This window comes from Ischnura elegans, chromosome 13, assembly GCF_921293095.1.
Source record: "Ischnura elegans chromosome 13, ioIscEleg1.1, whole genome shotgun sequence".
NCBI classification, from domain to species: Eukaryota; Metazoa; Arthropoda; class Insecta; order Odonata; family Coenagrionidae; genus Ischnura; species Ischnura elegans.
Genome location: NC_060258.1, coordinates 14,498,619 through 14,642,797, shown reverse-complemented (window position 1 = coordinate 14,642,797; position 144,179 = coordinate 14,498,619). Strand labels below are relative to the sequence as shown.

Sequence of the window (144,179 nt, the reverse complement as noted above, 5' to 3'; positions counted from 1 at the left end):
AAATGAAAGAGAAGGGTAAGGATATCATAGATGTCCCGTACCAGTCATTAATTGGAACTCTCATGTATCTCTCCGTCAACACGCGGCCAGATATTTCCTTCATTACTAGCTATCTCTCCCAGTTTAATAAGAAGCATACAGATATACACTGGAAGATGGCCAAGCGGGTACTTCGTTATCTAAAAGGTACTATGGAAATGGGACTCACATACAAATGCACTGGGAAGCCTATTTTTGGTTTTTCTGATGCAGATTTTGCAAATGATCTAAATGATAGGCATTCATACTCTGGATATGTTTTCACTTGTGCAGGTGGACCAGTCTCCTGGAGTAGTAGAAAACAAAAATGTGTTGCCCAATCGTCTTGTGAGGCAGAATATATTGCTCTTTCCGAGGCTACTAGAGAGGCTATTCATCTAAAACATCTTATTTCCGAATTATTTCAGGAACAAGAAATTATTACTATTTTTGAGGACAATCAGAGCGCTCTCAAGTTAGCAGAAAATCCTGTTTTCCATGATAGAATGAAGCATGTAGATGTGAAATACCATTTTGTTAGAGAACAAGTAGAAAACGGTAATATAAACGTAGATTTTCTCTCCACTGAGGAAATGACAGCTGACATACTTACCAAGGGCTTAAATCGTATAAAACATGAAAAATGTATGAGAGGTTTAGGCATGGTTTAAAAATAATTTAAAAAAATTTGTAATTCATTTGATGGAAATGCTAAAGAGCTGTTTCAGCACATCTTCAATTACGGGGGGGTGTTGACATTTGTAATTTTCAGTTGTGTTTTGTCTCTGTTGGTTGGTTACCAAGATTGTTTATTGATCTGTATTTGTTAACAATCATTATGTGTGTGAAGTTAAAATACGGTACTACTAAAACTTTTAAAATATGAAGAGTTATGGCATTTAATTCATTTACAACTACCAGTGCTTTCCAATAAAATACCAACAAAAACACATTTACTTTGCTTCACAAAAAAATATAATCCCTTTGACCCCCTCCCCCCCCCCCCCCCCCGAAATCCGAAATATAAAAACACATTCACATTGCCTCATAAAAGGAAAATTTGAAAAAGCCATCAATTTTTACATTTCGTGGAGGTCCAGTGGGTCCGCCCCCCCCAAATATAAAAACATAAATTTGAAAATTGGGGGGGAACCAGACCCCCCAGACCCACCCACTCGCAATTCTGCTGATTGAGGCTCTGTAATACACAAAATAAAACGATCATAATGATAAACTGCGTTTAAAATTCTGGCCTAATTTTAAACCATCTGGGTTGGGGTAACGTGCCCCCTGCCCCCCCCACCCCCCATAAATCCTCCTATGTTGGCTGGGATCATTAGCGAATCATTTACCCAGAATTTTCCCAATGGATCCAATTTGAATGTGAATGTCTAGAAAATCTCTTCTCAAAGATATCTCGTAGATATCGGAAAAGCGTACATTCAGATATCTAATATCTAAAAGATATCTAAAAGATATTTTCTAGACATTAGCTGAAGACATTCTAGATCAGGGGTTCCCAAACTTTTTGTACCATGCCCCCCCGCTACACATATCAGCTTTCCATTTTGCAATGCCCTATATTCCACGGTGCCGTACGTACCAACTCCTACTTGCACAAGTAAATGTTCTCGTACAAGTATGTGCCTGCTTGATACGGTGAGTAGGTAGATTTTTTTGTTCACTGTTGAATGCGGTGAAGCAGTTGCGTCTGACAGTAACTGCTATGGAGGGGGACGGTTTTGAGAACCTTGACGTCTTCTGTGTTTTATAGTTTTCAAAACTGTAACCTTCTTTTACAAAGTTTACAACCTTATTGAAACTTTACAAAAACAATTATGAAAACTTAGAAAGACTTTATTTCAAAGATCTGAGGACGTTAATTTTGCAATTATTTTATTTATTTCATTTGGGTGTCACGCCCCCCTGGACTTTCTCCACGTCCCCCCAGGGGGGGCGCGCACCCCAGTTTGGGAACCCCTGTTCTAGATATTTTCTTGACATCCAGAAGATATTTTGTCCCATTTGGGATCATGTTCCTATTATATATTTATTTTTTTCTGTGGTTCTCTTTTAAATGGTAGTTAATGGAATGATATTTTGTAATTTGTAATAAACGTAGAGCCGTGAAATAAAATGTGACCATTAAGCATGGAGAACACAGGTATCGTCATACTCGAATAAAATCATTTTATCCTTCCAATGCATGTGATGTTTCATGAAATACGAATTATTTATTTATGCTACGAATGTTTTAACGCTTTTAAGTTTCAAAATAATTATATCGTTCCTCGAAATAATGTTTAACTTATGAAAATCCGATGAGGAGATACACTTGAGATGGCATACAAGTTCATGACGAGGTTAACTCTTCATTACAGCGCAAATGGGTGAAATACTTTTTTAAATTACTCAATTACTAATTTTCTATGCCTTTACCAGCATTGATTAGGGATTATAACTGAAATTTACATCCAAGATGACACAATGCATCAAATTCATCTCCTTTCCACGCTGTTCCTCGCGTATGCAGACAATCAGTTACAAATGTAATTAATATGGACGTACCCCAGCAGGGGACAAGTGCCTCCCCCCCCCCCAAAGATCAAAAGTAATTTTTTAACAAATTTTATTTGAAACCAAGAAAAAGATACCATTATAAAACATGTCATTAAAATCAAATGATTTTTTTATGAGCAAGAATTTTCAAAAACTAAGAAAGCGTTCTTATAATTTTCTTGAAGTTTTTAGTTTCCTAAACCTTTTTCATATGTTAAATCTTGAACGACCACGGCTTGCTCCCCCCCTCTACTTTTATATCCTGGATACGCCCTTGTTTATGGAAACAATCGGTTCATACTGTTTCGCCATAAACACCATTATATAGCATTCGTCGCTCCCATTATAGCCTATCCTGAATATTTGCATGCCTATGAGCTTCCCACAAACAAACACAAATTCGAAATAGCCTGCTTACTGCCGCTTTCACGCAGAGAAAATCCAACGCGATAAGATTCTTCTGCGAGGACTCAGCGAGTTGAACTGCAGTGATGCATCGTGTTATAACCGCTCGTGTAAATGCTAGCGATAATATAAGAAAGATATTTAGATGAAACGGATACATATGGGAATTCGTTTTTCCTCAACTATGCATAGCAACGGGTGATTCGTGTGTTGACATAAGTGCTATCAATTGACACACAAAAACATTGTGCAATGGCAACTGGGATTCAATTGACCAAACAGAACTAAAAGAAAAATATAAAAAAAGCGTATAATAAAATTAATGATGCTATAACTTAATGTTATTTATTATTAATGCTAGTCGTAATTTCATCGGAGTGTTGCCCTTTTCATTTGTAATCGGCTCGTGTCTTAACACCCCCTTCCACACGCCTTTTTGTGGCGGCTAATTCCGTGGTAGTAGGTAGCGGTATTGACTGATATCTCCTGTGATAGGTTTTTTAAGGGAGATTGAATGTGAGTGTTCATTGACCTATCACTTTCTGACTAATCGTTTGGTCATTCACGTTGACTGTAGTTTTTTTCTTAAATCGCTTATTCCGTCTGTTTCTGAATTTAGCCCTGTCATTCAATTTCAATCCGAGCGTGGCGTTACGATCGATGTGAGCAGCCTCGCTTTCTGATTGGCTGAAGGACCGTGCCAGCGATGGGAAAAGGGACCTGCCCAACGAAGGGATAAGGGATGGAATTGCCATCCCTATGGAGCATAGGCGGCAAATGGTGATATAAGCGAAACAGTCATTTTTCCACTATCTCTAATGCGATCATTGGAGCTATCATATTAGCCTGTCCCTCGAATAGGATGGAAAAAAATGATAGTGTCGTTCAGGCTTTCGTAAAAAAAACAATAAAAATGGTAAGAAAATAAAAAATCTGCGAAAGAAATCCCGAAATAATAAATTTTCACCTGCGAGCATCAGTAGCCTCCATTTCAATCGTAAACTCATTGACGATTTTTTCTTCGCGATAATTCCGAGTCGACTCATTTTTGGAGGAAAAAACTTTTTAATGATTAATTATATTAACCATAAAAAACCTTCATCAATTTAATCACCGCGAAAGCCTCCGTAAAAGTTAACTCATTGCTACGCCACGGCGAACTTTCCACTTTCAAAATTGCCATAAAAAGTGTTATTGGTTATCTCTTGGATATCACACAATTACTAATAACACTTCTTTTTAATAGAGCGCGAACCGGGACTGATTTATTTTTAAATGTAAGGAACAGATGGACCAATTGGATAGATATTGTGGAGTGTATTCATTGAAAAACAGCGATTGCAATGGTGTGTACGTGTTGCAGACAGGAAGAAGTTTTGAAATCAGGAAGAACATTTAAGTGCTAACAAAAATAACAAAGATGAAAAAAGTAATTTTGCTAAGCATTTCATTTGAAACTGCCATAGGAACGATTTTAATATGAGTAATTAAAAATTTGCAATGACCGCCACGAATTGGACTCTACAGAGTAGTTGGAAATTTTAAAAATTATTGAAATTCAGGACAGTACTCTTATAAATTAATATATTTACTTAACTTAGTGCTTAAATCTTACCTATAACTTGAAAAACCATGGCGTGCAACCCCCCCCCCTAGTTTAATTGTTCCTGGGTACGCCCTTGTTACTGACCCTATTGAAAGGTTCTTGGTTGCAATTAATGGTCATGAGAATTTTTCCTATAACACTGATTTTTCCTTGAAACTTACGAGACTTTGTCGTTGTCACTTGTTTATTTAAACGATTTTAATTAACCCCCCTTTTCTTTAGCTGCTTTGCAATATTTACAGCATCATCTTAATCATATAAACCATCAAACACAGTTTTCTTGGCATGGCATAATTACGGGTAGGGGTGTATTAATTAAGGGGTATATATCCCCCCCCTAAAGCCTCAGAGAAATAAAAACATTATTTAAAACTATTGTCTATTTTTGACATAGAGTAACTGCATCTGTTTAAAGGTAAATTTTATGTGCCAAAATGATGTCTGAAATGTCTTTCCTGGCATGTTTTTACAACAATTTCCCCTGACCCCCATTACTCATGGGGGAAGACGCCCCCACCAATGGCGATTGAGGGGGGTTTTGGGGGACAAACCCCCCCCATCCAGAAGTAAGAGACATTTTTAAGTTTAACTCATTTTGCTTAATTGGATTGATATTACTAATAGAATAGTGTAAGGTTTAATGAATTATCCCTCAGAAAGCCGTAAAACTCACCATTTTCACCCATTTATCTTAACCCGTTAATGTCTAAATGTAAACATACCTATTTGTCATCCATCGTAATTTACTAGGATTTTTGAGAGCTTTTAATTGATGAGAATATTTTTAATATCATTTTTCAACAAAAGTTTGTATTTTTTTAAAGTCGTAATTGACGCAATTAGAGCAGTTTGAAATTTGTGAATTATCAACCAGCCCAAAAAAAACGGAATTTTCAGACCAAGCATTTCGATTTTCTTTGGTGCACTGTTAATACACAGGTTTTATTGTGAAATGATGATTGTTATGACATGTACATCTCATATAAAGTACGGTTATTTGATGCGAGCATAATATTTGGGATGTAATGATGCAAAACAATTTAGTGGTACCACATGGTAACGCTTTAAGTGGCAACTTACCATTAGGTGTAATTATTAGTGGTAAAAGAATAAATTTTGCACCTAATGACTCTGAATTTCATTGATATTTTAGATACATGATCACCACACAAAAATCGTAGAAACTTATTAAATCAGGCGTTACCGGGTTAAAATTTATTAATTTCGCAACTACCTACGTGGGTACTCCATACACCACACACACCGGTATTATTTGTACCTAAACCCCTCCACCCCCAGCCATAATTCCTTGGTGTTGGTGGTGGCCTTGATCCTCTGGTGGTGGCCACGGTTGGAACAAGGAATGCTGCTGCTGGTCCCTGGCACCCCCGACTCCACCAACGGTTTCGACGGAACTAGCTCACGCGCGCGCCGGCAGCCAATATGGCCGCCGACGTACGTAGGTTCAGGGAGGCACGGCCCTTTAGGGCTCGTCGGCCGGATTGGAGTCGGTGGATACCCGGGACCAGGTCACTCTGCGTGACTGTACATTTATTAGGATGTTTTTGTACATAGATTTAAACGGAGGGAAATGAAAAAGTTGGCCCCGGCCACGCTGCAAAGAATACAGAACAACATTTGAATCTGTGTGCAAAAAAATAATCATCATCATCACTGGTCAACAATCCTAGGATTGGTTTGACGCAGCTCTCCACTCAGTTCTCCTATCAGCTAATCTTTTCACTCCTACGTATTTCTTCTCTTTCACATCTCTCTTTACTTGTTCCATATATTTTGTTCGAGGTCTTCCTTTTCCATTCTTGCCTTCCACCTGTCCTTCGACGATTGTCTTCATCAGGCCATCATGTCTCAAGATGTGGCCTATAAGGTTGTTCCGTCTTCTTGTTAAGGTTTTCATGAGGCTTCTCTTCTCTCCCACCCTTCTTAGAACTTCCTCGTTACTAACTCGGTCGATCCATTTGATTTTCATCATTCTTATGAATAGAATCATATATTCGAAGGCCTCTATCCTTGCTTTCTCCGCTGCGGTCATTGTGCATGCCTCACTTCCGTATAGGAGCATACTCCAGATGTAGGTTCAAATCAATAATACAGTTTGTCAAATTAAAATCGTTTAACAACAAAATAGTTTCTTTCACTGCCGTGAGGGCTGCGATGCCTTCTGCCTGGTTGATTGTAGACACCGAGGCCGGCGTGGCTATAGTTCTTGTTAATTGCCATTCCGGCATAGCGATACCAATAGGGTACTTTTCTTCATCAAAGAAAACGATAGGCATTGATTGCGATTCGTTACCCACCATTAGTGTATTCATAATATACAAATTATTTGGTTTTTGAAATACCGGTTTACGCGAATGGCAAGGGTCAAATTTTATCCTCATTTGAAAAAGGCCAGATTGGCGCTCATGCGATTCCACTCCACGTGACGTCACAGGGACGTAGTTTCTACACGAGGAGATAGGAGTTTTACATCGTCTGAGGTTACCAATGCATGCATGAGGCACAGAGCTCAGGGAAACATGTCTTAATAATCGCCTATTAGAACTGGCTTAGGTCGGAAAGTTTTCTTCGTTTGATAAGGTATTAATAAACCTTTTTTAAGCCAAGCGCTACCATTCAGCAAGGTAATCAGCTATCCGCTAGCATCCTGCGACGTATCAGCGCTAAGCCTCGCCTCAAGGTCACCTCACCGGGCGGGAGGGGGAACCAGAAATACGACGTACGGAGATATTTCCCGGCATTCATACTTAAGCGTCGCGTTTTCGCGCGCTTGAAAATTTTCACTTTTCATTTAATCGCGAAAAATAGATGTTGTCATTTAAAAATCTAAAAGCGCGAAATACGTACTCCAGGAGTAATAATCTTTCGATTAAGGCAATAAAAAAATAATAGGAAACCACCCTATTGCTTGTAGGGTAGCATCACTATACACTTTTATCACCTCACTGGGTTGAGGTAAGAATACCTCCTTCACAAAGAAATTTTGTCCCCACAAGTACACCCACCATTCACTGTCACGGAGGAATACCTGAGATATCATGGTGGTCGGCAGCCTTAAAATCCATGCGACCCAGGACAGGTAGCCTGCCGCACGTGGCAGATCTTCCTGTCTCAACTTGGGCAAAACATCCAAAATTTGCCTAATGCGTTTAACTGAGCTAGAAATTAAGGCTGAGGGGGGGGGGGGGGTGGGCTTAGGTGCAACTAATACCGGGGTGTGTATACCTACCAGGATAAGCGGTAGGTGCGAGATTAGTAAATAGGGTGGTTTCCTATTATGTTTTAATGACGATACCTATTTTTCGCGATAAAATGAAAAGTGGAAATTTTCAAGCGCACGAAAACGCGACGCGTAAGTAGGAATGATGGAAAAAAGTCCGTGCGACGAATTTCTGGTTCTTCCTCCCGCCCTGTGAGGTGACCTTGATCGAGCTTGGCTCTGAGCGCTGATAGGACGCAGGATGCTAGCGGGTAGCTGAGTACCTTGCTGGCTGGTAACGCTTGGCTTAAAAAAGCTTTATTAATACCTTATCAAACGAAGAAAACTTTCCGACCTAAGCCAGTTCTAATAGGTGATTATTAAGACATGTTTCCCTGAGCTCTGTGCCTCATGCATGCATTGGTAACCTCAGACGATGTATAACTCCTATCCTCTCGTGTAGAAACTAGGTCCCTGTGACGTCACGTGGAGTGGAATCGCATGGGCGCCAATCTGGCCTTTTTCAAATGAGGATAAAATTTGACCCTTGCCATTCGTCTAAACCGGTATTTCAAAAACCAAATAATTTGTGTATTATGAATACACTAATGGTGGGTAACGAATCGCAATCAATGCCTTTCGTTTTATTTGATGAAGGAAACTACCCTATTGCGGAATTTTAAAGATAAACGGTTCAAAATGGTGAGTTTTACGGATTTCTGAGGGATATTTTATTAATCCTCACACTATTCTATAATTAATATCAATCTAATGAAATAAAGTGGATTAAACTTAAAAATTTCTCTTACCTCTGGAAGGGGGGGTTTTATCCCCAAAAAAACCCTCTCGCTGAGCCACCGGCCCCCAAAATCCCCTCCAAAGCATATTTCTAGTCAATGTCACAGCATCTTAGCACAGTACAATAGTGATGGGTCGATCATGAACGATTCGATCAAAAAGATTGAATCACTAGGTGAATCAAATGACTCATGATTCATTTCGTTAAACAAGTCGATCATCAATCATCAATCACTCCGACTTCCGGTTTCATATCAATCATCCCGGTTTCCGGTTTATTTCAAAATTTGGAACGATCGGTGCTTGATCTCTTTTCGACAGGGCAGAAATAGTTGTAGGAAAATTAAATTCTATGTTATAAAGAACTGAATACTTGTGTAATCTTTTTCTTATGTTTTCCAACAGTTATAAGTATTAAGAACACCAATACACGAAAAAAGGAAAATATTAAGATGACTCTTGTAGGAGAACGTTAAGAAGTAGAAGTTAAAGCTGTTTACATTTTATTGTGCCGTTCATAAAATTACCCTGCAGATCAGATTCATGCATAGTGTGTGGTGTATTTTGTGTTATATTTTGATCAACTAAAGAAACTGTGGCAGTTTTGCTTTCCCAAATATTTTCATGACACTACTTCCTTCATTTTTGCAATCTAATTTACTCATCTAGGAATTCACAATCAAAATAGTATATGAAATGATAATATGGATAGCAATGCTCTTCGCAGTGAGGCAGTATTTATTCGATTATTCAAAGTGATTTATTACATCCATTGATTGAGTCTTTTCGATCTTGATTCCTTTTGAGTCTTTTCGATCTTGATTCCTTTTGAGTCTTTTCGATCTTGATTCCTTTGAGTCTTTTCGATCTTGATTCCTTTGAGTCTTTTCAATCATGACTCCTTTGAGTCTTTTCGATCTTGATTCATTTGAGTCTTTTCGATCATAATGATTGAATCAATTGATTGAATCATTTATGTGACTCGAGTCAAAATGATTGAATCACCAAAATGATCGACTTTACCCATCACTACAGTACAACCACAGAATACGGACCTCGATACACGAAGACCAACTCACAAAATATAACCGCGGGGGGGGATCTTGCCCCGGGAAATTTTATAATAATAATAATAATTGTTTATTACTCCACAAAATAAAAGTACAGAATAGAATTAATTACCGAAAACGGAGTAACTTAAGGTAGCCATTAAGGACAACCTGTTTTTTGGCTACCATCATTTGCATAGGGTCATGCATATATATAAACATTTGAATTGAAGTAAGCACAACATTTGAATTGAAGCAAGAACAACATTTGAATTTAAGCAAGCACAACATTTGAATCGCAACAAGTACGCACATATATATTACAAGGAATTACATCATAGAAAAAAATCCTCCACACTTTGCATTTTAAACAGCCAAGACTGAATATTTTTCATAATTACATTATTATTTTTTGTTTTCAGACATGATACGGGTAATAAGTTGTACACTTTTGGCCCTATAAACAAGTAGCAACGTTTATACAACGTAAGGTTAGTCCTAGGTAAAGCAATACATGATCTTCGTAGGGTGAAGGAAGGATGGTTGTATAATAATAACCCCTTAACTGTATTTCCACTTCTCATGAAAAAACGACGTAAAACCTTGTAAATGAAAAGATGTCTCAAGGGAAGCAAGCCTGTTCTATAAAATAAAGGAAAGGAACTTTCAAAACGGCTCTTTTTTAAAATTACTCTAATAAGCCTTTTTTGCAATACAACAATGGATCTTATAGAATTTTTATAAGCTGCACCCCAACTAAACACACCGTAGTTTAGCCTGGTATTTACTAGGGCGTTATAAATGAGTTTCAAAAAATATGTTGGGCATTTGTTACGGATGAAATAAAAATTTGATATAGTTTGCCTCATACTATTTGCAACATTTTCAATATGTTGTGTGTGAGTTTTAAGTTTTTTAATCATTTTAGTAGAGTCATATGATCAACATTAGAACCCCGATAACTCTAATCTCGACATCTGGACACTCCGGGGAAAATCGACTAGCCTGACACAATTTTTTCCTCACACCCATAACGAATGTTGTCTCGGAGTCTTCCGTGACGTACAGAATTTGTGGATTTATCCATTTTCCGGGTTATCCACGCGTTATCGCCGTGAAAAAGAACCACAGAACAAAAAAATCCCCAAACCCATGAATGAATTTTAGAGGAGTCGTTGCCACTGTCTAGATAACCATATCATCAAAGATACTCATCTCAAGTTTTTCCATAGTATTTGCCGGTAAAGAGTAAAATCTTACCTCACCTTTCGGTGCCCATATTCACAAAACTTTATTTTACAAAACAAAAAATTTTATTTGCGGCATAGCCCTGAAGAAATTAGGATTCGTCAAGCGTATTGTGGGAAGATTTTCGGATGAGAAAGTGAAAGAAAGGTGCTATTTCGCTCTCGTCCGACCGCACCTTGAATATGCAGCGAGCATATGGGATCCGGTGCAGAAAGACTCAAACCGCGAACTGAATAAGATACAAAGGAAGGCTGCGCGTTTCGTCAAAAACCGCTACGGGCGTACAGACAGTGTTACCCAGATGTTAAGCGAATTAGGCTGGGAGCCGTTGGAGACTCGGAGGCTGCGCGCTAGGCTTAGATTGCTTCAACAATTGAGAATGGACATCTTTAAGAGCGACGCAGAGAACATAGTATTAGAGCCACAATATATTTCCAGGTCCGATAGAAGCGATAAATTAAGAGAGATTTTTTGCTGAACGGATAGATATGCGAATTCGTTTTTCCCCCGAACAATAAAGGACTTTAATAAACGCTTGTCCCAACCTCGTTAGAGCACTTCTTTTTTACCAGCCTTTATATCAACTCACCAACCTGTCTGTTTGTTTGTCTGGTACAAATCTTGTAACTGAAATTTGACTCACTTCCTGTGAAGCAAAAACGCTGAAATTTTGCACACTTCTTCATTTCCGATGATAATACATGAAAATATAATTTTTTCTCTCCAACCCCCCTTTAACCACCCCCCAGTCAACCTATAGCCCCCCAAAACATGTTTGTACGGGGTGTCATTTTTAACATAGGGGGGTGGCATTTTTAACATAGGGGTAGGCATTTAAAAGCATAGGGGTGGCATTTTGAAACATAGGGGGCTTACCATTCACTGAAAATTTAATAAATATAGTGACTTTTTTAATACGTCACTTTTGGTTTTTCGGGGTCACTGAGTTTTTTTGCTTTGTGTCATATATAAACGTTGCTCATCCCCTGTAATCTAAATATAAAGGCTGGTTTAAAAAAAAAAATTTTTATAAGAGCTTATTTTAATAGCTGTAAACGGCTGGTGTCCTAAAACCCCCTGCCACACGCCTTTTAGGCGGCTTGCGAGGTATTATGTAGATGTAGATGAAAACACATAAAATCACACTCATCCAGGAATGGATTCACCCAAAGTTACGCTTAAGGCACCACTCCATTGAGTGTCCCTCCTCACTTGAGCCCCCCCTCCCCGATTTTTATGATAAGGCATAGCCACTCAAATGAGGTAAGAAATATAACTAGAAACTAATTCACTGATTGTGTGATTGATACAAATTAGCAGCCCAAACTGTGATAGGTGTGGGTATATGGAATATTGGACGTAAAAGTAAAAAAAAATTCATCGGGAGGAAAAATCTGAAAACTTTAAAAAGTCGATTACTTTTCGAGATATATCGACTTGAATTAACATGGGAGCCTTATGGGACTAAAACTTTTTCACTTTTTTAATGTATTTGTCAATATGTGAGGAACATGAGATTCCCTTGACATAAACTAGATTTTTTGGTTGATTTTTTGATGTGGTTGTCAATGCGATGAATTAATATTTAGTATTTTTTATGATTTTTTGAAAGTGCCCATGGTTTTCTTATTAGAATAAGTAAAGAATATTTTCGACCAACTTGCAATCATCGCAGGACAAATTCCTTGAAACGCAAGATACTAGATTTTTTAGTTGATTTTTTGGCTATCTCGGAATATTCATATGTCGATACAATTCCGAGGAAAAAACGATTTCGATTTCCCATTGTAGAGGTGGTCGAATTTTCAATCTTGGATTTCGGCGTTGAGACATGTGCCATGTGAAAATTTGGAATCTCCTAGAAAAACCGTAAAGGGTTCTCCGAACCCTTACGTTTGAGCTCACTTTCTCCGTATCCCTCTTGGTTAATTAATAATTAAATTCCGAAAAATGTCCTGCAAGCGAAAAATCATTGTCGCCATTTTTTTGTGGAGCATACAATCTTGAATATCTTAGCAACCATTTCAGCTAGATGAATGAAATTTTCAGGGGAATAGCACATAGCCACTCAAATGAGGTAAGGTTCGGAAGAAAAGAACAAACAGATATATGGCCGAAGGCATAAGTTTATGCTTGAATTTTTACACAAGGAAAACATTGACAATTCAATCTAAAAATACAGCTTGGAGTAAAACTACATGAAACAGTTTAACTTTTATGCAAACAAAACACTTTCCAAAAATAATGTCTAACCTTAATTCATACAACAAAAAAGAAGAGTAACTTCAAAAGTACAGCCCGCAGGCATTTCAGCAGGCGTCTTCGACCTGAAGATGCCTGTTGGAATTCAGGAGAAACTGTTGTCTCCAACGCAACCACGACGCGGTGAAACCCAGAAAATGCAGCCAACATTAACCGCATATCTTCCTGCAATATCTTCCGGAGAAATTGAAGAGCAGATTAAAAACACGAATGAAGATATAACGGGGACTGCCTCAAGCACAACGGGAACTAGTTCAAAAAAGTAACGCACAATAATTTTAAGATTTAAGAATGCAAAAATTGAGCCTCCTGACGGCGGTGCACTTCGAGACTCCTCCTTTAGAACAAATAATTGCCAGTTGCTCAACCGTTTCAATGCGGGATCGTGAAAAATATTCCTGTCACTGTGTGCGGCACATGAGCGGGGAAAATATTTTTCCATCAACCCCCGGCATTAGGCTGTCCTAAAAATTCAAAATCGTCAATTGGATTTCGGTGACCCGACGGGTAAACAAGGATAGTGTCACGGTCTCCGCCGCGACTCCTGCGCATGCCTACAAGCCGTAGGAAAAATTTTAGTTACGCGGCCTTTACGCGCTACGACTGCATAAGAGACAACAGGTTCTGGAGTTCCCCTCCCCCTCTCTACTTCCCCTTCCTCCCCTCCCCTCCCGGGAGTCCTCCCTTCCTGGCGACGCACAGTGGGGCCAAATCCAAAAAAGGTGGCCATAATTAGAAAAATAAAAGTTCGGGGTTATGATTTATTTTTACATGGTTGGGAAGACACTTATTTGATCTGCTGAGAAATAAGTTTGAGAAGCAGGTAAGTGTTCACCTCTTCGTAAAAATCACTTTCAAAGTGACAGGTGCGCTGCTGGGATACATAGCCTCCCTCTCGCTTCGAAATACCCTCATCTTCAAGACTCCTCCTCAGCTACCCAATTGGCTAAATTTAAAATTTAAAAAATAGAATCAACGCAGCAATGTGCATAGATAACAAATGTTGCTTTACCATAACATTGAAACAAAATTAAAATTATTATTAATATAAATATTAACCAATAAGTTGCACAACTTTTATTCAAAAATAAAAATACGAACATCATTAAGTTATATTGCAGTGCTCTGCAGTGCTCTTATATAGTTATATTATTGTAGCCACAACTCTCGGCTATCAAAACAAAAAAAAATTAACCGCCCCAACCCGCCCCTTCGCGAATTAATGAAGAAATACGTAAGTAACCTCCAATCGTATGGACGTCGAAGCGCGCAGCCCGTTGACACGTCGCATGCAGGAGTGAGCACTTACTTTATAATCAGCGTAACAAAATGAGTTCTTTTGCAATAAATTGACGCAACAAAGACTCAAGACTCAATTTTTTGGCCAAATATAAATTTTCTTTATATTTCAACATCATATTCGGAATTAGCGACCTCGAAAACGGTTATATTCCAAATTTAAAAACCAATTAGATGATATTTAATAATTATGACCACATTTTAAGCATTTGGCCCCACTGTGCGACGCGCGCGAACGACGGTCTCTCTTTCGCGACTCAGACTCGCGAGTGAATAAGTCCTCTCCGCAAAGCTGCCAGCTCTAGCGATGGACTTAGTCGGTCATTCACGTGATCCCTATCACGGTGACCATTCATTTGAGTGACTCTGTCATGAACGGGAGGTCATGATTGAATGGGTCATGATTGTGGAAAGTGGACGGCAATCACGACCGAGTAGGCAATCACGACCGCGTAGACAATCACGACCGAGGGGGGCGATCACTACTCTGTTGTCAATCATGACCCGCTGATCGCTCTCTACTTAATGGCAATATCTATGTATATCTTGTTAAACGAGAGATGAGTTGTTATTATTATCATTAATCTATTAAGTTTTTTCATTTGTTACAGCCAGAAACTAGTTAATTCTTATCTTAATTACTTCCAAAACATTTACAAATACAGAATGTCTCTTAAACGTCATTTATTACACTCCTTTTATTGTTTTTCAAGATACAGAATCAACGATAATTTCCAATGATTCGTGGGGCATAGGGTTAGTTATAAATATTTTATTATGGAAAGTCAATATAAATAATGGAACTGATTGAAAGGCATGAAAGAAAACTGGGCTATCTCAAGACTTTTGGCGTATCACCTGAGATACTAAGGCCATAGGTTCCCTGAAATGTCGATTATAGAAAACTTTACAATTATTACGAACATTGCCCCTAAAAGTGATTGCAATACCATGCCATTCATCACCACGAGGGAAAGAGCAGTCAAAAACGGTCAATTCAGGTCGCGAGTAACGATCATCAACCGCGACATCTTCGAAGAATGATAGCGATTGGACTGTGTTTGAGAATGACTTATGCGATGAACAATCACAAATGACCTAATGGTTGGCGATTGACGGAGAACGACCACGATCACGAATGACCTGCGTCTAGAACAATCATGAATGACCGACGATCGCGACTGATGGAGAACGTCCACGGTCACGAATGATCGACGGGAGGAAATGACCCTCTCGGTCATATGAATGATCCCGTTCACCATCAATCTCGGAGATGACCCTGGTCACATGATTCGATCGCTCATGACCGACCCATCACTAGCCAGCTCCGCCCGACTTCGGTAAGTCCTGTCACTCCGCCCACCCTAAGTTTCCTCAGAGTCAATTTCTCTCCATATTCATTGGCATTCGATGTTCTCATTGCAGGGCTTTTTATAGCGAAGAGAGCTGCTACTTTCTGTATGGCGTCAGTCGCCATGTGGCTGTGAGGTGGATTCTCTCTTCCTCTCCGAAAAGCTGAGGGTGCATGCAGCCATTATTTATCTTTTTTGTAATGACAGGAGTCATAATTTTATTTCATTTTCACCTCATCTTACCAAGTTTGGTAAGAAGATAGAGATGAAGTTGCTGGAGAGTGTGTGCTACGTCTAGAAACTTCCCGATTGGATGGTTGTATATGGAGGAAACTCATCATTACTCCCAGAATTTTAATGAACTTGTATTAAAGTCTTGTAAAAAATACAACTTGTATCTGTTATCTTTCATCTCGTCGTAAAAGGTCGTGACGTACCTACCTTGGTGGTGCATCCAATGCATGCACCTGGCGCCCTATTTGTCTATCTCTCAACCAAGGTTTTGGGGAACCACCCCCATCTCTATCAGCATGGGTGCGTTCACCGAGTCTAAGCTACGCCCGGGCAACAGACAAGTAAATCTTTAGTACCTCGCGTTACTCGTCATTGTGGGACTTTGACGTCTCAATAGGGGAGAAAAAATTCGAAAAATTTTAAATAATAGGGCGGTTTCCAATTACTTTTTTTATTGCCTAAATTGAAAGATAACTATTCCTGGAATTCGCATTTCATGCTCTTAGATTTACGAGTAACGATATCCATTTATTTATTTAACCCCGAAAACAGCACTGATTGGCCTTTGCATCGGTGGGACTGAACATAACGAGGAGAGACGATAACTGACATGTAGGCCCTGGGCAGGGGGAAATCTACCCAGGCGGGACTCGAACCCGCAACCTTCAGCTTGGCAGGCTGAAGTTATATTATATGAAAGGATATTATAAAGGAAACTACCCTATTGTGTCAGCATTAGGAGATGAATGGAAATAAATGTATCTTAAACAGTTAAAGCACGATTTAAATGAATTCCAAGTAATATGTCGAAAATTAAATTAATATGTGTATACAAAAGGCTTGGAAAAGCCTTAAGTAAAGGCATTTGCAGAATAGTAATGAAGATTATATATATGTTAGTTAATCACAGGCTTTCTGGCCTCAACAGCTCTGTAACAGAAATTACTCAATTCAATTTGGCTCTAGCAATGCTACTCAAAACACTCGAGATGAGTACCAACTATGTAATCGAATCGACTCAAAGTTTTTAGTACTAGCAGATCCCTAATAGGGTAGTTTCCTTCATCAAAGAAAACGAAAGGCATTGATTGCCGATTCGTTACCCAACATTAGTGTATTCATAATATATAAATTATTTGGTTTTAGAAATGCCGGTTTAGACGAATTTTAATGGTCAATTTTATCCTCATTTGAAAAAGGCCAGATTGGCGCCCATGCGATGCCACTCCACGTGACGACACAGGGACCTAATTTCTACACGAGAGGATAGGAGTTATACATCGTCTGAGGTTACCAATGCATGCGTGAGGCACAGAGCTCAGGGAAACATCTTTTAATAATCACCTTTTAAAACTGGCTAAGGTCGGAAAGTTTCCTTCGTTTGATAGGGGAATAATAATCCTTATATAATCCAAGCGCTACCTGATAGCAGTCTGCATCGTAGCGGTGCTCATAGCCTCGCACCAAGGTGGCCTCACACTGTGGCAGCAGGAACCAGAATGACGTCACACAGGCTTTTCCCAGCATTCATACTTAGCCATTGCGTTTTCACCTGCTAGAAAATGTTCACTTTTTATTTAATCGCAATAAATAGACATCGTCATTTGAAAAACTAAAAGAGTGAAGTACATACTCTAGGAGTAATAATATTTCGATTAAGGCAATAAAATTATAGGAAACCTGCGACAAAGTGATATGCATCACTGAATGCTTGTATATATATACACGTTATATTTTATATCTTAATTGCATGTGTAATATTTGTGTATCCTATGTATCTCATGAACTATGTTGTATTTTGCATGTAACATAACATTAGCTTTCACTCAGTAGGTTGTCGCAGGTTTTTCACGCCCCCCTTCTTGTGTGGGCGTTTTCCTGCAGTGGGTTTTTTCGCTGAAGGATATTACACTCGTCATGTTTTTTTCCCACAAACTTAAATCTTTTTTACACAAAAATTTCACATATACCTTGTTGTTTATATTTTTTGACATTTCACAAACAGTGTATATTGTACATTCTTTGTACTTTAAACGTTTGTCTAATATTTTATAATATGCTTGCATTGACGTTATCGAGGGGTTAGGTGAAAGAGGTGACTTTTCAGTCTCAACCTCGCCCGAATAAAGGCACTTTATTATTATTACTCTATTCTAGTGGTTCCCAGAGGGGGCACTACCGCCCCCTGGGGGCGTTGCTGTAGTCGATGGGGGCGAAAAGTGCCAAGGGGGAAGCAGGGGGGCGCCAGAGGGTCTCGACAATGTGACAAATGCTAAGGTTCCGTTACCTTCGTGTTGCCTTGGTTTCCAAGCTTCGTTTCTAAAGTTTACTCTGTTTCCGTGGAAGTAATTTAAACCATGCGTTTTCTTACATTTTAAAGGAAGAACGGTCAAAAAAAATATTTCCAAGCCTTTCTTGCACAAGCGAAACGAAGCATACATAGATTGTCGCGAGCTTCATCAATTTCCTACCCTGCTTGAGCTAGAGGAGCAAGCTGGTTTATGTGATGATGATTTACGCATCTTTTGCGACCATTTAGCTACCTTAAATAAATATATGACGCAAAGATTTGATGATCTTCTTTCGTTGGAAATTCCAGACTGGGTGATAAATCCATTTGAGGATACTGAGGAAGTTGGGGAATAAGAGGACGAATTAATTGGAATACAAAGGGACATTGAATTGAAAGCAAAGTTTATGATAAATTATCAAGAGTTTTGGCTACAGAAGGAGATTTCAAATCCTTATCCTGCTTTATGTATGGTGGTTAAAAAACTCCTTCTTGCATTTCAGACTTCATACTTGGTGGAACGTGGTTTTAGTTTCAGTCACTGAGCTTATTTCACAGCAGTGAAACTGACTTGCAGGTTTGCAAACGCAATTTATGACTTCTGCTAAGTGACATTAATCCGGACGTTGGAAAACTTGTATCATGTCATCGAGCTCATTCTTCTGATTAAAATCTTATTTGATGGAAATACGTAATCCATTTTTAGCTATAGAATCTTCTTAAATGACTTCTATGACCATGGACAACTATTTAAAAAAAGTCACTTAATGGTTAAAATAATTTTAACAAAACATGATTGGTCATTCTATCACAATAAATTGAAAATTTTCATGCTATATAATTGCTTAATTAAATTTAAAAAAATGACATGCTAAATTCTAGAATAGCTTTCTTAAAATGATATATTTTTATGTCAAAAGTATATTCTCAATGAAGTTTCTTTTATTGTGTATTAAATCATCTGCATAAATGATTTAAAAAAATATACATCCATTGGATCCTTAATAAACATTTAATTATTACATTGTTCCTGATTTCGTTGATTAGTGTACGATTCTGATTATTATTTTAAAGATACCGATTAGGGGGGGGGGGGGGTTATGAGTATAGATTTATGGATAGATATGGAAGGGGGCTAGAAAAAATGTTTGGGAAACACTACGCTGCGTACATATATGTTCAGCTGCGTATCCTAAAGGGTATGCATTCGGAAATGTTTTCGTGTCCTTAGTGGTTGCATCAGCCCCTTCTCTTGACATGGGATACAAAAGTAAAGACAAGGGAAGTTGTGAATATATACATAGCATAACACAATAATATAATACAGTAGATTCCGGTTGTTTAGGACATATCTGGACTTGAGCACTTTGCCCCAATTAAGCGGCTGCCCCAATTAGGCGAACTCTCTCGTATATGGACATAAACAAACTTTGAAATGATGGTAAGAAGACTAAAGAATGCTTACAATGCAACACAAGTTTATCAAAGTATTAATTTGATTAATAAATCAGCGATTTTAGTTAATTTGTTATCATTTTGAAGAATTATAACAATTTAGTTAAAAACATTTTTCACAGCCTCGGGCGATGCTGAATGAGTGTCTTTTACTAAGTCCTTTTAAAAAAAGTCCTATCCTCTTGCGGGTCGTTTAACAACAAGAGCTTTCAAAATAGGGCAAGAATGGGAACATTTCTGTAAAAATAAAAGAGTAAATCAAAGGAGAAAAATTTTAAAAAAAAAATATTATTCTGAACACGAAAAATTTTAATTCGGTCGCGAGTATAGAGACTATGTGGCTGACTCATGGTCATGGCCCAATAAAGCGGCATGCTGTCCCAATTAAGCGGAGAATACTCTGGGATATTCCTATCTATTGGGTTCTCTTCTTCAAGATCTGCCCCAATTAAGTGGCTGCCCCAAGTGGACACATTAAACGGAATCCACTATAATAGCTTACAACAAGCATACTCATCACCACAATTAGCTTCATATTTTTTGTGTTCAAATGGTCAAGGGAGTTGGATCAAATCTACACAGAGAGTACATGCGTAAAGTGAGCGAATTCTCAACTTATTCCTTAAACCAAATTTCGACTCGGTATACACTAGTAAATTTCTCCCTGTGTTGTATGGGTTGTAAACAGGGGCGGATCCAGGATTTCTTTCTGGGGGGGGGCACAAGCAAGGCCGTATCCAGGATTTGGTTTTGGGAGGGGCACAAGGATACCTCGTAATACAAAACGAATGCAATGACAATGGGACCGTATTAAAAATCTTGCATATTTTTGAGAGTCTGGGGGGGGGCACGTGCCCCCGTGCCCCCCCCCTGGATCCGCCTATGGTTGTAAATATATCTAGAGGGGGGGGCACCACTGTTTCCGAGCGTTGAGCGCAGTGTCCCAGGAATGGGGGTGCTTGGGTAGGAAAAGCCACTCCTATACTTTGACCAAAACATAAACAATCCCATAAGAGTCATATTTGGTGAAATATTCAATCCCATATCCCAGTTTAGACGAATGGCAATGGTCAATTTTAACCTCATTTGAAAAAGGCCACACTGGCGCACACTCCACCTGATGTCACAGGGTCCTAGTTTCTATACGAATAGATAGGAGTTTTACATTGTCTGAGATAACCAATGCATGCATGAGGTACAGAGCTCAGGGAAACGTATCTTGATAATCACCTATTAAAACTGCCTTAGTTCGGAAAGTTTCCTTCGTTTGACAGGGTATTAATAATCCTTATTTAAGCCAAGCGCTACCAGCTAGCAGGGTACTCTGCTACTTGCTAGCATCCTGCGCCGTATATATGCTCATAGCCTCTCACAAAGGTCACCTCACATGCGAACAGCTGGAACCAGAAATACGTCACACGGACTTTTCCCAGCATTCATACTTAGCCGTCGCGTTTTCGCGCGCTTCAAAATTTTCACTTTTCATTTAATCGCGAAAAATAGATATCGTAATTTGAAAATCTAAGAGGGTGAAATGCGCACTCCAGGAGTAATAATCTTTCGATTTAGGCAAAAATATTAGGAAACCACCCCATTTCAGTACACAAATCATCGTGGAAAATGTTGATGCAATAAAATCGTTGATATTGACGGCAGTGCTTTGTTCAGAATTTGAAAATTCTCAGAAAAAACAAGGAATTCAATTGGAATTTTGCAGTTTGCGAGCAAGCAGCAATTATCCATGTAGCATAAATCGTTGACTGTGAACCAATGCCGCTGGTAGGGTTGTTAACCCTAAAAGGAGGGTGCCCAACCACCCTCGGAGTCCGAGGTAATGCAGAATCCTTTGCTAGGAAGGGTCGAAGAAGGGCTGGTGCTGAGAGCATGTGATTATCTGCGAGACCCTTCTTAACAAAATTTGTTCCTTGACATTTAATGTCCTGCAAAAATCCTCTGTACAGAGAGGATGGTAAGAGTCTTGGGACTCAGTACTACAGCAGTCAGGCTAAGGAGAGAACACCACCATCTTGTAAGGGCTAAGTGATAAAATAGTGTACATAAATTTATAACTTTGGTTGCATTTTGACAAAATTGTGACCATTCAGCTGATTTTGACCAAATTAATACGTAACCAACTGACACTTATGTAATCTAATACACTGGAACTTGGTTATATAACGTCATCAAAGGGACCAGAGGATTTTTAACGTTATATCCGAGTGACGTTATAAAAAAAGCAGCCTCAAATCTGAGTGAAAGGACAAAGAAAAAACGCAAATATTCTGCTTTATATTCAACGCTTTTTACTGTGATGTGACTGATGATCTACCGTAACTAACGAAACAAACGGCGACCACAAAAAAGATAGCCTTAGAAAAGTGGAAAGAGACTTGGCGCTCTCTTACCGGAAATAAACTGCGCGCAATCAAGTCGGTAATTTCAGCGTGGCCCACGTCTGTCAGGAGGAACCGCAGGGAGGAGGTCGCAATCGCACGATTGAGAATTGGGCACTGCGCTCTGACCCACTCGTACCTCTTCACCGAAGAGAGAATTCCACCCCTATGTGATGTTTGCGACTCTCCCATTACTGTGAGACATCTCCTGACTGAATGTGAGAAATACCGCTCTGTGCGCCATCGGCTGAACATCGGAGGAGACCTAGGGCACATCCTAGGAGACGACCCTGATAGTGTCAGCCGAGTGATAAAGTTTTTAATAGAGACCGGGCTAATTAACAGTGTTTAAATTCTAACCTTTTTATAATTTGACAACCCCTTTTATTTCAAAACTTTTATGAATGTTTAAATGTTTTTTTTTTTAATGCATTTTTTAAAATTTTTGTTTTTATAGATTGTCTGTGGTGCAAATGACCTTAGTTGTCGAGGCACCCTAAACAAATACTACTACTACTACGAAACAAACAATACAATACAGTGTGCCTGTGTCAGTGGTGTTGTAGAATGTAGGGGTGGGAAGGGATAAGACCCAGGTATGCGGGACATCCCCCGCTCCCTCCAGACACCAATTAAACAAAAGAGTCACCAGCTCAACGTCCATCTTGTGACCTGTTTTTGCTTTTGATGTTTCTACACATGGTTTCTATGAACTTTGGGACATAATATAATCACACTACCACTTATGCAACCTAAGAATCGAAAAATATTTGACGCTATACCCGAGCGTCGCAATGTTTGTTGACGATATAAACAGGTTTCCGTACAACATAAAATGTTCAATTTTGGCTGGTCGGTGTAAAATGTGACGTTAAACCCGAGTTGACGTTACAGCCGATGCCAACCAAGTTCCACTGTATATGTGTTTATATATTCCAACGGACAACACCATTTTACATAACTGATCAAATCAAGGATGCATTAATGACTGAAACAATTAATCAAAACTACATCTACAACAAGTAATTACTTCACAAAAAAAGTCTAAAATTATCAAGTGACATCATGTGAGAAGAACAAGTGTATGATGGCTGTGATTAGATGGATAACATGAGATTTGAAAATTTTTACGCATATTTATCAATCTTCCTGATTTTCAATCACATGTTATGTATGTAAAGCTTGTATGCTTTGCGATTTTTCTTCTTATTATAATTAACTACTCTTGTCCAGACTCCAGCATTATGTCTACATGTGGACGCACAGGGTAAATAAATTAATTTATTAAAATACCGGTCATCAGCATTCAGAGAATGGACGTCCAAAATTGGAAAAAAAAATATCTATACAAATCTATACACAGTGGCGTTGACTCCATGGGGTTTGAGGGGGCCCGAACCCCCTCAAAAATTCGTTATGGCAGCGGTTCCCAAACTGGGGGTCGCGGGTCGTTAGGAAAGGGGTCGCGGGATGTATACAAATAATATGGTGAACAATGTACTTAAACTTAGACAACCATTTTTAAGGGGTCGCGACTAAAACGTATGGGCTAAAATGGGCCGTGGAAAGAAAAAGTTCGGGAAACGCTGCGTTATGGATATATACGAAAAAAATGTGTCAGGCTAGTCGATTTTCCCCGGGGTGTCCAGATATCGAGATTAGAGTTATCAGGGTTCTAATGTTGGTTACATGACTCTTCTAAAATGCTTAAAAAACTTAAAACTCACTACTTATAACATTTCCCAGGGCAAGATCCCCGGTTTTGGCCCCCCGAATATTTTTTTGTAAGTCGCAATCTCGGTCTATACACATACATAATATAACCTATATATCGATGGATAAGTTCTAACAACACGTATCTCAATATTAGCAACTTTCCAGGAGAGCAAAAAAAAATTATTACAGACTTGGACATAAAAATGTTATTTTAATGGTCATAAACACAAATAGTCAACAACTGGTTGCATAAAATTATGACTTTATTAACTGCTCTATAAAACCACTATGTCTAACATTTTCCAAGTTGAAACATCAAAATCATAAAATTCATTGACAGCTTTTCCCAGCATTCATACTTAGCCGTAGCGTTTTTGAGCGCTTCAAAATTTTCCCTTTTCATTTGATCGCGAAAAATAGATATCGTCATTTAAAAATCAAAAACTATGAAATGTTTACTCCAGGAGTAATAATCTTTCGATTAAGGCAATTTAAAAAAATAATAGGAAACCACCCCATTGTAGCATATTTTTATAATGCAGTGAATTGATTCAAATTCATTTCCTCCTATGTGTCGAGCTTCCTTTGTTGCAGGCTGTCGTCTCGGCAGCTGAAATGATTATTAAATGTGATTATTTGGAGTATATATAAGTATGGATAAATGTTCAAGAAGAAGATAAAACTCATTTCAATGTTAATTTTTTTATTGACAAAAACATGTACAGTACAAAAGTGAGACTCTTATCTCCCGAAGCTAGTACACAGTGCGCAACAAGCAAACAAGAGTCCAGAATGAATTGCGTCAAAAAACAGAGCAAGATGTGATAAAAACAATTTGTTATCAGCATTGGAATCGGATGGCACATAAATTTTACTCGACTATAAAGAGTGCTATTTGCCAAACATCACCACCATTTCCATCAATTTGCTACGCTATCATCAGACCCCCTCTATTTTCTTTTTTGCTACGATAACATAGTACTTGAAATCTCTTCGCTGTAGATTTTTATAAAAAAAAAAAGGTGAGGTCTCTGGATCTACCGATGCAAATAGGCATTTGTTGTCTTTATGAACAACAGAAGAAGCTTATCATTTACGAATCTGATCTACACATCTTTGTTTACAACTTTCTGAACAGTAATGACATAAACCTCTTACGATGAGACATTGTTTTTTTACTACAAATAATTTGTACATCATTTATCCTTTTTGGCACAATGTTTCGGTGAACTTAAAAGTTTTCGTCGCTATCGTAGATCTCGGAATTAAAATTGAAAAAAAAAAGTAAAAAGAATCAAAAGTTAACACACACACTTTCCTGCAATGGCTTTCCTAACGTCAGCTCGGACAAATTCTTAAGAAATTACACGCCCTGCGTGGGTGATGCATAAAATAATTCGTAATAACTCACACTCAAAACTTTAAAAAAACAGCCACAAATCAGTCTCAATTTAGAAAATAATATCTCTAATATTAATAAACATCTCCTGGTTTATCCAATTTACAAACAATGCTTTTTAATATAATATATATATATCTTAATATATGCACGTACATGTATATTTATATATAGATAATTTCTATTCATTCGTATTTATACATGCAATTATATACTCATTTCCTCCCTTCGATGACAAGAACAGAACACACATAAAATCACTTTTGCAAGTATAATTCCAGATGTACACACAAAAAACTTTTTTTAAGTGACACAGCTAAATATTAAATTGGAAAAATTTGCGTGTCTTTTCAGCAACACTTATCTCATACCAAAAAAAAAAAAGTGATCTTTGACGAGGAATAACTAACTCACTCGCGACTAACGTTCACAAACACGTGAAACGAAAATTGGGAGGACCTTTTGAATGGTAACAATGGAATACTTGACGAGGTAATAAAACTGCAGTCTTCGAGAAAATTTTCATTAAACACAACACACACAAGCATGTAAATGCAAAAAATTAAAAAAAAAAAATGCTGGCTCTACTTTGAACATTGCAAACAAATCGCATGGCTTACGATCGAGGATTCGTTAGTTTTCGATATCAAAACATGTCACTCGCACAGCGGATTAAAGGAAAGAAAGTGGACCAACCAGGGTTTCTAACACCTGAAGAGTGCTAGCGACGCAAATGTGTGTTGCCAGGTGACCGAGGACATGTGCGTTGCGGGAATTCTGGTTTTGTTGCGTGGAAAGTAACGCTCGATAGCGTCGCTAGCAGTAAGCAGTGGCTCATGCAGTGCACAATTTTACCGTACTACGGCAAAAAATGATGAAAATAAAATATCTAATACGGTTTATTATTTAGCAGTTTTTGAAAAATACAGACAATGGACAGTACCGAGCCCATAACAGCCCAGGTGCTGTTCAAGTGGACTTCCTTATTTTGGGAGATCAGGAGATCTTGTTGAGGTCAACATTACAGTTTTGATGCCCTGGTCGGTTGAAGTAACACTGCTATTCAGCACTCAAAATGCTAAGTTTTATCCACTTAAAAAGATCAGTGGAGCCCACTTTCCTACAGTAATCCACTGTTGCAAGTGGCATGTTTTCATATCCAAAACTAAAGAATCTTCAGTCGTTAGCCACGTGATTTGTTTGCGTTGTTCAAAAGGAAATTAAAGTGGAAGAAATTTCTCTGACCCTTTAAAAAAAAAAAATCAATGCAAGACAAGAAACTCCACAATCATTGAATACAATGCCGCAACTCTAAAAAAAAAAATGAAATAAAAACGTCACTTTTCAACCACACATCCAACACACACTCACGCCACAATGTTTCAAGAAAAAATTTTAACAAAAAGATCCCTTTCACGGAGTTATAACTCACAATTCACTCCTGACACAAAAAATTTCAAGAGGAGGATACGATGATCAATAGTAAAATGCACGAACGTTGGAAACTTTCAGTCAAGAATTTCAGCGGGAATGTATTGGCGAGGACGGGATTAAGTCTTGGTTTCCACTCTTAAATAAATATGAAAATCACTGTTCTTTCCAGGTTTTCATGGTCGAAATTTGCCGTCAAATTCACCGTCTACCATTCAAGGCAGAGATAGTGATCACGTCGCAATTACTGGCCGCAGGTTAACCGAAAATTTATCAAATGCAGCAACGGCAGCACTTAATGTGGCATCGAAAATCTCTCTTGTGACGTCACCTGTCATTGGTGAAATTCGGTGCCGGCTAAAGGTTGCGAGTTGGAAAATGGAGGGAGCAGAGAGCTGGGAAAGTTGAGATCAGCCTGAATTTTTGCCGGTGTTTATGAACACTCTGATTACCGCATAATAATTGCACAAATAAACGTGATCAGTAAATGTGTAGACTGTCTCTGCATGGACTTATCATGAAATACTAACGACACATCGATTTATCTTTTGATTCATCAATAGTAGTTCCACAATCAAGTTTGAGAGATTTTTTTAAGTCTCATGACAATGATTTGCGGCTTATTCACACGGTTGAGTGGGTACATACAACCCTATGCTGTGTAGCAATAACCAATAGCAAGAGGTTTACATTAGCATAGCATGAGAGGAAACCTGAAAATTCCAAAGTGGTTTTCATGAAAGGGTACAAAGTAATGCTGTGAACCCAACCAGCATAAGACTCTATGCTTCATCGATATATATTACCGGTACTTACGGGTAATACTTTGAAAATACGAGGCGTGTTTTTAAATAAGTAGCGTTTTGACATAAAAAAACAACGAGTAAATTTTTTCCAAAAATAATTTATTCACTTGAACGGCCGTACTTTACTCTACTTTTCTACATAATTCCCATTACTATTGTGGCATTTATCGTATCTTGGGACCAGCTTTTGTATGCCATCGCCAAAGAAGCTTGCCTCCTGATTAGACAACCACTGCTTCATATTCATCACCAAATCAGTGAAGTGTATGGTGAAAACATTATGAGTGATGGAATGGTGCGGAAATGGGTTAGGGCCTTTAAAGATGGCCGCACAAACATTCATGACGAGGAAAGAAGTGGGACACCTTCAGTCATTACCGATGAACTGATTCAAAAACAAGGACTGTAAAGTGAATGAGAACAGACGATTCACCATTTCGTCCTTAGCTGAAAAGTTTCCTGCTGTCTCAAGAAGTGTACTTTACGAAATTGTGTCCGAACGTTTAAATTATCGGAAATTGTGTTCACGCTGGGTGCCAAAAATGACGAAGTGAAAACGACCGTGAAGCAGTGGTTGTCTAATCAGGCCGCAAGCTTCTTTGACGATGGCATACAAAAGCTGGTCCCAAGATACCATAAATGCCTCAATAGCATTGGGAATTATGTAGAAAAGTAGAATAAAGCACAGCCTTTCAAGTGAATAAATTATTATTGAAAAAAATTTACGTTGTTTTTTTTTAATGCCAAAACGGTACTTACTTTAAAAACACTCCTCGTATGTACGTACTGAAAACTTGCCAAACGTTAAGAAGGCAAGAAAAAAGAAGAACCGATGCTCAATCAGCGACTTTCATCAAACAGGGTTATTATCACACACCTCCAAATATTATCCACTATAATATCGCAATTTTCAAACACCCCTCTAGAATGATGGAAGCGATAAACATTATGTTTCTCAAAGCGCGACTTAATTGAGACTGCTGAGCAACTCCTTATCGTTGCCTTTGAAATGTAAGAATGAATGCTTCGCAAATTTCTCAGTAATTAGAAAAAATTTGAGCCATCAAAAAAACTTTTTAAAAAAAGTAGGAAAACAAATGAGTTGTCATCAAAACACTGATCGATGCGTAAAAACTTGGACAGAATGGCGATTATTAGCAAAATATAAACCACGACAGAAAATCTTAACGGAAACAAGTTATGACAAGGGAATTGGTAGTGTTATCTTTGATAATTACCCCAACCACCCAGAAACACAGTGTCTTCATTTGCAATTACAGTAAAGATGTCCAAGATATTTAGCATAATTTGCCACCTTAAGGTTTTTTTGGTTCCAGTACATAGTTTTAACTTACAAGTACAGTAGCTTAATAAGCAAAAATTTATTGTATAACCAGTGTCAATACTCTTCTAAAGACTGAAAAGGTAACTGATGGTATTTCATCATGGTGATAGGAAAAAATTACTTGTTAAAATACTGATGAACGAATGAAATGATATTGACAGAGCTTTTGAATACATTAATACAGGGCTGCCCAACCTACGGCGAGTTGTAATTGTATGGCCCGCCGAGTTGCAAAAAAAAATAATAAATAATAATTTAAAAGCGTTCAGAGTACTTTTGTATTTAATATTTATATTTACCCAGCAACATTGTTGAATGGGTCTTAAAATAAGCAAAGCTGTTGCATACAACGATACTAGAGACAAGGCAACTAAAATACGCATGCAACTGTGGCGAGAGTGAATAATTAGAATGAATGATTAGAATAATTTGGCTACAGCAACGTGCTTGTTTCTATAACAATGTCTAGCTTTAAAAAGAGGAAGATTGACAATGAGTGTCGTGTTTTTAATGAAAAGTGGAGTGAGCAATATTTTGTGGTGGAAAACAAGAACAATGCATTATGTTTTATTTGTAATGAGTCCATTGCAGTGTTTAAGGAATTTAATAAACAGAATGAACTACAATAGAATGGTGTTTTTTTCCTGAAACTAAAATAAAAAATTGTAATACTTGGAAGCATAAACATGTTTTCTAAGAGGGTAAAAATTCTAAAATTTTCTGGGGGGGGGCCCAGACCCACCTTTTACTGGGGGGTATTCCATACCCCCTAAGCCCCCCGGTAGTGCACCACTGGCCCGCTTCACCTTTCATTATTGACAATGTGGCCCTTGGTTAAAAACGTTGGGCACCCCTGCATTAATACATATATAAAAAAATACAGTGAGTCCTCGTTCTACGTCACCCCATTTAACGTCATTTCGCGATAACGTCACAAAAATTTTAAGACCGTCACTCGTTTATCGCACCTACGCTTTGCGATAACGTCAAGGCTTTTAAATTTCGTGCGAGAAAAAAATGCGAAGCGGCGGGCGTTGCAGGTTGTTTGTTTTGTGGGCGGTAATACAGTCAGTCTAAGCAAAGTGTAAAACAGTGTATTTATTGTTAATTGCGATTACGGTTTAAGCAAATTTTCTGCAAAATGAATTTTTAGGCAGGTGCGCAACGTTTTACTTGACATAATGGTTTTCAGGAACCTAAAAAGTGATTTCAAGGAATTTTTCCGTGTAGAACTCTTGAGTTTTTGTCGTCACTTTTTTTGCCGTGTTCACAATAATTTTGGTTACTGTAACTGCGACGATGTTTCAGCGATGATGATGCCCAGGCGACGCTCGCCCGGGTGACCACCATAGCGAAGCCGAAAAATAAACGCGGGAGGATACAAAAATGGAGAAGGATTCACGTCAGTGCCGCTATTGTCGTCGATGAAGACAGGAACTCGTATTTATGCAATAGTTCGGCATTCCCACCGTAAGAAATGCCCCACACATGATACGCTAAAATTTTTTCACGTAGGAATTGTGAGGTCTAGGAGCCGATATTCACTTTTTACATTGTTTCTTATGGGATATTGTGCTTCGATTAACGTCATTTCGTTTATCGTCACATTTTTCAGGAACGGTAAGTGACGTTAAACGAGGACTCACTGTACATAAAAAAATAAATCATTAGCTTGAGCCTCTCATTGCAAAGAAATTGAGTTTGAATATCATTGCCGTAATACTGCAACTACGCCAGAAGTAATTACACTACTTTTATCTTTCTTGCGTGAAATATTTAAATATCATTACTCCTAAGGTACAGAAGGCTGGCTATCGGGGAGTTACAGATCGGAATACTTCAATAAAATTAATCAATGATGGTTACAATCTTAGTAATGGCTGTACACGCAGAGGAATGTGTAAAACGTTAAATACCACTCAAAGAGACTCATATTTGAAATTCCTCGGCAGTGATGTTTGAAGTGTATCCAAAGAATTCATTCTCAGTACAAAGTTGAATTCATAGAAAACCTCGTGAAACAATTGAGCTTTCATCATCTTTTTTGGAAATATCAGTGGTTGAATGTAGTGTTTTTTTTAACATACAGAACCAAGTAATACCAGCAATGGTAATGGGGGGGGGGAGAAAAGATATCAAAGCGATCATTGGTAATAACTTATGGTACAAGTCCACCTCTAATTATTAAGCATAATATGCTGGTTGAGTTTTCCAATTAAGTACACTTACAAGTTGAGGGGAAAATAATTGATAAATTTCACACAACTCCACAATGGCTGTAATCGTCTCAGATATCACCAGTACCTTGCAAAATTACATTTCCTTAAGAGCAAAACCTAATCATAGGCAATTCTAATACTTGCATCTTATTTAGACTTATATCCTCAACAATGATCGGAATTATTTAGTTTCGTTTACATTTGGAACAGAGGAGTCTGATTGGTTGAAACCCGACCGCAATTCACTGCGTTTCATGCTTCAAATAATTCACTCCAAAGACTCGTGTTGACGTTGGAATGACTTGCAGCTAACCATTAATGACAATTGTGTAATAGCCAAAACCGGTCATAAATGGAAATTTTTCTATAAATATTTCGTGGAGGTAACAAAGTGCCTTGTTTTTTATGACATAGCCAACCAATCTAAACGATTCCAATCGGGGTGAATCAAACATTCCCTCACCCAAGCAGCATACCATAGCAGAAATATGACCCTGAACTTCACACAGTGACATAAGGACAATTCCTTTCTCTTCAACTCCTGTCAAGACAGATTATTTACGTGACTACAACACAGTTTGAAGTATGGTAATTCATACATATACGTAATCTCAATCTGGATGATGTGGTTACAAAGAAACTTAACAACAGAAAACTAGGAATAGATTAGAGATGGGAGTTAACATAGTGTCCACCATCATTCACGCAAGCACACAACTCATTCATTCGTCTAAAAAGCACTTGAGATGGGAGTAAAAATTCTTCATTACAGAGGGGAGATTAAAAAAAAAAGGTTGTTGCTCATTAATGTTCCAGCCGATGGTGTTTCAATCAACCGCCAAAAATAAAAATGATGATGGTTCTACCTTTGAGCCAGGTCAGCTGATTGCAGAGATCCAGGCTGGAGGAATAAATTTGTTGACGAGAACACACATGATGGAGGAGATGTAGCCAGCCAAGGGACAAGGAAAGATTTGAAGCAGATTGGCAGTGAGGGAGCACTAGGAAAACCCCGCCAATTGAACTCAAGGCCTTAATAAACCATCGAGAAAGCATCATCGGATCCCATTATGCCACCTCTGAACAAAATTCCCTCCGTCATCGATTAAATTATTAGGCGTTTAAGACCTGCACAGGCGGCAAGGGTGCGACAGATTGAATTTAATCATAAAACAGATGCACGGTGACATTCTTTGGAATATAACACCAGATACTAGTAAAAAAATATCAATACTTCATGAGCACTTGAAAATTCTGCGTTACGCACAACTGATTTCAATGCACACGAGAAAAAAATGAACCCCCGATCAACAAACCTTATCTTTGGGAAAAAAAAAGAGACCGACAAACCAAAAAACTCACCAAAATCGGACACGAAAAACATCACAAACACACAACGTCTGACAGCCCATACTTGCACAGAATTGTACACGACCACACCAACATTCATGACACACGCACCACAGGGATCTCGCAACGCACGCTAACACGGCACAACGAAAGAGTAGACGGAATAACACAAGGATGAGAACGAGTCCGAACAAGACTTGATAAGAGGACAGATAGCACAGATAGGATGGAGAGGGAAATTCTAAATGAATTAATTTGTGAAGGTGGTCTCTTCGGTGCACTGCGCAATGATCGCTCACTCCGTGCGCACAAAACACAACCTCCACCACGGCACCCGTCACACCACGCAACGCATCCCGTTCATGGAGAAGCAGTGCGCAGAGAGGCGGGGCGGCAGAGGGAATCCAGGCAGACGTTAGACCGTCTCGTACTCCCTCCGAATGGACCTGGCGAGGCAGCAAGAGAAGGCCACGCCCACAATCTGCAAAAGAAATAAACAACATAAATTAACACGGGAGCACTCGCCTCGCCCCGGAGCACTCCCTCCGTTCCGTCATTGGACCACATTTGGAATACCCTGCCAGTGTTTGGGACAATAGGGTAGTTTCCTTCATCAAAGAAAACGAAAGGCATTGATTGCGATTCCTTACCCACCATTAGTGCATTCATAATACACAAATTATTTGGTTTTGGAAATACTGGTTTAGACGAATGGCAAGGGTCAATTTTATCCTCATTTGAAAAAGGCCAGATTGGCGCCCACGCGATTCCACTCCACTTGACGTCACAGGGACCTAGTTTCTACACGAGAGGATAGGAGTTATACATCATCTGAGGTTACCAATGCATGCATGAGGCACAGAGCTCAGGGAAACATGTCTTAATAATCACCTATTAAAACCGGCTGAGGTCGGAAAGTTTTCTTCGTTTGATAAGGTATTAATAAACCTTTTTTAAGCCAAGTGCTACCAGCCAGCAAGGTACTCAGCTACCCGCTAGCAGCCTGCGTCATATCAGCACTCAGAGCCTCGATCAAGGTCACCGCACAAGACGGGAGGGGGAACCAGAAATGCGTCGCATGGACTTTTTCCCATAATTCCTACTTACGTGTCGCGTTTTCATGCGCTTGAAATTTTTCACTTTTCATTTAATCGCGAAAGAAATAAACCGCAAATTAACACGGGAACACTCGTCTCGAGGAGGGCACTCCAGTGCACCTCTCCCTCCGTTCCTTTGTTAAGACCACATTTGGAATACCCTGCTAGTGTTTGGGACATTTGTTTTGTAGGTAGTAAAATTTGGACAAGGCACTTCTAAGGCATTTCTTTACAAAATGGCCACAACTAATGGTTAACATGAAAATTACAGCATATTTAGAGGTGTATAAAAAATAAATTAGGGTGAAACATTTATCGCTGATAATTTCATTCCATGTACGTAATCACGGCTGCATTAATGGTCTCTAGCTGTCTTGGTACAATCTGTGGAGGTAGTTATGCTGTCTCGGGGGTGTCTCCTTGGTATGATAAGTACAGTGGAACCTCATTAAAGCAAGTACGGGCTATAGCGAGACCCTCGATATTACGAGAGATAGCCGATGCACCATCAATTGATCCTATAATAAGCATGTAAAATATTTCGTTTTTACCAGGCCCTTTTGGTGTTGGCTCTCGCCATAGCGAGGGTTTCACCGCCGGAAAAACTTACACCAAGACTACTAAATCTCTGTAATTGCTAGCGATCTGTTAGAAATGAAGTTAATGGAGTGCTCAGGCTCAAATTTATGTGGTAAACTGTCGTTCGTTAAATAAGTAGTTAATTTTGGTGAAAATATTGTGGCATTAGCATTCACGAATGTTTGATCTTCTTTTGTTCTTCGGGCGGCAGAAAGCAGTCGCCAGCATACCCGCACGTCCATGAGTTGCATGAATAGAAAGCATTTGATGGAACACACCATGGCCAAAAAAACACCAAACACGTCTAAGCGAGAAAATAAAAATAAAGGAGTAATATGAGGTATATTGGCTATTATTTGCACCACCTCCGGTAAAGCGACAATTCGCTATAGCGAGTGTTTATTGGTGCACCGTGGGGTGTCGTTTTATCGAGGTTGCACTGTAGAGGTTTTACGAAATTAAGAGGTTCACTACAAAGAGGTTTGCTTACAAATTTACATGTAAATCTGATGGGACCAAAGGGGTGTTATGAAGTATGTAGGTTTACGATGTAAAGAGGTTCACTACATAGTGGTTTTACTGTGAATGGTTTATTTTTTAACCTGAAATGGGCATTTGTTTTGTACAGTGCAACCTCGATAAAACAACACCCCATGGTGCACCAATAAACACTCATTATAGCGAATTGTCGCTTTACCGGAGGTGGAGCAAATAATAGCCAATATGTATACTTGTTGCGAACAGTTATACAGGAACAGAGTGGAACGGTGACAGATAAATTTCTATCTGATAAACGTAAGCATAAATCCAGACAAAAGGTGATGTTTATTTGCATCACTATATTTCCTTACTCAAACAACGACTAATTGTTTGGTGTTTTCTTGGCCATAGTGTCTGCCATCAAATGCTTTCTATTCATGCAACTCATGGACGTGCGGGTATGCTGGCGACTGCTTTCTGCCGCCCAAGGAACAAAAGAAGATCAAGCATTCGCGAATGCTAATGCCACAATATTTTCACCAAAATTAACTACTTAGTTATCGAACGACAGTTTACCACATAAATTTGAGACTGAGCACTCCAATAACTTCATTTCTAACAGATCGCTAGCAATTACAGAGATTAAGGAGTCTTGACGTAAGTTTTTCCGGCGGTGAAACCCTCGCTATGGCGACAGCCAACACCAAAAGGGCCTCGTAAAAACGAATTTTTTAACATGCTTATTGTAGGGTCAATTGACGGTGCATCGGCTATCTCTCAAAATAGCGGGGGTCTCGCTATAGCCCGTACTCGCTTTAACGTGGTTCCACTGTAGGTAGTAAAATATGGACAAGGCACTTCTAAGGCATTTCTTTACAGTGAGTAAATGTTAATCCCAGCGTAGATTACAGTCCAAAATTACTCCCAAATATTTCATTTCACTCACTCTTTCAATAACTGGACACTTACAGACACAATTGGAACAATTCAGGGGGGTTACCATGTAAATTCGAGACCGTCTTCGGATTCGCCTTCGGCACGGAATTCGACTTCGAGTCCACTTCCGAAGGCTTGCCGAAGACGAAACCGAAGGTGCTTCGGCACGACAACGTAACAACCTTCGACTCGCCGGCTTCGAATTTGAAAAGCTTCTCGAAGAGACGCAATAACTGACGGATGAAACAATGACGTAATCATTTACAGCCAATGAAGAACGTGTGCCGCATTGGGTGTGTCTGCTTCCGTCTGCTTCACAAATATACAGAATAAGATGTAAGTATTTCCATTTGAGGTAAGTAACTCGGATAGTTGCTCGTATTGTAAATATCCTTCATTACTTTAAAGGCGCAAGAAGTTATTTTTATTGTATAAACTTATTCACGTCGATTACGGTAAATAATGAAATGCTGATGAATGATATTGAATAAACAAGCCAACGAAATCGAGGCCAACGATGTCGGAATGCCAAACTGCAGCTGTTTCAACATTCTGAGGCTTTTATTTTCGTCCCAACAATAGATGAACAACCTTTTAAAATGTCAAACAAAGTATTTCTCTCATAATACGTAATGCGTATTTCAACAAAGCAAATGTTACAAGCCGCCTAATTCGTTCGTTCATCCACTGTTGGGAGTCCTGAATTTAATCAATGTGAAATCAAGCGACAATTAAATTAAGGTATCAAGAAATAACTCATTAACCGAATATATCATGTGACCATAGCATTGATTCTTTAATATCCATTCGTTCATCAGTCACCGTTGCGGCTTCATCTATTCGCCAGTTTTGGTTGCCATTCTCTCTGCACAAATTATACTAATACTGGTTTTTCATTTTAGTTTTTGCATTTAGAAAGTTAAGGAGACTGGAGCCATGGAAGGACAACATCATAAGGTGAACTACAATGTTTGTTAAGCTACTTCTTTTGAGGTAACACATACTTGATAACTGTGAGCATTGATAGTTCCCTGAATACTGACTGGATAACCGAGAAGGCAAGTGGTATAAACCTAAAGGTATGACATAATCATTTGGCGCATTTTATGATTTAAGTGCTCTATATCACTGAGATGGTATGTTTTGCAATCACTGCATGTCTTCCTTTACCAACGAAATGGAAGTCTTATCCCGGAGAGGTAAGTTGTTTGTTTATTTGCTGTGTAGACGGTGGTGGGAATATTCATTTATATGGTGGGAATGTGAGGAAATATAATAAGTTGTAAATGAATTTGCATTATGTTTTTGTACATACGAAAGGCGTACTTGATACCATGAAGGAAGGTATTTACCAGAAAAGTAATATTTAATGGATGCTAGTTACTTTGGCTGAAATGATACTTGCATTGAATTGAAATGGTTGGTAAAAAATGCCTCTAATTCTGTAGTAAAAGCATAGACAGTGACATAAATGGTTGCAATCCTCCTGAAAGATGAATTATGTGCATCTTTAGTTTGAGTGTTAGTGTCATTGATGCCATTCCATGATTAGATGGCATGATTCCTGTGAGGCTTTTTTTATTGTGTTACCCTCCCTGGGTTATATTTGTGGTAAATATGTACATTATTAATTTAATGTATTAATTGAATGCCTTTCAACGTAGTTTATAAAGTGTGTTGTATTTTAATTAGATCATAAAGCTACTGTCAGTACATGCAGATGTTCCGCGGTAACAAATGTCATTTATTTTTACATTAATGGAAGTTATATTTGTATGCCTGAGAGATTAGATGTTTTTGCAGCATGTAATAATGTTATTTCTATTGCTTTATTATGTTTTCTTATCAATGCTTGTGTTTCTCTACCAGCAAAGATTACATGCTGTTGTTTGTTACATGAATGAAAGGTGTGCTCATACTCAAAAGGAAAAATTGAAACCTTAAAATGCTTTTTAAAAACAGTTTTAGCTAACAAATACATCTTTAAGATAATATTTTTTCCCTCAGCATTCATATGTCGTCTAATCCATTATGATATTTCTAAACGATACCTTTATTGATTATATTTTGTTTGCAAATTGTTTTGGCCAGTTAAATGAATGTGAATTATTATAACTGAAGGAGATAATTGTTTTGTTATGATTGATTATTCACAATTCATCTTTGCAGAGTACTTCAATTTACAATTTCAGAACATGATGCAGGCAAAGGAGCCAATTTCAGGGTCTCTGTAGAGCAGCGAGCCATAATGCTGCAATGTATGGAGGAGCACCCTGCATTTGCTCACAACCAATTATGTGGTCCTCAACGAGCTGCCTCCTCATGCCTCATCTCATGTACCTTCTACTTCACATGACCCCTCCCCAGTTCCACACCCACACCAGCAGAGCGATAAAGGCTCTCAGGGAAAGGGGAAAAAGGAAGAGAGAAAAAAGTGGTGAGTTTTCTGGCTATCTGGGGATAAATGAATGTCAATTACTGTGTTAGAAATGAAGTGATCTTTCGAAACATAGTGACTGAAAGTAGCTGGCTCAATGAATACGAAATGCATAAGTAAGGGATGTTCAAATAGTGATATGTTTTCTCATAATAATATTCTATTCTTCACTCTTTTAATTTATTTTGTTAAAAAGTATAGATATCTCCAGAGTGTATTTGGGTTACCTTTGTCTCCAATCCAGCCAGCACTAAAATACCTTTAATACGGATGACATCCTTAGATACTTTTTCCCTAATAGCAATATGTTTATGGTTGTTAAACACTTTTATCTTTGAATGGAATGAAATTAATACTAAACATTATTTGTAACAAAGCCTCAATTAAGATCATTCATGTGTAATTTCCTCTGTCATAACAAAAATTTTGATGTACATGACTTAGTGAGTATCTAGTTCAATTAGATTTAGCCAGTTCATTCCTTTCAGAATCTTAGAGAAATTCTCACCTTAAGATAGAGATAAATCACAAAGTTATTTTTAAAAGGACAGAGGCACTTTCTGCATAAGTTGATGACATGATAGATAATTATCATTTTATGCCATTTTCATTATTTTCTCTCAAAGGTGTGGATAGCCAATAAATTTTCAGCATTCCATTGCAGTGTTGCTATGTCAGAGTATTTACATCTGAACCGTAATTTTCTATATAAATATTTGTTTCACAAAAATACATTAATTTCAATTTTTTGAGAAGTCTAATGCGTTGTGAATAAATTTATTTCAGACGATAACTCCACATTGCTCGATGAACGCATGGTCAAGGCGGCTGATGTGAGAAGAACTGCTGTGGCCCAAATGGCGAAGACCTTCCAGGCTGTTGCGAATGAGTAAGTTAAATTGGAGAAAGGGAAAGGTATCCATACATCTTTCAACATTTCGAGAGACTAGAGATGTCTCCAAGTTAAAAAAATGCTTTATTATTTCATGCTAACATTTTCCACTGGCTACTGCCTACATTGGCATAACATTGAATTAAGTCGGCAAAAAGGCAAATTTCCTAATTTCACAATCTAAGAACATACAAAAATTATATAGAGATAATTGAAAAAAATTTCATTGGTCGTTCTTAGAAATAATTCAGTCCCAATGGTGAACTATTTTTTGAATTGGATTTATTTGAACAATACCATGTCATTAGATTTCCACTTACTATCATAACATTGATGGGATGAAATGATTTTCTATTTAAAAATGTTTTCCTGCTCTTTTGGTGCTTTGATGACTAAATAAGTAAACATCAACATAGCCTATTGTGCCAGGTATTTGTGTGACAAGGTAATTCCTGGGTGAAAAGAAAGTATATGTTATTATTAATTCTTGATTTCTCTCTTTTATAGATTCATCGAGTACCTGAGAAGGCATTAACTTTGATATTTTTTAATGATAGTATTTCATGTAAACCAAATTGATTTTTTTATTAAAAGTAAATGTATATTTTAATTTATTAAATGTATTGAAAACTTTGTAATGTTAATGATAAATAAATCAAGAATTAAAATATAATGTATCCATGCTTGCGAATGATCCTGCTCATTTCCTCTCTCCTCAATGGTAAGTGGATCTATTTAGCAAGGATTTCGTTGAGTTGAGAGCTTCTGTTAACTCCTCAATGGAATTGGACACGCTGCTTTGGCAGAGTCAGAGATTGCTATCGGTTACGGTGCTTTTTTGGTAGCTTCCTTGACCATAAAAGGGAAGTGCATAGAGGACCTACGTAGGTAATTGGAATAAGTCAGTAGCGTATAAGCCACATGCAGAGATCATTTTCTTAGCCTTGATTTATTTTAACTAACTTTTGACTCCGTGCTACTGCCTTGTGTGGTCTCAAACCTGCCACAAGTTCATGCTTCATATCTTTTTCAGGCGGTAGAGCCCCTTGAAGACGAGATCGTCCACAGCAAAAGGGTCTGAGGAATCCCCGATTCCACGCAACCTAGCGCGATTGTGTGCAACATTTTTTAGCTCTCTCTCTCTCCCTTTGCCTTCTTCTCAAAAAGTTGAGTCCCCATATCTCATCCATAGCTTTAGTTCAGAGTTTCATCATGCATCACTGATCAATCAAAGATAAGATTTTTATGTTAAAAGAAATAACATGGAGATTAAAATATGAAAATTATTCTAAATGGCAATGTCCACAAATCCTTTTCACAATTCGAATTGTAGTAGAATTTTATATTAGCCTCAAATATGAAAGTTTGCGAATCATCACTTCTGCCACAGCCAAAATTGCAATATTTCAGAAATTAACTAATGAATTCATCGAAAATGTTTAGTGCCATCATGTTTTCGTGAAAGTAATATTCCAATCTAACTTCATCAATGTGCATTGATTGTCTATATTGGACATTTTTTGAGATAATGGATTGGCTATGGCATCATGGAAATGTTAGTAATGACGATGATTACTTACCGATACAGCTTAAAAACTCCATATTTAATTAATCGTGAAGATGTCGGTCCAAAAAACGCGAACGGATTAGTTGCATTCCAACTTGCATGAAGTAAATTCGAACGATAACATAACTTGGGCATTTTAATTTGAAAACTTGACTATTTCATGACTTCAAAGGAAGCTTCAGGATATTAGATGTATTCAATTTCTTACTCATACCTCAACGTAACTGTAATCAACATAATACGATACACGGAGTCATCATCTTGGCCAAAACACACAACCGGGAATTCAAAAATCTGCAATTCGACGCCTGTAAACGGATTTTGTTAATGTGCCATGTTTAAAATTGATTATATTAAATAGTAGCATCATATAAGCAGCGTGGTTAACCTCAGAGGACACAAAAATTACGATATACGAAAGTTCGTCAAACCTTGAACCGAGAATCCGTGTTCGGCACTGAGTATTCGAAGCCTCAAACCCCTTCGAATTCGCATGCCGAAGTTCGATTCGAAGGTCGTGCCGAAATTCGGAATGAAATGCTTACTTGGTCGCAACAATCGGGAACCACTTCGAATGTGACGTAACTTCGGCTCCGCTTGCCGAAGTCGAAGTCGAGAGTTCGGAATCGGCGTTTACGTGGTAACCCCCCAGGACTGGCTTAAGGTTGTGAGTTGTCAAAATGGAGTGAGCAGGGTGGCAGGGAACTGTGTCAATTTTTATCCAGGGTCATGAACCCTTTGGTTACCGGTATTCCAGCATTGGTGTACTCTTAAGGTCAATGTTCCGTCACGGCACACGGACCAATAATTTCACTTCGACTATATGTACACAGATACAGTAAAACCTCTTCACATGGTAATTGAGGGGACCAAAATTTTGGCAATTTGATGTATGGAGGTTCACTATAGAGAGGTTTCAGTGTTAGGTACCATTTTTTCATATACTTCGGAAATGAAATGCACTATTGTCTTTTAAACCATTATATTTATGTGACTAAAGAAACATGCTTGCATTTTTGAACGTACATTTATTATTTAAAAATTACAGAAAGCAAGCACTATCGCATGATTTTTACCATGATTCGAGAGAAAATGATGTGATCTCTCTTAATTCACCAGTCACTTTAAGTAATTTGGACAGTTTGATACCTTTTTTTCTTATTTATTGTTAGGTATACTCTCATATGGAACAAAATGGTCACATTAACTAATCATTAAAGTGAAAATTCCAGCATATTAAAGGAGTATAAGAAAAAAAAATAAGCGTGAAACATTTATCACTGAAAACGTCATTCCATGTACGTAATCACGACTGCATTAATGGTCTCTAGTTGTCTTGGTATGATTTGCGGAGGTAGTTAGGCCGTCTCTGGGGTGTCTTGTAGGTATGATAAGTGGAAGTTTTACGATATAAAGAGGTTCACTATAAAGAGGTTTGCCTATAAATTTACAGTGAGTCCTCGTTCTACGTCACCCCGTTTAACGTCATTTTGCGATAACGCCAAGAAAATTTTGAGACCGTCATTCGTTTATCGCACCTTCGCTTCGCGATAACGTCAAGGTTTTTAAATTTCGCGTGAGAGAAAAAAACGCGAAGCAGCTGGCGTTGCAGGTTGTTCGTTTTGTCAGCGGTAATATAGTCGGTCTAAACGAAGTGTAAAACGGTGTGTTTATTGTTAATTGCGATTACGGTTTTAGCGAATTTTCTGCAAAATGAATTCTTGTGTAGGTGCGCAAGGTTTTACTTGACATAATGGTTTTCAGGAATCTAAAAAGTGATTTCAAGGAATTTTTCCGTGCAGAACTCGGAGTTCTTGTCGTCACTGTTTTGCCGTGTTCACAATAAACTTGGTTACTGTAACTGCAACGATGTTTCAGCGATGATGATGCCTAGCGACGCTCGCCCGGGCGACCACCATAGCAAAGCCGAAAAGCAAATGCAGGAAGATACAAAAATGGAGAAGGATTTACGTCAGTGCTGCTATTGTCGTCGATGAAGACAGGGACTCGTATTTATGCGATAGTTTGGCATTCCCATCGTAAAAAATGCCCCAGATATGATACGCTAAAATTTTTTCATGTAGGAATTGTGAGGTCTAGGAGCTGATATTCACTTTTTACATTGTTTCTTATGGGATATTATGTTTCGATTAACGTCATTTCGTTTATCGTCACATTTTTCAGGAACGGTAAGTGAGGTTAAACGAGGACTCACTGTACTCGTAAGTCAGACGGGGCCGCAGGGGTGGTATGAAGTGTGGAGGTGGACTGTGGGTGTGGACTGGCACAGCAAATGGAGCCAAATGCACACGAAAACACAAATGGAAAAGATCCAAGCATTAGAACAAAAGAATACAAGAAAAACACTTTGCGCAATAGGGCGAATTTGTCTAAAAACACTCAGCAGGGAACATGATTGCAAATAGTCCTTAATTTACATGAATTACCACGTTGAAAGGAAGGCTGTACACTTTACCGGGCAAAAAATTGCTTGCTTACTTCACTTTTTTCCTAAAAACTCAAGTGCGGGAAATATTATGGGGCAGGGAATTTTTTTGTACAAGTACATAGTTAATGATACAACGTACAAATATATTCTCCATCGATTGCTTTTTTGTAGCATTTTGTGTTGCTTAGTTTAGACAATAGACCTCCTTAACCTTTTCCCTACTGAAGACGTTTCTTGACGTTTGCAGGCGTTTCTTGACCCGGGAGACAAAAGCCGTATATTTTCGTTGGCGGTTTTCTTACACAATTGAACGTACAGTGAGTCCTCGTTTAACGATGTTGATTCGTTCATGAAAAACTCTACGTTAAGCGAAACAACGTTAAACGATGCAGTGTTTCCCATAAGAAACAATGTAAAAAATTTTAATTGGTTCCTAACAATCCATTTCTTCGTAAAGAATCCAGAATTTCCCGGGCGTGAATCCAAGGAGGCCAATTATCGGAGCCAAAGATATATATTAGAAGGCCAAAATGAAAATAAAAATCACAATCCATTTCTTCGGAAAAAAAATCTGGCACTCGGAAGCACGAGGATGACGGGCGAGTCACTTTTCGTGATGGAATGAATGGGGAACATGCACAATTTTTTTTAAGTACTGGAATAAGAAGGCCTCTACCTCAAATGTACTCGCCGAAAATTTCGCGCATGAATAATACTTTTTAGCTGAGTTATGAGTCTTTAAAAATTGATCTTCATCGGCTGCTTGAAAACACGACGTCATCGGAGCGTGACATCACGGCACGGTATCCACCGATGACAGACTGAGGAAGTGGATAGAAAATCGATCTACGGGGGCTCAAATCCAAATTTGGCGAAAATAATTGCTGCTGTAACGACAAAATGCAGACTGTGAATATTTTGGGTTGCCAAGGCGTTGTTGAAATAAATAAAGGGGATTGTTTGGGGAGATTTGGAAAGAAAAAAAAATCAGCCGCCGTAAGGAAATCCAGCTATAGTAAACTGAGGTATTTTGCTTTCTTAAATCCCTCTTAAGTCAATCTGTCCTTTTAGGAACTACCTCAAAGCCCGACGAAGATTTTTACATCGATATCTTGCATTCAAGGCTCTACCACTCAACTCTCTTTAGCGAAGTGAATGGTGTACCGTGCGATGACGTCAGGAGGCGTTTCAGGTCACGTGACTTCAAGCGATATTTGAGCATTTTTAGTTGGCATTTATTGACGCTTGTGGAGTACTAGGAGAGTTTTGGCTTATATATTTGGACTCGTGAGAAAATTTTCTATTCAATGAGACGAACTAGCATGATGAACAAATTTCATGCATGTTCCCCATTCTTTAATCCGGAGGAAATCGCGAGAAACATTCATTACCGATTATTCACTTCAGCATGATAACAATTCATGCACAGCGCAAAGATAAAAGGTTGGGAATAAGGCATTATTAAATGAAATATACAAACTATATTAAGAAAGTATTTCAATGGCGAAACATCGATATTTTCAGTAACAGAAGAAATTTTAATGCTAAAAACTCAACCACGAAAATCTAAAACTAGACCAATCTCTTCAACAGTAGCACCTTCTTCAATTCTTTTAATAATATCAAGTTTTTGTTATAATATCGCCGTTTTTTCTCCACGTCTGAAGAACCACCAGGATAGCCACTCCTCTTTGTGGACATTTTTTTAAGTTGGAATCAGAAAAATATACGGATAATGGGTAAATGAGGCGATAATTATTTGCCCAGATGCATATTTAACATACGCTACCCACGCCAACCTTCTCTGTCAAACGAAAATTATCAATCGCATTAATATAGTAATATTTACTTCACATCAGATGCGCTTGCGTCCTATTCGCCATTCATTTTTTTTTTCGTCGCAAATAATTTGAACAACGTTAACGCGAAGCAATAATGACGTTAAATGATCAAGGGTTTCAATTTTTGGACAACGTTATCGTGAAACAACGTTAAACGGGACGACGTTTAACGAGGACACACTGTATGCCGTTTATAAACGTTTTCTAACTCTCCCCCTTTCAGGACGGTCGTGGGTGTACGACGTCTTTGTTTCAGGACCCAACACTGCGGGGTTTAGGCCGCACTCTCGAAATCCAAGAGCAGGTACCCGGACCCCTCTTATGTTACCCCGCCTATCGATAATGGAACGCGGTCATACAATTGTTTATCCAGTCAAGTTTTCAAAATAAATTTGTTCTTTTCTCAAGAAATATAAACTAAGAATTGAATTATTTGTCTATTGAGCAGCGTTTACAATTTTTAAACAAAATTCTACGATAAATATTAATCTATATCTCGAGTTCTGTATAAACACCAACACAGAAATTTTTGCTGCATTAAAGGCATTTATATTGACCTTAGAACTTCATTTAAAATCTGTAGAATGCTCAGAAAAAAATGAGGAATTCAATTCAAAGTCTGCAATTTACGTGCAAGCAACAATTATCCATGAGCCAAATACATATGAGTAATCCATAAGTCGACCGCAAACCAATGCCGCAGGTACGGTCGTAAACCCGGAAAGGAGGGAGCACAACTACTCTCGGAGTCCAAGATAATGCGAATTCCCTGCGTGGAGGGGTCGTTAAAGGTTCAGCAAGACCCTTCTTAACGAATGTCCTCCAAAAATGCTCTGTACCACGAGAAAGAAGAGTCTCTTGGGGCTCAGTACAGCAGTCATGCTAAGACGAAAACTCCGCCGTCTTGAAAGGGTTAAAATGCAATCCATGTGCTATCATTGATACCCGATGCCAAGGGAAAGAGCCCACGTTAAACTCGTTCAAATTCGAGTCCCAGGCTTATCCGGGGCCAGGTTGCAACAATACCTTCCTTATCTTCAACCTCTCTTCCCCTTCCTCTCCTTCCCTCCTGTGTAATATCCTTCACCTTCTCATGCATTAAATCGAACCGAAATACCCCGTGTGACCTTCCTGACATGTTAAACTACGAAGTATTGTCGATGCAATGTTTACGAATAGGCAAGTAAATAGGGGCATTATGTCAGTCGCGATATTTTTACTGAACTCCTACTTCCCCTAAATTCCCACCGTGAGGTTTTAGGCGAACCCTTTATGTCCAAAGTTGCACTATCAATTACGATTTCACACTTTTCATGGACCACAGTTGGAAGCGCTGGTTTTTTTTAGCTACTTACGCCGGCGTAACTAGTTTTGTTGACAAATATTTCGTCATAATTCGTATAAACGAATGCCATTTGCTCCTGGGGACCGAGCTGAGGTTCGTACTTTCAAAACATTTTGTATAATCTAATAGCGCCATGTATTTAGCATAGGCTTTACGCCGGGACCGCAATATCACTTCGTATAATCGAGAGTTTACTATAATACCCTTCACCTTCTTACACAGGGTGGTATCCAGAAGTAGAAGGATTGATTTTTTTCCGCACGGGCGGAAAGATTGAGAGTGGTCTGCAAGATTGCATATTGTGGTGGAGATTCTTGGGAACAATTTTCGACATGCGGCAGTCGCCTGCGTGCATTAGTTGAGTGTGGACCACTGTTTTAGTGACCTGTTTAGACGCCTCGTCATTATTTGCGATGGAGCCTTGCCCTGGAAAACGTTAAATTGGGAAGGATTCCCCCGCACACCCCCGCACTCACATTTTCCCCCACCCCTTTCTTCCTCCAAAATTTTCCCCTCATGCCCTCACCACAGCCAAATTCCCTTCCACTCATCTTCCCATCCATATTCCGCCCTCTTCCACCTCCATCTCTGCTTCCTCTCTCTTCATCGTGAATGGCCAACACCTTGCCGATAGCTAATTGCTCCTGTTAAACGTAAACTAGTACAGTGAGTCCTCGTTCTACGTCACCCCGTTTAACGTCATTTCACGATAACGTCACGAAAATCTTCAGACCGTCATTCGTTTATCGCACCTACGCTTCGCAATAACCTAAAGTCTTTCAAATGTCGCGCGAAAAAAAAAAGACGAAGCATTGCAAGTTGTTCGTTTTGTGGGCGGTAATACAGTCAGTCTAAGCAAAGTGTAAAACGGTGTGTTTATTCTTAATTGCGATTATGGTTTTAGCAAAAATTTCTGCAAAATGAATTCTTGCGTAGTTGCGCAAGGTTTTACTTGACGTAACGGTTTTCCGGAACCTAAAAAGTGATTTCAAGGCATTTTTCCGTGTAGAACTCGGTAGTTTTTGTCATCACTTTTTTTGCAGAGTTCACAATAATTTTGGTTCCTGTAACTGCGACGATGTTTCAGCGATGATGATGCCCAGGCGACGCTCGCCCGGGCGACCACCATAGCGAAGCCGAAAAGCAAATGCGGGAAGATACAAAAATGGAGAAGGATGTACGTCGCTGCTGGTATTGCCGTCGATGAAGACAGGAACTCGTATTTATGCCATTGTTTGGCATTCCCACCGTAAATATGCCCCAGATATGATACGCTAATATTTTTTCCGCGTAGGAATTGTGAGGTCTAGGAGCCGATATTCACTTTTTACATTGTTTCTTATGGGATATTATGCTTCGATTAACGTCATTTCGTTTATCGTCACATTTTTCAGGAACGGTAAGTGACGTTAAACGAGGACTCACTGCATGTTTTTTAGTTCGGGTATTACTTTGCGTCATCATCATCACTGGTCAACAATCCTAAGATTGGTCAAAAATGATAATTAATTAGTTAAACTCGCTGATTTATTAATCAAATTAATAGTTTAATAAACTCATGTTGCATTTTGAACATTCTTTAGTCTTCTTTCTATCATTTCAACGTTTGGTTATGCCCGTATACAGGATGGTTTTCGTAATTGGGGCAAAGTGCACAAGTCCCAATGTGTCCCAATTAACCGGAATCTACTGTATTTCCAACGCATGGAAAGATGTGAAGTGCTCCACAATGCAAAAGTCTTGGGGAAAGGTTCTTCCTGGCAACGCTACTGGTTTCAAAGGGTTTGAGGATGATGAGGAACACATTCACAGAGAAATTGTTGGAATTGCAAAGGACCTGGGCCTGGAAGTATCCCACAATGATGTGGAGGAATTGATTTCATCCCACGGAGAGGAATTGTCGACAGAGGACATGCAAAATCTTGAAGGACTGAAGCCTTTGGAAGAGGCCAGGGAAGATTCTGGGGAAGTGGAAGCGAAGCAGCTTAGTGCAAAAAACTTAAGTGAAGCCGTAACACTAATTGAGAGGGGAATTGGAATTTTCCGAGGCTGTGACCCTGACTTTGAGAGGAGTGTGTATAGGGCTATTGAGAGTCATATGGCCTGTTACAGGGAGCTCTACCACGACAAAAAGAAAGCCATCATCATCATCACTGGTCAACAATCCTAGGGTTGGTTTGACGCAGCTCTCCACTCTATTCCCCTATCAGCTAACCTTTTCACACCTATGTATTTCTTCTCTTTCACATCTCTCTTTACTTGTTCCATATATTTTGTTCAAGGTCTTCCTTTTCGGTTCCCCCTTCCGCCTTGTGAGGTGACCTTGATCGAGGCTCTGAGCGCTGATAGGACGCAGGATGCTAGCGGGTAGCTGAGTACCTTGCTGGCTGGTAGCGCTTGGCTTAAAAAAGGTTTATTAATACCTTATCAAACGAAGAAAACTTTCTGACCTTAACCAGTTTTAATAGGTGATTATTAAGACATGTTTCCCTGAGCTCTGTGCCTCATGCATGCATTGGTAACCTCAGACGATGTATAACTCCTATTTACTCGTCCTATACAAAACTAGGTCCCTGTGACGTCACGTGGAGTGGAATCGCATGGTCGCCAATCTGGCCTTTTTCAAATGAGGATAAAATTTGACCCCTGCCATTCATCTAAACCGGTATTTCAAAAACCAAATAATTTGTGTATTATGAATACACTAACGGTGGGTAACGAATCGCAATCAATGCCTTTCGTTTTCTTTGATTCGAAGGAAACTACCCTATTAGCACTCATCGTGAACTTTAGCCCATCATAATAAAATCACAAAAATCGACGCAAAATACGTCCTTGCCCTGGAAAACGTCAAATCGGGATTCGAATTAACCACTGCTATGTACCACTCACCTGAATGAACGCAATGGTCAGGCAGACGGCTCCGATGACGACCGCATTCTTGGTGAGGAGTCCGACGAGGGCGTCGAGGCACCCCGTGTGATACACGCCGCTCTCGCCTTCGTCGGCCAGCATCACGGCCGCCATCGAGCAATGCGCCGGCTCCACCTGGTCGTTGCCCTCGTAGATGGCCGAGGCGTTCGAGGCCGGAGAGCAGCACGACCAGGGCAGCGTCTCGTTCAGAAACACCTTCTTCCAATCCTCGGGCCTCTTCACTCCACAGCAGTGCAGCTGCCGACACACACAAAAGAGTAAACATTAAATACGGCTCAAAAAACAGGGTACCAACTGCGTGGGATACCCTTCCAGGGTTCCCTCTCCAACTAAATTATAAAATTTACGGTTTTTTCCAGGTTTTCACGGTCTAAATTGCGTCAAATTCACGGTCTGTTTGATAAGCCATTTTAGGAAGAAATATTGATCACATAAAAATCACTGGCCGCACTTCAACTAAAAATAGAGCAAATGTGATAAACGCAGCAATGAAAGTGCTCTCATGAGGTCGCCCATTGTTAGCAAAATTTAGGGCCAGCTTAAGGTTGTTAGTGGGAAAATGGGAGGGTGGGAGGGAGGTGAATTTTTCGCCAGGATTAACGAACACTTTGGCTACTGGTCTTCCAATCCTAAGCTTAAGGTCTGTCGTGTCGTCATGGCACTAAATGCGTGGACAGTGTCTGCGAGTGAATGAACTTGAAATTATAATCGAAAAATCGATTTTTCTTCTGCTCTTTCAATCGTAGTTCTAAAATCGAGATGAATCTATAAACAGCTGCGTGACTGACTCACTCACTCGTGGATACAAATTCCGGACCACTTCTAGAAATGCTGGAGAGTTGAAATTTTTTGCACGTGTAGGGAATCGGAAATGATTCAGAGGAAAAATCCGAAAACTCGAAAAAGTCGATTAGTTTTCGAGATATATCGACCTGAATTAACATGGGAGCCTTATGGGACTAAAACTTTTTCCCAATTATTGCATATTTGTAAATTTTTCAGGATAATGAAATTCATACGACGAAAACTAGATTTTTTGGTTGATTTTTTTGTGTGGTTTTCATTACGATGAATTGATATTAAGTATTTTTTATAATTTTTTTTAAAATTTCCAATGCTTTTCTTATGGGCCTAGCTTTAGAATTTTTTTGACGCATTTGCAATAATCGTAGGACAAATTCCTTGATTCGCAAGATACTAGATTTTTTGCTTGATTTTTTGGCTATCTCGGAATATTCACTAGTTGAAAGAAATCCGAGGAATAAACGATTTTCGATTTTCCATTGTCGAGAAGACGAATACTCAATTTCGGATTTCGGCATTGAGACTTCGGCATGTGAAAATTTGGAATCTCTGTGAAAAACCGTTTAGGGTTCTTCAAACCCTGATGTTTTACCCTACTTTCCCCTTAACCCTCTTGGTTAATTCATAATTAAATTCCGAAAAATATCCTGCAAATGAAAAATTATTGTCGCCATTATTTTGTGAAATATAAATCTAAAATCGAGTTTGAGAGGTTTTTAAGATTTCATGAAGAAATTCACGACTTACTCATGGTTTAAACCCTTTTGCTGCTTCAATAGATTTTTCATCGGTTCCATTATTTTGCCTATTATCCAGAAAAAAAATGAATTGAATCATTCATTTGACGTCGCTGAATGTCGCCGCACGAATGGACGTAGTTCCGCTAGAATTTCGAGCAGATGACAGCACCTACGACCGAAAGGGAGGGTTTTTCGAAAACGTAGATATTTACCCGCATGTCGTGTTGGAAGGAAAAGTTTTTTGAAAGTCGTGGAATATCCCCGCATGTCGCAGGCAATAACCATAATGTTTTTTGCGGGTATTCCCGCTTGCAGCAGCGAAAGGGTTAAGGTTTTCACGGTTGAGTGAGAAACATGTCCTCTCGGGATAAATACAATGGACACTCTCTCTCTTTTCACCACAGCAGTGCAGCTGTCGACACACACAAAAGAGTAAACATTTATTTTTTCTAGTGATGGGTCGGTTCGATTCCTCGATTCTCGACCAAGAACCGGAATCGAAAACGAGTACAGTGAGTCCTCGTTCTACGTCACCCCGTTTAACGTCATTTTGCGATAACGTCACGAAAATTCTGAGGTCGTCATTTGTTTATCGCACCTTCCCTTCTCGATAATGTCAGGTCTTTTAAATTTCGCGCGAGAAAAAATGCGAAGCGGCGGACGTTGCAGGTTGTTCGTTTTGTGGGCGGTAATACAGTCAGTCTAAACGAAGTGTAAAACGGTGTGTTTATTGTTAATTTTGATTACATTTGTAGCAAATTTTCTGCAAAATGAATTCTTAGGTAGGTGCGCAAATGTTAAGTGCGTAAATGTCAAGTAAAGTTTTAGCAAATTTTACTTGACATAACGGTTTTCTGGAACCTGAAAAGTGATTTCTAGGAATTTTTCCGGGTAGAACTCGGAGTATTTGTCGTCACTTTTTCGCCGTGTTCTCAATAATCTTGGTTCCTGTAACTGCAACGATGTTTCAGCGATGATGATGCCCAGGCGATGATGCCCAGGTGACCACCATAGCGAAGCCGAAAAAACAAACGCGGGAATATACAAAATTGGAGAAGGATGTACGTTGCTGCTAGTATTGCCGTCAATGAAGACAGGGACTCGTGTTTATGCCATAGTTTGGCATTCCCATCGTAAGAAATGGCCCAAATATGATACGCTAAAATTTTTTCGCGTAGGAATTGTGAGGTCTAGGAGCCGACATTCACTTTTTACATTGTTTCTTATGGGATATTGTGCTTCGATTAACGTCATTTCGTTTATCGTCACATTTTTCATGAACGGTAAGTGACGTTAAACAAGGACCCACTGTACTTGCCATGGTGAAAAATCGATTCCGATTCCAGTAGTACTTCAAACAACAAAATATACGACCGCGTTTCCAAGAGTCATTTGAATTTTCGCGCCACATAATCGTAATGACAAAATACATATCTTCTAGGGATGTGCGAGTACTCGAAAATTCAAGTCGATCAAGTAGTTGGTACTCGACTTGAGCGTTTCGAGCAGCATTACGAATGTCAAGTCGAGTAATTAAGGTTACAGAGCTATCGAGGCTAGTAGGTCCAGCAATCTGCCAACAGGAAGCGCTATCATGAAACTCAAGTAATAATGCAGTTTTTAAACCCGATAAGTCATTCTAATGCCTTGACCTGGTAGTTTCAGCTTGCCGAATGCACTATAGTTGTCGATGTGGGCGCCGAATACCTTTATGCCAGCTGCAGCGGCCGATCGTCTTCCTACCCGGCGCACACTGGTCCGAAATCAGAAAAAGCTGGAATGAAGTCCAAAATGACCTTTTTGGGGATAGAGGCTTGAAACGTAGTGTAAATAATCATAAATCATTACCAGATATAGATTTATATGCCATTTTACATATATACGAACCTTTAGTGAGATACAGAGGCCCAAACATGACCAATTTTTCAATGCCACGCGAGATATAGTTTTTCCTAAAAAAATCTTTGAATTTATCCAAGTGGTTTTGCGTTGGTATGAGTTTCATGGAATGCAAAATGAAACATTCCTTTAATCTGGTGCTTTGCCTATACTTTCAATGACTTTTGAAGATTTTGGCTCTCATCTGTCTGGTTTTACGACGCAAAATGGCCGACCCGTTTTTCACGTGTAATTTGACATAAAGTAGACATTATCTTTCGTTTATGAAAAATATAACTCGGAAAATTTGAACCACAATATAAAGTAGGGATTTCTAAAGAGTACTAATTAGAAAACTTGGAAAAAGAAGTCTGCGACGATGGAAATAAGAGCGATTTTTCAATCGCGCGTCAAAGCTCAGCTACACGCCGCAGAACTCTAAGGCTCGTTAACTGAGGCCAATTTTTCAAGTTTTTTAAAAACATTAGTCTTGAAAATCGTAATTTAAAGCATGGATAATCGTCTTCATTGACTTAAAACACTAAACTGAGGATGTCAAAAAGGATTATGTATAGATCGACTTGAACAATAAGCGCATTACTCAAGTGAAAATACTAAAGATTGGACATTTTTCAGAACTATCCCACGCATAAGAAATAAGCCCCGGGTATTGAAGTAAAGTGAAGAGATTATTTCAGCATGCTTATGAGAGAGAAAAACGAACTGTTTCCGTGAAAGGCAACAACCGATACCCTTTTTCCCTTTCCAACTTCGCCGAGGTGAGTCGCGCAGAATGGGGAGTTTTCACACCACAAGGCTCTTATAGCCTTTTTTATTACTGCGTCCATCTGATGTGATATTAATTTGTAGCGTTTAGTTTTTTTCTTGAACTTAAAAAAAGCAAGAGGTTTTAAATGTACAAAACTAAAGTTTAGTTCTATAGTTCGTTCGCTTCGTCCACTTGAATTCCAAGAAGATTCACGATCCAAAAAAGTCGTTGATATAATTTTTAATAAAAATTCCAAAGACTCCATAACCTTGCAATTTTGGCAGGAAAGTACTTGCCCAATCACACAAGTGTGTAGCAAAAGGCAATTTTCTGCAGGCAGTAATACTGAAACGTGGAGACGTCAAAACCAGCTGGCTGAGTATGTAGAATAATTGGTTTTTCTGCTTGAGAATTCGAAAGGGCCAAATATCACATGATTCATAAATGCAGCATGTAATCTTTATTACAGCTATGAAAAAATCTGGACTCAGGGCTCTCCCTTGTAGTTTGGATACATATATATATGGTCGACATATTATGAGTGCCAATATTCTAAAGTAATACCTATCATGTAACACCACTTCTCAGGTATTTTCTGTTTTGAAATTTAGCTATTATATTTTAATTACATAGTGATGATATGAAAGATGCTTTCGTCAACTGACTCTTTTATAGAGTGATATTTTTTAAAGTGGTTTTCTTGTTGCCTGGAATTAAGTCATATTTTTCTTGGAGCCTATGGCATCAGAATCGATGGAATCGGTATCGGTAGAATCGGAAACGAAATGTCAGAATCGGAATCGATAAAATTTTGGAATCGACCCATCACTAGTTAAAATCCAACTGTAACTGCTGAAGTCCAACAGTAACTGTTAAATTCCAACAGTAATTGTTAAATTCCAACAGTTACTGTAGAAAATCCAACAGTAACTGTTAACCTTTTCCCTACCGTACACGTATATATACGTGTGGACGTTTCCTGACCCGGGAGACCACGGGCGTATATGTACGTGTGAGATTTTCCCGGTCAAGAAAACGAAACTCGTATATATACGTTTTCTAGCTCTCCCCCTTTCAGGACGGTCGTGGGTTTAGGTCGCCTTTGTCTCGGAACCCAACGCTTCGGGGTTTAGGATTAACCCTCCGAATCCGGGAGCAGGTACCCGGACCCTTCGTCTTTTATAACCCCTCTCAGCGGTAAGGGACAGCGGTCATACAATTGTTTATAGAGTCAATTTTCGAAATAAATATTTGTTCATTTCTCAAGAAATATAAACTAAGAATTGAATTGTTTGTCTTTTGAGCAGCGTTTAGAATTTTTAAACGAAATTCTACGACAAATATTAACTTATATCTCGAGTTATGTATAAACATCAACATGGAAATTGTTGCTGCGTTAAATGCTTTTATAATGGCCTTAGAACTTCGTTTAAAATTTGACAATGCTTAGATAAAAATGAGGTATTATATTCTATGTCTGTAATTTAAAGGAATTAAAAGGAATTCAATTCAAAGTCTGCAATTTACGTGCAAGCAACAATTATCCATTTGCTAAATACATATAAGCAATACATAAGTTGACCGAGGAACCAATGCCGCAGGTATGGTCGTAAACCCGGAAAGGAAGGAGCACAACTACTCTCGGAGTCTGAGATAATGCGGAGTCCCACCGTGGAGGGGTCGAAAAAGGTTCAGCGAGACCCTTCTTAACGAATGCCCTCCAAAAATGCTCCGTACCAAGAGAGAGAAGAGTCTCTTGGGGCTCGGTACAGCAGTCAAGCTAAGACGAAAACTCCGCGGTCTCGAAAGGGTTATAAAATCCAACAGTTTTTTTGCTAAGGGTAGTTTGGAAGCTTCACGGATGGAGGAGGAATATTTTCGGTCCTTACGTCGTATTGGAGCACATTCCAGGCCTTGTTGTACTCCTCGCTGACTGGGTACTCTTCCAGAAGCTGGTTCAGGTTCTCCTCCATCACCTTGTTGACGTCATCCTTGAGAACATAGCCCGTGATCCCTCCAGCCACCTCCAGCACAAAGATTATCACCAGCAACACAGAGAACTGCAAAAACAAAGACAAGGGTTTCAACAATGGTCAGGGTGTGCAGCCAATCAAACCAGAAAAATTCACGCAAAATTCCTCGTTTCCCGGGGAAATTTTACAGAATTCGAGCTTAACCCTCAGGCCTGATTTTTTTACGTATGTTATGAAAACATGACTCACTGTGGACGAGTTTCTTAATACTGGTGTGCATTTTACTGTTTTCAATGGTCAGGGTGTGCAGCATATCAAACCAGAAAAATTCACGCAAAATTCCTCGTTTCCCGGGGAAATTTTACACAACTCCAGCTTAACCCTCAAGCCTGATATTTTTACGTACGTTATGAAAACATGAGAAACTCCTCCACTCACTGTGGACGAGTTTCTTAATGCTGGTGTGCATTTTACTATGTTTTCATTTGTTCACCGTCAAAGTCAGCAAGTGGAGTGGTTCCAATACCCACGTACCTGCACTAAGCGCTAGAGAGTCAGTCATCTTTTCATAACGTTCTGTTTATGTTAATGGTCCACTGTGCTACATTTTCGAATACAGGCGGTCCCCGACTTTCGTACACAATGCGTTCCCGAAAATTTGTACGAAAGTCGAATGTACGAAAGTCGAACCATTGACTTCCATACTAATTAGGGGTTACATTCCAAAAGAGCGGAATATACGTACTAAAACCTTTTTTTCACGGAATTCATTTAAATTGACTTAAAATTAATAATATGTTAATAAAACTCCTCAAATCATCTAATTTCTTTCGAAAATACGCAGTAAATGCAAATAAAAGTTTAAAAAACAAGAACTCCGTTGGCTATCGAGTGAAACTTCCTCTTGGCGTTTAATTTGACATTCCACTTATTACGTCCACTATAAATAAAAAGACATATCAAGAAGCATAACAAAATGTATTTGTTGAACCCGCACTCTGGATACCTTTTAATTTTTACACCAAAATTCGACATTTGGCAGGTGACATATTCGTGATCGCCTATATTTCGCATGTTATTCAAAAAAGACCAAAGACAAACGGAATTCGGGTGATATTTCGTGCAATATGGTGTTACATGAATTAAACAGCACTCAAACGAAAAAACACAATTAGAAAGAATGATCTTACTAGTTGTATTTTATAAGCTATTTGATGATGTCTAGTCAACTTCTTTTGAAAAATATCTTCAATGAAGGCTTTCTTCTTCTCTTGATAAAGGAGCCTATAGCAGGCAGTCTCTCTCCGAAATTAATCACCTAGATTAGAGTCAACTACCAACAATTCCCTTTATTATATACGTTCGTATTGTTCGCATATACTGCCATTTGAAACAATTGAATGTTAAGATGCGCAATAAACATTGCGGGAATTTTAAAAAAATTACAGACCAACGTCCGAAAGTCCGAATTTAGCGCACGAAAGTCGAGTAAAATGTGTCAATTTTGAACGTACGAAAGTGCGAATTGTACGAAAGTCGAGTGTACGAAAGTCGAGGACCGCCTGTACAGAGGAACTTGTTTAGTACGTTTCTGAAGGGATCACAAAAAATGAACGTACTAACAAGGAAAACGTGCGAACGAGGAAAGTAAAAAATAGCAGTCAGGGTAATTGCAATCTGTGGAAAAGTCGTCATAATTACAATTACTATCGGTAGTTCTCCTAGGATCGCCTTCCTGAACTATTTTCAATTTAAAATAAAGAAAATGGGCGCTACATTGAAAAACAATACCATGTGAATAAAAATCAATGTTTCATAGATTTCCTGAAGACAATTACATGAAATAGGCGTCTTTCTCCTGTGATTTATGCTATATGTATTTATAGAAAGAGGACAAGTAAAGCTTAGTCATGTCTTTTTTGTCACAGCATACTCGGAGAATATAACAACAACCCTGAATATGTCAACGAGTCGTTTTTAAATAATAAAAATTGGACAAAATTATATCAACCTTAAATTACAGCAACAGCCGTACACATTCACTTCTGGAATAAGGCCATATCGATTGTTATATCGATCGATATATAAATAACACGCAAGATTATTAGATTACAACGTAATTACAAGAAGATTTTATATTAAACAGTTGAAATTTACTTTAAAAATTTGTTTTATGTCGTCTGCTTTCGTGCCGAGATCAAGTATTTTTAAGCTAAGCTTCGCGTGGAGATCCAGAGCATCATCTGCTCCCGCAGCAGTAGTCAAATGCGCACGTACTCTGTAGCATTGACGTCGTGCAGTACTGCTTTAGATAAAGTGGGAATTGGATAAGACTCATTCCTTCATCATGATAACTCGTGTTATAGCAACAATTGCCCACTCGTGGAATGTGCGCAGTGGGCACTCCAGAGGCAACAGAAGGTGAGGAGCTCGGGGTGGGGAAAATTGGGGCTTCTCATTGGCTGCAGTTTAGCATAGTCAGACATTCCTGATAAATGGCCATATTTTATTATTCATCGCGTCATAACAATTGAAAAATGCATTTGGATAAATCACGGTCGAAGAAAGATATGTGGAATGAATGCAAGAATGTTAATGGCTAGTAATAATAAATTAAATCATGAATTCGGAGCATTAAGACCCTTAAGAAGATATTGGAGAACGAATTGCGGGTTGCGTCACGGCTAGCAATTGAGCGTACTAACCAGGAAAGCGAAACTTTTTCAAACGTACTAACCAAATACTTCTGCCTGTATTTTGTTCCGATGGTACCGGGACTGAGAGAAATCGTCGTACTAAGGAGGAACGTACTAACCAAGTTCCACTGTAAGTCTTTAGGAGAGGAAATGAATTGTTGAATAAAAAATATAGGGTGCCCTTTAAAAGAGACTTACCAATTTTCATATCTTAGTAAATAACAAAGCTACAAGGAAGGCAATCGTGCTGATTAATGTCCCCCTGACGGCTAATGAACATTTGCTTGACACATTTTTGAATTTGCATCTGGGCAAACAGTTATTTCGGGTGGTCAAGAGAAATGGGGCAACCTGTATATGGTATTTGGAGGAGGCGACCGACAACTGAAGTCATTTGCGCCATGAGGGTAGGGGTAGGTAAGGAAGGGTGGGGAGAAACCCGGCGTTGGCATTAGCCTGCTCTTAACCCCTTGCGCCATAGTGACGAGTCTATCTCTCGACGCCAAACCGCGCAATGACGAGTGTATCTCATCGGATTTTCATAATTTCAGCACTATTTAGAGGAACAATATAATTGTTTTGAAAACTTAAAAATTTTAAAACCTACATTGTACGCATAAATAATTAGTATTTCATGAAAATTGATGCATTGGATTGGATTTAAATGATTTTATTCGAGTAGCGAGAATAGCTCTGTTCTCCATGTTTAATGATCACATTTTATTTCACTGTAAAATGTTAATTACAAATTATAAAATATCATTTCATTACCTGCCATTTCAAAGAGAACCACAGAAAAAAATAAATATGGAATAGGAGCACGATATTCGGAAAATTAATCGAATTGGAAGGGGGTTAACAAAAGGCGCCAAGGGGACAAACGTCCCATCTGACGGACAAAGTGTTGCGCATGAACTGTCCTCCACGCAACATTCATGCAGGGATCGGGCAGTCTCTGAAAATTATCTGCCACTGCCGGGATTTGAACCAGAGCGCACAATGTGAGAAGCCAATGCACTAGCCACTGCACCAACCCGATTCCCCCCTTCCCCCTCATTGCTAGTGGCCAAACAGTATTACTTTCCTTCATCAAAGAAAACGAAATAAAGGCATTGATTGTGATTCGTTACCCACCATTAGTGTATTCATAATGTATAAATTACAGTTCAACCTCGATATAACGACACCCCACGGTGCACTTATTAACACTCGCTATAGCGAATTGTCGCTTTACCGGAGGTGGAGGAAATAATAGCCAATATACCTGTTGCGAACAGATATACAGGAGCAGGAGTGATGCGGCGACAGATAAATATCTATCCGATAAACGTAAGCATAAATCCAGACGAAAGGCGATGTTTTTTTGCATCACTAAATTTCCTTACTCAAATAACGACTAACTATTCAAACAATTTATAAGCGCCGCACTGAATAAAAATCATGCAAAGCATTGTTTCTTCAATCATTATATTTATCGAACGACAGTTTACCACATAAATTTGAGACTGAGCACTCCATTAACTTCATTTCTAACAGATTGCTAGCAATTACAGAGGTTAAGGAGTCTTAATGAAAGTCTTCCGGCGGTGAAACCCTCGCTATTGCGAGAGCCAACACCGAAAGGGTCTCGTAAAAACGAATTTTTCGACACGCATAGTATAGGGTCAATTGACGGTGCATCGGCTATCTCTCGTAATAGCGGGGGTGTCGCTATAGCCCGTACTCGCTTTAACGTGGTTCCACTGTATTTGGTTTTAGAAATGTGCAGTTTAGACGAATGGCAATGGTCAATTTTATCCTCATTTGAAAAAGGCCAGATCGGTGCCCATGCGATGCCACTCCACGTGATGTCACAGGGACCTAGTTTCTATACGAGTAGATCGTAGTTTTACATCGTCTGAGATTACCAATGCATGCATGAGGCACAGAGCTCAGGGAACAGATCTTAATAATCACCTATTAAAATTACCTATAGTCGGAATGTTTCCTTCGTTTGATAGGGCATTAATAATCCTAATTTAAGCCAGGCACTACTAGCTAGCATGGTACTCTGCTATGTGCTAGCATCCTGCGTCGTATCAGCGCTCAGAGCCTCGCCCCAAGGTCACCTCACTTGCGGCAGCGGGAACCAGAACGACATCACACGGAGTTTTCCCGGCACTCATACTTAGCTATTGCATTTTCGAGCACTTGAAAATTTCCACTTTTCATTTAATCGCGAAAAATAGATATCGTCGTTTAAAAATCTAAAAGCGTGAAATACGTACTCCAGGAGTAATAATATTTTGATTTAGGCAATTAAAAAAAAATTGGAAACCACCCTATAGCCCCTTAAACTGCGCCACCCAAAGGCACGTTCCCATTTTGCCTCAAGGTAAATCCAGCCCCGATTTTACTTACAGTACGGATTTCCACCACAACGTGCCTAACATCAAACAAGACATTCCTTACGGTTCCCACTCTAGCTAAATTATAAAATTAACAGTTTTTTTTCCAGGTTTTCACGGTCTAAATTGCGTCAAAATCACGGTGTGTCGATTAAGCCATTTTAGGCAGAAATGTTGACGACGTAACAATCACCCCCCGCAAAATTAACTAAACATTTATCAACCGCGACAGGCGCCGTGAATTCAAGCGTAGAAATGAAAGTGCTATTTCTCATGACGTCACCTATCGATATCAAAATTTAGTTGTAGCTTAAGGTTGTGAGTGGCAAAATGGAGGGAGCAGTGAGGTAGGGAAGTAAAGAAGTGTCTGATTTTTCGCCATTATTAATGAACACTTTGTTAGCCGGTCTTCCAATCACAGGCTCGAGATCAATGTGTCGTCATGGCATAAGGCACCAAAAATTGCACTTGGAATATACGTGTGGAGATAAATGAGTGGACAGTGTCTGTATGTGGCTTGGCCTTGAAACATGATTGAAGTATCTTTTTTTTCTTTTGATAATTCAATTGTACAGTGAAACCTCGATATAACGACACCCCACGGTGCACTAATAAACACTCGCTATAGCGAATTGTCGCTTTACCGGAAGTGGAGCAAATAATAGCCAATATACCTGTTGCGAACAGATATACAGGAACAGGAGTGGTGCGGCGACAGATAAACATCTATCCGATAAACGTAAGCATAAATCCAGACGAAAGGCGATGTTTTTTTGCATCACTAAATTTCCTTACTCAAATAACGACTAACTATTCAAACAATTTATAAGCGCCGCACTGAATAAAAATCATGCAAAGCATTGTTTCGTCATCATTATATTTATCGAACGACAGTTTACCACATAAATTTGAGACTGAGCACTCCATTAACTTCATTTCTAACAGATCGCTAGCAATTACAGAGGTTAAGGAGTCTTCATGAAAGTCTTCCGGCGGTGAAACCCTCGCTATGGCGAGAACCAACACCGAAAGGGTCTCGTAAAAACGAATTTTTTAACACGCTTTTTATAGGGTCAATTGACGGTGCATCGGCTATCTCTCGTAATAGCGGGGGTGTCGCTATAGCCCGTACTCGCTTTAACGAGGTTCCACTGTAGTTCTTTTTCTATAAGTTTGAGAGATTTTTAAGGTTTCATGATGAATTTCACAGCTATTTCCAGGTTTTTTCAAGGTAGACGAAATTCACGGCTTATTCACGGTTTTGCGGTTTAGCTTCATCGGCTTCATCTTGCGCCTGATAACAAAAGAAAAACTGTTGTTTATCAGAAGGTGCTTGACGTTAAAGACATTAAACCCGAATGAGTAGAGCAAACCGTGGTGCGTTTACGCATGCAGCATGTTTACGCAGTGCATTTTTTCCAAACAGAGATACTATAAATGGCAGGCCTAAAGTCATTTGATACGAATGCTGCTTCATAGGGGCTTTTGTTACACGATTTTGAGCATCAGTCAAGCATCAGTCTGGCGTTGTGTTAACCTGCCCCGTAAACAGGCCAAGTTTACGCAACAGACTTGGATAGCGATAGGTGTGGGGGCTTATACACGGTTTTAAGGTTTTCACGGTTGCGTGGGGAACCCTGTTCCTGCATACTGACAGTCATGGCACGAATGTAAACTCTTTTTGGGCCCCTGGGCTCTCATTTTCTTCTTCGGAGAAAGAAGACGGCCGTACTCACGGTGACAACCATGCAGTGGTTCTCCTTGATGGCTCCGCAGCACCCGAAGAAGGCGACAATGAACACGACCACTCCCACTATGATGAGGATGGTGGGCGAGTAGAAGAGCCTAGGGTCCACAAAGTGGTTGTACGAGTGGTACAGCGCCTGGATTATGGCGCCAATCACCAGCAGCGCCAAACCAGAGAGCTAAAAGGAAAGGAATAATATTTCAGTGTTAAAACCAAGAGAGCTACTCTCAAAAGAACTTCGATGCTGGTCTGAAAAATGGAGAATGAGATTTTTAAACGTGATAATACGTCAGTCCTGTTAATCTCATCGTATTACTGCCAAATTATAATATTAAAACGGCCAATGATTTACTCATAAAACGAAATGAGCTACTCTAAAAACAAATTCAAAGATTGTCCACCAGGAGGGGAAGAAGATGTCAAAATATAAGGATGAATTAGTCCTGTTAAACTCATCATATTAGTGCCAAATTATAATATTAAAACGGCCAATGATTTACTCATAAAACGAAATGAGCTACTCTAAAAACAAATTCAAAGATTGTCCACCAGGAGGGGAAGAAGATGTCAAAATATAAGGATGCATTAGTCCTGTTAAACTCATCATATTAGTGCCAAATCATAATATTAAAATGGCCTATGATTTACTGATAAAACTAAGTGAGCTATCCTTAAAAGAACTTCGATGCCAGTCCGCCAACAGGAATATGAGATATTTTAAACGTGACAATACGTCAGTGCTGTTAATATCATCATATTACTGCCAAATTATAATATTAAAACGGCCAATGATTTACTCATAAAATTAAGAGAGCTACTCTCAAAAGAACTTCAACGATGGTCCATGAAGAGAAGTAGGATATTAAAAAATGCAAGGATACGTCACTTTCGTTTAACTCATCATACAAGTACCAAATTATAATATAAAAATGGCCAATAATTTACTCAAAAAACTAAGACAGCTACCCTAAAAGTAGTTCAATCATGGTCCATAAGAAGAAGTAGGAGATTTCTAAGTGTAAGAATGCATCATTCCCGCTACACTCATCATATTATGTAATATAAATATTATTTCTACGACAAATATAAACATGTTCGGGATGGTATACGTTGCAAAATGCAGAGAATGAGCTCTATGGCCTCTAAGATATAGAAAAGGAAGATAATCAAATGGCCGTATAAAATTCTCCCACAGCTCATCCACCTTGCCAGTAAAAATTGTCCCTGTATTGGTGTGCGGGAAGGGGGGAGAAATCCTCCGCAGGGACCAAACACCAGCCTCTCAACCAGAAAGCCCAAATCATACACACATTCACTCACAACAAACAAACAAAACGAGATCCTTTGATGGGGCTGTAGGGACCGACACTAAGGATTCTGGTCCCCATGTCCCTTATATACTGGTTGCTAACAAGGTTCCCACTATAACTACAATATAATATTCACGGTTTTTTTCTCCAGGTTTTCATGGTCCTAATGTCATCAAATTCACGGTTTTCAGATAAGGCATTTAAAGCAGAAACATTGATCACGCAACAATCATCGGCCGCACGTTAACTACAAAGGTAACAAACAACAGATGCCTTGAATGCAAACGCAGCGATGAAAGTGCTATCTCTTATGACATCACCTATCGTTAGCAAAATTCATGTCCATCTAAAGGGTGTGAGTGGGAAAATGGAGAGAGCAGGGAAGCGAAGAAGAGCCTGATTTTTTGCCAGGGTTAACGTCTTCCAATCGCAGGCTTAAGGTCAATGTGCTCTCACGGCACACACGGACCAATTAATAATTGCGCTTTCTATTACGCGTGTGCAGGTAAATGCGTGGACAGCGTCTGTACGTGACTGGGCCTTCAAAAGTGATCGAAACATTGATTTTTCTTTAATTCCGTCAATCGTAGTTCTACAATCACTAACTTTCTATGTTCACTAATGTTTAAACACATAAATATAATGGTTTAAAAGACAGTAGTGCCTTTCATTTCCAAAGGATATGAAAAAAATGGTCCCTATCACTAAAACCTCTCCATAGTGAACCTCCAAACAACAAATTGCCCAAATTTTGGTCCCTTCCATTACGATGTAAAGAGGTTTTGCTGTATGTGTGTAACTTGTTAAGTAATGCAAGAAGTGGTAATTCAAGTCAAGGGAGCTGGTGAAGTATGTCGACTTGTATAATTGGTTATTTGTGGAAGTTTTTGAGTGCTGAAGTCAGCACCTAGGACATACATAGAATAGACTGTATTTTAATGTGTTAAAATAATAAAATGAAGAAAAAAATAACGTTAAACGCTACATGAGTATTGGCCAAGACAGAGAATATCATACGCGTCTTATACGTGAATCCGTCGAGATAGCAAAAAGGCCCAACAAATTCAATAGGGGGGATGGATATATAACCTCAGTTGCATATGGAGAGGGTTACTGGCCCAATATAATGACCAACGGCTGTCACCTTCCGTGAATGTTCAAAATCGGGTCAACAATGGGTTATCGAAACATATATAAGCTCGGGACAAGAACGGTTTCCCTCCAAAAGGGTAGTTTCGTTCATCAAAGAAAACGAAATGCATTGATTGCGATTCGTGGCACCTGGAACTAGACTGACTTCACACGGGCTTTTCCCAGCATTTATACTTAGCCGTCACGTTTTCGCGCTCTTGAAAATGTTCACTTTTCATTTAATCGCAAAAAATAGATATCGTCATTTAAAAATCTAAAAGCTTGAAATACATACTCCAGGAGAAATAATATTTCAATTTTGGCAATAAAAAAATAATAGGGAACCACCCTGTTGTAATATTTTGTTTTTAATCTCAAATATGAGAAGACTTAATGCCACACCCTTGAAAAAATCCTAGATATGCCCCCGTAACTATCTGTATACTATGCAGTAGATTCCGTTTAATGGGTCCACCGGTTACTTGAGGCAGCCGCATAATTGGGGCAGATCTTGAAGAACAGAACCGAATAGAGGAATATTCCAGAGTATTCTCCGCTAAATTTGGACAGCATGCCGCTTTATTGGTCCATGAGTCGGCGACATTGACTCTATACTCGCGACGAAATTTATTTTTTTTTGTTTTCAGAATACTATTTTTTTATATTTTCCTCCTTTGATTCACTCTTATTTCTCACAAATGTTCCTATTCTTGTCCTATTTTGAAAGCTCTTGTTGTTATACTATCTGCAAGAGGATAGGACTTTTCTTTAATAGGACTTAGTAAAAGACATTCATTCAGCATCACCCGAGGCCGTGAAGAATATTTTTCACTAAATTGTTATAATTCTTAAAAATGATAATAAATTATCTAAACTCGCTGATTTATAAATCAAATTAATAGTTTAGTAAACTAATATTGCATCATAAACATTCTTCAGTCTCCTTTCTATCATTTCAACGTTTGGTTATGCCCATTGAGAGGATAGTTCGCCTAGTTGGGGCAGCCGCTTAATTGGGGCAAAGTGCACAAGTCCCGATATGTCCCAATTAACCGGAATATACTGCATAAGGTTTCCAAAAAGGACACTTGCTCTCACAGGGGCGGATCCAGAGTTTCTTTCTGCGGGGTGGTAGAATGGGGGGGGGAGGGGGGCACAAGCAAAGACGTATCCAGGATTATATTCTGGCAGGGCGCACAAGGATACCTCATAACGCAAAACGAACGCAATGATAATGGGACTGTATTAAAAATAAATCTTGTTAATTTTTTACGGATCTCGGGTGGGGGAGGCACGTGCAACCCCCCCCCCCCCTGATCCGCCTATGCTTGTCTGCAATGGTGTCACGGCAACATTCACAGCGCCGGAACGCACTCAACCTTTTTATAACAGAAATATTACTCAGTTACGTATAAGTTACGTATGCATAATAATAATAATTTATTGACACACAAAATTTACAGTTCATGGCATCATTAGCAGCTACAAGTAAGTTGGCGTCTCCTCATAGCCACGCAGAAAAAACACAAATGCAATGTATAAAAACCTACATTAAGGATATACATTAAAAAGTATTACATACATTAAAAATAAGTAGCCATCATTCGAAAATACATTCACACTATAATAGCTTTTTTCAATTAGCATTCTCTTCATATTTTGAAAGTACATCGTTATTTGAATTGAGTTTTCTCAACATAGTGTTATGAACTTTTACTCCCACGTGATAGGGGGAGCTTTCAAAAGGTTTCAGTCGGTGCATAGGTGTGTCAAATAAATGCTTTTTTCTTGTAAAACGGTCGTGCTCGATTGTATTTAGAAGGAATGAGCTTTGGGTGTTCTATAAAATATTTCATTATTTCATAAGCATACAGTGAGGGCAATGTCAACATTTTTAATTTTTTTAATAAGGGCCTGCATGATTCTCTTGAACTACTTCCAGCGATAAATTTTTGTTTTGGTTACGAATGTATATGTTAGACATTTTGAGGTACCAAAATTGATAAAAGTCTTTTAAAAGAGCCTTTTCAGCCCAAAAACAAGCCATTAAAGCTATGTACCATGTCCCTATTTGCACTCCTGGTAAAATCTTCTTTGCTAAATCTAAAATCCACACCCTCCCTTCTTTGTAGATCCTTACATGTGCGTGTTTTGTCAAAGCAAACCCTTCCCATTTTCTTCAAAACTCTACCTACCATGATCACCTCACCCGTTCTAGAAATAACATCCATTCAAACCAATATTCCAGCTCTCTCTGCCTAAAAGGTCCCTACCACTCTGCCTCGATCCTATACAATAAAGTTCCCGAAGAAATAAAAAATAGCAAATCACCTTCCGAATTTAAAAAGAGACTAAAAATCCTCCTAGCTGAAAAATGCTATTACTGTATTAATGAATACCTGGAGGATGCATTATAAAGAAAATTTTCTAGATGGCAACCTGAATGCCTATATTTTTCCATACTTTGTTAGTATTTTTATGAGTGATTCATTTTTATGATGTAAATGATAATCTTGAGAATTCCCAAGAACCTGGAAAATTTTCAACCATGTATGTATGTTGGTATGTAATTATCTGTAATCTCATATTGACTTTAGCCTTGCAGATGTATAATTGGCCTATGGTGAAATAAATAAATGATGATTTGACAATTGTCTTTCATTAACGGTGGGAAAGGCGTTCCGTCACCATGACAACACTGCTTGTCCGTATAAAACATTATATTATTATAATAATTATCATGAGGAATGGACACTTATTTTACATATGTGCGTCAATGCAAAAAAAAGATTCATTCCCCACGGAAATCCTTTGAAACAGAGGCATACTTCGCAATCAACGCAATCGCAACGCGGAATTTACTCAACACGGAACTAGGGATTTTTACGAAATATCGGTGTTGGTCAACTCCTCCCCAGAATGACATTGCAATTCTTTCGCGGGAAACTCAGTGAATACTGGGTTACTTCAACTTTGCAAGCGAGTCTTTCGGTTAGTAATCAATTTACGAGAAAGGAGAGTTATCTCTTCCTGTCCCTCCCAAAGACGGGAAGTGTCGAGCTTATCTGTAGGGAAACCGCGGCCGCAACAAATTAAACTGAGTGAGAGCAAATTAGGATGCTAACTAATTCAATCAGCACGTCGAAAAATTCGAATCAAAGCGTGAAATCTTGAATGAGTAAAACGCAGCAGTGAAACATGAGTTCTAGGACGAATGCGAGGACAACAAACCATTTCGTTTTATTCCTCCGTAAAAATTGGGAAAGTTTTCCAATGCTTAAATTCGCTTAATCTAATTTCACACCACGTAAAACAGCCTCGACCACGATGATTATAAATACACCCGTGGACACCAAGAAATAGAATATCCTAAACGTATAAAAGCCTATTTCTGATGCAACACTCCCGACGGCCGATAACTTTCTGCCTTCAAATTATAATATGCACAATTAATATACTTCTTGACACGACGATCTGCCTACAAATTTTCATACGCACAACAGAAATAAATTTCAAGAAGAGTATACATTTAACATACCCTGACTTCGATTAAACAAAATTTTCCTGAAGCTTATGTTACATTGGTTGCATCGAAGGAAATCATGACTCATTAGACAAACGGGAAAGTCATGCCAGGTGGGCAACGCGTGTATCTATTTTTAAACCCCTGAAAAATCACCGCCACATCGGTGGAATACAATGGCGACTGAATAAGTTGAAATAAAACAAATTGACTGATAAATTCGAGCACATGAACGAACACGAAAGCAACCTCGCACGCCAAAAATGAAGAGGTGATTATGAATTTTGACAGGATCGAGTTGAGTTGGGAAGAACAATGCTCGATGGACCAATTTCAGTCAAATTAGGTCAAACTTAGGGTTTGGGTCAACCTAAGGAAAATGATTTCTTTAACGAGGTCACTAGAGTATTCATTTACAAATAAATACTAGACCAGCTGGATCAGGACGCCACTATCGCCTAGTGAGATAACCGCGTAGCAACAGCGACTAGGACTGTTTACTCCCAAATGTCCTCTGAATAAAACTGAAAGCGACACGAGAAAAATTAACGACGTCCATGATCTTTAAGACTGATGATAGAATATATCAACAATCACTCTCATTTGCCAACGGCACGTCCTGCATTCTCGTCGATGACTTTATTTTCATATAAAAGGACGTGACCCACATTTTTGCTCCGAGCAAAATTATTGATTACGGCCATAACATGCTCCACAAGAGTGCTCCTGATTCCACACAAACTAGAAATTTCAACTAAGCCTCACTGTAGGGATGATAACATAGGATAATCGAAGTACGTAGGCAAATTAAAAAATGCGCTAATTGTGGTCTAAAAGAGTTTAAGAACCAATAATGAAACATTACCTAAAAGTCTATCGAATTGAAAAATTTAATTGACTTACTGCGAACAGCAGGTTGAATGCGAAGAGAAGGTACTTGACGAGAGTCATTCCTTTGGACACCATTTTCACGGCAAGAGAAAACACCTACAGACTTGAGATTAATAACGCTAACCCAGGCGCTAAAATCGTCTCGGCAGTCTCAGCCCCTCAATGACCACGATTCTTTGATGATCTGACACTTTAGAACATTAAATGAACCACTGACAATGCAAACACCGAGTACCACTCAAAGGTAAATGCTCAATAACAAATTCCACAACTGCCCACTTCCTCACTGCTGTCGTGATTTCCTTGTTTCATGAAGCTGCGTTGCCATATTTCGCCGCGAAAATTTCGCCATGTCCGATTTTTGATTCCGAAGGTACGTTATGTTTTACGCCGTTGTTGAGATGTAGACAATAAATAAACTATATAGTACTGCATTTCTGGAGGAATAAAGTTATTTACAATAATCCTATTCTGTAAATATTATCTTCCTCTCAAAAGAGAATTGAAAATTACGATTTTTCAATCGACTTAAGAGAGGATGATGAAACTTATACTAATGTCCCTCACTCAAAATCAATTGAAACCGAAATGTATAGTTTTTTTGAAGCCTATTATGACGAATGTGAAAATCATAATAATATTTTTTCAACGGGATTACGCCCTTTTTCCAGTTTACAGAAAGTTTTACAAAGAAAGAAAAAAATTAAAAATATACATACATAAAATACTTAAGTATACAGAGAACTTTTTATTTATTTAAAAATATATGAAATATAATAACAAAGTATGTATATATATGTATGTAACGGTATCACATTGTTACGATATTTAGTACACATTTCTTAAAACAAGTATAGGAAGAATGGAATAGATTGAAGTTATCACAATATATAAGTTAATTTCTGACATTGCTCTGAAAATAATCCAGTTTTTTGTATAATTGGATGGCTGAGAAGGAACACAGAAAGTAGATGAATTTCTCGTATGGATGCTTGGGATTCGGAGAGTTACCAAGGACAATAAATCAGGGAATTTAATCTTAATATTCAGAATATTATTAAGGAAGAACATACCCATATGTCTTCTACGAAGTGAGAGAGATTTCAAATTCATATGCTTGGTATTATGTTACTTTTTCTTAAGATTATATTCAAGTATCTTGTGAAATTTCTTTTTATAATATCTCTCACAGGCACAGTTTATTCATCATTACATCAGCATCAAAACTAGTGACAATCACATTTTTAAAAGTAAAACAAACATTCTGCTATAAATGATTTAACACTTTCCCGGTGAACAACTTTTGAAAAATCTTCTCGGGATACCGCGCGGGTAAGATAGAGCGCCGACGTTTCGGGTACCGACTCGCTACCCATTCTCACGGCTACTGATAGAAAATTCGAAGTGACCGTTGAAGCCCTGCGTTAGGAGGAGCCGGATTGGTCGAGATCCGATTGTTGTCGCGGAAGACCGTGGACCAGCATTGACTTTGCTCTGGCAAGCATAACTCTTTTAAGGGTTCTATTCCAAGAGCTGCTGATCAAAAATCCGGTGTCTCTGTTTACTTTCTTGTTTTCAAGTTTTATTTCAATCGCCTCTTTGGTTAAACGATCCCAGAAATGATTCGATCGCCATACAACTCTGGTGTCATCCCACTGTATTTTATGGTCCTCATCCAAGCTAGGCTCAACTATGGCTGATTTTTCCGGTTGACGAAGTCGGAAATGCCTTTGATGTTCTTTAAGATGAGTAGATATTGTTCGCCCTGTCTCACCCACGTAGACATTACCACACTCACAGGGAATTTTATAAACTCCAGGAGTCATAAGGCCAATTGGATCTTTTACACAGACGAGGCGATCTCTTAAACTCATCATAGGTCGATGGATGGTTTCGATATTATACCTCCTCAAAACCCTAGAAATTTTGCCCGATATAGTGGAAATATAGGGTAAAAAGGCCCTGGCTGTCGGTTTAGGTTGGTCTTCCTTCATAACCGAGCTCTTTGCAGTTGCGGAGGATTTTCTGAAGGCCGAAGTGATCTGCCGCTCTCCGTACCCATTCTGGCGGAAGGTATTCTTAAAATGGTCCAATTCCGAAGGAAGACTCTCCGCGTCGGAAATTGTTCTCGCACGATGTATTAGGGTGGAAAGAACAGCTTCACGTTGGGAAGGATGATGGTGACTATGGCCATTGAGGTACAGATCCGTATGCGTGGGTTTTCGAAAGATACTATGACTCAGTTTGCCATTATCTTTCCTATGGACTAGGACATCAAGAAAGGCAATCTTATTATTCCGCTCTAACTCCATAGTGAACTTGATGTTTGGGTGTTGGTCGTTCATATGGTCCAAAAAAGTGTGAACAGCGTCCACTCCATGAGGCCATATGATGAAGGCGTCATCAACATATCTGAGGAAGCATTTAGGGCGCAACGGAGCAGATGAAAGGGCTCTCTCTTCAAAATTTTGCATATAAAAATTGGCAATGGCTGGTGACAAAGGGGATCCCATTGCAACTCCGTCTGCCGTTTTGTAGAAACTACCGTTGCATTTAAAAAAGGTGGATGTAAGCGTATGATGGAATAACGTTACTGTCCCACTGTCAAATTTCTCCTCCAGAAGTTTAAAGGTATCAGCTAAGGGTACCCGCGTAAACAAGGAAACAACATCCAAGCTGACCATGATGTCCGTCTTCTCCAAAGTAAGGTGTTCCAAGATCCCCACAAAATGCGAAGAGTTTTTTATGTGGTGTTCACAAACACCAACAAACGGAGACAAAATACCGGTAAGGTATTTAGCCAAATTATACGTGGGAGATCCAATAGCACTCACAATAGGTCTTAAAGGAACACCTTCAAGAAAAACATTCTCCTACTTAGCAACCAGTATCCATTTACATACATTACATCCCTCCAACACTAGCTTAAAAAATAAAAATCAATGTTAAAATAACCAAGTATGGAGAACAAGAAAATCAAAGTCATTAACCATTAAAACAGAAGGACTAATACAGCATGTCACACTTTACAAATTAGGTTTGTCAGGTGGTTTAGTCAGTCTATGGGGCCTACACAAAATGCCTGTTTCACAACCATCTTTTAGTTTCACAGTCATTGTAAAACTCACCAACTTTTATTATTTGGTGTGTATGCCTTTTCCAAAGAACCTTATGTTCATCAGCAACTTCACACAAATATGTCTGGAACCCCAACACCTTAACAATGGTTGCTTTTACCCAAGTCGTCTTATTTAACACACGGTAATCTTTCACATACACAACCTCCCCCACATTAAAATTTATATTCCTCTGGCCATGGTGGTATTCTATCTGTTTTCTGTTATACTTAGCAACAAAGGATGCTGATAAAAAAGATAACCTTGTCTTTGGTTCACGTCGAAACATCAATTTGGCAGGAGTCTCATTAGTAGCACAGTGGGGTGTTGTGCGGTAAGAAAACAGATACTTGCTTACTAGGGAACACATGCTTAATCCTGCCTGTCTCACATCCCCTAACAGCCTATTTAAAGCCTCCTTGAAGGTTTTAACACAATTCTCTGCAGCTCCGTCCGTAGATGGGTGGTAGGGAGCAGACAACCTGTGTACAATTCCATTGTTTTCAGAGACATTTTTAAACTCAACGGACGTAAATTGACGGCCATTGTCGGTGATTATGACATTAGGGAGTCCAAAATGGGCAAAACAGTCCCTTAGCTTTTCAATCATTGATTGTGAATCAGTTTTTGTCATTTCATACACCTCAGGCCATTTAGAGAAAGCATCAATCATAATCAAGAACATTTTACCCTTAAAAGGTCCCAAAAAATCCAGGTGAATTCGATCAAATACATGTTTAGCATCATCAAACTTAATTAAAACTGATTTCCAGGAGACCTTGAATTACTTAGACAAGGATGACAGCTTCTAACATAATGCTCAATATCTTCATCCAGCCCTGGCCACCAAAAGTACTGACGGGCAAGCATTTTCATTTTAACCATTCCACAGTGCACCCCATGAATTTCATCTAATAGCTGCCTCCGGTATTCGGTTGGAATTATAACCCTGTAACCCCACATTAGAAGACCATTGTCAAGGGTAATCTCATTTAAACGCCTAAAATATGGCTTTAACTCTTCAGCCACCACACTTGGCCAACCATCTCTACAGTATAGGGCCACCTTGCCCAAAAATTTTTCTCTTCGTATTGCATTTCTAATCTCTGTTGAGGTTATGGGAAGTTTATCTTCAATTAAAAAATTAAAATAGTCGTAATCATTATTTTCAAAGCTAGTAACATTTGAAGGCAGTCGGGACAAACCATCAGCTGCCGAATTCATATTCCCTTTGATATACTGGAAGGCAAAGTCAAACCCACTAAGGAACAATGCCCGTCTTTGTAGCCTTCCTGCAGCCATTTGGGGTTTGCCTTTTTTTTCGCCAAAAAGGGCTAAGAGAGGTTTGTGATCTGAGCAAAGTATAAATTCACGGCCCATCAAGTATTGATAGAATTTATTAGCACCCCAATAAATAGCCAAAGCTTCCCGGTGTATGACTGAGTACCTTCTTTCTGTAGGGTTTAGGGTTCGTGATGCAAAGCATATTGGCTTTTCGCTTTTATCAGGATAAACATGAAACAGAACTGCTCCTAATCCCACATTGGATGCATCATAGACTAGGCTAATATCGAATCTTGGGTCATAATGGGCCAAACTTTGATCAGAGGTAATAATAGCCTTAACTTGCTGAAAAGATCTTTCACAATCAATCTTCCACCCAAATGGTGTATTTGCCTTAAGCAATTCATGAAGAGGATTTAATACAGTTGCTAATCTTGGCATAAATTTAGCATAATAATTCACCATACCTATGAAGGCCTTGACTTCAGATACATTACGTGGTCTAGGTGCTTCAACCATAGCTCTAACCTTGTTATCTGGGTCCTTATGCAAACCTTTCTGGTCAATCACATGACCCAAATACTTAATCTCACGCTGGAAGAATTGACTTTTTTTAAATTTAGAGTAAATCCTGCCTTAGTTAGCCTCTCACAAACTATATCCAGATTGTTAAAATGTTCTTCTCTACTTTTTCCAGTAACCACAATATCATCCAAAAAATTTATAACACCTATCAACCCTTGTAAAACCTTTTCCACACTTTTCTGGAGGAGTGCACATGCTGGTTTTGTACCAAATGGGAGCCTATTAGGAACAAATATTCCCCTATGAGTGCTCCAAGCCAACTATACTTTTTAGTTTTGTCTGTTAATTCTAATTGATTATAAGCCTGGTAAAAATCCAACTTCGTGTAGTACTCCCCACCCTGCAGAGCAGCAAAGAGTTCCTCGATGCGAGGCAAAGGATGTTTAATATCATCCAAGTACTTATTTACTGTTACCTTGTAATCAACACACAGTCTCAATCGGCCATCTGGCCGCATCACAGGGACCAAGGGTGTTCCCCATTCTGAATTAGTGACCAAGGAAATAACACCTTCCTTCTCCAATCTATCCATTTCCTCATCTATTTTTGCTTTGAAAGCAAATGATACAGGACGAGGTTTAAAAAATATTGGCATGACTGACCCATTAATTTTTAGAGAAACCTTTTCATATTTAAACCAACCCAGCTCGGATTTAAACAAATCTCCATATTTCTTAATTAGTATAACTAAATCTCTATCGCAATTCATGGCATTCAATGAATAGTTTAATAAATTACCTTTAAATATTTCAAACTCATCCATCAAATCCCTCCCAAACAAGGAGAGGGTACCACCATCAACCACAATAAGCCTACAAAGTTTGCGTATGCCATTATAGCATATTTGAACACTGATCTCACCAGCAGGAACTACAATATGATTTTCAAACATTCTTAATCGAATATAAGTTTCTTTAAGTCTACACATGGAGAAACGCTCATCATATACCGATTTCCAAATTTACCGAAATTCCTGCACCCGAGTCTAGCTCCATACACAAAGGCTTATTATTAATGACTACACTGGCAGTCAAAGGCCTTATTACCTTATTGTTTTCACAATAATTCATCTGAACAAAATTCAAACAAGACTCAGACTTTTCGCTAATATCTACAGAATGGTTACCCAAAATTTTACATGCCTTGGCTAAATGTCCTATCTGCTGACAATTTCGGCACCTATATTTCTTAAATTTACAACTCGAGAAATTGCGGTTACCTTCACCACCACTTCTGCACCTGTTCATTTCTCCCATAACTTGCGAAGGGTGGGTCTGAAGGTCAGTTCCCTTTAGGTCCTGCTTCCTATATTCATGGCCACTTGAAATGCCCGGTCTGGGTTGTTGACACTGCTTCCTCTTGACATTAATATAATCCATTTCCCCACATGCTGCTGTCATGGTAGAAAATGCCGCTTTCCTCTTAATGGCCATTTCCAAGATATTCTGCAGTGGTGTAGTGTGGTCTTCTTCACACAGCTTATCCAGAATCGGTCCTCTTGATAGTCCACAAATAAATTTATCCTTTAGCATCTCGTCGAGCATAGTTCCAAATTTGCAGTCACTGGCCTTCTTCTTCATCCGTGCATACCATTCCCCAACAGTCTCCTGCGCTAATTGCCGCAACTCATAAAATTCAATTCTTTCTATGAATACTGATATCCTCTTAGAGTAATGCTGCTTTAAAATGAGACACAGCTGGTCATAAGATTTCTCCCTGGGAAGTACCGGATTGCACAGGTCTTTCAGTGTCTTGTATGCCTCTTCACCAACCAGAGTCAGTAAAACTGCCACTCTTCTTTCAGTATCTATATAGTTTGCCACAAAGTACTGTTATAATCTCTCTTGGTATGTCTCCCAGTTATCTCCATTCCGGTATTCATTCATGGAACCAATGCTGCTAGCAGACAAATGGACAATACTCATAGTTCCTGTTTGTGGATTAGTAAGGCCTCCATCATCTCCAGCTGGTGAGGTCATTTTCTCAACCAAGGTTTTACTCCGTATATGATTTAATTAATTTTCCTCGTCGCCAATTTATAATATCTCTCGCAGGCGCAGTTTATTCATCATTACGTCAGCATCAAAACTAGTGACAATCACATTTTTAAAAGGAAAACAAACATTCTGCTACTTAGTAACCGGTATCCATTTACATACATTACGCTTTTGAATCCTTTCCAGAGCATTAATATGTGTCTCATTTTATGGATTCCATATCACAGTGCCATAATATTCCAGAATAGATCTTACTAGGGTAGCATAAAGCAGTGATAAGCAATTTACATTTTAAAATCCCTACGAATTCGGTTGATAAACCCCAACATTTTGTATGCCTTAATAGTTATATGTTCAATATGCATTCTAAAGCTTAAATTATTTTCAAATAATATTCCTAAGCCAGAGAAGCAATTTACTCTCTTCAAGGGGGTACCAGCTAAAACATAATTACATAGAAAAGGGGCATTATTTTTGCAAAAGGTCATTACCTTGCACTTTTTAAAATTCAATTGCATATGGTTAGAACCATGACACCAAATGAGTAAATTGTAGAGGGAGTGTTGTAGCTCCTTGACATTCTCAGTGCAATGAATAGGGTGGTAAATTTTAAGATCGTCAGCATACAACAGACATTTTGCAGGGTGAATAAATTAAAGGACAATGCATCTTTAATAAATAAGAGCAAAAGTAATGGTCCAAGGTGGGATCCTTGAGGCTTACCCGAAGTTGCAACAAAATCAAAAGATTGTGAGTTGCAAATCTTTACTCTGAGAATTCTGTCTGAACTGTATCTTCTTAGCCATGGCAACAAAAGACCAAACATACCATAAGCCTCAGATTTGGAAATTATGATGGAGTGATTCACTCTGTCCAAGGCTTTTGAGAAGTCGCAGTAAACAGTATCTATTTGATAGTAGTTCTGTAAAGACATGGTAATATCATGCTGGAATAGAGCTAAGTTGGTTGCTGTTGAGTGTCCCTTCCTTAATCCGTGCTGTTCATTAGTTAGTATGTTTTCTATTAAAGGGCTTAGCATATCAGTGACTATAGGCTTTCAAGGACTTTAGCCAATGCGGACTGTATTACTATGGGTCTGTGGTTACTCACATCATGCTTGAAATACACTTTTGTATGTTCCACAAGAGTTTTTAATTCCGACCCAGGTTTCGGCAGTACACACTGTCATTATCATTATCAACCTTGATAATGACAGTGTGTACTGCCGAAACCTGGGTCGGAATTAAAAACTCTTGTGGAACATACAAAAGTGTATTTCATTATGTTTCCTGCGAACAAGTTTCACCAAATATCGCCATCCAACCTTAACCTGGATCCGCCCAAAATATTTTTTTGGAGATTAATAATTCATATTCTAGGGAAATGGTAAGAGTCTCATTTTTACTACATTCTGAAAATATTTCGTTGATCGGTTGTGTAGTTTCCGAGATACAGGCTGTGACATAAATGTCACATTGGGCGGATCTGTTGTCTTTTGGTGCAAGGTAATATTTCCCCAGAAAAAGCAAATATTTTTCGCATTTGAGCTGCACTGTTCATTTAAATGTTAAAAAACACTAGAAAAACATATTATTAATTACGTACACTATTTTCAAGCTTTTGTTTAAATTTAAAGTAAATTGTTTAAAAATTTAGCAATAATTTTCAGACTTCCATTGCCCGCGATTCATAAATTTTTCGATGTAAATTGTGATTTTTTAAGATGTAGAAGTGTTTTGGATTTTTTCAATGCTATTTCACAAGTTTGGGGTACATTTAAATGTATAATGTTTATATAATAAACTTGTCAAATACAGATCAAGAAAAATTATTTTAAATTTATGTATAAATTTAAGTTTTCGGCAGTAGTGTTATGAAATTACAGAACCTTGAATTGACACAATCAATGGATTTGTTGAAGGTACATTTAAATAATATTTTTACATGGCTAATAAGTAAAATAGTTGAAAATGCATTTCCCAATTTTGGAAAATACATAGAATAAATATACATGTTTGAAAAATATTCTCACAACATATAAGGGTGTAATACCTTATAAAATTGAATTAAATTTGAATTAATTTGTTTCATATAAACTAAAGATTGCTTTAGAGTTCAATGCCGGTGTATACGTACCATTTTGAGTGGTAAGTAGTAAAGCAATATTTGTCCATATTTCATGCATCGCATGCAGTGCATTTGACGGAAGCGCAATGTTCTCCAGCACGGCGACGCAATCTTTTGAGACTAATTGATCATTAGCATCGTAACATATTTCACTGTCTGCCTCTGTTGAAAATGAAGTAGTACGGCGGCTATACTTGCCTTTGCATCGATGTATGGTCAGTAATGTTTGCATTATTACACGCCTGATCTCTAATTGTGACATGCAATGACCAGATTTCGCTCGTGAACAGATTGTGAACAGCTTCAGATTGTGAACAGCTACATCCAAAAGTCAAGGAAAATATTCCACCATTACCACCAAAACTGATTTTCCTCCGCCGAATGAATTACATGCAAGGATGGATACCAAAATACTCCACAATCATACTCCTGCCAAAAGAGAGTTTTTTCAGTGGGAAAAATCCCTCTGAAACGTTCTTTCAATTTAGTGATCTACGGCGAAGCTACCACAATTTGTCTATTATGTCGGGCATCGTATTGTCTGCACAGTGAAGGTATCTACTCATCACAAAGAACCTATTCCTTCGCTAGGCTACGGTAACCATTGAGTTGTGAGCACCCCCAGAATCTTCCCAGGAGCATCGCTTGGATGGAAACCAGTTACAACCTCATAACAGTAAAATCCCAATGAAAATTTTCATCTCCTCTTTACTGATGCTAGAAGATGAAAAAACAATAGAAGTAGTATAATTATCTAATTCTGCCATGAGAAATAAGAATGTCATCCGAAAAAGCTATTTAAAAAATTTCTGCACCTAATTTTTCCCTCTATTCAGGAAGATCTGTTTCGGGGAATAACCTATTTCTTACAAAATGACCTTCTTGTCGCAAATTGGCAGCTTCTCTTTTTACTTTTTTCTATTGGAGAAGTGATGTAAGCTTCGTTGACTTCGAATCCTTTTCCTTACATCTAACTGGTACCGAAATACTTCAGGACTTCTCTTGAAATTCATTAGTATTATCATTATCAAGCTGCAAAACAAGCTCCACTCTTGCCCGAAGTTGTCTTCCCGTTAAATTTTCCACAAGTCCACCAGCCTGGTCATCTGCAATGTCCTCATCAGTGACAATTGCTGCTTCTGGTAGCTCAAGGTATATTGTACTTCGTCAAAGTCTTCGTTTTCCGGAAGCTATTTGGCTTCACACAGTGTAATATCTCTGAGCTATCGATATCCCTAATATTAAAAAATTTAATTCAAAAGTAATTACCGGAATAAAAGTTAATAAATGCAAATTTATCGACTAATTGATAAATAATAAGTCTTTTGGCGGGAATACGAAGGAAAAAACGTTGAAAATGGAATAAATTCTAACTAGAGCATAAAATTCGAAACTTTGAAGATTTGCATAGGGATCCGCCCAATGTGACATTTATGTCACAGTAACATTTATCAGAGTATATTACAAAAATGGAAAGCAATACCAAACATATTAATGTATTATTAATAATTTTGTATCATTATGTTGATACATACCAAAAATTGTCGCTGTAGCGCATATAGTTAATGAAAAAATTAAATATTTACACAAAGTGAACGTCCATTTTTAGTGTCTAGGGAAGGCGCATAAGTACCAGGGGTACTCAAAGGATAGGTCTTCACTCTCACTTGACAATTCTTACCTTGAATTGAAGCACTTAGCTTCCTCTTTCTTATAAGGTATAAAACACAACAATATACCGTGCCCGAACGATGCAAGAGCCATTACAGTGCAGCGATACAGGGTGTGACATTTATGTTACATTGGGCGGATCCAGGTTAAGCTGATCACATCATGCTTGTTTCCAATTTTGTGGACAGGGACTATAAATTAATTTTTGAATGAATCTGGGAATACACCCTTCTCTAAAGACATTTTGAAAAGAACATACAAAGGATACAATAAGGAGTTACAATATGCTTTTAGTAGAATTGGAGGGATACCATCTGGTCCCATACTTTTTGAGGTATGTATCAAGTTGCTTCAATTTTATAAGAATCTCATTGGTAGAGAGTTTTACATTTGATATGCTGAAAGTATTTGAGAACTGAAATGAGGGTATATTACCTGGGACATAGTAGAATAAACTTTGGAGAAATGGTTAGCAAACAAATTATTTATTCCTTGTGGATTATCACATCTTTCATTCTGTAGGTACATATAAGTTTTGGTAACATATTTGATTTTTTAAGGTTATTTACATGTGACCAGAAATATTTCACACTGCCAATTATATTATTTTGGGTAGAATCAATGTGATTGGCATGACATAATTTAGTCAGATTTTTACATTTTTTACCGAGACTAGCAGATTTTTGATAATCATCTTGATAACCAGTAATTTTATAGGCTTTATGAGACAGTTTCTTTTCCTCAATCAATTTTTTCAAATCAGAGGAGAACCATCTTGGGTACATACTATTTCCCACACGAATTATAGGCGTGAACATAGCAATTCCATCATACAGAGTACAGTACCCAAGTAACATTGACCGTTGGGCCTCGGTTGGGGAACCGTAGTCACGGTTGGCTCATTGTGGGTGGATATGCCTACCAAATTCCGCTGTTGGCCCAACGCAGATATTGTTCGTCGGCCCAACGAAACGGTTTATGCTGTTGGCCCAACGGAAATCCCCAACGATGGCCCTACGAAATAGATTATCATTGGGCCACCGTAGGGACATCATACCATTTCCTCAATTTCCGCCATGAGAGCTGCAAACAAAATTCCGACAAGATCTTCAACGTAGAGATTGGCGAAATTCCATTGTAATCGATTTATCGTATCAAATGGTTATCAGATCGGTAGCATCTATTCATTAAAAAATAGGGATGGCATAATCGCTTGCTTTGACAGTCAATGCTACCGACTATGTGCAGGCAGAATAATTATTTTAAGTTAATTTTTTAAGAATATATTATAAGATAATTTTTGGATATTATGTATAACTCTTTTTTAAGTAATGTTCTGCTAATTTTCTGGTGTTTTCAGCATGGTATTTGACATAAATGGTTCCAAGAAGCGGAGGCTTCTTAAATGCAACTTGTTAGTATATATATCCCGGAGGGCACATGAAAAATTGTAGACTTATAAGATCTGTCTGTTTCGAGTCTAACTTAACCGATGGAAGTTCGATATGGGCCGTGAATAAGCACGATGTATACATCGATTGCATACGTTGCAGGATACGGTTCACATGTTTCCCTAGCAACCTAACAACCAAGACTTGTTTGGTTGTAAGGGCTTTGTCTTTGTGATAGCAGTTAAATAAAATAAGTCGAGTGCTTCTAACAAAAATAACGCATTGACCTCATTTGGTAAGTCTTACAAAACTGGCATTCCTAAAATCATGTTACCTTAAACAGATAGTTTCGTGGAATTTTAAACTTTTCATCATTAATTTAGATAGATCGATATGTATATTTTTTCAGATTGTGGCATATCTAGCATAAGTGGAATTTTTAATGAAAACAGTGTTTCAATGGACAAAGTGAGTGATTTAGTCCTCTCTGAAGAGAATGAGATTGAATTTGTATGAGTAAACCTAAATAACAACTGCACAATTATTATTTTATGGAAAATACATCAACTATTATACTCAATCAGTGTTTCTGTGATTCCTATTAATATCCCTAAATCTTGCACTTATTAATCCAATTGTCCAATCCAATCCAAGTAAAATGGACTAAACTTAACAATTTCGTTACCGAAGACCAGAGAATAGAAATTGTGAAGGCAATTGAATCAAATAACTCATCAGGGGTGTACATCTTGCAGTGTGACATGTTTGAAATTAAGGAGGATTTCTTTGAATTAGGTACCTCTTAGAAGTGGTACCATTGGTATATTTGTAGTAAAAAAATTAGTTGCTGGATGCAAATTGCAGTCCACCCAGATTTTATCTAAGTGTGTTTTGTTGCCCTACAAAGAAGATGGACAGTTTTTGTGTGTGCCATATTGTAATATGGAAAGGTGCTGTTGAAATTTTCCTAATTTTGTCCTAATAAAAATTGTCCTAATTTGTGAAAATAAAAGTAGGGGACCTTCTGAACTGATATTGATTTTTTGTTTTCCACTTTTAACCACTGTAACCTTACTTTGTCCTATAGCATTGATTTTTAATGTATTTAATTTCATTTTGATTTATAGGGAGTTAAAGGTAAAGATTCTACCGGTATCGTATCAAGTGAGAAGGTAAATTAATTTAACTCTCATTCTATAAAAATGAGAAATGCCGGTAAAATATAGCTTTTGTTGGGAAACGGATGGCAGAATTTAAAAGGGCCAACGGTGTATCGTCGGAGATTTGTTGGCCTTGGGTTGGGAATACGAAGGCCCGACTGTAATGCTCTGTTGGCCCATCGTTGGGGAATCGTTGGTTGGGATACGGTTGGCGAGGTGGCCAAATCATACCATGGGCCAACCGCTGTGTCCCACCATCTGCCAACAGAGGGCCAACCAAAAATGTTACTTGGGTAGAATTTGTTAACAGCAATATTACAGTCAGGTACAGTGAGTAAGCTATAGCCCAATTTATATCATGTAAGTAATCGTTTAAGCTATCAAAATCACAATAAAATATATTGGTTTGATATTACAGGATGAGCTTTATATAAACATAATAATAATAATAATATTTATTTATCACCGTTGGCAAAATACAATGCATGGCTACGTCAAGATTTGCATACAAAAAAAGATGCACTATAAAAGTACAAAGACATTTGGAGATATCGAGGTGAAGAGGTGGATGGTAGATATCACATTTTATCAATGGCATAGGGTAAGTTGTGACATTAACATTTTCACAGTTAGAAAAAACTAAGTCTAGTTGGTTACCTGAGCTATTGCAAACCTGACTCTCTTATTTTAAACCGAGAAATGAATAATACTCAATTACAATTTTGGCCTGATCATGGACATTTGTTGCAGGAGATTCCTCATCCATGTAATACCAATTCACACCCGGTCAATTGTAATCACCCATGATAATTATTTTTCCAAATGAACTGGACAGAAGAATACTCTCTACCGAAGTACAATGGATTTCATAGTCAGACACAGTAGAACAGGGTGGGATGTAAACAGAGCCCAATAGGATATTCTTAGACCTTAATTTCACAGATACGAAAACATGCTCAATTTTTTCAGCTGGTACCGTAATCTCATATGAACTGTAATGAGATTTGACGGTGATAAGCACACCACCACCACGAGTTATACCGGAAGTAATTTGATTGCGATCTTTCCTAAAGATCCCAGACGGCACAGAATCCTCCGTATCTAATTCGTATGCAGATAGTATCCATTGACTACCGCTCCGTCGCTTTTCGTCAATGGATACTATCTGCATACGAATTAGATACGGAGGATTCTGTGCCGTCTGGGATGTTATAATTGGATCAAATTAGTTCGGAAGAATCAATTTCCTCTGCCAGCCAGGTTTCAGTGAAAATAACAGCATCAAATTGAGAACTGGATATTGCTAAATGAAGGCATTAAGTTTGGTTTTCATACCATATTTAATTTATTATATCATATTTAATAATAATAACAATAATGATTTTTATATTCAAATACGTAGTTCCAATCAAAAGACAAAGTGCAACTTATAAAACACACACAACAAAACATAGAGAATACTCCAACTAAATTACAGTTGACAAACAAATATTTGGAGTAAACGGCTAATTAAAGGTTATCTTGAACAAAATGCATTCATGCTGCTACCTATATACCTTTTTTAGTGTGTACCTACTGGAGTATTTTTTTGGCATTTCAAACATTAATGAAGTTATCAGAATGTTAACAAAATTTACCATACACTTTAGTTATTTCTATATTCTCATGAAATACGGATAGGCAAATACAATAATACAAGACTGGAGGACACTACCATTCTTATATTCATCATGCAAAACTTACAATCACAGAGCTCGTTGTGATGAAAACTACTATTTGACCGCTGATTACAAATTATTTGGTTTTACAAATCCCAGTTTAGACGAATGTTAATTGTCAATTTTATCCTCATTTGAAAAAGGCCAGATTGGCGCCTATGCAATGCCACTTCACATGACGTCACACGGACCTAGTTTCTATAGGAGAAGATAGGAGTTTTACATCGTCTAAGATTACCAATGCATGAATGAGGCACAGAGCTCAGGGAAACATGTCTTAATAATCACCTATTACAACTGCCCAAAGTTTCCTTCGTTTGATAAGGCATTAATAATCCTTATTTAAGCCAAGCTTTACCAGCTATCAGGGTACTCTGCTACCTGCGTCATATCAGAGCTCAAAGCCTCGCTCCAAGGTCACCTCACTTGCGGCAGCGGGGACCAGAACGACGTCACACGGAGTTTTCCCGGCATTCATGCTTAGCAGTCGCGTTTTCGCGCGCTTAAAAATTTTCACTTTTCATTTAATCGTGAAAAATAGATATCGTCATTTAAAAATCTAAAAGCGTTAAATATGTACTTCAGGAGTACTAATTTTTCGATTAAGGCAATAAAAAAATAATAGGAAACCTATACTAGAGACTATAAATGCAGCCGCGAATACATGCATGGAATGAAATTTTCAGCAATAAATGTTTCACCCTTATTTTTTTCTTATACACCTTTAAATATGCTGTAATTTTTCATGTAAATCATTAGTTAATGTGACCATTTTGTTCAATATGAGAGCATACCAAACAGTAAAGAAGAAAAAAAGGTTATCAAACTATCCATATCTTTTTAAGTGACTGTTGTGTGCGGCAAAGAACTGTGCGGCAAAGATGGAGAGAGTGATGTAATATTATCTCTCATTTCAAATTCAAATTCAAATTTAAGTTGGAGGGCATATTATCACTCAAAACACCTTTCATATTGTCTTTGGCAGTCAAATGACCAGTTTAGATGTTGTTGACACAGTTCTTTGCCGTATAACTCCCTTTCTTTTATCCATTGATGTTTCCTCTGAAAAAACATTTCATTTTTCGCTGCATAACTTGGAGTTTTTCCCCTTAAACACCTTCATTATTCCCTCAAATTTCTATGGATTCCAGCCCTGAATTTTATTTGCATAATATTTCTTCAACGTGACACTAACAGGCAGGATATACATTGGTGTGGAACGAAAGGGTAAACAAAGGAATTAGCGAAGTTATTTAGAGCTTCGCACGTCGTCAATTGTTTCGCGAACGTCAATGATTCTGTGGCTTACTCGGCCACCGTCTGGAGAGAAAAAAACTCCTAAGTTCCGTTTTTTAATATTTTGCTTGCAGTCTTCTCGGGATTTTCACCGCGTTAATTTGTTTTATATCTCCAAAGTTTCAACGGACGGCTCGTCCGCCATATTAACCCATTAAAACCCAATGTTTCATTTTGTGGTGAAAATTTTAATGTTGAAATATTAAGCCTCCATGATAATAGGGTAGTTTCCTTCATCAAAGAAACCGAAAGGCATTGATTGAGATTTGTTACCCACCATTAGTGTATTCATAATATATAAATTAATTCGTTTTAAAAATACCGGTTTAGACGATTGGCAATGGTCCATTTTTATCCTCATTTGAAAAGGGCCAGATTGGCGCCCATGCGATTCCACTCCACGTGACGTCACAGGGACCTAGTTTCTATAGGAGAAGGTAGGAGTTATGCATCGTCTGAGATTACCAGTGCATGCATAAGGCACAGAGCTCAGGGAAACATTTCTTAATAATCACCTATTAAAACTAGCTAAGGTCGGAAAGTTTTCTTCGTTTGATAAGGTATTAATTAACCTTTTTTAAGCCAAGCGCTACCATTCAGCAAAGTACTCAGCTACCCGCTAGCATCCTGCGTCCTATCAGCGCTCAGAGCCTCGATCAAGGTCACCTCACAAGGCGGGAGGGGGAACCAGAAATACGTCACACGGAGAGATTTCCTTACCCGTCGCGTTTTCGCGCGCTTGAAAAGTTTCACTTTTCATTTAATCGCGAAAAATAGATATCGTCATTTAAAAATCTAAAAGCGTGAAATACGTACTCCAGGAGTAATAATCTTCCGATATATGCAATAAAAATAATAGGAAACCACCCTATTGTGGTTGAGGGCAAAATTCTCAAGTTTCCAAAATGAAAAATGTTGAAATTTGTTTTCTCCCAGCTATTTTGAAGCTCTGGGTTAGAAAGGGTTGAGTATTAGTTATCTAAGTTAGGGTTAACTATTTTTTAATTCGTAAGTTCCGTTTTCTAATAGTTTACTCTAAGTCCTCTGGGTATTGTCATCGGTTTAAATTGTTTTATATCACCTTCGTCTCAACGGACGAATCGTTCACCATATTATGAGTGAAACTCATCACGAATCGTCATTATTCACTCTCCTGACGACAGAGGAGTTTACATCCATTACGTATGACCAAATACCTTTGTTGAACCTTTGTGCAAACCCCTTGTATATCCAAAACTGCCACATCAGAGAAAGATCGCAGAAACAAAATTTAAGATTGTTATCCGTGGAAATATGTTGGTGAGAGAAACACTAGTTTTATACTACGAATTACACAAGTTAAAAGCCCGACAAGACTTCTCTAAAATAACACACTGGGAAAGAATTTCATAATATTTTTCAAACTATTGTTTTGTTAGCTTCGATAGTGGGTCTAAGTCCCTTGTTGCCTGTCTTAAGTTCCAACATGTATACATTTTTGGACCTAATGGAGTGCATGTGGATACCTTATTGCATGCTTCATTTGGGTTATTTGATCAACCCCTGCCAACCATCCAAAAGGTGGTAGGGTATCATGTAGATGTTGATGTGGATGTATTTCTTCCAAATAAACGTCCCAACCTCGTTTTTGCCGCTTTCAGATCATTCCAGAGTTCCGATCTGATCGGGAAGGGGTCATGGTCCTTACATTGCGGTGCCTCTTTGAATATTCTCTCATTGAGCTTGAGTAGAAGTGGCAAGACGATAAAGTTGAGGATCAATATGGTCGCCGTGATATTCCATCGGTAGTCCGCCAACGGATGACCGCCGTCCAACAGAAATGGCCAAGACAGGGCCAACGCAAAGGTCTCCAAATGGAAGACGAGGTCGTCATAAGTATTCATTCTCCAAATACTCAGATGGTACGGCGTGACAAACAGACGGTAGACCATCCACAGTCTGTTATAGCTTATTTTCGTTATCAACCTGTTGGGAGAAAAAGACATGAATTCATATGAAGAACACATGACTTGTGCAACAATGCATACATGGCTCAGCTCAAAATCGATTGGTACTCATTTATGCCCTGACATATACCCATGAAAAAATAGAAGTTATTATTAAGAATACTGAGGGAAAATAGTAAATGTTATTGCTGAAATTAGGGAAATCCCAGAGATTAACAATCAAACTTCACAGCAACTCTGTACGTGTAATTTTTGGGAAATCACTTGTAAAAACTGGAAAACGAGTATATATTACTAACCTTTAATATAATATAAATAGTAATGATATCCCTGTTAAAGAATACCAAAGCAGAAATAATCATGTCAAGAAAATATTTACCAAAAACTGGCCAATCATCCCATATTAATAGACGCCAAGATCCCATACCAATAGATAAAATATGTTTGATAAATGTTCATATAAACTCTTTTTATCGCAAAGTGTTGATGAAAATTATAATATTGCCAATAATAGACGAAATGAAATTATATGATATTTCATGATTCATAATGCAATACCACTCTCCCATAAAAAAGACAGTTCAATAGCAGTAAATAATAATAATGTCTTTAGTGAAAATGAATTTCTGTTCGTCAGTCTCACTATAACACAAGAATGGCTGGAACGATTTCGTTCATTTCGGTTTTCAAAAATTTGCGTAAGTTCAGAATTGGTTAAAATGTGTTTAAATTATTATTCCATAGGGCCCATGAGCCCTTGTAATAGGCCGAGAATCATTTCCATAATAAACTCACTTAAAGTGCGTTGTCAATGCCTGCAGATATTATTCTTTTGGATATTTAAATCAGAGATAATTGTTACATATATTGTGTAAAGATATCTGATAAAAAAATAAATGAACATTATTCTTGCATTCGATTTTCTTTTTCCACGCCATTTACTGTGAGTTTTGAAAAAAACCAGTCATACATATGGCAGAATATAAGCGTTTTTGGCTAACAATCTCCTTGACAATGAAAACATTTTGTTACTTCCACAAAATACACAGTTTCTATTTATTACCGGTTTCGGCTATTACACCATTTTCAAATACAAACAATATATGGTAGGGGCAGGTATATATATAGTGGTTGTTGATTTGGGGGTGGGGGAAAAGTTTTGGAATCAAGCTGGGATTGGTAATTCGTGAAAAAGAATAGGGGGGGGGACACAGTTTGTCAGGTGGGTTGTTGGGCTGGACGATTTGGGAGGGTGATGAGTAATAAGGGGGATGGGCTGGGAAAGGTTATGTCGTTAACAAGGTTTCCATTTATGACTATTTCTCGTATTTCGAAGGCATTCATCCTCCTTCCTTTACAAGTAAAATGGAGTATTTCGGGGTCGAAACTACTTCCGTGCCCCATTTCCAGGATATGCCGGGCGAAAGCTGACGTGTCGTCCTTGTTTTTCCAACATGCCCTGTGTTCATTTGCCCTGGTGTTGAAGTCTCGTCCCGTTTGGCCGATGTAACATGAATCACAATCATTACATTTTAATTTATAAATGCCAGATTTTAATGTTGGTTCAATAACATCTTTAGCATTATTTAACAATCTACCCAAGGTGTTATTATTATAGAAAGCAACTTTGTGTTTGTTTTTGGGGATAGCTTGGGATACAGCATTAGACAAAGGGCCTATAAAAGGTATTTTACACCATTTGGTTGGAGTTCTGGGTCCAACGGGTAGCAAGGAACTTGACTTGGTGTGAGCAATATGTTTTAATTTCCTATTTAAAATTCTTGTGATCAAAGATTGCTCATATCCGTTATTATGGGCAATTTGTCGTATGGTATTTCATTCCTCTTTAAAATCAGTAGAAAAATAGAAACCGGTAATAAATAGAAACTGTGTATTTTGTGGAAGTAACAAAGTGTTTTCATTGTTAATATGGAACCCTTCCACCACGTACATGCTTCAAGTTTTGATTTAATCTCCTTGACGACCATCAGTACCGTTTATGTAGTTTGACTCTCTTTCTATGTTTATTCACAGAAAAAATCGTTGTATTTAGTGGATAAAATGCTCGCATTTCATAATTTCTTAATAAATTTTGTGCATGTAAATATTTAGTACTTACTTTAAGCTATTTTCGTAAGTATCCTCTTTACGCTTAGTAAAGATATTTGAGCTGTGTATGTAGTCTAACATAGTCACACTATTAACTGCTGACTACGCGAGAACTTTCTATTCTTTGATTGTTTACAATGCTAAGGAGATGGCTACCAAACTTACGTCGTTGAATTCAATCAAATGTGCGACGAGCTAACCGCACTGATGAGCAGCGAGAGACAGATGATAATAAATAGTCGTATTGGTGCGGCAGAATTTCGATATAGAACGACTAGAAATGAAGGTGCTAAGCTTAGAATGCAAGGAGTTAGTGAACAAGAGACACAGCAACAGCGAGCAGGACGCAATAAAAATAATCGATGAAGACGTAGAGCTACTGCGACCCTTGAACGAGTACCATTCAACTACGATCGGTTTGTGAATTATTGTGCCGATAAATCAGTAGCAATAGGAGAAAGGAAAATCATTTGTCAATTGTACGAGGCGTTAAGATACAGCGGTGAATCTACAAGGTATAGTGACTATAGTGATGGACCGAAACTTTTTTCAGTATTTACATATATCGTGACATAATTATCTGTAACACCGTGATTAGATAAATGTGGTTTAAATACGGTACGAGAATGAAATGGTTGGACTTCCACAGATATTTTATTAACAAAATTGGCCAAATCGGTTCAGTCGTTCCCGAGTTTAACGTAAAGAACTAACTGCAATTATTTAAGCATACAAAGATAGATACGAAGTTTAACGGGTAGTTAGTTATTATTAATAACGAAATAGTTATATGATTATGTATCAATTTATTATTATTAAAAAAATGAAATGCCATTTTATTGAATACTACTGTTTTTACAATATTATTTCGTCAATTCTTCAAGTGAATCTTAAGTGTTTTCTAATTACCATTTTAGTGCCTCTTCAACAATCATCAAGTTAATGGAGCACTTTTTTACGTTTCTTGAATGATGGAGTACTTTTTATCTGTGCTCTGAAGGAATCTCACTCAATCGTAGTGTTTTATCGAGAAGACTGCTTTTGAAAATTTGAGGTTTTTCGAACGTCAGATTCCTTTTGCATGTTATGATAGTATGTGATATGCTTAAGATGTGGAGAAATATTGCCTGGAGATGGAAAGTTCTTGAAGTTCAGAAGCTGCTCCAATGATATTCAGTGTGAACGCGCTGGTTTAAAAAGATGATGTAGGTACCGGGTGATATTCAAGAAAAACAAAGAGGTTTGGCAGTACCCTGGTTATTAGAATACTAAGTCTGAAGAAGGAGAGGAGAACACGAGAATCTGTGATAATTTATGAGAAGTCAGCAAAAGCCGGTCTTTCTGTGATAAATATGATTTACTTTTATTCTAGATTCAGTAAAAAATTGTAGATGAAACTTTCGTGACTTAATTGTTAACTGCGAAACTAAAATAAAAGATCTTAACATTGAAAACCCCGAGCTCAACGATTTTGAAATAAAGAAGCTCTAGAAGGATATAGGAGATGTCTAGATAAAGGTCCAAAGTAAAGATATTGTTGAGATAAAATCATTGGTGCTGAAAATGGGTGCAGAGTTAAAAATTAAAGGAATTTATGAAAATGCGATCCATGATTGCTATATTGTAAATCCAAAGAAAAAAAATGGACACCACAAATATATAGTACGCTATCATTTAAGTTAGTGAAGAAAGAATGGATTGGAAAAAAGGGCAGCAAGGTACAGTGAATTGATCATGGTGTTTAGAAACTAGGAAATATATATGAAAATCACTTAAGATGCTTTTTTTAGAAAATTTCTGTAAAACATATAATGCCAGAAAAGGTAATAAATCTCATTGTATATCCTTCGCGCAACTTTCTCTCGAGCGGAATTCTGTACACGCCAGCGACGATTGTCGGTGTTGGTAGCGTGTCCTACCGACGATTCTCAGTACGAGCGATTCCGCTGACACGTTCTACCGACGATTGTCGGTAATCATACCGACAGTTGTCGGTAAACCCGTCGGTAGCCACTGACTATTTCCAAAAGCTCGGTAGGACCTACCAACACTTTTTAATAAAGTTATCGGACTTTTGTTTACACTTTTCGGGACAACCTGACGGTTTTAAATCATTATCTTGGACGTAAGAGACTTGGGAGCGCTCTAATTGTATGTTTTTCATGGTGGAAATAATTGAGTAAACACTTTAAACGTAAATTTGAGTAGTGGGAGCGGTAATTAACTTTGCCGATATTGCACTTAAATTAAATTATGCTTTCGAATAGTGCCATGTATCGAAAAAAAATTATCTATATCCTCTCATGTTATGAATGTAACATATTGCTTCACTTTTAAATGACTCATTACAAGAGCCGATGAGTATCTACGGTTGATTCGTGAAGTTTGGATCCAAAATCAAGTTACCTATATATAATTTGATCAAAATGGAAAAATTATCACTTCCGCAATAGGGAAATTGCATACTTTTTATAAACAGTATGCTGATATACTACAGTAAACACTTAGTACCGCAATATACTTTTTTCCGCTTAAAATTCAGTTTATACCCTAGAAAATGACTCCCAAAAGTCGCCCCAGTTTCGCGGGCTAAATAACACCGCCCCCACTAATCTTTGGCTGTGACGTCATAGTTCAGTACGAGTCCAAGATCCAAGCCCAGTAACTGCAGGTTTGGAAGAGCCACGTTGCGTTTAAAGGAGAACATGGGTGAAATAAGGAAAAATTACAAGTGGTGAATTGTTCCTCTGTGCAATAACACCCCAGAAAAAATTTTCGTCTGCATTCCCACGGAGGAAATTAGAAGAAAAGCCTCGATGCATGCCGTCTGTCGGGATGAGCGTTACGGAAAAATAAGAGTATAATAAACGGAATGATAAACCCGTGTGCTATGTGAGCGAAGATAACTTTAATATAAATAATATTTCCATATTTCATTGACTGAATAACTTGAAACTGAGATTTTTCGATAATTCGGCCGCCGTAGAATAAAAACTCAACTACCGAACAAAAATCGAGATATGTGTTTCTCGATGGTTACGATGGACTCAAATTATTTATGGCACTTGTTCAATTTCAGTTACGGAAGGACATATAAAATTCCATGATGCTTAAAATCAAGGGAGGAAATATGAAAATATAGAGCAACGTTGATCCTCATGCATTCGAGTGCCAGCCAAGAAGACAGCGTTTTCTTCTGCTCTCGGCGTTAAAATGATGTGCCGCTGTACTTGGCAAATTTATATCCTGGCTTCACTGCATGCTATAATAATGAACTATTCGTCATTTTAAAGGAAATTTTATCCTAAATTCTGATTTATTTTATTACAAAAAATGTCAATAATGTAGACACGGCCAGTGCAATAAATGACTCCGCGCACCGAAAAATTAGCCGTTTTGTCAACTTCATGAACTTTGCAACTCAACCTAGGGAAAACTACTACGTCTGCAGCATTCATCTTTCACATTAATTTGCACTAATTAGTGCGGATTAATAAAATGACTTTTGGGTATTTTTAGAACTTCTATTTTGTTATAAATTAATGAAAATATTTAAACATTATCTTGTCCCATAGTTTACCCCGAAAGATAAAGGAAGTTGTAGATGGAAAAAGAATGGAATCCAGAGGTGGTCACAAAAAATTAATCGCAGCATTCTTTGATTTTATTCCACGCCGTTGCTTGCTTTTCAGAAAAAGTTGAGTCACAGTTGAGTCACAATCTTAAGAGGAATGTTCCGCGGCCCTTGATTTGGAAACTGTGGAGATAGAGGAAGACGTGTGGATCAGCAATTTCCATTTAGTTGGTTGTCAGGATAAACCAAGGATCCATTTAAAGGTTGTCAGGCCATCGTATAAAGATAGGATCCTGATGTGCACCACAGGGGAAATGGGGTGTTTGAGGGAAAGTCAAACCTAAAGTTGCCCAAAGAATATGCAGTTCTATGTGGCTCTTTCCCCAGTTAAAACCGAATAGAAATTGGATTGGGATGATATTTTCACCGCGGGTTCCAGTGATAGTGAGAGTGGAGGTGATCACGGACATCGTCGAAGGTCATCCCTCTAGGATTTCCGATACGGAATTTTTAAGTGACAACCGATCGCAATGACGATGAGCTCGCCTTCAGAGAAGGTTTCAGATATATCGTGAGAAAAGCTCCCAAAATGTATTAAAGACTCTGTTTGGAAAACAAGCACATTTTAATGCTAATTTAGGAAGTATTTCATTTCAAAAGTAACTTATTAACACCTGAAGACGTTGTGTTTATTATATTGATCGAAGGGCGGTTGACCGATTCTTTCTGCAGAATAGGAAGTGGCTTCGGGGTTTTTAGTCACAAGATGGTAGATTGTGTTGGAAGTTCGTCTATATTATCGCTACTAAATTGAAACATTAATAGTCTGGCTTCCTCAGAGCTTGCTGTCGCCCTCCAGGCAAGGTATTTTTAAGTTGTAAGTATCATCGACAGCTTCGAGGTGGAAATAAGTTCACCATAAGACTCTCTACCGGACTGTGAAAAGAATACACATTTCACATGAGTATACGCTTTCGCCAATATTATACGCAAGTCTCACTTTGTTATGAACTATAAAACATTACAGATGCACATCAGCTACCTTTCCATTTCTCGGCATTGACTTTCCGAGCCGACGATGTCTACAGTTTCACTTAAATACCCTGTTATCATGATGGAATCAGTAACAGGAAGCTTGCTAGGATCAGCCTAAGAATAACCGCATATGCCTTCATCTTTACGCAATCTATCGCTTTCAGTGGAGGAGAAATAGATCAAATAATAGCCCTGAAGTCACAATGAACAACTACGATACGTCTGCACTTCAATAAATGAATCATAACCAAGCCGTCGCATTTATTCAAGTACGCAACCTATACTACGGCCGTGCCGCCGTGCCTCGTACTGAACTATGACGTCACTTTTCTACCAGCCAATCATCGGGCGTTTTCGATTCTCACTTGCATTTGAAAATTCTCGTGATCTTTGATGCATTAAATATCGCAAACCACGTCATAAACTAATAAAAAAAACTTTCACCGAAGTATGCAAACATATATTTTTATATAATTTTGGGGCTATTGATTATATCTGAGATATATGCAAGTTCCCTATTGTTACTCAAGAAATTGACTTTCGAAAACGTACAATAGGTCGCACGAGTTCACAATCACAACGCTTGCGATGATTCCTTCCATGAAATTCGTGTATTCCCGGACTATTCTCAAATTCTTTATAATTTAAATAACCCTTAATGTCATTTTAAGTGACAAAGAAGTTCTGTAATTACATAATTACCCCTGTGGAAGTCGTAAACTTGCGGTCAACAATGAGGAAACGAATTAAACAAGCAGTGGGTAAAGATTAACGTACGTTGTTACAATGTTAATAAAAATATTTACGTTACTACTTATCACAAGAGCAAAATATTAAAGGCGTAGGTGAACGAATGTTTAGCGGACAAAGTCCTCCTCCGGACAATAGGGGGAACATTTAAAATTAACAATTGAATTTCCTTATTTTAATCCAAACTATTGTAAAACCCTTTACTTATTACTGCTTTTTAGCTCCCGGATGTAAATTATAAATTAAAGGAACAAATCATTACAATCAATATCTTTCCTTTACTAGCTGTTTTCTTGCCCTCTGAAGGGAGGAAGTTAGAGGCTCTCTCCATTTCTTTCAGGATTAGAGTTCAAAATTCGTTAAAACAGCATTTTTTAAAGCAGAGGTCTCACTTAGGTCAACCTATGTTCTTGGTAAATACTCAATTCAGTTTCGTACTAAAATGGTAAACAAGGCCATGAAAATGAAAGAGTAACTCAGAGACGGGGATATTTACATGAAAATATCCGTAAGTTCACTTATATTTACATCAAAGTTACACATACAGTCACTTTCAAAAGTTTAATGGACAAATTTTGTGGCACCACTTCTGCAAGGAAATTTTTAAATAGTATACAGTATCCTTTTCTCCTTTCGTAGTTTTTTGCTGCGCTCCGCAAACATTCCGCTTGTACGTGAATATACGAGGGTTGCCCATTAAGTAACACACCACAGTTGTTTTCTCACTCGACAAAAATGGTGCGAATGCGAAATTTTACGTATGCAACATTTGAAGTTTTTCGGGTGCGCATAACAAATTATTGGCTTTTCCGAGTGATAGATTAGCTGCAGGACTGTTTTAAAGTGGCATCTGTTAGTGATGTGCGTTACCAGCAGCATGCCACGATTGAATTTCTCACCGAGGAGAAAAGAAATGTAGAGGATATTCACAAATGTTTGTGCAAAGTTAATGGAGGACCTGCTGCCAATAGGTGTACAGTTAGTTGCTGGTTTCAGAGGACTATGACATCAGAAGAAAGTTCGGCAGTGGTCCAAGATTTGCAGCGGTCAGGGAGACTATCCACGGCTGTCGCACCTGACACGTTGCAGCGAGCTGATGTTGCTATTGGCATGCCATTAATGTCAAGAGGCAGAACCAATAATATTTCAAAAGTACATAGCCTCAAGACGTTCTTCCAGCGATTTGACGCCATACACCCGAGGTGATGTTTTGAATAAACGTGATAACCCTCGGGCCCACACAAGTTCAAGGACTGCTGAACACATGGCAAAATAGGGTTAGACAGTGTTATCCCATCGAGTGTACAGGCCTGAACTGGCTCCCTCGTACTTCTACTTGCTTGGGTCATGACGGGATACAATCAAGGAAGATATTTTGAGGGCAACGAGGATGTGATTCACTCAGTGAAGAAATGGCTCCGTGACCAGAATAGGAATGGAACCAACAGGGCAAGCATGCCCATGTTTCCCCCTGAAAAAGGGCCATAAAACTGGACGGAGAGTACGTAGAAAAATAGGGTGTAAAGTTGAAACATTATCTTTCGTGTGTGTGATTCTCATAACGGTCAATTAATAAATGTTGAAGAAAAAAATATGGTGCATTACTTTATGGACAACCCTCGTGCATGCCCTCTAAGGGATAAATTATTTTCTAACTGCAAATTTATCACTCCGCACCTATTTATGTCGGATCTAATGAATATTTCGAGTGAATTTACTGCATAATTGCACCGGTTTTCACCCCCAGTTATTATAATACCTATAACGTAATACTTTTTATTTGAACGCGGTGGCATATAGTGGCCAACGCTTTGAGCAGAGGTAGTGAAGGTTGAGGGTTGGGGGTTGTTTCTCATAACTTTTATCAGCTCGTTTGGTAAATGTAAAGGTAAATGTCCATTTGGGTCTGATTTAAGTGGCTTCGAAGAGTTCATGTGAGTGCGGAGATCCCTACAGATCCCATCTGTGGCTCAGAGTCGTCTTCTCTTATGATCTAGATTTTATTTTCTATTTCATCATGGCAACGATTTCGAAGACATGGTTATTCCAAGAATGACCCGTTAGCATTTCGTGAGTTAACCACATATGAATCTTAGACTCAAGGAGGTTTTCCGTGACGTCTTTTGTTTGCTTCAATGCCTTTGCTGACCTTAAATTCGTCCCTCAGCTGAATCAGCATTAGTGGACCACGGCTTCTATCTCCCTTGAGTCGTCCCTATAGTAACGGCAAGACTCTTCGAAAGAACGGAGTGAAATAGTATAGACTTCATTTTCGAGGAGATGACTGCGCGTAATTGCCGATTAAGAAGTTTATTAGTGATAAGTGTACATTCAAGAAGACAATTTTGAAGTAATGAAAAGGTTTTTGTTTTCATTGAAAGTGTACTTTAATGCGGAAAAATTGTCCCAATTCTGTGTCCAGGCACCTTGTTCTTTTGTTCGTATTTTTCGTCGGCCTATTTTGTGTCACCCCTTGTTTATTTAGTAAATGCAATCACAAGAGTCCTTTTCTTTTCTAAAGGCTATGGGTACTAGTACCCCCTCATTTAGGGAAAAAGTAGGTCCCTATTCTGTGGTGTTGCATTGTTCCTGTATACCTTGTTTTGGTGACCAGTTTACGCATTGTGTGTAAATTGTTTCTTGGAATGAGTGATTGGTATGAAAATAGGCCTAGTTGCAGCTGAGTTAAACTAGTTGGTGATGGTTTGTGTTTTAGTGTAAGTGATTGTTTAGTGTATCAGTGATTCATAATGGCCTCGTCTATTTCCAACATTGTGAATGTTATTAGTAATGGAATTAAGGACCTGGAACATAGGGTCGATCTCAAGAATTTAGGCTCCCCTAGGCCTGTGCTAAATATAAATCAATAGCAAAAGGCCTCTAAAGCACGAAATAGTTTCGTTCGGAAATTTTACAATAATTTTTACAACTATTCTGATTGGTTGTGTGGGTGAAAAGTTAAACATTATGTTTTTCTATCCTTTTTGGTAATCGGAATTGCGGACTTTACATGGAAGATGGATAGTGTCTCTGATTTAAAACGTTTAAAGGATTGCATTTAAAAAAAACATGAATTGAGTGAAAAACATATTAATGCTTGCATTGAGTATGCCGTGTTAGGCAAATTTGACATAAGAGTCCAATTAGATTGTGAGTACAGATAAAGAATTCAAAAACTAAAAAAAGAAGAGTCAAAAAACCGTTACGTAATACATTGATTGATGGATGCATTGGCATTTTTCGTGGCTTACTTTATCTTATGGCTGAATTGGGTTCAACATTGAAACATCACATTTACAGGACGAATAACCGAATTTTTTGGGCTTATCCAAAATCATTAAAAACGAGCTTCTTGAATCCATAAATGCCGTATGCCTAGAGATTATTCGTGAAGAGCTTGCTCAAACACAGTTCATCGCGATTGAAGCAGACGAAGCAACAGATTGTGGTACATTATCAGTTGGTTTGCATCGCTTTATCAAAGACGACGATTTCAATTTTTGGTTAATGTTTTTCAATAAAATTATGCCTTATTTTGACATTTTATATAATGAACTACAACAGAGGACAATTGATTGCATAAAAGCCTTCAAGTATGTAGACGAAATTAAGTTTGCTATCCAAACTATTAGAAACTCTTCAGAACTTGAATCCCAAAATACCCAAAATACGACTTCAGGGGCCGAGCCGAGTTCGAAACGTGGTCAATTTGAAGATAGAATAAATGTGGCGGCCAAGGAAGTTTGCGACATAATTATGACGGAAATTGAGGATCATTTTAATAATTAGGACTATTTGTCTGTAGCACAATTATTCCAGCCTATTTTGTTTCGAGAATTTACCAAGAGTTTTCCAGAAAATGAACTGAAAACAGCAGCTAAACTATTTAAACTAAACAAAGTGGAACTGAAACAAGAACTTCTAGTTGTATACAGCAAAAGGGATTTTTCAAAGGCAAGAAGTTCATTGCGGCTTCTCAATTTTATTCATGACAACAACCTAAAAGAAGTTCTCGAAGATTCAGTTTAACTACTTCAGAATAGCTGCACCATACCAATTACAACAGCAGAAAGTAAAGATGTTTTCGACATTGATACGAATAAAGACATTCACAAGAGGCAAGCTGAAATAAGATAGACTCAGTGCCCTTGTCATGTATTCAATCGAAAAGAAATTGTTGTCCAGGGCTGATTTCAACGAACGTGTAATTAATCACTTCGCTAGACTAAAGGAAAGAATGGACTTCTGCTACAAGCTATATAACTAAAGGCATGTAAGTAGAGTGTTTCAGATTTTGTTAAAAATGTGTGAGAAATGCTTAATTATTGATTTTCAAATCATACTGTAGTCAAAAAGCAACGCCTACACAGCAATCAATGAATAAATCTGCAATAACAAAGCGCGCGAATTCTAGAAGTGTTTGTTACCTAGTGGAGGTCATTGACTCTCCCCTCACTCCTCAGGTGTAACAAGTGTCATTGCTACCTAAAGCATTGCAAATTGTAGAGCTTTTGAAAATAACGCATTATGATTGCAAAACGAACAACAGGAGTGTAATGCAGGCATAACCGCGTGAAAAATGTAGACACTAAAACGTAAAGTTACGAATTTTCGTTTGTATTTGCAAAATATCGCAGCAAAAATATTTTTATTTTTCAAGATCACTGATCCGCACAATCCAGAGTCCAGACTAAGCCCATCAGTATGACCGAGAGTCTACTGCATTTAGTATTTATAAATCAAGCTTTATGAGAAAAACTAGGCATTTTGTTGAAAAAAACGGAACATATGGCATCACAAATTTAATACCTAGATTGCCTTAAAAACTCACTAAAATATAATAAATATTATCAAATTTTACCCCTGTTGGAGTGCCCCCCCCAGGATTTGAGTCACGAGCCGCCACTGGGGACTCATTTTTTAATGCGAAGAAACGAGAAATGTGATTGTTCTATGCGCCTAGCCTCGCGTGCCGGTGTCACTTTCCTACCACCAAAAAAGAAAAAATATTTGAAAATATGCCTTTTAATTCTCTTTACTTCGGAAATTATGCAAATTATTGGGGAATACGGTTAATAACAATTAATGCACCTCTTTACCCTAAATCAAATGGACTAGCTGAAAGAGGAGTTAAAATGTAATGAGAGTCGAGATGATGTTCATCTCTCACTGTTGGAACATAGAAACACTCCTGTCTCTGGCCTAAAAGCATCTCCAGCTCAGTTACTAATGAGTCGAAGGCTAACGTCCAAATTGCCTATTAATAGAAAACTGTTTAAACCACTGATTCAGAAAAATGTACGTAATAAAGTGAGGTCAAATGTAAGCAATTATATTATGACAGAGGTACTGTCACCAGGCAAGAATTTCAGCCAGGTAATAAAATTGTAATTAAAAATAAGAGTCTGGTTAGTGTATTAGTGGCCAAAGATAGAACACCAAGGTCCTACATAATAAAAAAAAATCATGAGAAACGGATGTTGCGAAGGAATTCATTCCTTTTGAGACAATCTATAACCCCTATGCAAACAAATTATAACAATGTAATTGATAGTGAATACAAAACTAGAACAGGCAGTATACTGAGAAAACAAAAAATGTACTGTGATTGATTGTATTTTGAATATTATTTCAATGTTGATTCTGTATTTGATTATTGATATTAATGTAAATTAGGTAATGTTTAAGTGCATTACTTTCTTTGAATTTCAACATATCTTTCGAACGGCGATTAGCATTACTTTTGAATTTTGATCCATTTGTCTGCATTTGAAATGCTCTCCCTCCAATGCAGCTTGAGAAGAGTATACCATATTTCACTTTTGTTGGAAAATTTTCCGCAGGCGAGACAGTAGCGAGTGGAAGAAAGTTAGGAGTCGACAAAGACATCAAGAGAAAAGAACCGTTGTCATTCAAATGGCTGCTAGGGAGTATCGTACACCATACTGTGCTGTTGCTGTTTTATGGGTGATATAAGAATTTTGGAAGTAAATCGGAAATATCAGTTCAAGGACCGTCCACATAATCTATAACCATCTGCGTGTGATTGAAGTGACGATTCCAGTTGCAATGGTCGAAATAGTGAATTCGATGGAGACTTCGGCGTAGTAGCCAATGCATAGCTCTATCCAATAAAACGTCGCTGCCATTTTATGCGGTACATGCCATATAAACCAGACAGATTGGGAATAAAGTACTAGGTTTTGACAGATTTTCAATCAAAGTACTGCCTAAATGCTTTTCCATATTTTGGCAAAGATGAAGTTTGGCTATCAAATGAAACGTTGGGGAAACACAAAGTTACTAAAGTGACCGAAATATCGAAGAATTCAGTGGTAAATGTAACTTTTAACATTTATTTTCCATCCATTCGGCTAGCAGAAAATTTGAAAAATGGAGAATTTCTCTTATAAAGATGATTAGAAAAAAGGGGATTACGCACGAATATTTTAAACCATTCCATGCGAGTAGACCTTCTCGGTTTTCTTGTAACTTATTTTCATGTAACTCACTAGGTATAGACAAAAGAAATATTAAGGGCTTTACAGAGATTTAACAGATGAAACTATGAATGCACATGCATTTTTTGTGGCATTTCTTGCTTTCCCAGTCAAACATTATAAGTTAACGAAGCTTAAACTGGGATGCAGTTACGTCGTACGAAATCGGATCCTGCACAATTAAAAAGCGTGATGTCATTATTGTTGACTACTCAAGCTACCGCACTTCTTACTTTTCGATGGAGCAATAATTAATAATTTAATAAATGAAAAACTAATTATGATATTTCAGTGCCCTGGTGTTGTATTGAACGCTCATAGAAAAAAAGGATGAAAACTTGGTGAAATAACGGCAAAAATCACCGTAGGGTCGGATGGATTCTTTCTGCGTGAAATTCTATGGTAGCCATTTGCAGTGCTTTTTCTTTTTTTAAATTGACTGTAATCTTTTAATACAGCAGTAGACATCTACAAAAGGAAATAACAATGAATGTTGTAAAATAAAGTGAATATATTGTAAGGAACAGGTAGCCGGTAGCATTCGGTCTCGATTCCTATAGGAATTCATTTATTTTTCGGAAATACCTCTTCTTGCATTTTGATTATAAAATATAATTTCCTACGCAATTTATGTGAACTTATAAATACCGCTTGCCTTAATGAGAGTTTTCATAGCATCTTACGATCAATATTAGCTCATTTCCAGTTTCAGGACCACACCACGCGACGAAAGAAGCGATAATTGTTTCATGTTCTAAGAGACAAGAGGCTTTATTTCACTCGTTGGTTTAATCCTTTTTCATGGAAATGTAGTACCTGCTCAGTGCTCAATCCTGTTGAGCCACATCGAATTTGATACCAATGTGTGGACACAAAATAGTTTGCCTAGATTATTCAAGGTACAAAAATCACCGTGGGAAAGGATAGGTTTTCATTTTATCAAGATTTGATACAAAAAGTTGAATTAAATTTTTTACATCTAATACTAATCTTAAATTTACTATTTATGCCACTAAATGAAGGATTGACCATGGAACAAGAAATAGAAACTAAATGATTCTGAATTTTATTATAATTTAAATTTGCAAAACATTACTTTACCTGTAAATATGTTGTCTGGAACTGTATTTGTAGAGATAAAAGAAGAGGAACCCAAAGTAGAAAAAAGCAGCCAGGGAGAACCACGCTGGATAGAGGGCCATGACAATAGACAGTGCGATGAACCTGCAACCTATGGATACGGAGGAAAATCACAGGTAAATGCAGAAAGAGAAAGTGAAAATTCTGTAAATTCGTTATTATTACACATTTATTGCTCAACAATATAATTACTATCGTTTGCCATAAGAACAAAGAAAGAGGATGAAAGGTCGTCCTAGCACAAGGTCCGACCGACGACAATACGTGCGGATTGTTACGAAACAACCCAGCCAGAGCAAATTCCGAGGTAACCTCGTTCCCCGGCGGAAACACGCGCGACGATGAAAAACATGAAAATACCTTTTCCCCATGTCGCTGAATAAAATAATGCGCAATTGATGTTTGATGCAGTGGCAACGAAACCCTAGGGCGGGCTCGCGGGGATACACTCCTGGGGCAGGGACTGTAAGCGCTAGCTTTTCTCCTCTGCCACCAGAAGGGGAAAGACGGGAAGGATCAAGGAAAGGAGGCGCCGCCGCGATGAGAGCCCGACGACGCCTCCAGGGAAAGGACGGGGAAGAAAGGGCGGGGACGAGGAGTCCCGCACCGTCACAAGGGCGGGCGGGCCCTACTAACAGCGAAACCAAGCGATACGCTATTAATATTCTACCAATTCTAGTAGATTTTCCTATAAGGAAGAAAAATCTATCGATCGAATCGGTAAATTGATGTTTGATGCAGCACAACCACCCACTTCCAACACAAGTTTGATCTTTATATGTTGCAACCTGACTGGACTTGCGCAATGACTCAGACGCAAGTCGACCCATTTTCGGGCAGATTGGCAATTTTATTGGTGATTAGATGGCCCGGTGAACTTACCTTCTTATCTTCCTATCTGCAATTATTTAAGATAAGTTAAAGTATTCCTGATACGAACACAGAAGTGGATGTTAAGAGATACTAATATGGTATAATACCTTGTGAGTGGATATGGAATGCTGATCCTTCTTTGATTAAAGACCATTACTTTCTTCATACTCATAATTTTTCCCACATTCCCAGCGGCAGAGATATTCTTATGCTGTGTCCCCTTACACATCTATCCCCCACGAGGAAGACATTCGACTTTCTTCACCATTTCCTTTCGCGGGGACCTACACCGCATTCCCTATCTACCAGCTGTATTACCCGACTGACCGAGATCCCCATAAGCAAGATTGACTTTCAGTTCGAAAACAACACCGATTTTTAATGCCAAGGAGTGCCGATGGGCACAAGTATAATAATGGTGAATGCCTTTTTCCGGGAGAAGTTGAATTGATGCTCGGGATCTGGTTGCCGATGTTATTTTCTGAAACTAAATAGGTAAGGTAGAAAAAATATCACGGCTCTCTTACACATAGGCGGGTTCGATAGATTTTCGTATGTAAAGATTTCGCACACCATGACTTAGTTCGAGTAATCTTCGCTTACCTACTCGCTTCATGAGATCTAGGTTCCGATTATCACCACTTATCATACCAGTTAGAACCAGAAATACAAATAGATGTGCATGAGCAACGTTGTGAGAGACAAAGTTAGATGTAGGGAATGAGTAATAAGAAAGCTCATAGGAAAGAAAAGGAATACGACTTCGGTAATGTAACGGCATGGGATACTTGTTTAGTACACTTGACACGTATTTTCTCTCTCTTAATTTTAGAAATCACTGTTTCAACTCCACCCCATTCGTTTAGATTAATTACTTCGAATTTCATATTTTATAATTTTCATATTAGTTTGTGGATTTTAAATGGAACTTTGAATTATGCCTGACCACGCGAACTTCAGGACGTTTTTAATTACAAAGTAAAGAAATTTCGTATTGTGCAAATAAAAACTACTATAAATGAAAAAGGGGCATTGCTCACTCGAGAGAGATTATTAAAATCCTCGGAGATTTATGCAAAAGAAAAATTTAATGACGAAATATAATGGCAATTTCATCATCACTGATCAAACTAGGTGCTCATACAGAGTAGACACGAAGAGAGCGCTAGCCTAAAAAGGGCAAAATTCTGTGCAGATGGTAGTTTGGAGTTTTGAAAAATCTCACCCACTCCTACACGACGCAGTATGCGATAACCGCGTCGAGGAAAATACTGCCAAAAGTTTTCTTGTATATAAGAGATCCAGAAAGTAAATTTTGTCTCGTGATATGCTCTAAATCTGGAAAACTCACAGCTCCATTGAGTTTGCTTACAAATGGTCCTAATACCTTATGTGGCGTGTTTTTTTACTATAAGTAGATTCCCATAGAGGGCAGACAGGTGGTGTAATGTGGACGAATTCTTAGAAAATGACACAGGAGATACAAATTTAGAAATAAAAGTTTTAAATCCCCAGCCATGATGTTTACATTACCCGGAGAATCCCGTGTAGGTAGTTATATGCGTCCTCAAAATTTGCGTGGTGAGGCACAATTTGGAGTTTCATTTCTAATCCATAAACTTATATGAAAAGAAAAAAAACACGGATTAAAGGAATGGGGATGAGTTGTGACACTGATTTCTAAGAGAGAAAAAAATATCAGCCTAAACGAACACTATAACCCTGGAGGATCGCATTAAGAGTCCCTGAGAAAGTTCACCTGAGGGGTGATAGAGATTTGTAAAATACTCAAGTGAAGTCACCATGCAGGAAATCTTTACATTCCAACATTTCTCGAACCCTGGCCTATGTGGATGAAAGCCGTGACAACTTTTATGCCTTACTTATATAGTTTCAGGGAATTTATCGGCATCCAGATCTCAAGCATCACTCTCGCGATGTCTCCTTGTAAGAGCGCCGATGTTTCGTGTTCCAACTCGTCACCCATTCTCAAGGCTACTGAATCTATATTAGAAGTGACCTTATAAACTCAGCATCAGGAGCTGAGGATTTGTTGATTCCCGATTTTTGTGGCGGAGGACCGCGGACCAGCGTAAAAATAGCTCTGGAAATCAATATTCTTTTTGGAGTTAGATTCCAAGAGCTGATGATCGGATATCCAGTATCTCTGCTGACATTTTTATTTTCCATTCTTATCTCTATAGCCTATTTACTTAAACAATCCCAAAAATTTTTGATCGCCATAAAACTAGCGTCGTCTCGCCTTATTTTGTGGAGAGTGGTCTGTTATGATTCTGTTTATATTAACAATTAAGATCTAATAAAATAATACCACTTTATTTCATTATTGCTAATATAATTGGAATTTCTGCTAGAATAATATGGATGTAAGTGAATTTATTATCGTGTAAATTAGACTATTTGCGCAGACTATAATTGTAAGCAGAAGTTTGTTCACATGATACTTGGACGAGTAATTTGGAAAAAAAGTGAAATAAGTTGGAATGCATGGCGTAATGATTTACATACACGTAGGAAGTGTAATGTATTGGAAACTGGTGCTTAGTTTTGGAAGTATAACAATTTCTGTAGTTTGATATGCGTTGGCCTTCTATACACTCGCCATCGTGGTTCACCGTGGTTCAACCTTGCCTGCGATTTGCGGTGGAATGTTCGCGGGCGGGGAGACGGGCACTTCGAGTCGGGAGAGGAACGTGAGCCATTTCAAGCTACAAGCGAAGAAGACCTGCATCTTCAACAATATTTATTGTATGTTATTCTGCACATAGTGAATAATTAATAATCTCTTAATTTTTCCTTACAATAAGAGGAACGATAGACATTGGAATATACAGGCGTTTAAGACCTGAAAATTTAACAATATGACTTTTGCGTGAGTTGGCTTCGTAGTAACATGGAAATTACCCGTGGTTATGTACTAAATCAGTGGCGGATACCGATGGGGGGAAAGGGGCACGTGCCCCTCCCTTGCGGGCACGCCCGTATTGCCAAACATTGCAGAACCACAATTATAACTTTTTTATATCCTAAGATGACATTATATTGCATATGTGTGTAATAAATTTAACTAACATTTTCTTACACTAAATACGGTTGATTCCATTGTGCACATCCTAAATACCGGAAATGCTACGGTGAAAACTATACGGTCACCTACACATCATCTTTTCAAGTTTAGTTCACAAATTTCCCCATTATGACAAGACGCGTCGGTAGCTCATCTGGCTAAAAAAAACTCGACCGACTTCTTATAGCATCGGGATCGAAATCCGCTTTAGGGGATTTTTTTCCTATGTGGAATTTGCACAAAATGAAGTATTAGTTAGAAGATATGTCAAAAGAAGCAACATTAGTAAATGTGCGTCATTATAGTACCTAATAAAATGTTGTTCTAAAAATAAGTGATTACGTGCAAAACAAATAAAAATCTAACCACATTGTTTTCCGTTGAGTTAATCTACATAAGTCGAGCAATTAAAAATGATTGACATCATTCAACCTAAATTATCACTGTATTTCCTTCCAGCGTACTTCAACTTTTACGGAAAATTCATTAAATATTTAGGGAATATCATTAAGGTTATAACATAACTGACGAAGGTTGAACACTGATGTGAATGATAATATGTCAGTTTGGATAAACCATAGAGTAACTAATGCTGAGTATCTATTGTTGCAAAAAAGGATGGGTTACATGACTACTTGTATTTAATTTCTAATGATTCATGACCTTAACAATCAACTAAGTTCTCATGAGAATAAACGAATAAGCTCGTTAAAATAATTTCTTAATTATTCATTTGCACAATACGAGAGGAGGTTACATTAAAAAACTACAAAATGACAATTATAAATTGATTATTCCCCATAATAACGCCAGTTACGCGCCAATGTATCAATTGGCACTTATATACACCAGTATACAACCTTTCACTTCCGTTGTGAAATGTCAAACATGGCAGGAAGTTGTTTACGCTGCTCGCTCGTCTCATGAAGTGTTTGACGTTTTATCATTTCCCGTTTGGAATGACTATTAACGACGCACCAAAAGAAGAACGCTTTCCAGTAGTAAGTGTGAAAGCCACGGAAGACGGGCAAATGACAGTTTCCCGAACCACTAGGATTGAATGCGTTTCCAATGCCGCCAACCCGATGATACTCTGGAAAACCGCCCAACCCCGCTTTAAAGCTGCTAATGTGTATTAGATGAATATCCTATCCTATGAGCACGCCCAAGTAGAATTAGATTAACACTAACCTTTGATTTGTTTCTGAAAAAGTATTCTGCTACCTTCAGACCCTCCTCTCGCATTATCTCCTGGCCACCGTAAATGAGAAGGCGGTTCTGACGGGATTATTTATTATTAGTACTTTTATTATTCCAGGGTATTCAGACGATCCTCAAAGTTCCCTTAATTTTTCCTTCAGCTCTTCCAAGCATTTCAGCGCTCTTTTGAGTTCAGTTTCTACCACATTCTTAAAGAATAGAAACTTTTCTTCAGGTGAGTACGATGATTTTTACGCTTTTTGGGAGAGTCTTCTTTCTTCACATCACCTAACTCTTCCTTAACCCTCGAGCGGGCGCGCTCGCATATAAATTAAGTACCTACGCCAATCTTCGAAAACTAAGAATTTAAGTATTGTGCGTACATTATTGTATAGAATGGCCTCGTGTACTCTTGTTCTTTTTCCAATGTCATGCATGAATAAATTATTAGTTTCACAAATTTTTGCTTAAGCACTGAGCTTAATTTGTAACTGAAAGAATGATCTAGTAAACAGATTAAAATTAACCTTTTAATTTATCTTTAAATGAAGAAATTAATGTGTGCTCCAAAAGGCTATGACGTTCACTCCAAATCATACTTTGAGTATTATCCACCTCATATCATGTACAGTTTTAAGGTGTGTTCTGTTTGCATGCTTTCTGAAGTGTGTGCATGTTTTGACAGGTTGTGTGCTTTTGGGGCCGCTTTTATAAGGGCAGATTAACTATAACCATAAGATAATTCAGTTTTTAATGTTACAGATAGAACTCCTATAGGATACCTACAAAATAGTCACTGTCGTCGTCAAAATGATGTACCGCTATACTTTGTGAATTATTGTACTTTGTATGTATATATGGTACAGCATTGATTAATATAAGTGATGAATAACGAAGAAGCTTTTATTCTAAATCCTGATGTATTTTTTGTTTCTGAGAAATTGAAAAATGTTGACACAGCAGTGCAATAAAAGACCCAACGCACCATAAAATTAGCCGTTTTCTCAACTTCATGAACTTTATAACTCAACCGGGGGAAAACTGCTGCATCTACATCGTTCATCAACCACAATAAGTTGCCAACATTTATGTATCAATCAAATGGCTTTTGCGTATTTAATAAACGAAAATGTTGAAGTTACTCACCGAAAATATTTAATTTGCGCGTGAAGAAATATGCTCTCACATGGATATTTTACTTGCGAATTCATTTTTCTGCTTTAAATTACGTAGGATTTAATGATTATTTAGTGCACAAATACTACATTCTTGCCCTGGTTTTCACTGCCGGTTTCTATGTTACGTACTCGCTTTGCTCGCTGGGGGGGCTCTGACCCCCCTACCCCCCCCCCCCCCGAAAAAGGCCTGCGGCCTGTTATGCTTGCTGTGGGAGGTCTTACACTTTTTATTTGCAACTTGTTACTTAAGGATCGTTTACTCTTAAGCTGGCTAGCTTAGGTATACGCAATATTTCCACTTTCACGTAAAACGAGCGCATGGTACGTAGGCTACAATATGAATGCAAATATTTATAAAGAGAAACGTTTTTCTGAGGGGCTAAAAACGTAAAATAAATTTCTACGAGTTTCTCTACTTATTCAATTCAACTACAAAAAACGTTGAGACCACGTTCCACTGTAACACCCAATGCATACGTAATACCATAACATAATGACTTTACGTATTACAATGAAAAACACGTTTATTAATTATTTTCCACAAAACTCAACCAAGTTCTTGATATACGAATAAGATGTAACAGCTGTTCCCCTTCGTAAGCGAATTACGTAGGGACTATCAATACCTAGAACAAATGCGCCTTAGCTTGAATTGGGGCTAGTATGACGAATTTTATCGAAATATTATTTATCGTGATTTGTTAATGAATCGGGATACGCAAATATCTCAGCTTTAATATCCAATGCAATGCGCAATAAATCTGGTGAGTAACGGATCACAGCCTTTGGTGTACAAGACATTGTGAATGTCAAGATTTCGATAATTTTCACAGTTGAATAACTTAGTCACTTAAGGAAACGTGATTTTCGCAAGACAAATAATTGAATAAGAAATACCTTTCGTTGCACTTGTCTTCCATATTGTATTATTCACTGCCTATTCACTCCTGCAGCTCACGGATAACACTATACATTAAAAAGGACATTAAGGGAAAGAAGAACGTAAACAAAAATAAAAAGTTATCACTATCACTAAAAATGAAAATAAAATCATTTTACCTACCTATATTATGTAAGACTTGTTTGAAAGTCTTTCTACTACAATCGTGTATCGCCAACAAGATACAAACTATAGTCAACAGCACGAATCATATTTCTACATTGGCATTTAGTGCACTGTTAACTTTGAAATTAATAACCACCACACTTTCGATGTAATATACCAAAAACAACAACTAATTTCCTACCTTATACTTCTCCGCTTTTCATTTGAATGCGCTTTGATTTAAACAGATGTTTGTTCTTGCGGAAAGAAGACGCAAAGAAATAGACACTTCAAATATTACTTTCTTAATTTCCTTCCTTATATTTATCAGTTTTTCGTAATAATTCCTTTATCTTCTTTCCCAATTTAGCTCCTCTCGTTTGCATAAACAAATATGTTGCTATGATTCTTTGCTTGTATGACTACCGCGCCGCCATTGGAATTTGGTGGCCATTTTTTGAACTAATCCCTATACCCACTTTTAATTGAATAGACGGATAAATAATTGTAAATTTAGTGTTTTCATAATTTTTCCTGGGGTTTCAGACAATTTTAGAGGGGGTCTTCATTAGACTTTTTGCCGTATCTCGTCTCGTTCACCCCTAAAATTTGTATAGGTGAGTGAATGAATGAATTAATGAGTGGTCGTAAGTGGTCTTTATGGTAAATAGATTATAAAGCCATCACAGTAATCAGCTACGATGACCTAGTGGAGTGAACAAGTGTCAGAGATTGCGCTGTATGTTGGGTCGAATTCCGCAGTAGAATTATTTGTTCATATTTTTTAAGGTCATAAACTCGTTTCGTGTTTCTACATATATTTAAAATCATTTTAAATTCCCTGTAACAGCATCATACACTTTTTCTAACGATTATGAGTCATACAGGTAGGAATTGGATAGGAGAAGACGTATAATTTCTATGAATGGCTATGATGTTATGAAATTAATGGATTTGGAAAAGATGTTAATCGTAACCGGAGGATGAAGTGTGCATAATATTCAGCATCGGTATTAACATAATTGTTTAAGACTATCGACAAAGGGTCATCCGTATGAGTGGATTATTGAAAATTTATAAATTTCTGTTTCCATTGTTTTTGGTTGTTTGTTTTGCTGATTTTCCATAATGATCAGCATGCTGATCACCCCCTTCGCGAGGTAGTTATAGAAGCCAATGGTTATACACCATAAGCCTAAATCTCGGTATTCGAAAAAAAGGCAAGCCAGTGGTAAGGGTTTGATAATAACCTGGCCTCGGCGTTGACGTACTCATACCAACGGCAAGTGTCACTCTTTTCCTTACGTTACTATCCAAACTATGTTCTGGGTAACTTCAATTAAGAAATAATTTATCATAAATTATAATAGATTAATTTTATAATTTAAAATGCAAAATACTATCAATCTCTCTATGCATTCGTTCACCGATATATCATATATCCTCTAATACTCGTATGAATCACCTTGAGTCATAATATAATAAAAGGACAAAATATTAGCAATTCACGAAATGTAAGAATTGGTTTAATATTTTCTGCGTGTTTGGATCCTTTGAATTTCTTTCACAGTTTTATTCTTCATTATTTTATGTTGTGAAATTTTTTCTCGTCAACAAAAATGGTGACATTCCAAAAAGACTATTCTCTAAGTATATTGTGCCCGCTGAATAACGGCATTGAATATTTTGATCAGCCTGTTAGGAATGGCTTGAGGGAGGGTTTGTGGATTTGAACACTAAGCTCCATCACTTGTCTTCTAACTCTTGCGTAGCTGCATCACAACTGCCCACCCCAAGATAAGGCAACTACTCTAGTGACACAAATGATCATCCTCGATCAAATGGGGAATCCTGATGGCCTCGAAATTATGGATGGCTCGAGATCAGCCACTCCTTCGCCTGTCTATCAGCGACTCGTCGTCTTCCTTGAAACGCCTTGCCCAGTAACAAACAATATTCTGGGACAAATTCAGCAGCCCAGTCATTTAAGTGACTGTATTTCCGCCCCATCTAACGATGTGATCGTTGAATTATTCCTCCTTATAGAATAATCCTTCAAGGTCGTTAGAACATTAATGGCTTTGCCTGGTTTCGCTAGGATGGTAGGACCCGTCCGCCTCCGTGACGGTGCGGAATTCCTCGTCCCTTCCCTTCCTTCCGTATCCACTCCCAGGAGGCGTCGTCGGGCTCCTATCGCGGCGGCGCCTCCTTCCTTTCTCCTTCCCGTTCTCCCCCTTCTGGGTACAGAGGCGAAAATACCGTGCTTACCGGCCCTGCCCCAGGAGTGTAACCTTGCGAGCCCGCCCTGGAGTCTCGTTTCCACTGTATTTCCGCCCTCTACCTATTATGTCTATTATCTGTCCCCGTAAGGCTCAACCGCGGGCTCCTTTGCTCTTCAATAGCTCAGACGTTCAACACTGGTTCTGAATTATCGATAAGTTGCTTGTGAACCACATGCTTTCTTTTATTTTATCATTCCATTGTTCACAATGCACAGGTCCTGATTCTATAATTACTACTTAAAAACTATGTCAACCTTCAATTTTCATATTCTAGAAATTCGTGACAGGATGAAGCGGTATTAGATTTCCGTGATAAAGTCTCAGGGCTTTTTACTAATTTTTTTGGCCACGAAAATCTTTGTCTTCCACGTATTGATTGTTATCATTATTATTTAGTTCTTACGCATGGTTTATAAAGAGGTTTTATGACAACAATTAAAAGAGAACGGTGAAAATAAATATTTAAACTGGCATTTTCATACGCTTTTCTTTTGCTCGCTTTGCCATGGTTTACAGTTCCACGATTTACGTTTCAATTGATACCACTTGAAAAATATTTTCTAATCATTCATTTGCGTCCAATTGAATTGACGTGGTGACATGGTATGCGCGTTGATTAACTACATAGACCACGGTTCTAATCCCAAAATGCACACAAGTTTTTGAATAAGCATTTCCTCATGCGAGGAAAAGTTTAGATTACTAAAAAATTAGAATCGTGCTTGCTAATTTGCTCACGAGAAAGAAAAATTGAGATTGTATTATCAAAGTAATGCTACCAACTATGACTAAAATAGGTATAGGACTCCCATGACAAACCTTCTAACTAATCAACAATGAAAAAGCTAGTGTTATGGATTTTTAAGTAATGCCAGAAGCATTCTATAAAATACACAAGAAACTTATATATTGGTTAAAGATTGTTATAAAAATATTGATACCGGAAATACAAAAAATGGGCTCGACCTAACGCAGTTACGATATAAAAGGGTGCCTCTATAATAAATGGTTAGATTTTTTGGCCTTCCCGGTTTTGCATTCACAATTGGGAATGATTTCAACAAGTTTTCTTTTTCAGCCCACCGATTAATTGGACGAATCCGTCCTGGGAGATAAGTTGGATTGTTGCATTAATTGAAAACCATAGAACGCATTTAGCACGAAACTCTAGTGAAGTAATATGTGAGAATAATGAAGGTTATTACGCTATTTTACTCAAGTAAGACATCACATAATGACGCACAAAAATGTAGGTTAACCAATAGCGATGATCGCTAAATGCGCACATTCCACAAAGGTTCAAGAAAGTTTTCAAATCTGATAGCACAATCAAAACAACCGAGGATAGTGCGAAGTAAATGAATTATGAGAAATAATCAAGATCAATATTATCAAAATATATATATTTCTACTAATGAAACGAAATGTGTGACTCCTCGCGCTAATCTTGGAACTGTTCAAAAACGCTTACGCCGGGTTTAAATCTGCTCTTTACCACCGGCTGAGACTTTTTCGAATACCTTCCTTTTTAAATGTTGTCAATCTCAAAAAGGATAAGGCCACACTAGCCCACAGCTTAACTTGTATATGGCGCCTTACGCTAAAGAAAAGTATGTGATGCTGTTACAGGAAATTTAAAATGGCTTTTAATATATAAAAAAAAAACAGAAAGAAAGTGGAGGGCCTGAAAAAAATGACCATAAAATTCTAATTTGGGGATTCAATCCAGCACACATCACAATATCAGCCGCTCATCTACTCCACTAGGCCACCGTAACTCTTTGCATAGAAGGCATTATAATACGTAAAAAAGAAACCAACTGAAAACCGGGTCAAGTACGTAGTACATGCACACGAAATAATCATTAAATCCGGCATTAAACGAAACAGAATGATCAATTTACATGTAAATATCGCTCTAAGAGCATGTTTCTCCACGCGCAAATGAAATATTTCTGTTGAGTTACCACGGAAAACAAAAAGAGTAAGGGAAGCTAAAAACTTCTCGAGAAGCAGAATTGTCACCACAACCTTTGTCCTAAGACTTTTGAAAGTGATTGCATAATTTTCAGGACAAGTCACTAAAGGAATCGTTGATTGTAGCTTTCTGTTCAAGATTAACTTCAAAAAAAAAAAGATAGAGGTACTTTACGTTTAAAAAGCAGATTATTTATTGCACATACTGAAATGACAGCGCCTTCACTGGATTTTATGGGCCATGCTTAGAACACCATATGTAATGTTGACTTCGAAATATTACTCGAGGTACATTTCCAATGGTAGAAAAAGTATAAGAACATTGCATTGTAATCCAATTTTGAGCAATCCCGAAGATTTTAGCTCTTTAGATAATCAAGAATTGGTCTAAATTTGAGTTGCAATGTTATTCCCGGAATGAAAAACAAGTTAGAGGGTATAAGAAAATGTGGTAAAATTGGGAGCTCATTCAGAAAATAATAAGTAAATACAATGTAAAATGTTAAAAAGCAGTGCTTACCCACGATTAAGAAGTGAGCCACAAAGTCAGTGAGTCTGTGAAACCACTTCAAGTCGTTCACGAGTCCATCGTAGTGTTGTACGTAGTGGTACAAATGGAGGGTCCAAGAAAAAGATGCTAGTGATGCCAGGATTCCAATGTAGGTGAAGAGCCCTGGAAATGACACAAACGTCACACATTAACATCTTTGTATAACAGCGAAAAAGTCATTTTCACACAAGGCCTCCTCCTAAATTTAAAAATGATACTTAAATGATCGAATCACCCACACTAATGTTGCAAGTCACGTACCCTGCCAATAGGGGAAGCACATATGCTGGGCAATAGCACCTAAGTGGCTATAAATTCATCACGTTGAAACTCAGGGTGCGACAACATAACTCCTATTCCTAAAAAATTAATAAACCCATTTTGTGACCCAAAATTTTTAACACTGACGTACGCACATTTTTTACGAACAAATTTAAATATATTCGAACAATTGTGTGGCAAGTTGCCTACCTTCTGGCAAAGCCTAACTGTGACGGGAATGCCCAATGAGCCAAAATCTGCACATACCTTAATTTTAATCAGTTTGAGAAAAAGCTATTAAAATGATAGGGTATGAACTCCCTTGATTGAGATTTGGAAGGAAAACATTTTTCTCAGGTAAAAAGAAGTGTCTTCCAGAAAAGGTTAATAGTTTTAACCAGCTAACACCCCACATTTGAAAAGGAGAAACGTTTGGTACTGGGATTACTAACGTTAAATTTCCTGATGTGACGAGAAAAATACTGAATGATCGATGCCGACTTGAAATTCACAAATATTGTCTGGCATACTTTACTTATGTACCTCAGTATGGGTACACCAGTAATACACTGATCGTGTTCCAATTTTGTGAATGAACAGTGTCTGCGATAGTCATTGTGACCTCAGTGCTTAGTCGACTGCCATGTTTTTACCCAGGGTGACCAAATCGACCCTACTAACTTCCATCTTATTTTTCATTTGAAGGCAAATATTATAAACAAGAATTCGGAACTTCCATGGGTAACTCCCTTTCGCCCTTTCTTGCTAATGTTTTCATGACTCATTTTGAAAACACATTTAAAAGTAAATTCAATTATTTCCCATCCATTTATTTAAGATACGTAGATGTCATTTTTGCCATCTTGACACCAATAAGTATGACTTACATCAATTTGTGTGTGATTTAAATAGCTTATTCCCCACCATTGAATATACTAATGAGATTAAAAACAACAATCAACTTCCTTTTCTTGACTTACTACTCACCAGAAAAGATGACAGACTGACTTTTGATATGTACCGTAAACCTACCCACACCTACAATTATATTCATCGGGACCCTTTTGTTCACTTTAGCACTAAATATTCATCTTTTAATATCCTCGTCCACAGACTCATAAATATTCCTCTTGGGAGAACTAATTATTTAAAAGAACTAAACAACATAAAACGCATTGCAATAATAAATGGATTTAAAGAATCCTTTATAGACAATTTAGTTAAAAAACAGAAATTAAAAAACTACTAAATAGTTCCACTACATTGGCAAGTGGCCAAACACCACGCTACATAAAACTTCCTTTCCACCCACAACTAACAAAAGGCCTAGAGAAGATTTTTAAAACGGTAAACACAAAAATCGCATTTAGTAACAACAACAACAACAAACTGAAACATTTACTGGGGAATACCAAGGACAAAATTGACACACAAAACAAATCTGGAATTTGTCAAATTTCTTGTTCTTCTTGTGAAAGCCTTTACATTGGTCAGACACGTAGAAATATTAAGACCAGATTCAAAGAACAGATACAACAGGCCAGAAAAATCTAGTATGGCTCAATATGTAATTGATACTGGACATGTAACATCAGAAAACTATCTAAAATCACTCAAACAAACACCCAACCACTTACTAGACGCCTATGAAAGTCTATATATGTACAAAAACAAGAATAAAATCGTTAACAGCGACCATGGACCTATCCCTCACAGTTCCCTTTTTTATCATCTCTGAACATGACATTTTCAACAGTTAAAATTTAAAACTTTTTTCAAATTTGAATTTTTGCCAATTCTCAACGACCGTTAAAAATTTCTCTCAAGCTCCTCACTCCCCCCCTTCCCACAATCCAACACCCCCCTCTCTCCACCCTCTCCTACGCCTCAACCCCTCCTCCCTCCTCCTTTACCCCAGTACGCCACTAGCCAATCACTTCACTCCCCTCCCCCGTTCCCCTCTTACCCTTATTGCTATAGGTACCCATCTTCCGTTTAACACCCAATACTGTTTTCATCCTCCCCACTGGCCCCTCCATCTTCAACCCTCCCCCTTTCTTATTCTTAGTTATATTTTTTGGTTGTCCTCCCGTCCCCTTCACTTTCAGCGTAGTGTTGTTTGTGCATTTGGTTCTTCCTTCAGCACGCTGAAGAGGGCTACTTTGTAGCTGAAATACGTATACGTGTGTTTTCCTCGTCCCCTTGCCGAACCCCCCCGACGACGCTCTTTTGGAGCAAAACCTTTTTTTCTCCCGGAACATCGAAGCCATCCACAGGTGAGTGAATGCTTATTGAGTGCAAGTGTTTCTACGGATCACTGGCTGTCTTTAACAGGTCCATCCTGTGAAGATTACCGGTTTTTTGTGGAGCAAGAATCCTTAGCGGAGGTCCCTACAGCCCCAACAAAGGATCTTGTTGTGTATGTTTGTGTGAGTGAATGTGTGTTTATTATTATTATTATTTTATATTTTTTTATGTTTTCACAGCATTTTTGCTGGTTGTAGGCGAGGTACGGGTATCACCAAGTACTCTCGTCTCTTTACTCTGTTTTGAAAAATTTTCTGACAATCCGGCAAGTATTTAAAATTGCTGCTTTTTGTATGGTAATAAACAAGTTTTTCGGCAGTCCAATAGTTTGAAGACCTTGATGGAGTGAATGAGGCACTACTCCTGTGGCGGAGATAATGATGGGTATTATGTGTACTTTATCTGATTTCCACAATCTCTTGATTTCATTTTTAAGTTCTTCATACTTTTCCATTTTGCTGGTGTAGGCTGTAGTGATATTATGCGAATTAGGTACGGTAATGTCTATCAAGTACGTTTCATTGTGAGTTTTATCTTGTACTACTAGATCAGGTCTATTGCTATGGACTGTTTTATCGGTAATAATTGAACGGTCATAATAAATCTTACAGTGGTCGTTTTCAAGGATGGTTTTAGGTGTGTACTTATAATAAGGAACTCCATTTTCTATGAGTTTATACTTCAGAGCTAATTTCTGGTGTATGATGTTGCATATTTGATTGTGACGGTGTAGGTAGTCTTTTTGAGATAAGTTAGTGCATCCACTTGTGATGTGCTGTATCGTCTCAGAGGCATTATCACATTTTCTGCATCTGTCATCCAAGAAATTTGGGTTTTTAATTATATATTTTTCATAATTTTTTGTTTTCACCACCTGGTCTTGTATTGCGATCATAAATCCTTCTGTTTCTGGGAAGAGTTGCCCATGCCTGAGCCATTCGTGCGATGCATCTTTATCGATTTCAGGGGCCTCCAGGGCATGAGGGTGTCTTCCGTGAAGGGATTTAGCTTTCCATATTGACATTTTACTGTCTATAGTAACAGTGGTTTCACTAACTTGCATACTTTCGTCAGATAGGTTTAACGGTGTGTATTTATTGTCTGCGTCACAGATAGTTCTCAGGAGATCCGAGGTAGATTTCTTGCTGAAAAAATATTTCCGTAACTGAGAAAGTTGTGAGTTGTGCTGATTCTTGATGTCTACGATACCCCTTCCACCAAATTTTCTGGGCAACGTGCTCCTCTCTATATTTGAGCTTTTATGGAGCATATTTTTCTCCGTCATTTGGGATCGAATTTTTCTTTGTAGGTCGTCTAGATCTGTTTGTGACCATTTGATTATACCAAAGGAGTATGTCAGGAGAGGGATGGCAAAGGTATTAATTGAATTAGTGAGGTTTCTGCTGTTCAATTCCGTGCGAACAAGTTTCTTGATTCTATTTTGGAATTCAGTCGAAAGTTTTTGCTTTATCGTAGAGTGGTCTAGTCGTCTTGCTTGTTGGAATCCTAGGTATTTATAGGTATCTCCCTCATCCATGGCCTCTATTATTTGCCCATCCAGTAGTGGAATATCATTCCTTTGTACTTTACCTAAGAATATTGTGATAGTTCTACATTTATCTATTCCAAATTCCATGTTTATATCCTTAGAAAATATTTCAGTTAAACGGACTAATTGATTTAGATTATTATTAGATCCTGCATATAGCTTGAGATCGTCCATATAGAAGAGATGCGATAGAGTGTGGCATCTTGGTTCTTTTCCTTTTATTTTGACTCCATATTGAGTATTATTCAGGAGGTTTGATAGAGGGTTTAGCGCAAGGCAGAACCATAACGCACTCAAAGAATCACCTTGAAATATTCCCCGTTTGATTTTGATATTATTCGTCTGCAAAAGACCCTCGTCAGTTTTTATGTGCAAGATGGTGCTCCATTTTTTCATCACAGTATGGAGACATTTAATAACTTCTGGGAGAATTTTATAGATGTTATTATTATTATTATTTTCATTTTTCCCTCTTGCTATCTTACAAGGATTTTTCACAGTGAACGGACCAAGTCAAGTTCAGCTGTGTTTTGTTATTACTTCCGTAATTATTCTATTGAAAGGAACCATCGGACAATATGACAGGTGTCCAGGATGACTGACTTTTGTATTTTTGGTAGAGTTTTCTCCAAGTTTAGCTTTTTTAGCTGGTGTAGAACTTCGCACGGTGTGATTCCTGTGGTTGTTATCACTATTAGGCATATATCTACTGACTGCATCTTCCACAAGGCTTTGATCTCTGCTGCAAGTTCTGCATATTTGTTAATTTTGGTGGATTGTGCTTTCTGTACATTATGGTTTAAGGGAATTGTCACGTCTATGAGGGTAGTGTGCCGTTTTATTTTGTCTATTATAACTATGTCCGGTCTATTGTTTTTAATTGCTCGGTCAGTTTTTATTTCTGCATTCCAGTATAGTTTGCACTCATTGTTTTCCATAACATCAGGTGGATGGTATTTGTAGTATGGTTCATCGGTGTCCAGGATTCTATTTTTTCTTGCCAGTTCTTGGTGCATGATTTTAGCTACATTGTCATGTCTACTGGTATATTCATTTGCTGCTAGAGCCGTGCAACTTCCCATAATATGCTCTATTGTCTCAGATTGGTTCTTGCATCTTCTGCACTGATCGCTGTTTATGTTTTCTTTTAATATGAACTTTCTGTAGTTCCTCGTCAATATTATGCGATCTTGAATGGCCCTCATAAATCCGATTGTTTCCCCATATATATTCCCTTGTTTCAACCATATATTTGAAGCCTCTTTATCTATGTGAGGCATGTTTAACTGATGAGGATGGTGCCCATGAAGCTCTTTACTTTTCCATTGATTGATAAGTTGTTCTGTAGTTTGATTCGGGATGTCTAGTTCACGGTTGCTTAGATGTAGTGGTGTGTAGTGACTGTCTGTTTTACATACTATTTCGAAAAGTTTGCATTTGACTCCTTTGCCATAGAAGTATTGTCTTAGATCAGCAATTTGCTTATAGTGAAGCTGTACAGCATCAAGAATACCAAGTCCTCCTTCATGTGTGAAAAGTATTACTCTTTCTGTGGAGCTCTTTGGGTGGTGTAAACGGTGTTTTGTAAGAAGGGTTCTCACAATTCTGTTTATTTCATTAAGATCGGTCAAGGTCCATTTGATAATTCCAAAGGTATAGAGAAGGATTGGTATTGCAAAAGTATTGATGGCTTTTACTTTATTCCGCCCGTGAAGTTCCGTTTTCAGGATATTTTCTATTCTGCTGCTAAGTTCTTTCTTTATGTTGTCTTTTAACTGTGTATGGGGTATGCCCATTAGTTGGGCAATGCCTAGATATCGGTAACTTTCGGTTTCTTTAAGGTTTTCTATTAAAGTATTTTCATCGAGGGTATAACCATCTGTGGCTGTTAGTTTTCCCCTCTGTAGATGAATGGATTTGCATTTGTCTATACCGAATTCCATTCTGACGCCTTTAGTAAAATTGTTAGTTATGGTTAGCAGTTTTTGTAACTGCATGGGCGAGTTCCCGTACAGCTTCAAGTCATCCATGTATAACAGATGATTTAGGGTGTAGTTGTTGTTTTTCGGGCTTGTGGCTATCTTAAACCCATAACCTGTATGGTTCAGTGTTTTACTTAGAGGGTTTAGACACATACAAAACCATAGAGCACTGAGGGAGTCGCCTTGGAATATCCCTTTGCGGAAGTATATTGTTCTAGACTGCTGCGTTCCATTTGTTGTGTTCAATTTAATTGTTGTTGACCATTTTTGCATTATCAGTTCAAGGAAGGCTAATATATTTGGGGCAATTTTATATATTTTAAGTACCTCCAGTAAGTAAGAGTGAGGTATCGAGTCAAAAGCTTTTTTACAGTCTATGTAAGTTATGCTTAAGTTTCGCTGTTTCTTCAGGGCCTGTTGCGTTACTATGGAGTCTATTATTAATTGGTCTTTGCATCCTTTTGAAAATTTGTAGCAGCCTTTTTGCTCTTCTGTCATTATTTTTTGCGCATCGAGGTGAGCTTGGATTTTATTGGTGAGTATTGAAGTAAGTAGTTTGTACATGGTTGGTAGGCAGGTTATTGGTCGGTAGTTTGCAGGATCTGTATTTGCATCGTTTTTGGGAAGGAGAAAAGTGCATCCTCTAACCAAAAACTCAGGAGTATCTATTGGTTATTATTATTATTATTTTATATTTTTTTATGTTTTCACAGCATTTTTGCTGGTTTTAGGCGAGGTACGGGTATCACCAAGTACTCTCGTCTCTTTACTCTGTTTTGAAAAATTTTCTGACAATCCGGCAAGTATTTAAAATTGCTGCTTTTTGTATGGTAATAAACAAGTTTTTCGGCAGTCCAATAGTTTGAAGACCTTGATGGAGTGAATGAGGCACTACTCCTGTGGCGGAGATAATGATGGGTATTATGTGTACTTTATCTGATTTCCACAATCTCTTGATTTCATTTTTAAGTTCTTCATACTTTTCCATTATTATTATTTTATTATTATTATTATTATTATTATTATTATTATTATACTCCAAGGTAGGGGAGTACCTAAATCATCCTAAGCTTTTTAAAAATATTTTATATCCAATACTTAGTCATCATATTACTGACCAGGATTATGCGTAAATATCCAAAAATAATTCACTTTTGGTGGATATAATATTAGCCGCTAATTAGTACAAAATAGCGGACACTGTTCATTAATATTCCCGGTATTTTGTTCAATGAACACATTATTGTGTGCCCATATGCTTAGGAAACATTTTTCATTTCCATTTTGATAGTGGTAGGCCTTTTCATTGGTAAGCCTCTTGATAATTCTTTTCTTAAGGGCCTGTGCATATTGTACGTCATTTATTTTTCCTTTGTAATAAAGTACTACTTCTCTATGGATTGTGGATTTAACAAGTGAAAACAAGTAATTTGCCAGGGCTATGCCCCGTTTCTGAACCGAGGCACGAAGGGGAATCCCAGCATACACATATAATACTAGTATGCTGTTCATACCCGTTAGTTGTTTAGCACAGGACACAGCTGCTTTCCAAACTTCCTTTGCTTTCTGGCACACAAAGGCCAAGTGCCATGCCGTTGCTATTGTGTCAGGGCACCAAGGGCACCTGTCGGTAGGAGTGTGACCCACTCGGGAGAGAAAGACCCCATCGGCCCATGCCCCATGACATAATCGCCAAGCAATGTCTGCATCAACTCCCAAGGTTGGCCACTTCCTCAAAGCTAGCCACAAAATTCCATCGTCAGTATGTTTGCCCTTCAAAGGCCAAAGGTGGCTATTTTGTAAGTAGAGGCATTCTTTATAAACAAAGGCTTTTTGAATTGGCAGAACGAGACTTTTGTCTTGCCTGCGGCTGAAATATTTGAAAGCATACGAAGGACTTGGTGGTGGCCAACCGGTCGGTCCAGGACGCTCAGATATTCTAAGTTGTGGATTTTCATTCGGTGTCACTCGGTACATTTTCCACGCTTTCATGACGCTATGATAGAGTAGGTCATTCGGGTGGAGACGACTTGGGACGATTCTCTCGGTCTGAGTGAACAGAGTGTAAGGATCATCCACCTCCCACTCTCTTCTAATGCACTCCAACGCCAGAGCCCTCCTCATACTGGACATTGATCTGAGGGCAATACGCTGCGCTGTGAGGTACCGGAAAGCAATCAGCTTTGATGAAATATCCACCAATCCAAGGCCTCCTTCATTTAGAGGTGTTGATACTATTTCTTTGGTAACCCAATGCTTCCTATCACACCATACAAAGTTCACTAGTATGGCCTGTAAGCTCCGAACTATATTTTCCGAGGGAGAGTAGGAATGTAAAATATGCCAGATGGTAGGGGCTATAAATTGATTACATATTAGTACCCTTCCCCTGAGGGACATAGGCCCTGCTATTTGGGTCCACCTACGAATGGCTCTTAATATTCTTTCTCGTGTATCTTTATCCAGAAGATTTTGCTGCCTCTCTGGTTGCACATCTATCCAAGCGCCGAGACATTTAATGCCATCTTTAGACCACTGAATGCCGAGGGGGTCGTCATCCCGTGATCGCCAAGGTCCAATCCACAGGCCGCGACTTTTGCACATATTCAATTTCGCACCGCTGTGTGCAGAATAAATTTTAAAGCAATCAGTGATTTTATTGAAGTCATCGCTATTATTTACATAAATCGTAATGTCATCTGCGTATGTGCTTGCTACAATACTAGAATGTACCTGACCAGGGATTACTACAGGGGTTAACTCGTGTCTGAGTTTCCTCATCAAGGGCTCAAAGGCAATTCAGTATAATTGCCCAGAAAGAGGACACCCCTGTCGTATTCCGTTGCAAAACGGAATGGGACTGGTGAGACTTGTCACAATTCTTACCATGCATAAAGAATTTTCATAAAGGGTTTTGATAAAATTAATAAAACTCATACCAAATCCCATTTTTTCCATAAATTTGAATAAAAAAGCATGGCTTACATTGTCGAAAGCCTTTCTTTGATCCAAGGATATCACAGCTAGAGGTTCTTGGCCATTTTTATGAAGATTAACAAGATCTCGAGTGCATGCAATTGAATCATATATGGTTCTCCCAGGAAGGCAATAAGATTGCTCTTCAGACACTAGAGAGGAGATGACTTTTGACAATCTATAAGAGAGAGCCTTCGCTAAAATTTTGTAGTCAGTATTAGTTATGGACAAAGGTCTAAGAGTGTCAACTGTCTCGACCTTATCGGTTTTTGGCATAAGCGTTATTACTGACGTCGATGAGGTCCGAGGAAGCCTTCCTCTTTCAAAACTGGCATGAGCCATTCTTAGGAAGGTTTTTTTCAATACATCCCAAAATCTGAGGTAAAATTCAGGGGTAAGGCCATCCATTCCCGGGCATTTGCTTTTACTTAAACTCTTGAGCGCATTTAACACCTCATCGGCGCAGAGAGGAGTTTCAAGGGAACGACAATCATCCTCGGTAAGAGGAGTGAGAGTCGAGAGGAAGGAATCTATATCCACGCTAGGATCACAGTTTAAATGTGTCGGTGGACTAAAAACATCAGCAAAATGTCGAAGAACCTCAGCCGCTAGTTTTGAGGGATCACTTTCCCATCTCCCACAAATTTTAAGTCTGGTAATGGGCTTAGGCATCAACCTTGATGCCCACTGTGACAAGTGAGCAGTGGCAGGTGCATCATTTGCTAAGATGCCTTCCCAGCCCACTTTGGCCACCAGAGCTTTGGCTTCTCGAGCATAGTAGCCCTCATCATTTTGCGCATTCATCTTTATACCCCTTTTATAAATAATTGCGTGTTCTTTAATCTCTGACTTTATCACCTCCCACGCAGAGATCGGTCCATCATAAGATCGCAATTTTGGCAAGGACGTAGCTAATAGTTTTACATGCTTGCAATATTCCTCATTCTCAAGAAGTGTATTGTCAAAACGCCAGTAAGGTGACTTATGTGTGGCGTTTGACACAGCCAACCACATCATGACGGCTTTGTGGTCTGAAAATGAAGGTAATGTCTCAACCCGTCGGACACGTTCAATTTTCTCCTCAGAAATGTAAAAACGGTCTAACCGTGAAGCAGTGGCAATTCCGCTGTGGCTCAGGTGGGTGTAGCCAGGATCATTGGGTCTCAAACGTCTCCAAACATCAATGAGACGGTGTTGGTTTACAAGCAGTCTTAAGGCGGCAGCATACCTTGGGTATCTCTCAATGCCATTCGTTCTATCAGCTCTGGGAACAAGAGTGCAATTGAAATCACCACCATCAATCACCCATGTGTTTTGATTGGCCTGAGTTAAAATAGTGTTTTTAATGTAAAGGTTAACTGAATGCATTAATTCAACCGCATTATCCTGTATGTGAGGGCCATATATGGTAACAAAAAGGAAATTTTGACGGTCTGGGTAATTGGTCGAAACTCTAAGTGCCAATGCATAGCCTGGTGCGATCACATGACGAGACACAGAGCAAACGCTCACATTTTTCTTGACTGCTATAGCGGTCCCTGCATGTGGAACCATTGGAGTAGTAAAATGAAAATCGTACATTGGCAAGGATCGCATAGTAGGTGAGTCGGTATAAGTCTCCTGAATGAAAACTATATCTGGCTCATATCGCCTGAGAAACAAGGACATCTGAGCCCATTTCATGACACTACGTACCGAGCAGGCATTGAGAGTCATCACGCGTAGCTCACTCATTACTAGCAATAAATAAATAAATTAATTAATTAAAAATATATCAATTTAAAATCAACCTTAGTCAATTAAGGTATATGTTGGATGATGCTAAAATTCAATAAATAATTTAACTAGTTAAAATTATTTATAAAATGCATAGCAGATGAAGGAAATCAATGCTTAAGTGCGTTCACGAGCCTATGGAGCCTAATACTGAGCGCTCGATCCCTTACAATTTTCCTCTCATCAAGCGCAGTTAGCGTTGAGTGTAATTCTCCGCGATAAATGAGAAATTCTTTGGCTTTTTTGTGAGGATCAGCTCTTTTTACAGCATTCAGGTACCTCTTAAGGGTTGCAAAAGGAATGGCACTGAAATCAGGATTTTCTAAGTAAAAATCCTCAATCTGTTGCAAACCTACTACGTCCAAACTTTTTGAACCTCTCTTTCGCTCTGGGGAGTCAGGAATGCTCTCGGTGCTGGCCTCTTCAGCAGACTTCTTCCTTTTTGCCGATCTTTCAGACATGGAAGAAGTACCAGGAACAGTACCATAAAAATCATCAGCATTTGATAATAGCGAAGAGAAGGATTGGGTATCAAAGTCTCTTTCTTAAGACTCACTCAAATTATCATCATTGATGTTTTGCGGAAGGTCTTCCGCAGTTTTTCTGTGTGTCGAGGGATGAGAGGTATTTGGTGAAGTTGGTGGGGTAGTTGGAGAGGAATCAGCGCTATCTGGGACAGCGTCATTCGAGGACTGGGGTGGGAGAGGGGGTGGGTTAGGGGGACAGGCAGACTCCTCCTTCTGTTGTGTGTTATGAGTAGTGTGTTGGGCATTCGCCTCATCACCCTCGGCTTCCGGAGGTAAGAAGCGAGGGCATTCCGATGAGAAATGCCCGTACCCCTTACACATGTGACACCTTTGGTCGTCATGCGTAAGATAAATTCTGTGAGGATTATCCCCGATTTCTACGAAAAAAGAATCGGGTAGTAAGACGCCGTCGCGTCGGACCACATAAACCATTCTGTTCCAAGAGTTGACATGGTCATAGCCGTCATCCTTCATGCCAATGGTTAGATGGTAAATTGGTGAGACGACTCTGACAGCTTGACTCAATATTTCAATAATGTCACCATCGCTCACATCAGGAGGGACATTAGATAAAATAATTTTTTCAGACCTGGTGACAAAACGCCTGGCCTCCACCCAGGTGTATGGTGATACCTCCGTGTTCAAGCATAAAGGTGTCCACCAATTTCTCTGATTTCAAATATATACAAATTCTCTGGTGAGAGAGACGCGCAGCGTGCGTTATATTTCTCCCCCCTCCCAAAATCTCACCAACCTTGAGGACATAGACATGGATAGAGGTATCGGGAAGGGCGGGGAGAATTATCCCCATTTTTTTATTAGGCCCTCCAGCAATAGGTGTAATTTTTTTAGTTTGAAAAGCAAATATAGTGTTATTTTGTGCAACGCGTCCATCTGGTCGGCTGACGTAGTTCTCAGCGCCACCGGTCCTTGCCGCACGAGCGTACGTCCTCGCGCGAGGCGGATGTAGGGAGGGGAAGTCGGAGTTGGTGTTATCAGGAGCAGGCGGAGTCACGCTGAGAGGGTGGGGGACTGGTTTCCTTCCGCTGGCACCCGCTGGCCGAAGAGGAGGGGACGGCGGCTGGCAGCGGCGTGAGGTCCGTCGATGTTCTGCTAGGATCGGCCGACGGTTTCAAGGTCACCGGCCGATGCATAGGCCCGGAGTGGGAGGGGTTGGGAGTAAGGCGTTCTAGGCTAGCAGCAGGCGATATGGGGGTTAATGCGAAATCACTTGATGTGACTTTCGTCTTACAATTATCACTAGCAGCACTCGTAACAATGATTTGGGCTTGCACTGGAACCACTGGTGTACATACGGTAGATACGAGGACTCCACGCTCTCGTCGTAGACGAGTGGCAGGTGTTGTTTCCTCGGCAGATCCAAGAAGGTTAAGGCGTCCAATATTCCTAATTGGTGATCCATTGTTTGGTGAGCCTTTTCTAGGTGATTCCGGGGTTGATTTCGCCATTATTGTTGCTGAAGCAGTAGAGTTAGTAGTAGTAGTAGTAGTAGTAAGGTGAGTAGAAATCACGCCATCGCCTTCCGCAGCCGACTCCGAGTCCGACCGGGACGAAGCCCGGCCGACGGCCGCCTCCTCCTCGCGGTCCGACAAGCCGAGTTGACTCGCAACACCAAAACAGCAAAAACAGCAACAAATTCAAAACAGCTCAACTCTCGATGATGGTTGTTACACCAATCAATAGAGAATGTAATAGCGCACACGATGATACAAAATAATAAGCAAAATAGCTCGCTTAACCACACAAAAACTCAGAAAATCGGGAGCTCGATGAGAGAGCGTCCGAACGCCACGGAGTGTGTGTTTGGGCTTTCCGGTTGAGAGGCTGGTGTTTGGTCCCTGCGGGGAATTTCTCCCCCTTCCCGCGCACCAACGCAGTAACTTTCTGATTTGCAAGGTGGACGAGCAATAAGAATTAGACGGCCAATTGAGAAATTCCTTTCTTTTCTTTAATCCATCTCTTTGCCCATACCTCCGTCAGAAGCGTGTAATGAGCAATGACTCAATTGCAGCCGACCAATTATGCCCGCATACTCATACAGTTTTGCATCTCTCATTTACTGTTGGCAGAGGTAGAAGAAGCAGAAAAATTAAGTATTACATAACCATTCCATTTCTAGCTTTCCATTCTCCGTTTTCTGGGTGATTAGACTTTCAGGAGAGTTTCTTTCTATTCCATCGACCAGAGCGAACCCTGATCATACATGCACATCCACTCACCGACTGTCTCGCCGTTGCCAAGTTGCATAATCGCGATCACAAGTTGGAGGAGGAGCTGAGGGGCAGACTCATTTAGCGCCTCATTTAACTTCCAATTGAGCTGCTCCCGTTCGTTTTCCACCATCGCAGCGAAGGAATGCGCTCTTATCAAGGATATTTCACCCCGTCTGTGAAAGAGGAACGAGAATAAAAACTGTTATTCTGTTAAACATACACATTGAGGCCTCATGCCCACCTTCAGCAATTTATTTTACTCAAAGTCAAGTTCCTTGCTACACGTCGAAAAATAATACATTTTATCGGCTTTTTATCCAATCTTCTAACAAAAGCAATCCCTTAAACTAAATACAAGGTTGCTTGTTATAAAGACAACACCTTGGGAATATTGTTTAATAATACAAAAGATGTTATTGAACCCACATTAAAATTTGGTATCTATGAATTAAAGGGTAATAATTGTGATTCATGTTATATCGGCGAAATGGGACCAAACTTCAAGACAAGGATGAAGAGAAACACAGACAAAAACAGAAAAAAATGGCAAGTCAGCTTTCGCCGGGCACCTCTTGGAAATGGGGCGCCAAAGCAGTTCAGATACAAAAAAATCCATTTTACTGGTAAAGAAAGGATGGCGGTTGCCTTAGAAATTCGAAAGATAGCAACCGAAGAACACCTAGTTAATGACGTAATGCAATCCATACCCTTTTCAATCCAATCTTTTCCCAATCCATTCCACTTATTACTCATCACCCTCCCAAATACTTCTTGACAGTAGTACCATATGGACACACTGGCACATGACGTCACAGCATCGTATACCTTAAATTTCTTCCTCATTTAAATAGATAAATGTATGCTTTAAACGGTATAGCTGTTACATTTTATTATCGCTCAGATGAAAGGATTAAATTTCCTCAGACCCTTGAGTGTCCATTGCAAGGGTATCCCTATTTTACGACATATCGTTTTGACTTCTATTACAGAAAATTTTCAACCTCCAAGCTAATAATAGAAACCATAATTTGTGTTGAAAATGTTGTGTTTTGCTGAAAATTCAATGATTAAGACAATGTTTCGCCGCTATTTGTCGTCATCTACTAATAATGCCTAATGAAAAAAGAAAAGAAAGACGCTACAATATGCAATAATTGTAATTGAAAGTGTTATAAAATTGAGATAAAAGTGCTATTTACACATATCTTTCGTTAATAGCAATGCTTCTAGTTTATCTTGAGGTTTGGTAAATATGTTTTTAACACCTTTTTCAACTTTTCGATGCGTGTTAGTCATCATCATTCACTTATAACGTCATAATTATAAGCACCCGAGTTTGAAGCAATTATGTTGTGTAATGGCTCGTCTAATTTTATTTTTTTTTCAATTATAATCCTCATCTAATATAAAAGAGAATTTTATTTCCACAATTTAAGGCACAATAGGATGTATAGTTACGGATTCACGACCCCTGTGATACCCCATCCCCCTACATATATCACTGGGAAAAGTTGCAGAACTACGAAAGGACAGGAAAAAAAATGTCAGCTAGAATACCTAAAATAAAGAAGAAATGTGCTCTACCGTTTCGATATTTCGTGGAAGTGGTTGGAACATCATGTTATTTATGAGTGCCGCAAACGTTGAAGTTGAACTTATATAATATATGTGCTAGTATATAACACAAGTATAAAACCCCCGGTATTCCGTTGGAACCCCCCGCAAAAAAATGAAAAACTTGCCATTTAGCCTTCTTTTATCGGTACTTGCCGCCACTATTACGCCGCTTTGCACTACCCTTTACAATCATCGCTGCAACATTTGTATAGGCTCATCTTGATGTGACATAAATTATGAAGCACTATCTTCAAATACTAATTTTAAAATTTTGTATTTTATCAATGCGTCGGACATTCTCTGCCAATAAGTTCCAATGTGGACTTACTCATGAGAACGGAGAATTTTAATAGTTATTATTTTAACAGTCGAACCCCTGGATCTCCATTCTCTTCCTTCAACAATAGGCTACGAAGTTCAAATTTACTCATTACCTGATTAAATTTTGCAATACCATAAAGTTACGAAACATAAAGCTTTCCTAGATAAATTAGTTGTAATAATTATTTAACAGCCTATTGAATAACCACATTAAATAGCGAAATATATTTCCATCATTAAAATTAACATGAATTATTCCTACGACTACGGTATTTACCTTGGGTTCTCCGACGATTCCACGGAAAGACCTCCACGTGCTCTATTCAGCTCTTCATAGAGCACGCAAAGGTCTTCTTGAAATTTTCCCCTCGAATTGATGGCGAATTTCACGCTCCTCAATGCTCTGAATGCAAAAGAAAGATATATAAGTACACTCACAACCAATTTATCATAACATCAGTTAGTCTAAGTGCATGTCACTAGCTTTTATTCAAATCAAATTTATTGTAAACAGGACGAAAATATCTTCTATAAATAGGCAAAAAATGATGCTACACTATTAAAAATATACAATTAAATGGTTAGAGGTGACCGGCGCATTCAATCTTCCATTCCTCTCCCATTAAACCGCGGGGCTTATAACTTTTACTCTCTCAACCCCCTTTGTTTCCTCTCTCCACCCTCCTCTTTCCCCTAATCTGTCTTTTCCTCTACTCGCTTCCACAACAGCGTTTTGTGCAATAGAAATTTTTCCAGAGAAAAATATCTGACGACGACACAAATTGTATTAAGCAGATGAAAAATTACCCATTATATTATTTACATATCAATATAACGGTTAAAAATCGTATTTTGAAATCCTACGCCAAAATGACCGGCAGCCATCTCATTTACCTTGTTTCTTATAGTCATCGCTTACAGTTACTGATACTCAATAAAAATTGTTATAGACCCTCATCTGAGCCGATAAACTGAATCATAATTTTTTTTTAAACTATTTTCTAAGGGGTTGTGATTTGTATGGAAGTCAAAATGGTAATTATTGCATTATTTTGTTCATGGATATAGCATTTATCTTCTGTGGAGAATGTATGTATTGGGAAACTGAATTAATGTTAGGACTTTTCCTCTGCTTTCAAGCAAGTATACAATAACACAAATACTCGTGTTATATTTTAGTTAATTATGGTTTGTAGAAAGTAGGGAATTATTTGAGCAAAAGAATTTCGACTCAAAGTTTGTATATTTATGTACAGTCCACTTGAAGCTCAAATATGTGGTATTTTTAGTTTTCATTTATAGTCACAATTTTTTTTGCGAGAAACTGTGTCAGTGAGTAAACAAAGATTAGAAAAACTCATGAATAGACTTGAAAGGCTACCTTTAGGCTGCTTTCGTCGAACGTAAAATATATCAATAAAATAGTAATAGGTAGTAAATATTAGGGATGTGTGAGTAGCACTTTTTGATCTCGAGTCGAGTTGAAAACTACTCGCGGGTATCGAGTCGAGTATGGTACTTTCTGGACCAGGCAATACAACCATGCATGCTCTAATTTATTCTTATTTTTCTGATCCCATAAAGAGTTTTTTATTCTAAATGCTTAACTTTATGTAAAACGGAAATGATAATGAGGAACTTTGAGGGTAATTGTGCCAGAATTAGGAGATAAATGAACATTAATTTGTCTTAGAGTTCCATAGGCACAATTGAAATGAATTAACCTTTAGAAATGAAACATGTAATCTTTGAGCCTTTCAATTCTCACGCTGGAAAAACAAATTTTCTACTTGATCAGGCAGCAGATTTTGACGTCTCCATATTACTGCCTGCTGAAAATTGCCTTTCATGGCAAATTTCTGCCAGTAAAGGCAAGTAGAATTCAAGGCAAGGCTATTTCTGTACAAGTACATACTTACTATCCATAATTTTAAGATTCTGGAACATTGGAAATACCTTTGAAAAATATATCAATGATTGTTATGGGTCTTGAATCTTCATGGAGTTTAAGTGCACGAGGTGAACGAACTGCAGAACTTAATTTTAAATTTGTAAGGCAAAATATATGCATCTCTCACGTCATAAAATCAACCTGAGTGACTCTTGTTTTTTAATTTCCTAGAAAAAAACTCGCAGCAAATGAATGAAAAGAAAATTAGTATCGGACGTACGCAGTAATCAAAAAGGCTAAAAGCTTGTGACTTAAAACACCGGAAAAAACTGGCATTGTCCGATACAACATTAAAGTTACATATTTCTTTCAGAAATCGTAATAACATTTTAAGCATTCTCTCAATGTTTGAGTGAATGAAAATGGGTAGCGTACAGAGATATCGCAAAGGAAAGTATGAGTTTATTTTTGGCAAGGTGACAGGTGAGAGCGGGTAGCCAATATTTGTGTTACGCGTACAATAATGTTCGCAGAGCGCAACAATATAGCAATGCATATTACGTAAAATACAGCTGCAGCTAACTGTCGAATGGCTTTTCTCAGAAACGGAAAATATAAGGGAAAAAAGTATGATAATAATTTTCTAGGTAATTTTTTTATCTACAATTTTGTACGGAGCAATTGTTTTCATAAAACAAACATTTTGGCCAAAAAATGCAAGAAACCCATTTTGTGACCTTTGACCTTGAATAAAATTTTTAGCACAAACGGCATCGATGGAGACTTTTCAGTATTTCATCAAAGTGGTATCCTTAAGGTTCATGAAAAATTTCAGCTTGAAGGGAATTTATGTAAGGGTACCTTTATGTTTTGGGCAAATTTGACGGGGCTATTTCTTTCAGAGATCTCAACAATTTGTTACGAATTCTCTCGGCGTTTCATTGAAGAAAAATGGGTAGGTTACAAGGTATCGAAAAAGAAAGAATGAGCGATGCCATGGTCCACTCCGATTACTCCGAACACGCCGCCGGGTAGGAAGACGATCGGCCGCCGCGGATGACGAAAAGGTATTTCGAGCCAACGGTGACTAGTGAAGTGTACATAGCAAGATGAAACTCCCGGGCCAAGGCATTAGGAATACTTGTCGACTATAAAAACTATAGTATTACTTAAGATTAATGATAGCGCTTCCTGTCGGCAGATTTCTGGCCATACTGGCCTCGACAGCTCTGTAACCGAAACTAATGGACTCGACTCGACATTCGTAATGCTACTGAAAACACTCGAGTCGAATACTAACTACTCGATTCGACTCGGATTTTCGAGTACTCGCACATCTCTAGCCTATACGAATGAATTGCGGAAACTTTTTGCTAATCGTATTCATTATTTGCATTAATTATTATTGTTAAGTTCTGTTGATGAGTTTTTAGTTTTTTCTCTACATATTAAAGCTGGAATAATAATTCCTACACAATTTGTTTCATTATTCAAAAATCATCACATCTGCAATGATTAGTTTGCTATGATTAGTCGTTACAACATAATTTTTAACAATGACTTCATAGCTAGCAGTTATTTAATTTTTCAAGTTCATTATGTGGTTAGTATAACCTTTAAAAATTTTACCATCGCAATGCGCTTTTTGCTGCGGGTCATGATACGGATATCGCAGTCTTAGAAACCGTGGAATTCCGACCCTACCGTGTGCAATTCTCTACCCAGAATACTGAAATGCAACCGTGCTATAGATCATTTGAACATTACGACTTCCGGAGGAATTTCCATCATAAATACACCGTTCAAAATACTGTATTGTAACTTGGTTGGAATACTCATGAATATTAAGCCAGTGTCCCACGCTCAAAGGTGTATATAGATTTTTGTATCTAATTTTGATACAACACACGCGCACCGTCTCACACATGTATCATTAAAACCTGCCTGTTATATTGCGTACGCATTGCACACTTCCAAACTAGCCCAAATCCATGGCAATTATTCAAATGGTGTGAATGACTAAATTGACACACAGCAATAGAATCATTATGTAAAAAAGGCTTGTATTCTTACCGAAATAGAAGTTTCAAAGATTCTAGCCTAGAGAATACTTCCGTCCAGGGAAAGTCGTAACCACGTGCCTTCCTGAAAGAAGATGGTTTTGTAAGCCACATTTAAGACTAATTGGTCAAATACCAATGCATTAAGAGTAGAAATCATCTATAAAAGGAGTAACTTAAGCAATAACAAAGAACCCACGAATAAAATGGTAAAAAAACCAAGAAAAAGCAAATTACGTTGTGTTTCCATGGATTCTGGGAATCTTCATTTGGAAGATACCCTGAGGATGATCAGCAAGTTGCGTATCGAAACGTCGGGAGACATGGACGACATCAACCGGTGGAAAACTCGAGAAACTATTTTGTAACTTGTAAGTGGTGCATAACATTTGCGCTTCCAGAAAGAAGTTTTGAGTCGTTATAACCGAGCTGTTCGGTTCCTTAACACGGACTTAACGTCATCAATATTGGCAACTTAAATTTCACGAGGATGACGAAAAGTGCACTACTTTCCTGTATAAGTCCTGCACATATGTGTTTTGCAGAGTTCCGTTTGGATAATAAAAGAGTTGGGCGGCCTTGATACGGTGTGTAGACGAAACCCTTGGAAGAGACACACAAACTATGCCACAACTTATGTAGATGATGTAGTGGTATTCTCGCGATCCTTCAATTATCACATATACCATTTAAATAATGCATTTTAACGTTTGCAAAAGGCTAATTTAAGATTGAATTTATCGAAATGGCGTTCCTTTAAAAAAAATCAATTTTATGGGTTGTGCCATTAGTGTCTATGGTATTATTGCCAACCCAGGTAAGATACAAGCGATCACGCAGTACCAACAGCCAAAAAGCGTGAGGAAACTGTGCGTATTTTGGGCGTCTGTAATTATTATTATCGTCTTTGCCGACACCATTCCGAGAGTAATGGCCCTGTGCTCAACCTTCTCATGAAAGTAAATAAACGGCGGCGGATGGAGGAACATGAAAAATCATTCAGAGCCGCAAAGTAAATGCTTGTGAGTAACGTCAATGTATCTCACCCGGACTTTTCAAAACGCATGTTCCTTCAAAATGATGGTAGCAATTATGACGTAGGTGCAGTGCTGAGCCAAAAAGATAATTCAGACAAGGAAAAGGCAACATCTTTATTAAGCCGTAAGCTTTGTTGGCCGGTGAGTTTGTATTCCACAATGGAAAAAGAAATATTAGCCAAAGTATGGGCGCTTGAAAAGTTATGGGCCTTTCTCTTGGGCCAAGAATTCACGATCGTTACGGATCGTAAGTCCTAATTATATTTGAATAAATGTTACTTGAAAAATATTAGGATGAGGAGGGGAGCGATGTCGATCCAAGAGTTCTCGTTTGAGATACAACACTTTGAGAGTAACCCAAATACTGTTCGTGATTGGCTAAGTAGACATCTCTGTGGTAAAAACGAAGCGGTAGGTAGAGGTCACATGGTTTTTATTATTCCAGAAGTCAATCTGGGAATTTCCAAGACGTTGTGGCAAGGAGTTGAGGCTTTGAAAAGAGCTCAATTTGAGGATCCTAGAGTTTCACCCTAAAATCTAATTTTAGATGTATCGCTACCCAAGGATGATTCGCAATAACGGAACGTAGACAGACGAGCCGACAGATTTGAGGTCAGTTAAGAGTTAGTCCATGGGCGGCTAGGTAAGGATGGTAAGTTTAGAATGTGGGAGCTAAGTAGCCAAGTTAAGAAGCTGATCCAATACGTGCCTACCTCACATGCTCACGTATGTAGCAAAAAATTGAGATGATCACTAGTGAAAGATTTCAATGGAAGGACATGGGCAGACAAATACGTAAATTGATCCGTGCCTGACATGTTTGTCAAAGGACAAATTTAGGCATTGCGCTTACCAAGGGCCGATGTGAAACATATTGAAAAACACAATGCACATTTTATAAAACAGCTACATGAGCATTCGCACTTGCGTTATTTTAAGTCATCAGGGAAACATATTTCCCATTAGTTCTAAAAACAAATCCATTCCCTATTAATTGCATACTACAGCATTTCATTGAATGCTGAAGAGGGCAATTGATGATGCACTAATGATTTTATTCCATTTTCACGTAAGGAAATCTCTCTTTTCCCAGATGGAGGAAGGTACAGTTCTGGTCTTGACAATAAACTGCTTTACCGGTCAGTAGAAATATAAATTGCTCGGTTGGCTTACGGATGTGCGCTTCGGTGGTGTAATTTTTATGTTGTGATTTGTTTCTCCTTCCTCGTAAATAAATAGTTCATCATAAATAACACTATTTGTTTGTCGCCCTATGAATCGACAAGCAATAATTTATATTTCTTAACGTATGGTTTTAAAAACTTGATATACGACCCAGCCGTAAGTTTTCCATATTTTGAACACACAACAGAAAAATTTAAAACTTCAGTCCCCAGTTTCTTCAGTTTCATGCACACGCGGACCAAAATCATCTCCAGGTTCTTGCATGCCCAAAAAAATTTAGGAAGCAGCTTTCCTGAATCAATGTTAGTATACCTCGTTGTGTATGAATGTGTTACATTGCTCACGTTCCCAAGAGCCATTTAAAAAAAAATCCCTCCCTTCTTAGACAGCGTTCTCTGTGTATCACCCCTGTACGCACACTCATTCTTATCTTTCGTATATTTTACGAAATCCCTATTATATTTGGAGATTGAGCTTTTTGTTTGCTTCTGAAATGTCATTGTTGATTGCATTATTTCTGCGACAATTCTTCGTTATATTGTTCTGCGACATTGTTCGCTTGTTGACACTTATATTGCTTTTTTTTTGCTTTCCACAATTTCATGTCTCTTCTTGTAAGATAGCACCCATAAAGCACTCGCGGCAGCATTCAAATCCTGGCGATATTTCCGAAACGACGCTGATATTGCCCATTTTTGTAAAGCCCAGGCCATCACCGGCTCATTCCTACTCCTGAATATTACGAATCGATCGCATACCCATCTGTACATCATTTCAAGCCAGTCGAGTTTCGTTCCCCCTGATTTTAAATCTCTCTCTCATATTGACAGCATTCCCTTATGTTTTAAATGTATCGAACCTTGGTTTCGGAGCGTGGCAATTCTTGGTAGTGAAATGGGTAGATAGGTAAAAATCTACTCGCCTTAGGCACCTGGGAAGCTCTTCAAAGACTATGTCTTAAATCGTTTTCTTTGGAAATGAGTTCCCTTTTACCACAATGGGGGAGCAGGATTGGGAGGGAGGTGAGATATCGCGCTGTGGGATCCTCTGTGGACGATTTCGAGAAGCAGGAGCAGGGGGGGACCAAAGAGATTGAGAAGAAGTGAAAGGCCTGGTTTATCAATGTGTAGAGGAGGACTGGAAGACGGAGGATTCGCGGTATATAGCGGTAAAGGTATTTCGTTTTTAGAAAAGAAATTGAAGAGGGAGGACAGTTTATTCAGTGCTTTTTGACGCCTCACAGTGAGGGAATTAAGAGCAGAAAGAAGACTTTAGTGGACAATAGAGAGCGACTGTGAGCTGCAGAGGTTGATTATATTAAATAGAGATTCAATATGGGATTTGTATTGTGAAACCAGGGTATTGTATTGGAAAAGGACGCAATAGCGCATGTTGATTGATAGTTGGCATCTTAAAGAATGGAAAAAAGGGAAGACTTGGAGATAAGCCGGATAGGGGAAGCTTAATGGTAAGTCCTTTAGGAATTATTTCTAAGGAAAGGCAGGAAGATAATTTGCTCGTGACAAGTGAGGCAGGCAAGGTAGGCAAGGCTTGTGACATAGGTAGGCAAGTATTCTATGATTGAAACAGTCGTTAAAATCCAGATTGTGAGAAAAAGTGAATAAATGGAAATATTAGAATGGATGAACAGCGGTAAAAGGAGGGATAGGACGACGAATATTGGCTGGCAGCTGAAGACTCAGGAACTAGATGGCAATCACTGCAGTCGTTGAGGCGCTCGAAATCAGAAGTTCATGTGATTGAATGCGTATAGCAACAGTACTGTTTCAATCATAGAATACTTGCCTACCTATGTCACCAGCCTTGCCTACCTTGCCTGCCTCACTTGTCACGAGCAAATTATCTTCCTTTTGAAGCATTTGAAGGACAATACCAAGAGATGCATAAAAAACAGATTGCATACCTCAAAATGCACGTTTTGCCTAATTTTTAGGCGTTAGTAGCAAAAAATGTTAACAACAATTTATGCTACAATTTTTCAATAGATTTATAAGAAGATAATTATTTAATGTGAATCATAAGAATCAAAGGTGTAATGAGAGTGAACCATTTTTTATCGACTATTTAAATTTTTATTTATCAAACCGTTAAAACTGTGATTGTCATTATACTTACATATAAATGTTCCCGTTTAAGTCAGCCAGCATAGGCCCAAAGATAAACACGAGAGTTAAGCCAAAGTATAGGTAGTTGGCTTCGCTACAGTGTTTGTAGGCCACGTAACAATCAGAGATTACATCTAGCAGGTAAAGGAAGGGGAACAGCATCAGCAGGAAAACCTAATGGAATAAAAACATCGAAACAATAGAAAGAGCTTTTATACTATGCACATGCAAGCTTATTCATGTCACACATATATTTCATGCACGTGACTACCTGGTTCAATATATGCGTGTGCTAGAGTCACAGACATTAAAGAATTAACGGATTTTTCAACTACATTTTTTTTAAATTGAGCTAAATTGTAGATTATTAAAACATATCATCCTAGCCATTGACAAGGAGTTTAAACTTCTTATAATAACTTCATTGTACATATATCACGTATGCATTGCAGTTGAAAGCAATACGATAGATTTGACCACCAATTCTCAAGTTCAAGGACGTGCCAATCATCGCAGCAGAAATGTACTCAGGTATTTCATAAATCCTCTTTCACATCGCAGCATTAACATAATACTCTTTGCCCCGATCATTAAAAATGCCATTCAGAGGGTATCATTTGTGTTAAATTTTAAAGTTCTCCGTGAAAATAAACTCTTATGGAATAAGTGAGTTGCTTGAGGAATCATTCTTTCAGAGGATTGTTTCAATGCTTATATGCATTCAGTGTGTATTAATCTGGTCCTGTATTTTACAATGCAAAGACCAGAGCTGAATAAATATTATTGTAATAAGTATAATTATTAAATGTGAAAAAATTATGGTTTAAAAATCAGTTGGTTTATTTGTTGGGGTCTGAGGAAAGAGCCGAAGGCGTGATGGCTGAATTGAAATTAATATCTCTAAGTATACTTTCGATGAAAAATTTCCCTAAAAATGGAATAACTCCACTGACGCAAAATATTTTTACAAAAGAAAGCTGCATTCTTCAAAAGCGACTATGAGGTTAAAAAGAAGGCTGGAAGCCGCTATGTACTCGGAGGCTGCACGCTAGTCTAATATTCCTTTAAGAATAAGAACAGATATCATACAGAGCGATACAGAATATGCATCAGAATCCCACCATATTTCCAGACATCAACTGAAATTATAAATAAAGAGAGATATTTTACGGGACGAATAGGTCTGGAAATTTATTTTTCCCTTGCTTTGAGTACTTAAAAAAGTTCTAGGCGGAACTTCGTTTGCGCATTTACTTCTAATATGAAACCGACTGCATTCTTACCACCCCAAACAAAGGCCTGCTCATAACATATTATACCTACATCTGCGCACTAGATGTAGACGTGAAGCTTCCGGATAAAAGAAGAAATTATCGACTGAAAATTGAATTTGTCACTGAAATTTAATCGATAACCATTCATTTCTCCTTTGTTATACCCTAATTTATTCTGCATCAAGAACACATGCCAGTGAATTGGAAAATTGGATGACGGAATGGACAGTGAGGCAAGGAAGCTTAATCAGCAAACTGATCCATTGCCATCTATCTAGGGAGCACTAAACTCAACCACAGTAAAAAAAAACAAAATCATATCCTATACTGGGAACGACTAGAATCACAGATTAAACAACATATAAAACAAACCGGATATCGATTCAATCAACGTAACCGAAAAATGCGACCATCGTTTCTGCTACTGTGCCATGAAGCCAAAAGTATTTCTCATAGTTAGTATCTGTAAAAAAAGGGATGTACCCGAATTTGAGGAATTCTAGTGTCTTAATGAAGCAATCAATGTCAATCCAACAAAGAGCATAAGGAGGAGAACTTATTTCTGCGTTCGATTATTTGCTATTAAAAATATTCGCTTCGCATTATTTCCTTTACTTAAGTTTTACTAAAAAGTACCCGTTTTTTGTGCGTTACATCAAGTTGCCCGAATTACAGCGCTTAGTAATCCCTCAGTTTTCGATTCAATAACTTGGAATTTTGATATGATGAATCCAAATGTATTATCAACAATGTGGAGAAAACAAATTGCTTTTGCCACTGAAATTGATCGGTTTGTTGTAAAGAACGGAAATATTTGCTTACTTAGAAAACAAAGAGTCAATTGAAAATTGATTGGAACCATTGTGTGTCGCAGAATGTAAGTGATGAATTATTTAGATCATGCAAGTTAAACGTCAGCAGTATATTCAGTATCGTTTTATGTTTATTCTTGTTTTGAGCCCTGGTTGTCGCTTTTGATCTGCCTACCGAGACAGGCGAAAACAAAGCAACAGATAAGAGAGAGTCTCTGAAAGCCGCACGCAGTTGCCATAACTTGCATTGTGACGCACGGTACCCCAGCAGTCCTTGAATCATCCACTTGTTGATTCCGCCGAGTTTGCGGCAACCACGCGCCTCTTTTCTCCTCACTCTTCCACGACGGATATGGCGGTACGTGTATAGAAACAGCCAGATAAATATTAAGCAATATCGACTTAGAAATAAATAGCGATAGCGATATTTGATTAAAATGTTATAAGCAGCTGTCTTCAATTCATTCCAAATTACTTTGAAAGTTAGTAGAGATTTGCGTTGTTTACTGATAATCATTCAATTATCGTGGTATAAAACAATTTGTTTTCTACCAACTGTAAATAATACGTGTATAATTACTTACACGTGAATTTCCGGGTACTCTGCTTATCCTCGCCCCAACCATTGCTATCATGGCCTCTTCGTATTGTACTGGTCCCATAAAAAAATCCCTCCCGTCTCACTGGATTTCCCGCGGGATTTATCATAAGATGAATGATCCTGATGCCCGTAGGCACGACTAATATTCTTAATCAACTGCCTCGGCTTGTAGTGACTGGGCCATTGAGTAACGAGTGATTCCCCTGGAATCAGACTTTTAATTCGATTAAAAGGACATGGATAGGGTTTACCCGGGTTCCGAGATGATCGCGTTAGCGTCTCAAGAAATGCGCTCAAAGAATGAGAAATGCTGGCCTTTGAATCATGAAAAATATTATGATTTTTACGATAACATTTAATGAACTCCAAAACTTAAGATTCATCGTCGTCACCCATATCACCCACTTCCTACACACACGGCTTCACCTCAAAATACCTTAAAAATCACAGGTTGTCTCCGAAAAATGCACTTTAGATCACTCGTCGTCTCCTTGTCAATTGTCTTTCGATTCTTGCGCTGGGTTCTGGGTTTTTTCGATGTGTAGGCATTTCGAAATTTTCGTATTTTTTAAAGATCGTGACTTCGAATTTATGCTAGTGAAAAATCCAGCTGAGGACTCATTTTGAGTCGCGAGGGACGTCTTGGCGGAGGGTCTAACCAATCAGCACGTTCTCCCGTCAAGATGGCGTCCTATTAGCGAATTCTTCCGGGTTTTCTCGCTCATTAGTATCCAATATGGAGGACATTATGCCTCATTGTATTTTTGGGGAAAGTGAGTTTTGAGTGGGTCCACTCGTTAGGGACTAAGTAGTAGGGTATGGGGTAGGGTGGTGCGAAAAAAACTCAAGTAACAAATTTCGCGTTGCTATAGTGCGGAAAAGTTGCGACACGTTAATACGAGAAAAACAAAAAAGAGTTATTAAAATCGGACGTCATCTTCCGATTCCCTAAAGCACATGAAAAAAGGACAAAAATAAAAAAAAGGTTTTTTCTTCGTTGTAAAAAAATAAAATTTAATTAATATCTTTTAATGCTATAGCAAAAAAATTTTGTGAAGTTTTAATTAGCCTTTTATATCGAAAATTACAATAAAACTGGCCACTAGAATTGAAAGGCAGAATTTCACTTTAAAAAGGCAGCATGTTAACTCCATTGAAACCGAAATTGAAGATGTTGAGGTTTTAAATGACGCAACGCAAAGTTTAACAATCAAAGAGAAATTTGTTGACCAGGAAAATTGCATGCCTAATACATCAAAAAATATAAATCACCATGGCAAATGAGGGTAAAATTGTAAACTACAGCTTTTCATTGTGTTCAATACGGGGTGTTTCACCGTACAGCCTCTGCTATAGTATCAAGTGGACCTGTAGACATTTGTGTTATAACTGAAGAATATACTTCTAAGTTCATTGACTGATGTAGAATTAGACGGGAAAAGAGAAATATTATTAACGACTTTAAGCTAATCTATCTTGATTTAGGTGAGCTACATGGTTATACTTTGACGGAAGGATATACAATACACTAGTAATGGAAATAATTGAATCGAAGGAGTACTGCCTGACAGTTAAAGCGGAGCACCATTCTCTAATAAAAGAACCGGATTTGGTGTTTTTGAGTCATGTTTTTCCAAGCTCCGGGTCTGCCAAATATATAGTGGTCTCCATATTATCTTATCTCTCTGATCAAGGAGTATCATTGGAGTACTTAGTTATTTTTCTGTGATGGCACGAACATCAACATTGGATGGAAAGGTTGCACTATTAGAAAGCTCGTGTAACCCATTGGACACCTGCTGCAGTGGGCAGTTTGTTTGCTTCATTTTATTGAATTACTTTTGTCATATTTTTCAGTATTTAGATGGTGAAAAAAGTGGCCAAAAATCATTTAGCGGGCCAATCCGACTAATCTGAATGGTTATGGAAAGCTTCCAACGCCATATTTCCATACAATTGAATGTGAAATTCTACAAGTTGATAGATAAATGTTGAGCAAGGACAAAAAATACCTTAATGACATTAGTGAAGCAATCACAAGTGGTGACTTTCCAAATGACTTAGCAAACCGTGATCCTGGACCAATTTCACATGCTAGATGAATCGTGCGAACAAAGCAATAGAAACCTCTCGATAAATACCTGAATATTAAAATAAAGTAGTTTACCCTGCTATTGAACTTTGATCACACATTGATGGCGACGGTTGTTTTAGTACAGAAGGCACATTAGAGAGCTAGGGCTAAAAAGAGTATTTAAGGCTGACAGACTTAACCAAAAGGCAAACCTAGTGTAAACTTCATATATTCTATAGGGCTGTATTCTAGGGCTATATTCAAATAAATGTCCATTATGCCAAACTTCACTACTAAATCGTAGTACAAAGTAGTTTTCAAAAGCTAAAATTTAAAAGAAGGATAAGAAATGTAAATATTGTAAATAGCAGTAGCCTTCATTGGTTGGATGGATGGAGGGTGTGGGTAGAACTCAAAGTGCAGCCACCTCTCCACGGTAAGTTCTGGGTTCTTTAAGTATAATTAAATCATATATAAAAAAGGAAGAGCTGCATAATCAAACATGTATTTTAGATTAAAATATTACCTTAAGTAATTATTACAAGACTCTGAAAAACCGGCCAAATTGTAAAATTTATACATTTTTAATGATCTGCTGCGATCGGTAATAACAGTTTAAAACCATAAATACGCATATATTAATAATAACCTATGCTATTGTAATCATTTTTTGCTAAGGCGCTATATGATATCAATTTTATTTAATTTTTTTACAACCAAAAGAAAAACAATTTTTTTTCATTTTTGTCATTTTTTTCAGGTGCTTTGCGGGATCGGAAGAAGACGTCCGATTTTAGAAATTCTTTTTTTTCTTATTTTAACGTATCGCAACTTTTCCGCACTGCAGCGACTCGAAATTTCTAACTTGAGTTTTTTTTCGCACCACCTTAGTATGGGGGGATCTTGGTTCGATCGTCTGTGCACTGCTGCTTTGGCAGTTGGATTGGCCGGGGCTCCCGGTGTGTCCTCCATAGCTTTCCCCTTATTCAGTTACGTGTACGTTTAGTGAGTCCTCAACGACACCTCTTCAACATTCTCAAGTCAATAATCCGATCGTCAACCGATCATGCATCTCCCGCGATCCGCAAACTTGCCGGACTCAAGGACAAAGGGTATC

The 144,179-nt window shown here is 38.3% G+C and overlaps 2 protein-coding genes across 2 annotated transcripts; both read right to left on the bottom strand.

The window, feature by feature from the left end:
- Window positions 1-31,811: 31,811 nt before the first annotated feature.
- On the bottom strand, window positions 31,812-69,164 carry LOC124170216 (CD63 antigen-like). The gene is made up of 5 exons (XM_046548914.1): window positions 68,873-69,164; window positions 61,995-62,183; window positions 55,092-55,262; window positions 48,970-49,248; window positions 31,812-32,935 (listed from the first exon to the last, which is right to left on the bottom strand). Exons 1-5 carry the CDS (start codon window positions 68,933-68,935, stop codon window positions 32,870-32,872), a joined length of 768 nt encoding a protein of 255 aa, XP_046404870.1. The 5' UTR covers window positions 68,936-69,164; the 3' UTR covers window positions 31,812-32,869.
- A 33,052-nt stretch (window positions 69,165-102,216) lies between these two features.
- Window positions 102,217-134,026, bottom strand: LOC124170035. Its single transcript, XM_046548721.1, has 5 exons — window positions 133,967-134,026; window positions 130,280-130,405; window positions 128,071-128,237; window positions 114,423-114,575; window positions 102,217-102,350 (listed from the first exon to the last, which is right to left on the bottom strand). The coding sequence occupies exons 3-5, from the start codon at window positions 128,192-128,194 to the stop codon at window positions 102,217-102,219; spliced, it is 411 nt and encodes a 136-aa protein (XP_046404677.1). The 5' UTR covers window positions 128,195-128,237; window positions 130,280-130,405; window positions 133,967-134,026.
- Window positions 134,027-144,179: the final 10,153 nt, after the last annotated feature.

Excerpts from the sequence above, each read along its gene's own strand:
- LOC124170035 (XM_046548721.1), bottom strand. The coding sequence starts at position 128,194 with ATGGTGGAAAACGAACGGGAGCAGCTCAATTGGAAGTTAAATGAGGCG. Across the intron at positions 114,576-128,070 it reads TGGCAACGGCGAGACAGTCG|GGCTCTTCACCTACATTGGA; the intron begins GTGAGTGGATGT and ends TGTCATTTCCAG. Across the intron at positions 102,351-114,422 it reads GGCTCACTTCTTAATCGTGG|GTTGCAGGTTCATCGCACTG; the intron begins GTAAGCACTGCT and ends CCGTATCCATAG.
- LOC124170216 (XM_046548914.1), bottom strand. The coding sequence starts at position 68,935 with ATGGTGTCCAAAGGAATGACTCTCGTCAAGTACCTTCTCTTCGCATTC. Across the intron at positions 49,249-55,091 it reads GGAATGTGCTCCAATACGAC|CTGCACTGCTGTGGAGTGAA; the intron begins GTAAGGACCGAA and ends GTGTGTCGGCAG. Across the intron at positions 32,936-48,969 it reads TGACCATTGCGTTCATTCAG|ATTGTGGGCGTGGCCTTCTC; the intron begins GTGAGTGGTACA and ends TTTCTTTTGCAG.